The sequence below is a fragment of the Motacilla alba genome, chromosome 2 (assembly GCF_015832195.1).
Source record: "Motacilla alba alba isolate MOTALB_02 chromosome 2, Motacilla_alba_V1.0_pri, whole genome shotgun sequence".
In the NCBI taxonomy this organism is placed as follows: Eukaryota; Metazoa; Chordata; class Aves; order Passeriformes; family Motacillidae; genus Motacilla; species Motacilla alba.
The window spans coordinates 106,817,902-106,962,080 of record NC_052017.1 but is presented as its reverse complement, the minus strand read 5'-3'; the positions used below and the strand labels follow the sequence as shown (position 1 = coordinate 106,962,080).

The 144,179-nt window shown below is 39.6% G+C and overlaps 3 long non-coding RNA genes across 3 annotated transcripts; 2 read left to right on the top strand and 1 right to left on the bottom strand.

The window, feature by feature from the left end:
• Positions 1-43,297: 43,297 nt before the first annotated feature.
• On the bottom strand, positions 43,298-44,901 carry LOC119698237. Its single transcript, XR_005256094.1, has 4 exons — positions 44,785-44,901; positions 44,272-44,409; positions 43,953-44,106; positions 43,298-43,414 (listed from the first exon to the last, which is right to left on the bottom strand). It is a non-coding gene; the product is annotated as an uncharacterized LOC119698237 (long non-coding RNA).
• Positions 43,317-105,516, top strand: LOC119698238. Its single transcript, XR_005256095.1, has 5 exons — positions 43,317-43,424; positions 59,809-60,175; positions 61,895-62,173; positions 100,726-101,006; positions 104,927-105,516. It is a non-coding gene; the product is annotated as an uncharacterized LOC119698238 (long non-coding RNA).
• Positions 105,517-113,934: 8,418 nt separating this feature from the next.
• Positions 113,935-138,299, top strand: LOC119698239. The gene is made up of 3 exons (XR_005256096.1): positions 113,935-114,097; positions 133,222-133,326; positions 137,971-138,299. It is a non-coding gene; the product is annotated as an uncharacterized LOC119698239 (long non-coding RNA).
• The last annotated feature ends 5,880 nt before the right edge of the window (positions 138,300-144,179 follow it).

The following is a 144,179-nucleotide window of genomic DNA, read 5'->3' as shown; positions in this document are numbered from 1 at the left end:
TGGGATGAAGTGCGGGTCTGGCACAACTATTCAATGTGTTAACTGCTTTATTGTTATTATTTTCCATCATTTCTTAGCTAGACATAGGCAGTGTGCTGTAGTGGAAAAAAGATAGTCTGTCCAACAATTAGAAGAAATTTAAAAACTAAAGCTATGGCACAGCTTCTTTTTTTTTTTTTCCCTGCTGCAAGTGCTGAGAGAAAAATGCACTTTGAGGCTAAGCTTTTCAGTGTAGAGAAAGTAAAAAAAAGAAAAGAAAAAAAAAAAAGGCAAAAAAATGAGCAAAAAAAAAAGAGCCAAGAACAATACAGGAACACTTCAGTGTGTGCGATAAGGTTAACCCTGACGGAAAGATATTCACTGCACTGCACAAAACATCTCCTTGCTATCTCGTCTCTATATTTAATCTAAAAACCAGAAAAACTGATGAGGGAGGAACTGGGAGGCAAAAGTGCAGCAGTCAGAAGGACCAAGGGAAAGTAACCCTCAATATGAGAGCAGGAAAGAAACAAAGGAAGAGAGAAGCAGCACCAGGAAAGCTTCTGTTCCTTTATGCAGTCTTTGCAGTCTCCCTTTCTGCCAAGGTCTGAGGCATGCTGAATTCTGGCTGTCAAAGCAGCCCAACAAAAGCCTTTTAGAGACATCAGATGATCTATCCTGCTGGCCATTGGCCTTCAGAGGGATTTTGTGATGCTGTCATTTGAAAGCCACTGACGATGACACGTAATGAGTTAACAAGAGTCATCATTGGTAGCTCCAAGTGGTTTTAACATCCGGTTATGAAGTTTACAAGGGAAAAGCATTAACCATTCAGGCACTGTCACAATGTCTTTCATCCTTCAGCAAAATGCTTAGACTTCTGAGTAAGCTATTAGTGCAGTTCCTAATACAAGTAAAGTTGAATTTCAGACATAAAACATTAGGCAGCTCGCAACCACACTTTGCTAAAAAGTGTTAACCTTGAAAAATAAATCAGTCCTTTGGAGTATTGGGTACTCAAGCACAGAAAATGCTGGGTATCCAAAGAGCTGTCTTGATCCTTGCCATCTAAATTGCAACACTTCTGCCCTCCAAGAGAGGGAGCAGAAACAGTCTCTACCTTTCAGTTAACCAGTCACAAAGCTCAAATGGCCAAGAGCACGTTGCTTAAGAATGGCCCCCATTTTGGGACAGGATGTTTAATGGATATTTATGGACAAATATTGCAAAACAAAACCAGATTGCTAAATTAAAATATATGAAAACATGCAAGAAAATAAACATGTATGATGAAAGAACTTTAAAATGGTTGAGCACCATTGAATTCCAAGTGAATTATTACCACTGAGAATAAACCTAAGAAAATTCAAGGAAGCAAAATATTTTAAAGAGAACACAGATACTTTAAATACACATTTAAGGTCCAGTTGCATCTGACCCCCGGGAGCTTTCCTTCAAGCAAAGTGGGTGCACCAGAGTCAACCAAATAGACATTGAACATTAATAGACATAACATGTTCTTGAGAGACCAAGGATTTGAGAATGGGGAGATGAACAAAATGTACCCAAGTAAATGGATTATACAGTATAGTAGGTGTGCAGCTGAGCTCAGAGGTGTTTGGTTCATGCTTGTTTCAAGCAAGCACTAGAACTATAAGCACTATATTCTGCATCTGGACCAATAACTTTCCTCTCTAAAGGAAAGAATGTGGAAACAAATTCTCTTCAGTCAAGGTCGTAGCTAAGTCCCAGTTGGGATACACTTTAGTCTTCCTTCATTTTTAACCATTTAAATGTGTCTCAAGGTTTTGAGATCAAGAGAGGATAACATTTTTATCTGTATTGGGTTTGAATGACGAGTTGGTGGTGGTGGTGGGAGGTCGACAAGGAGGGCTTCTCTGAGAAGCTGCTGGGAATTTCCCCATGCCCAACAGAGCTGAAGCTGGCTCCAAGATAAACCCACTGCTGGCTGCGGCTGAGCTCATCAGTGACCCTGGTAGTGACTCCTGGCGTTTTAAGATTTGGTTTTACCTCTCGTTATTCTCCCCTGCTTTGAATGGGTCAATTCACTTAATTTCTCCATGTTGAAACTCTCTTACCAGCGGCAGTAATTGGTGAGTGATCTCTCCCTCTCCTTATACTGAGCCATGAGCCTCTCATTATATTTTCTCTTCCTCTCCCAGCTGAGGAGGGGAGTGATAGAGTGGTCTTGCTGGGCTTCTGACATCCAGCCAGGGTCAACCAATCACATTATCTAAAATGAGGTCTTTCACAATTAGATGATTCTACTCCAGTCATTTTATTTCTAAAGACATGAGAATTGACCAGAAAAACAGAAACCTCAATCCAAATTACTCCAAGCACGCTTTATGTTGTAAAGGGGGAAATAATGTTTGAAACCCTAAACTCACAACTGTCCTAGTTTCTAATGAACCAACCAAAAACCTGAGACCTTCCAGATGTTCCAAGAGTCTGGGATTCAGATTCTCATATCAAACCACTTTTAAAAATAAATATGAAACATGGTACAGATTTAGACAATTTAATCCACTGAGTTCCACTCATATCCTGTATAGCCAAGTTGTTTTGTTATTCCCATCAGTGATGACTTTTGTAATTGGATAGGCTGTGAAATTCAGCTCTTCTTCATAGTTCCATCTATTACCAGTTTCTCTGTTCTCTTTTTGATGCCCAAATTATCTCATATTCATCTGGACTTTGTCAATGCAAAGCTGTTGTTATTACTAGCCTTTGTTGTTTCCTGACTTGATTTTGAGTCAAAGTCCTTTCTTGTAAATATGTATCATTAACATACTTGATTAACTTATTAAACATTGCAGCACAAGCTCATTATGTGTTTGTCTGATGTGATTTAACTTTCATTTGGAGTGAGTTCATTGCAACAGAAAGGCTGTATGATGCAGAAGGAATGCAGGGTACTGCATAATGCTCTCTCCCTGTCAAGCAGTGGTTCAAATCCAGTCTCTTCAAAAGCAGCTTTAATTATCACTGTCTAACAGTTTTGATGAAGGATTTTTTGGTTGCTGGCTCTTAAAACTAGTACTTGTTTGTACACAGACTTTGTTGCAAAAAGTGAAGAAATGACAGAAAATATGCTTTCTTCTAATATTGAATAAAGGACTTTATTCTAATTAAGTGTTATTCCCCTTTGCTTCCTTTGTTTCTTCTCTTTTTACTGTGCTATAGTATTTCTGCTGTGAACTTTTTCCCAGCTTCCCTGTGCTGGTATTCTGCCTATTAACTAAAGCAACTGTAAGTCTCTTTATGCTACAGTATGTATGACCCTGGGCAAGTCACTGTGTGAGCATGCATCCTTTTTCCAGCTGCAGCAGCAGTGCCAGCTGCAGAGGTTATCAGCCCAACTCTGCCTCCTAGCTACCCATCCTTGCCAGAGGCAAAACAGCCTGAGCTGCTCTCAGGAAAGTACCTGAATCCAGATGGGGTAGCACAGATTTACTCATCACCCTCTCAAACAGGGCCCACTTGTCTGAGCTGGAATGGAGGAGGAGCTTGAGGAGCTTTTCCATGAGCAGCTGAAGGAGCCTGAAGGAGCAGTAGGTTCTGCTGTGAGAGCAGTGATTTGCAACAGCACTAGGAGAGCTGCGGCAGCTCCTTCTGTCACCTTAGGCGTAGGTAAAAGGTGCCACGTGTCCGCACACTCTTGGTCAGTGTGCTCTGTCTGTGACGTGGGCTTGATGCCATTCTCTGAATTTCATGCAAGGTAGAATTCATCAGCTGTGCCAACCCCTCCAAGAACAAGGACGGAAAGCAAAAAGAAAAGCCAAAGCATGATTAAGAATTGCTATGTCAGATTCTAACAGAGTGATGGCAGGCATAGCTGCTGCATTTTAGCCATGAAACAAAGTAAATGGTTTCCATGCTAACTATTCATGGCAGATAAGAATTCCATCTCCCAGTGTCCCTGAAGGAAAGGCTTCATGTGTCTGTCCAGCTCCGCGTGAAAAGTGCACGCCAGATTATAGGTCACAGCAACCCCCTCCACCCCCAGCCCTAGACTTAGGAGGAGATAGGTCATTTTTGCCTTCTAGGCTCTTCTATTTTCTTGTCCATGCAAGCTCAGTTGAGCTTGCTACTATATCAGGGACAAGAGGAATGCCCCCCCTGTCTGCCTGTTTACTGCACAAGACGTAGATTGCTGGTCTCCTGTAACAAGAAAAATCCCTGAGGGAATAAGAGATTTCTCTACCTCCCTACCATGCTTCTCTATGTGGATGGACAGGCCAGGTCAAAATGTGATTCTTCATGATTACCACATCTTTCTGCTGGTGCCTCATCAGCAGAGAAGCCCCAGGGCTCCTGAATGCACTTGGCCATCATACCGCCCTGCAGACAGGCAGCATCCACACACAATTCTTGGCGCATCACTTGTCTTCTGCCTGCATTTATAAAACAGTTTTGTTGCAACCCAGGGATGCCCTTCCAGCAGAGTAGAGCAAGCCTGTTCTATCAGGTTTCTGATGTGGGAATTTGCAATTAAATCAAAAGTGTAATTTCTCTGCAGTGTGTGTGTACTGAGAAAATCACTAATATTCCTGGGAATAAATCCACTCACTCACTGTGGCATTCTCAGGAAGACAGTAGGAAAGCTATGTCTGTGTTTGGAGGGCAGGGACACACTGTCTATATTAATTAAGAACTGAAATTGATACTCTCCAGTAGACATACCTGTTTCAAGATTTACTCAGCTCTGGTTCACATGATCCATAAAGAATCTAAGAATTACTAAGGAACTATTCAGATATTGTTTTGTCAAAAAATGAGGTGACATGGCGCAAGGTGACACCATCTCTTTGCTGTCTAAGAGAAAAAATAGCTCTTATGCTCCAGGAAGAAAAATTGTCACCTTTGGAAGAAATAGTGAGAGAATGTAGATGGTTTGTATGGTGTGGGAAATCAGTCTTGATGATTACCACTGTCTCTACTGGTTTCAAGCTTGTCAGTCTCTGCAGCTGATAGTCTGGGGTCCTGCACAAGAGCTAAACTAGTCTTTAGGAAGTGTAGAGCCATTATTTATGATATAAACAATAGGACAACCTGGCTGTGTGATGGCAGCTTCTCAATTTGCAATATGTCCTTTATAAAGAATCACACTTCCTTTTAGAACACACAGGGAAAAATATATTCTTGTGTTCGTTGAACTGTTGGAGCTACATGACAACAAGCAAGAAGTCTGGAAACCATAGAAAGGAGGGCATCATAATCCATAACACTGCATAATTAATCATTTTAGCAAAAACACAATCTTAAAAGCCTTGAAGTGTTTATAAGCTTCCAGTGGCCTATTAATAAAACACAGTCAAAATGGAAATTAACTCTTTAAAATATGATGGTGGCTAAAATGAAATTTTCCACAGAATTATATTAGTTAGAGGGCATGCATGTCTTTGTTTCCTGCTGTTTTAAAAAAGGATCACTGAATAAATCTAACTTTTGCTTTAAACTCAAGGTTTTTGCAATAGTGTATGGGATGGTAATTAGTTCAACAGAACAGGAAAAATGTTAGCAGAGGAGCCGTATAATCTAAAAATAAAACGGTTCCAACGGTTCAGCAGAATGACTAAACAACACAGTTTCTGAAGGCAGGAACTATCAAGACATTCAAGCATTTCTCAGTGCTTCATGATGTTTTTCCATAGCCTATCACAGTTTCTTTTTAAAATAAAGCCTAATTGGTTTACAATACACACTCATCATTTCTGTGCCAAAAATACTGTCTATTAGAGGAACATTAAGGTGATAAAATAATCCCAGAGAAACAAGAAAGACTGGTTGCAGATTAGACCTCTATGGTGTAATATAAAGGGCACCACAGGAAGACATTAATGTGGAACCTAATTTTGGATGTGTAATGATAATTATTATTTTCCAACAGGTAATAAGAATAATCAGCATTTATGCTGGTGTCTTGCCTCCTGTATGATCTGGATGTATTCAGAATGGCTGAGGAGGAGGTACCTTTTGGGTAAATGAAGGAAGTGGGAGGGAAGCAGATCTGTGACCTGTGATAGAGTAGGGCTGTTAGGAAGGCCTCACACAGCTGCCCTCCAATTGCCAGGAAAAGGCCAGGGATGTTTATGTGGACAGGTGCTGAACTTGGGGAATTGAGCTAAAACAGTACTGAGAGCCTTAGAGAAGTTCAGGCTAATGTTTACATAAAGTGAGAGGAGCTGGGAGTATGGAGTTTTTATAGTCTTTAAATTCCATTTGTGCTTGGGGAATGTTTTTTCGGTAATTTTCCAGCTTTTATTATGAGTAAGTAAGTACTGAGTAAATACTGAAAAAAAGATTATATTATTGATTTGGTAGTCACATAATAGCAGTAAACCTAATGTAAATTTAGATATAATTTTGTAAAAAGGACACAAAACCTCTTATTAAGCTGCAAAGAAAGAAGCTGAAGTTGAACCAGATCAAAGGTTCATGAAGTCAATCAAATCTTACACTATTATGCATTGGTCATAGCCTGAGTCAAAAATTGAGTTCTCAAACAAACATAGCATTGAGTTCTCAAACAAACATTACAGAGTGATGCTGGTCATCACTACACCATCACGCCTGAATTTTTGTGCCACAGATCCCTGTACTCATTAAGGTGCCTTCAGCCAGCAGTGCTGTTACAGCAGATTACTCTGCACTCTCCTCTGCTTTGCTCTCCCACTGGACTGGCATTAGATCTTGCTGGTGGATGAGGCCATAACTGTTGATGCAGCCAGAATTGAATGAGATTGGGAAACCAAGCAGGTTAAAACTAGCTGGGAGGATTTTTTTTGTCCATTTTTTTCCCCTCACCTCTGGGTTGGTTTTACCAAGGATCCATTCTTCACTGCATACCACTGTGTGTCTCCACTAACACTGATGCTCTCTCCTCAGAGAGGGAAGGGCTGTTAAGCCACCAGCTGACTGAGTCAGGGAAAGAAGTTGTATTTCCTTGGATGGAAGTGTTGGAAGCGTGTCCAACATTGTGTGTGTCACACATGGCATTTGCTCTTCCCTTGGGAGCAAAGCTGACTGCAGGTGGAACGTTCATGGTGGTGACCTAGTTAGCCAGGATCTTGACCTACATACAAGTTCATTTTTCTGTCCCTAGGGTGCCTGGTTTCAACATCAGACAGGTAAAAATGGAAATTGGGTTGCTCATCTCAATGTAACCCTTCCAACAGGTCGTGAGCCACAGTTTGGCCCAGAAATCATTTTCTCCTCAGGTGCTGTCTACACAATAACATATAGATGGCCACAAACTACCTTCTCCTGTGCTCTGCATTAATCAGATGTGAGCCAGAAAATGATGGTTGCATGGTTGTGCTGAATCCAGAGTTATACTGAGGAGAGCTTCACAGTAAGTGCTAACACAGCCAAATGGTGCACACTCCATCACGGGGAGCACAGGCAGAGTTGGGTCATAAAGAATGACATCTGTCTGGCCTGCACATGCTCAGAGGAGTAAGGCAGGTTATGAATCGAGTTTGATAGACACTGGCACCAGCAAACCCCTCCAGTACCTGCTGACTAAATGCTGGGCTCTAAGCTGTCAAATGCCATGGGAATGGGATTGAGTTATTGCATTTGCAAGCATTTATCCTGAGTTCAGATGAGTTGTGCAAGATCATAACTGAGGGCTTGGAAACTTCTAGCTTAGTCTTTGCCTTTCTCAGCTATAAAATGGCTGAACGATTTTTTGGAATTAAAAACAAAACAAACAAAAAGCACTGCTGTGCTAAAATCTGTGTTCCAGATTATAGTACAGAGCATATTTTTATGGCAGAGTTTAAACTAGAAATGTGGGTGGAATCTTAATTAACAGATTGCTATAGGACTCACATTATCAGTTGCCAATAACTATCATACTGTTTACGGTTAAATATCACCTTACAAGCCTGCATTTAGAAATATCCCTGACATTTAATGTTTCTTTTTTTCATAAGTGCAACAAAACCCGTAAACTGCATGGAACCTTATTAACATGTTTACCATTATATTCTGATTCAGTTTCTCTCATTCTTCAATTAAGGTCTGTGGAGAACAAGGAAATGAACCCAGGGTACTTTACGTACACCCATTGCTATAAATAAGGAATCAGAGAGCACACAGTAACCCAAGTTTTTAAAAATATTGTCTGCATGTGAAATGCGAATCATGTATGAGGATATGAAATTACCCAAAGATGGGGTTCTGATATTAAAAAAAAAACATAAAAATGAGGAGAATTCAAAGAATGACCCTGCTGAGTTTTATTCTACTGCATTGCCACATGTTTAAGAGGATGTAGTTGGGTGAACAGATCACAGTCTGTAATGGGAATATATTGGTTAATGAAAGCTCGTAGCACATGGGGCCAGCCTCATCACAGGCCTAATTGGACACAACAGCACCGATCTCAGTGGTGTTGTACCCACATATGCTGGCAGCAAATCTGGCCCCATGCCTGTAAGCAATGAGCAGAAATGTTAGAGCAAATATGAAAAAGAACAACTCCACTAATGATTTTGAACTGAGATCACTGGTGACACAGTTCAATTACAGCATTAGTTCCTGGTGTCAGAGAGGGGTTAAAATGGAATGTAATGACTCTTTAGCAGATAGATTTGGAGCAATTAGAAGTCTGAAAATGTCTCTCTGTGTAACTAAAAATATAATTGCTTTTGAATAGCTAGGCTATAGAATCTTTTTTCTACTTTTTCTTTCTCTTTTTTTTCTGCTCTGAAAACTGTGATTTTTACTCCTATTACTCATCTGCATGGACTTAATTGACTGAGGTTCTAAACCCCAGCTCTCTAGTGAGTACTGATGAGGTTTTAAATTACTCTGAATTGAAGCACTTTAAAATACAGGCAAGGAAGTGTGGTAAGGCAATACAACATATGGAGTGAAATGTGGGTTTAGATTATCTTGGTTTCACATCTCTGCATGGAACTCCACTAAGGCCACCTTGGAAAATGCAGCATTGCCCACTGTTAATCACTGGGTACTGTTCCTGTGCTGCTGTGTGCAGTAGTTTCCAAACAGTCACCAGAAGTGTGCGTTTCTTATCCCTGGTTGCAGTATTATGATGGCTGAGGCCGAAATATTTTCACTGGAGGATGATCCTGCTGTCCCTTCTACATTTTAGCTGAAAACATATAGGTAGGGAAGAAATGAGTGGGAGTGGGACAGGACCAGTTTCATTTCTTACATTGCCCCACCCAGTTTCTTCCCTTTTTCTTCTGCATCAAGGTCCAGACTAACACAGCATACTCCACAGCAACGCTTTGGATAACTTTCTGTTTTCATTACTTTATTTCTGACCTTCTGGGAGCAAGAGTTTCTGGGATCTTTTGATCACAAAAGGTGCAGGTTTTGGTGACCATAGCACCTGCAGCATGAGCTTCTGAATGTTGAATAGAGACATTGCACTATACTGAAACAAACAGGAGTGCTAATAGGATACAAAGCAGTCATACCGTGTGGATGGGCTGCACTGAACATGTATTTCAGGCAGGTTTTCAGCCCAGCACCACTCTTTTTGCAATGCTACCCTGCCTTTAAGGGAGGAAAAGCTCTTCTAAATTCCACACTAAGATACTCTGAGCAGCAGTGTTTCCACATGACAAGGAGTTGTAGAGCCAGATCTTACACTTCCCTCCTTCCACACCTCATATGTGTCAGACTTCAGGAAAAATGCACAGCCAGAGAGAAATGTCTTTCAGCTGTCAGTATGTGATCACAACCTATGGATGCAAAATTGATCCAGAAGTACTCTTATGAGGATGGGAGTCAGGCAAAGAAACAAGGAGCTCTGTAAATGACAGCTGTGCACCTCAAATGAGCTAAGGAGGGTTGCTCCTGCAGGAACTGGTGAGATGCTGCTGCTCTTCCACGCGCTCCAAAGAATCCGAAAGCAAAGCCCCTGGGGAAGAAACTCATTAGAGGGAAGTGAGAGAGGAGCTCAAAAACTCTAGTGCTGCAAAGCCATCCTCTTTTCTTCCAGGTTTGTTACTAATTTTCATTATGGTGAGCAAACCTTGCTGATGGACACAATGACAGAGGATTGCCAATAACTCTCCAATAAAGAGCTACCTTGTAGGTGTGAGACAAAATCCATATCAGATTGGCTGGGCCATCTCTGCCTGAAATCTGATAGTGCTGCCGAGCAGCAAGAGATGATAATTTCAGTATCCCCATGGTTTTGTTTTGGACATAAGGAATTGTAGAGACCAAGAAACCATTTGAGCTTAATCTTAAACACTGATACTAGCAGCTTTTCAGAACATTGACCCAAAATTAAAGCACAGGCTCAATGTCGACATGAAGAGCTAAAGGAAATACGCATACATTTCTGTCTTTATTATGGCACTACCAGATGTTCTGCCTCGTCTTCTACAGTGCTAATGTGGGTAATGAGGCTGCCTGGAAACATCAGATCACTTGACCTTGAGTGGAATTTTCCTCATTCCTTTGAACAGCAAGGTTGCATTTGTTAGCTAAGGAGGCAATGAATGTTTATGCCCAATTTAAGCAATTGCAGACAGCACCTATTATGTTTGGAGTAGTGGTTTTTAACTGCAAATTTGAACTGAAAAAAATAAAGTATAACTGCTGTTTTATTAAGACATAAATCTATGGAGGTTTAATTGGAAGGAGACAGGTAAAGGAGAGCAGTACTCTGCCTTGGTCCAGAATTTCTCCCACATAACACTCCCAGCAGAGCAGTAAGTGCCAACATATTCCACCACGGAAACAAAAGGAAGAAAGTTTTTATTACAAGCACAGTCTTCAGTGGATGTTCAGTGATCTACAAGTAAGATATTATTACAGAAGCTTGCCACTTCTGAGACTTGATTAATTGTTCTGAGGGTGTCAGATATTCTGTCTTATCAGAATCCAGCCTGTTTGTTTAAGAAGTGTTCAGTGTTGGAAGCTTGTTAATGATTCCCAATAACTCAATTTTTTTTCTCCTGACCACATTTTTAATTTCCACCTATGCGACACTTATATCAATTTTTAAGTGATATTATAGCACTTCAGAGTTCCAGGAGACAACACAGTCGATTGCAGAAAAAGTCTAATAACTAGAAGTTCCTGGATTCAAACTGTGATTAGCCATTAACCTATTGTGTGACCTCAGACATGTCCCTTAATTCTCTTTTCCCTCAGCTTAGCTATCTAATATTTTTTCAGAGAATTACAGCACCTTGCCAAAAGATTAAGAGCCTCCTGTGAATCAGCTATCATGAGAAAATAGAATTAGAAAACAAAGACAAAAGGAGCACAAAAGGGAAGCAAAGGAGGTAATGAATGCTAAAATAGTACTGAAAAGGAAGTAAAAAGTTCATCTCCATTTGTGTGAGTGCCTTATACTATAAAAAACTTTTTCTAAGCAATCTCATTGGCATTTGCTTCTGAGGGATTTCTTTTACTTCTTCCAGATTTGTTAACTAATAAATTTGGCATCCAGGCTCCTTTTAGAACTGAAGAAAGCTTGTGACTAGAGGAGATGAGAACAAGTTCCCATATCTGGAAAAATCAGGTAGCTCCCCAACAGCTTCATTAGGAGCTTCAACTGTTCTCATCAGTGATTCCCCTCCTCCATCCCCATGTAAAGATAATGTGCATAGGAATTAAAAGTGTGGGTGACATTGTTTTGCAAATGATGTGAGCTTGGTTCTGAAATCCTTTTACACCATTCCAAAGACAAAAAGAGATTTTTGACACAAGGAATTTCAAACATAACTACATGCAACACCTGTTTGCAACTGATTTAAGTATGGCCTGAGATAAGGTGTTCACAAAATCAGTTGTTCTGCACATTTTGGTAGAGCAGAGAGTGATCTAAGGACATCACAAGTGGCCAGAAAAAAATTAATTTCAAGCATGGATGTGCTCTAATACCACACTACAGAAGAATCCTTGTTGCTTCAGTTTCACCACATCCATAGCTAAACCCATAATCTTGGTAGAGTAGGAATTACACCATATCAACCATAATGCTTGGATCATTATTTCCTTAGACATCTTTCTTGCAGAATCCCTTTTGCATTGTGTGGCCTCAATGCTGTTTGTTTCTACTTCATTCCCTGCACTTTACTGTTGTGGCAGACCAGGAGCCACAGACCTGCCTTTGTACACACTTTAATGCCTGTTGCCAGATACAAACTCACCTCCAGTGGAAAAAGAAACACAAGCTCAGAGTTAAAATATCTGGATTGGTTGCATCTTCTCCCTTTGTTACTACTCTGCTCTCATTTTCTATGGCTGACATCCCTGAAGGGGGGTGGTTGCTGGTCACACACGCATTCCTGTATGCTATAAGCCATATGATGAACTGGTATTTCATCCTTCCACCTTTCCACCTGCTATTCCATGGCTCTGACACTCCTCCACCATCGCCACTTGAGTCTTGCTAGTGCCTTTCAGCACTCCTTGCTGATGTTCTGCTGAATCACTGAGCTACATTTTCTCCTGTTCCTCCTGGCAGAAAGGAATTCTTAAATTTATATTTTTGTTTCCTTAATGTGAATTTTCTTCTCCCAGAACCTGAAGGGAGAGAGCTTGCCTGTGACTGTCTAAGGCCACAGACAGAACAAAATTTGTTGGTGCTGGCATTTAACTACACCATTAGTAAATTGTAACAAACAAGCTCTTGGGCATAGAAGTTCTTTTCCAGGGCATCTCATCTACTATGCTTTTCACTGGCAGGCCTCAAAGATCTTGACAAATGAAAGCATTGTCATTTTTCAGATGGGCAAAAGAGGTGTGGAACAGGATCCTAGCGCAGGAAGGGCACTTTCTCACGGCTTTTAGGAAGCACTGAAATGTAAATAATGAAGAGAAAGGCAAAAGGCTGCATACCTAACCCCTTCACCTCAGCATTATGCACTAGGCTCTCCCCTGCCTGACACTGCCAACACAGCATTATCTTCCATGAACCAGTTGGTAATTCAAGATATAGTGTTTTAATTATTAATAAAAGACGCTTGGAGACATCATGACCTGTTAGAGACACTCTTAGAGTGAAACTCTGCAGATGGAGCAGAATATAGTCTTAAACAGTATGATTAATATTTATGCAGCTTGATAAGCTAGTTTAGATCCTGACCCTCACTGGGTTTCTGTGGAGATGTGTCTCTGCTTGCTTCCCTACCCTCCCTCCTCTTCCTCCTCCTGCCCCCATCCTGGTAATAATTGTGTGGCTGCTGCTATAGCTCACAGACTTCAAGGTCAAGTTATGAAGTTAAAAGGGCCCTGAATACTATTGAGCCTTAAATTGGAGCTCCTGACCACTTCTGCCTCCCCCTTTTCTGCATCTCTTTGCAAGGAAGAAGTGTGGGATCTGCTGGCTTCTATTTAAGTGCAAAACAGGAGGTATGAAAGCACAAATCTCAGGCATTCAATCTTGGATTGGGATGGCAGTTTTAAGTTTTGATAGGGTTTTAGGTGATGCAGAGGGAGAACAATAAGAAACTCAGTGTAGGGAAGCTCCTGAAAAAGATTAAGTGATCCTGTGAAATGGTTCTGCAAGATATAATAGACCATGGAGCACAATTTCTACATGCTCTAAAATTTAAAGATGTAGGAACCTGACATGTCTATCATGATTTTGTAAAAGGATGGTTCCCCTATTTTTTCCAGTTGTGTTGAGTTGCCTTATTTTACCTCTCAGTGACACTGTGAGCCTAGGGCCTATCAATACATCACAGTGGAAAAATTCACTCACAGTACACTCTAAATGAAATATCCACAAATTGGATTACCGCCCCAAAGCACTCCATAACTCATGATTTCACTGCATAATAACAAGTGTGCTTGCACAGGAAAAGTGACACAGAATTTAGCATAAAGCCCCATTTCTCCAATTTTATGTGATGAGACCAGACACAAAACCAGTGGTTTGCTTACTAAGCAACACTAACTTCAAACCTCTCCATCCATGAGTGAATTCAAGGCTGTGAGCATTAGAGGGCAGCACAGTAACACTTTCCTACCTTCCAGGAAAAAGATTTTAGGATGCCATTATTTCCAAGTGGTCCAGTTCAGATAGTTTTGTCAAACCTCTTGGATATTCGTGTATCCCCCATTAAGAGATCTCTTTTCTTAAAGAGCTGCAGAACAGAGGATGTGTCAGTCCAAGGAACAGGTGAAAAAACTGTACTTTTCACGTTTTGGCTGCTGATAAAGCTCCTGACCTTACAATCTCTCTATTGGCAAAGACTTATTTGTCCACTTGTGTCTTGCTTTCTTAGCTCACACTTTATGTAGCTTTTAATGCTGTTTTCTGAGCAAGAGCAGAATCAATGCAGTGCAATGACCAACAGACCAGCTGGGCCTTAAATGAAGCATTTTGTATCTTCCAGACATCGAAGAGAAGTCTGTCTTTGGAAAGGGCAAGTTTAAACATGAAAAGAACTAATGATCTGTAATAATGACAAATCACCCTCTTTGTTATCTAATTTACTAACTCCAGGCATCTTCACAATTTCTATGCTATGAGTAGAAGACTGGATCTTGGTAAATAATCCATAATTACACTAATGTCAAATTAGGATTGATTCAAGAGGGCCATTTTTATCCAACAGGTTGATAGATTTATTCCTTTCCTGCTTTTTTTACATGATTATGTCACTTCAGTTGTGACAAAACAAGTCAGTACAAGACGAGTCCATACAGTATTGGATATAAACACAAATGTTTCAAAACTCCTCCATTGTCCAGACAAGCCAGAAGACTGATCCAATTATAACAGGATGAGACAGCCCCAGCTCTCAACTAGGTGTCATGACAATCCCAGCTGGAGATCTAGACCAACAAGTGACCCCCAGACTGTCATTCTGCAGACCCATGGGCTAGAAACAAGATCAAGGAGGAGCTCGTTGGCTTAATTTCCAAGCAGCCGGAGTTCCCATCCCCACCCCCTGCCCACCCAAACCTCCTCATGGCACAGCAGTTGGCTCACAGAGCACCAGCACTGATCAGAGGAAAATGCTGAGCATCTCACAGCTTGCTGTACTAGGCTGTGAGTGTCCTGAGGTGATATAGCTGGGGGAGGTTTAGGAGACATGAGTGACACAAAAAAAGGCATGCCCAGAACCAAAAGGAGGCAAGAAAATTCTTTCACAACTAATGAGAGTGGTGTGGTGTCCTTACTCCATCTTTCAGACAGGTGAGAAGATTTTTTCACCACAGTAAGAAAAAGAAAGCCTGTGAACAGATGCCTGAGGCCTGCAGTACACATTGAAAAGACAAGGAGGAAAAAAAGAAGTAGAGAAAAAAGTCTTCTTGCATACTTTGAACAAACCAGCTGAGTGAAGGCTTGTATCATTGAATTAGCTTTTAAATCAACCAGACCTTCCATAGTCAAGGCCAATGCTTTCATTCTTGTACTCAGTTTGACATCCTTTACCCACTCATTCAAACACTACCCGCTATCACTGAACTGTGCTGCAGGGTGCTTGACAAAACATTGAAAAAACAAAAACATACATAAATGAAACTTGGCATGGTATGTCTTTCTGCCTATGTAGATCAACAGCTTTGCCTTTATTTTGAATTTCTTCAAAACAACTTTCCTTTTCAGACGAGAGTAGTAATTTAGTATTGTCCAGGGAAAGCTCTCGTATTTCATGCATTTAATTGTACCACAGATGACTGGAATCTTAGTGAGGAAACAGACACTTATGTGAATAAACTGATTATGAACAGTCTTCTAAAACTTGATTTGAAGAAAAAATGATACAATGGCTGATTCTTGATTGCCTCTTGGAGCCAGCTCTGGTTCCTGTTTGCCTCACACGTGACCTAACTGTGTATGTGGAGGCCAGGTTATCTGGAAGGAAAGAGTGTGTCAGGCTGGCTGTCACTTCACATGGACAGGGGATTTAATCAAATACATGTATGGATCATGCATATGTTTGTGTTTATATATATATTATAAACATTACATACTGAGCAACCTGATCTAGTGCAAGGTATTCCTGCCCTTGGCAGGCAAGTTGGATCTACATGATCATTAAGGGCTCTTTCAACCCAAATCACTCTATGATTTATAATGATTATACAAATAGAGCACCATCCACTCTATGGGGCTTTCTCCAACAGAATTTACCCCTTTGTGGTAAAGCCTTTGGAAATGCTAAAAGAAAACTAAATAAAGCCCTAGCATGAATGTCAATTACTGTGAGATAAACAAAAAAGAAATTAAAAAGTGGCAGCTGGGGGAAAAGGAAGAAATTTTTTGTCGTGATAGGCTGTAACAAGTTCCTTCACTCTTGGTCAAAAATGCAGTGAGAATGTATCTTATCTGATATTTTCACTCCACCTTCCCTGTTTCACTCATCTCACAATTTGTAGTTCTTTGTGGAGTCCTTAAGTTTCCTATAAGATTTTCAAGAGCAAGTGATGAAACAGTGTAGGCAATGAAGGAGCTATAGTCCACAAGGGATTTAAATGAAACTACCCTCCACTTTCTACCCTGTGATGAGAGCAATTAACTAGTATGACAACCTAATGTTTGAAGCCATGAAATGTTTTATACCCAGTCTTAGCTGGTAAGGATTATCATCAAAAGCCTTGAAGGTCATCTAAACATTTATTAAGCCCAAAGCATGGCTGTTGGTCGATATTTCTAAGACTGACCTGTGTCACAGGCCACTTTTTTGATAACTTCAGCTCAACCCATTAAGTGTACCAAAATCAAATCAGGAGCCTCAATTATGATCTGGTAGGACTGGGGATCCTCTCCCAGCTTTTCCCCTGGGACTAGTTTGCTAAACATTGTCCATTTCTAGCATGTAGGAGTGGGAATTCCAGCAGTTTCCTTTTCATTTAGGTCCACAAAAAACCCTTAAAAATGCAAAATAGTACAGCAATGCAAAGAAGCAAGCACCAGTAAATGGGCTGTCAGCTATAAAGAGTCTACTGCTTCTTTTTGGAAGGTGAAGACCCAGCTGCCTGTACCACTCAACCAAGTGGGTTTGGCTGACCATATGCAAGGTAATCATTCATGTGGATCCTTTCTAAGGCACTTAAAGAGGTAAAGGAATCGTTTATACAGGACCAAAAAACTAAATGACAGCAATCCAAGCCCACAAAAGGATTTCTTTTCGTAAGACTAGAAAAAAAATCATGCCTAAAGCCTGTCTTATTCTGCATCTGAAAAACTGTCATCAATTTTATTTTCTTGTGCAAAATTCTCCACTGCTGCATCCAAATTTAACATCATAGCCTTAGGAGACAGTTCTCTGATTGTCCAGACAAATAATTTTTATTGCAGCTGTTTGCTGGTGTGTTTCTGTGGTTGGAAGGCACTCTGGGCTTGTGGTTGGAAGGCTCGCTGACCTGGAATTTGAGAATTCAAGTGCATCTTCAGTGATGAAACTCCCAGACCTTCTGCTGTACTAACCACTCCACTTTAGCAGCTGCCTCCTACCTAAACCTCATCACAAGCCAAAAATGTGGAAGTTTTGTGGCCAGCTTCCCTGATATGCCTGCTTTTCATGTTTATCAGAAGCATTGTGTTATGTGTAAAACACAAGGACTCTGGACAACCCTTCTAAAAAGCATTGAAGATTTGAACCCTGCCTCCATTTAACAGAGGAGGCATATCTGTGATAGCATTCACCCGGGAGATCAGATGCCTGGGAGAAGTACATTTTTGAAGAGTTAACAATTTTGAATGCTTGCCTGCTACAAGACTACCTCAATAAACACTGCTTTGGGGGTAGTATTCTGCCTCTCTTGATGAAGAATAAAAGAAGATTTATTGGAAAATGTGGCTCTTTACACAGAGAACAAGGCACAAGATTGGGAAAGGATCTTGCTGCATCCTGATTATAAGAATACAGTAGATATGCTTCAGGCAATGATTTAATAATACAGATAGTACTGACACTGCTTTTCTTCTCAGCATGGACGTAAATAATTGTAACACTGTCACTTTCTTGGTAATTCCTTAATTTCTAAGTTCAACCTGACTTGAAGAGTGTTCACTCTATTGGAAGAGACAGCAGAAGACATACTTTTGGTGTCTCATTGTGGTCTACATGACTTGCCTGATGATGAGTTTGTACAGAAGTACTCAGGCTTTTCCTTTGGAATTGCTTGGAAGAATGTATGGATGCATGAGCTGATGTGGTCTTTTTCTCTGTAGACCTCAATAGCTTTGTAGATTAATTTTGCTTGTCTAAGACATGTAGGCTGTGTATTTTGGTGATGAGAGATTCCTGTATACTGAAGACCCACAAACCTTTTCTGCTCCACTGAAAGTACATGTTCCACATAAAGCATTTATGTACTACAGACTGAGGGAAAGGCCTGACACTTTTTCTTCTCTTAAGCTGAACACACATATGTCATTCATAATTATGGAAGCAGAAAACAGCTGGTAAAGACATACCACAATGAACTCTGCTGCAAAACCACAATATATGGTTTTGGGGAAAATATATGCAGCATTTATGCTGCTTCACTTTTAAGGTGAACCTTCCCTCTGGAGTATTGGATTTATTTTTTCCTCGAGAACATGTCTGAAAATATCTCCAGCATAGTATAATCTATCTCGTTAGGAAGGCAAAGAGAGCTCATCGGAAGCATATTTTATGATCTCCAAGTATAAAAGCTCCCTCAGATAGGGACAATATGACAGCTGGCAGACAAGCAGCAGACTCTGTCAGAGATGAAGAAAGCTACTCAACTTTCTTTAAATTGAGTAGTAGGACTTTTAACAAGCATGGCCTGCAATCCCTGTGACAATACGTTTAGTGCACATAGCTCTGCCATCACCTTTGTTTGAATGTTACACTGCTTCGATCAGTCCTGCTTTGGATGAGCACGCAGTCCTCTTCTAATCACTCACTTGCAGAATACCATGTGTAATTCCTGGATTTCACGGTTCCACATGATCCAGTTGGGTGTCGCTCTGTAGGAAGGCGACCGCTGTGCGTGTGAAGTGTTTGAGTGATTGGGGTGGCAGGGCATAGCTGTGCTGGCTGCAGGAGATGGGGAAAGGTGTGAATGCGGCATCAGCTCAGGGACCCACTGCTCAGGAAGAGTGAAACCAATCAGTTGGAGCGATATTTAAGGGATAGAGAGAAAAGGCTTAAAGTGACTGAGGAGAAAAAACCACATTTGGACAGAAAGTGAGTCCCTGTGGGAAAAAAAAAAAACCTCTTAGAAACATGTCCTCTCATGGCAGAACTACAGTGACATTAGACATAATGGAATGAAGCAACAATGAAGGAATTTCTTTTAATGAATCTTAATTCATAAATATACTTAAATATTTCTGTTCTGATCTGCTCTCCACTAATTACTTTTACAGCAAATTCCTGACCTTTTAACTACTCAGTCAAGACCTGAATACAATTATGATGAAATTCTCTTATTCCCTGGACAATTGTAAAAAAGGGGGGAAAAAGGAGGTAAAAAAGAAAAGCATGTGCTTTTTGCAGTACAACAAATCAGTCTTACAGTTGTTTAACGTCTGTCTCTATTTTCTATACTCTCTAGGAGTATAGAAAGGACTCTCTATCAGTCCTTTTTGCCACTCCTTTACTTACTGTAAGGAAGATGGCCAGCTGCCTAATTAGGGCACAGCAGCTTGAAATGCAGTTGCTTTGTGGCAGGGATCTACCTGAAGTCCCAGCCCCTGCAGAGCATTCAAAAAGAAGTTGTTCCCTTGGAAGCTGCTAGCCTTCTCCCTACAGGTTTCTCTCAAGGAGGTGAGGATGCTCCAGACTCCTCTGCTTTGTCTTGCTTCACTGTTTCTATTAGTGTTATGATCCTTACACTCTCCTTATCCATTTTTTTCCTCCCTTGTGGCTGTTTGTTTTCTAGGCCTGTGGAGTTTCTCAGTGAGGAGACGGGCAGTTTATTTCACATGGACCATCTCTAGCATATGAATCTGGCCTGGAGAGTTTTGATACTGGCTAGAAATAAACCAGCATGGGAATCTTGATTGCACAAGGCCAGGCTGTGCTTTATCTTACTTTTCAGGTTTCTGGTCTCTTTTTCTTTGCTAGTTCTCAGCTAAGTTTTTCTCCTTTGTCTTTGTCTTTGTCTTTGTCTTTGTCTTTGTCTTTGTCTTTGTCTTTCTCTTTCTCTTTCTCTTTCTCTTTCTCTTTCTCTTTCCTCTTTGTAAAGGGAGACCTTACCTAGGAATCCCACTAGGAAGATGGGGAGGGAGAACAACAGCATGAAAGAATCAAGTGTTTCATCAAACAGATCTCTTGCAGGGAACATTGCATATAAAACCTGCAGGAATACTGCTTAGGAGCCTCTTGGCCAGTGAGGTCAAGCTGCAGGAAGGCAGAGCAGATTAGGTCAGAGGTTCTTACTGCATTCCTTGTGTCAAGGACCATGGCATCTGCATTCATCTGTCTCAACATTTCAGTGAAAACCATCTCTATTTTCTCAAGAAGCTAAATTGCATTTGCTGTGCTGCAAGCAAGGTGGCAGTTTTGAGGAAAGATTGCTATCATCTTTTACATGGAGACTCATTAATTTCTGTGATGTGCTAAATCTGCTCACTTGCTTGATGGTTAGTGCAAGCATTTTCTAATTGCTACCCATAATGCACTTCTAACCCCAGAGATGTTAATTTAGCAGCCTTTATTTTATCCCCTTCCATTTTTTAAAGTGGTATTATGTTGATATCATGTAAATTTATAAAAGAAAATTATTTCTGCTCTATAAGGGTACTTTCTGAACATCCACAGCAGAGGCAAAGGCTTCAAATGCTTATGAATGGCAGTAAAGTCAATATTACAAATTTAGTACAAAGTATTCTTCCTCTTCGATATTGAAAATATATTGGCTTCTTTAACATGCTATTCTTTCTTTGTGCTGTCCAACAAAGATACAGGTCTAGGCTAAATATATATCTCAGGACTTTTCAAAAGTGACTGTTTTTTTCCCTTTACAGTGTTTTAATTGTTGAGGTAAACTTCCAGAGATATCTGGTGGAACCAATTTTTTTAGAGAGATAGATCATTTTCCCTTGCTGATGAAAAAGCAAAAATAAGATAGGAAACAATGTCCACATCTGGGACAGTTGGCCTTGTACATGGCTGTTAGCATGGGTGCAAGAAGCCTGAGTCTTCCAGATTGCATTTACTTTGAAGAGTCAAATCTCTGATTTGAGTCAAAAATGAATGGAGCCTCCAGCCTAAACTAAGCTTGCATTAGTGAGCTGCTGTCTATACTGATGAAGAGCTTCCTGCTATATTTTCCCTTCTTGCAACATTCTGCCGTGGGGTTGGATGAACAGCCAGAGCTGATGTAAGGGAAGAGTTTGTAAAAAGGCTGAGAAAACCAGGGATTGAATTTTCAGTATCTGTTTGATCAATTTATGGTAACATAAAGCTTCATTTTATACCCATCTCACTGAGCCGCTGGACTTCAGCCAGACAACTCCAATGGCACGTTAAGTTCAAGATCTGAAGGGCCTCCCATTTTCATGTGTCCTGTTACACACAAGTGCATTGCTGTTAGCCTTGTGAGGAGAAAGTTACTCTTCCAAAAAGTGCAGTGTATTACCTCAGTTATGGTCCAAAAAAAGGAACAATGAACCAGAACTCAGAAAAAAATTCAAGCACCAGGTATAAGAAAATAGTAAAGTTTGAAAATGGACTACCAAAGGTACTGGCCTGCACTGCAGTCTTTGGTGAAGGCTTGGTCAGGAAACACTGGACATGAGTTTACGGTATCATTTGGGTACAAAAGAACAATTAGCTTTGGAAGAGAAAAAATAACAGAGATGCTGGGTCTCCTCACCTGGTTTTTAGGGCTGCAGGCAATTGTCTGCACCTCTGGCTGCATCCTGCCCTGCCATTAATCCACATACGTGGGATGTTCAGCGGAAAAGAACGGGAGCTGACATGGGAAATTGCTAGACGTAACAGATAACCATGTGAGGAGCTGGCAGAAGGTAAAGGTAGCACCAAGAGGGATGGATGAATGAATGGATGGATGGATGGATGGATGGATGGATAGATGGCTTTTGCAGATGGCTGAGGAGGATATACAGGAGGAACGGTCAGCTTTCACAGATAACCGAGCTGAGGAGTGCTGGGACCTTCCTGCCCATAGTCCTTCAAGGTCACCAGTGCCCAGGTAATTGCATCAGTACTACTTTATTTGGGTGTAGATGCAACAAAACTGGCAGCCATGGGAAAATAAAAAGGCTGCTGTTTATTTGGGAAGAGGCTTCAGTAGGCAAGGGGAGTTGTGAGCATGGCAGAAAGGAGAGAAAGGGGATAACAAGGTGCACAGACACTGTGAGCTGTCTGGGGGACACTTGATGGCCAGCCCTGCTCCAGTAAGATAAACCTGTCCTTCTGACTGTATCACAGGGGCCAAAGCTGTGGCTGTGAGTTCCAGGCTGGGGGATGGTGTGCTCTTCTGATCCCACAAGGGGATGTCTGGGTGATCCAGAGTGGCATCCCACTGTCCCTGTGCCCATGCCCATTCCAGTCTCAAGGGCACTGGCAGCTGTCACTTCAGACAGCGAACACTGTCAGGGACAGTCCCTGGGGACCTTACCTGGGACAGTAACAGATGAACCTGCTGGCCCCAAATTGAAAACTGACATTTTGTCCCAAGAATACCTATGAATAAAAAGATAGTAATCTTTCAAGCAAAAACATTGAGATTGTTTTATAAAACTAACAACAGTATATCAGAAAAGAAAAAATAACCCATAAAAAGTTTGTTGGGAAAAGAGCATTTATTATTTTAGTGGGGTGCAGGGGGTTACTCAGGGACAGGAGTGCAGCGAGTTAATTTCTCAGTCTTCTTACACTGATCAAGAGGGAATGCTTGGAGGACTAATCATAAATAATCATAATCATATCCTGCCTAGATGGATATGGATTTAAACATAGATGCGGTTGCTTGAAAATTATTCTATAAAGATACTGAAGGCAAAGAGGGGATATGTGAAATTAACAGCAGAATGGGCTAATTAAGATCTTCAGATAGGTGCTTGAAACTGGGTTATTATGTAGAATGTTGCTTACATGAATGTGCCTTTTAAAAATACTATTTTCTTGAGTATTTTTGTTGTTGTTTTCTTTAACTTAATGGCCCTCCCAGCCCTTCTGTTTTGACCTCTCAGGGACACAGAGATGTTTGGGGCAGTTCTGAGTTTGTGAACTGTGGCTGGAGAACGCTCAGCCCACATTGCAGTTTCTGGGTCCTGCTGCCTCTGTCGTATTTTACTGAGGAAGCCTCTGGGAACACATTGGCACTGAATAACTTTGAGAAGAAAAAAATACTTTGAAAGCTGCTTGTTGTTGTCTTAAGGGTCACTGGGCGAGTCTCAGTCCATGCATTCTGAACATTGCCTCCTGAGTGAGCCTGAGTTAAAAGCTTGATTGGTTAAACACTCCTTACAATTTTTCTTGAAAATATGCTGTCTCTCTTGCAGCTTCCCATTTCACCCAAGGGTCTCTTGGTTAGCTCATGAATTTTTTTAATAGAAGCCACAGGAAAGCTGGAAGAAAGTGGACAAGGAAGAGCTGCAAAAAAAAGCATTGGATATGGCAAAGGAAAGGAAATGCTGTGTCTCCACATCAGCATGGAAGGATAAAAGTTACAGAGCAAATCAGAATTCATCAGCGACCCCTTTTCCATAAATAATTTAAATTTTTCTATTTTTTTTTCAGAAAAGAGCAATTTTCTTAAGATGTAAAAGGGTTCTGCACTCATGCCAAAATTGTTGAATCTTCCCAGATTTTCCAGGAGATCAGCAGCAGTTTCATTTCCTAGGTAATTGCAGGTACCATGTTGGCACAATTATTTCAAAACTACTTGTCTGGGACAATACTCTGGAAAGCAAATGTTCACATCTTTCCATATGTGAGGATTCAAGTCTGAGCTCCAAAGGGCAGCCAGCAGCATTAGAGAGACTGTATCTCCCAGCTGCTTTACTACCACTGCTTTTAACATGGAAACATTTTGCAATGCTCCCAAAACACAAATTAAACACGAGCACATAAATTCACATGCTGCTTTCAGAGCAGATGCTTTTTTTCTTTTCTTTTCTGTCAGCTGTGCCCCTCACAAGAAGTGATGGTTCAGGTTGAATGCATGTTGTTATGCTATTTTTATGTGTGGTTATTGGGATTGCTTCTTGTTTGCGTGTCAGTAGCTGCCTGCCAGCTGGTGGCTACATTCTGCTGGACAATTAGCAATTTTCCCCATCTGGTGAATAGATTTACTCCACGTGCACCTTGCATGTGATAACATCTGAGGTTCAGAGATGTTTTGATGAGAGTCTGCTCTTCCTTATCTACAGTAGGGCTTTCTGCTCTATGCTGCTCATGTTTTCAGAGAACTATGGCTTTTAAGAGTAATGGAAGTGTGGTTTAAGTGGTTTGTGTGCTCCAGCTAGACCCTGGTGTTTTCAATTCTCCTAGAAATAAAGCAGAACTACAGAAATTATGTTCCTAATTTGATGAATAATAAATATGAAGGATTTTTCCTTTCCACACAAACTTTCCTCATAATGGGCTTTATTTTTGGTGATCTGCTTTGTTTCCACCTCCTTCACAGCTCCAAATTAACAGACAATGTGTAAAACCTACCACTGCAGGATTGAATTGTTTCAGAGTCCACTTCACTACACCTCATCCTACAAGATTCTAACTGATCATAGGAGTCATGCTGTGCACCCATTTAAATTGAAAAGCTTACAGGGTTGGTTGGGCCATTTCAAAGTTTGCAGAGATTTAGCTTTAATCCTCTTAAAATATTAGGCCACGTGACCTTGCATACCATATTGTCAGTGGGATAAAGATCCCTTTGATTTTTATTTACACTTCTTCACATGGGAGGAGGCAGGTTAATTCATTTCATCTCAGTGCCACCTTTGGTTCCCTCCCTAGGTCACTCATGTGGATGCAGGAATGCTTTGGCAAGTAGAGTTTGCATTTTTCTGCAGCTCAGTGCTCCACTTTGTTCTTCAGAGGCACGCTTACAAGATGTCAGCTTTGCAGGCAGATAAATTGTTTTATTTCTGCATAAAAGATGTCCTTCCATCTATCTTTACGAAATGGAGTTTTTCACAATAAATGTTTCATGCAGACAATTTCTACAATTCATGTACTTGCTTTTACTTTATAACTTTTCAATTAAACAATGGTTTCTGAAAGCTGGCAGTTGTTCCAACCTGCTGTTGTTATAAATTTTTCCTTCAAGTTTTGGGATGTTTACTGTATAGCAAGAAGGCATAAGGCCTAAAGAGAAAAAAACCTCGCTGTAACCATGGACAATAATGGATTTGAAAAAAACTCTGAGTACAAATTCTACAGCCCCCTTCTTCATCACTTTGCATAGCTATTTGCACACATGCAAAAGCAGTAAAAAATATTGATTTACTAGTGCCCTTGGCTAGAAAACTAGGTTCCGTGGAAGGAAAAGTATAGGTCTTTCTGTCTAGAAGAGGGAAGGGCAAGGAAGAGTTTTCAGAGATAAATTGAGAGAGCTCTGGTGCTATCCAAGCATTTGGTTGTTTTGACAATGACAGAAAAATTGCAAGAGGAGGAGTACTTTCTATGAAAACATCTCTTCAGCCTAAAGCTCATTTTTTCCATCTAGTACTGCACTTAAAATTGGGCTAAGATTGTTTCCCTGTGGTCTTCCAAAGTCCAGGGACGGGTGGTAAAGCAGTGATGATTTCAGGACTAGTGCTAAAATTATACAGTTTGTTCATAAGGTTAATAAGTTCAAATTCAAAATATTAACCTGTCTTGCCATCTGCTAGTAGTCAAGCTATTCTAACACCATAACAATATTACAGAATTTGTACATTTTCTCTTCCTACATATCCCTCCTTATGGAAGAAGTAACTCCTGTTGCTTCAGTGACTCAGCACTTGCCAATGCTTCATGAAGCAACAGCACAGTTTGTAAATTATTCAAGCACATACAAGTCCATTAAACAAAGAAAATTTACCAGGTGATCTAATTTACCAGACAACACTGGTCCAAAGTTTTTCTCTCTAGCTACATTTCCAAATGACAATGACCATTTCAACCAAAAGCTGTACATTCACAGCCTTTCCCAGAGGTGACAATGCATCAGGATTTCTGTGGGATTTAACACTCTGTCAAATGTGCAATAATCTATTCTAAAGAAGGACATCTTCCAATTTAAATATCACCTTAATCTAAAAAATTTCCAGCTTTCATTACTGCAAGTAGTATGTACATGCTCAGACCAGCAAAGGTAAAATAACCTTGTTTTTTAATTCTGTTGTTTATTTTACACATTCAAACACTTCTTCTTTTTTCAGGTGAGTTTACCATACATAAATCTTTAGAAGAAATAGTTTCATTTTTGGGGTCAGGGGCAGGAGAATGACGCTAGGCAGATAGTTACAGCAATTTGGAGCCTCAGCTCAATTTCTGACTGAAAAGAAGGAGGTCACATTTAAACTACTGGGAAAAGTCTAAAGGCTTTGGTTCACTTTTCCTTTCATATAGCTGCAGCTAAACTGATTACCTTCTCCCACCACATCCACCCCCAAAAGCAGGAGTGAGGGTTGTAACAAGGGCAGCTAAATCCAAGATGGATGATGAGTCAGAGGCTTCAGCTGTGATTTGTGCAGCCTGGCATATTAATGTAAACTGATAGCAGCTTATAATGAGCATCTGCTATTGCCTCCTGTTAAAGATGAGGTATTGGACTTGCTGGACCTTTGATGTGACCCAAGTACAGCTGCTCTGGTGTCTGTAAGGGCTCAAACCATTAGTGCAGCCACTCAGGAGAAGAAAAAAACCGAAAAAACGCAAGGGGTGACTGTCGCAAGTTCCTCAGACATCTCTGTAAATTAACAGAGTTTGGGAGTCCAGTTCCAGAAAAGTTAGAATTAGGGATTAGTTTCTGGGGGAGGAGGGGAGGGCATATTCATAGAAAGACATGAAGCTACAGATGAACTGCAGCCCTGGAATGTGGGTACATTTTTTATCCTAAATTGAGGTTTGGTTTCTATTTAGACTCTGAAGGCATAAAAAGTACCAGATGCAGAGAGATGAGCTCCAAACAATATTGTGAGAATGAGTCAAAAGGAAGGCCAGCCTGCCCTAGGTATATGTGAGAATGACCACTCACACAGCTCTTTCCCACATAATCAGTTTTAATTTGTTATCTTGCATGTCTTATAGTCCAAGAAAGGTGATATCTGTGAGAAAGGGGGGGAAAAGTGTCTAAAGAAAGCAGAGGTTGAAAATTTGCAAAGAGATTTGGGATTGGATGTGAAAATTGAGTCTCCTTTTTAATTAATTTAAAATAGCTGAATGGTGAGGCAATGATATTTCTCTAAATGTGTAGTTATAAGCTGAAAAGATACAGAGCACACATCAGGGCATTAGATCTGTAGATCACTACTCTGGAATGGTATGAAACTTGAGCTGAAAATTAAATGTCATCCCATGTTTAGTATTTGATACAGTGAAATATGGCTTTTGAGACCTGGGTAGAGAACTGAGGACTAAGTGAATACTTTGAGATCCTTCTGCTGCCATGTGAATGAGGAAGGCAAAAGAAAGGCTCATGCTGGAGTGGGTGGGGGTGCCAGAGCCTGTTTCTTGCGATGAATTGACTGGATTAGACAGTTTCCACATAAACAGATGTGGGGAAGGTTATTACTCTCTGAAAGCACTAGTGTCAGGAAGCAGCAATGTGAAAGAACTGCCAGGTTATAGGCAGAAAATTTTCTCAGGATTCAAGATATTTCTTTCCTAGTTTTCTATCCTTTCCCCCTTCTGAGAGATATAATGAAATTATTAGTTGCTGTGATAGGTGATAAGTGGAGAGAGATGGAAATGACACCGTCTAGAAATTCAGAATGGGCTTTATTTTTTCCTTCCAAAACAGCTTCTTGCTCTTCAACCCTTCCTCCCTTTTCCCCTCTACAGAGGTTGCTTTCTCTCCCCCTTCTCCTCTCCTCTTGTGCCTTTATCAGCAACACTTAGTCCTCAGTTCTCCCTTTGCCTGCAGGCAAGCAGGGCTCTGGTATCCCACCTGCACTGAGCTGCATTCCCAGCTGCCGGCTGCATGGCAAACCACATGCTCAGAAATGCACCACAGGTCCTGCCATGCGCTGCTGCAGCTGTCCTGGGAGCAGCTGGGCACTGGAGGGAACAGTCTTATGGGGTGACAAAAGGACTGTGAGCAAAAGGGAAGGTAATTTCCTCACTGTGGAGTCTGCCTTATTTTGGGAAGCCCAATAGCTGCGTGTTTTGTTATTTTGTGATTTATTGTGTGATGTGATGCAGAGGGGAGTCTCACTTAAGCAGTACATGAAGTGGGGTTTTTTTCATATGGAAAAGAAAACAAATTCAGAATTGACAAATTAAAAAATATGCCCCAATATTTGTGCTAGAAATACAGAAGTTAAAAGGAAAAACAACACAAAATGACAAATTCATCAGGTCCTGGACAAAATGACCTGTGGAGCACCACTTCCATGGAGATGGAGTTGGCAGATGCCTCTTTACCCCTTTGATGTTTACTACCAAGCAGAGACCTGGGAACAAGGAAGTGGAAATGAGTGGAAATCTTGAGATTAGATTGCAAGGACTGAGAGAACAAAGCTCATTAGAGATGGGGTAGAAACAGTAGAAAGGAAAGAGCCGTCAGATCACACACATTGTTGGGGTAGAAACCTGTCAAGTTGTGTGGTAAGTGCAGCCAAAGAAAGATTATTAGCGAATCCTTGCTCTAGCTTAACCACCCAACAAGCTCTCAGGAAAAGGAGCAGATCTTAGAAAAGTACTTTTTGCCTTTTGATTGAGAGTGGAAAGGGCTATGGGTATAAGAAGCACAAGCTGTTTTAATCCAGTGCTGCTTAAGCGGTGATTGCTTTAAGTATAGCAATGCCTCCTGGCTGTACAGGAGTCCCTGAAATCTCTTGAATTGGCTTGAAAATGAAAGGTGACTGTTGTTCAGTGCAAGGCATTCTCCCTAAAGTCTCTCTCTGACTGTTGTAAGGAAGCTATGTGATGGCTGAAGCAAAATGTTCCAATAAACTCAGCTACCCCGGGAGTGAATCCCTGTGGCCAGCACAAACAGCACCCAGACTGCTGTGTCGGAAGGTGAAAGCAGGTTAGATTATAAATGCAGCAATAATTACAGTGTTGTTGAAAACGATTTCACTGAACATGAAAAATTCAGAGGATACAAAGCAGTCAGTGAGGCTGTGAGAGACTGCTCTGAGATGTGAGAGTGAAACAAAAAAGACTGTCGCCGGAAGAATACTGGGTCTAGAAGAACTAATGCGACAAAGCAGCCGGTCAGCAGTTTCAGGGAGAAGATACAGGCAGACAAAACAAAAAAAAGAATAGAAGATAATCAAAGATATGAAAGGGAAGAAGGGTCTTCCATGTCCTTGGAGTGAATGAAGTAATCATTGTGAAACAGGCATACTAATGAAAGGCCAGGGAAATGTGTGAAAAAAGTTCCACTACAAGTAGCTAAACAGATGCTTTTTATTTATGGTCTGCTAGAAAAAACAGACAGCATGGAGAGGACTCAGGCTCAAGCTTGGTTGGACAGGATAGCATTAAAAGGGTGAGCCCTGGAGGGCAAAGAAGGAGTGTGCATGGCTGTCAGGACACAGGGGAAGGGCATCCTTGCCTGGGAGGGCATCCACAGTTCTGTGTCTCAGAGGCAAGGAAACATCTATGACTCCTCCTCCAGAGGAAGTGTGTGGTTTTTGCTGCTGATTTAGTTACCAAATGGACAAGTCATTACTGAGACCTGTTTGCTGTGAGCTAAGGTGCTGGTGATAGTGGTTCTGGCTCCAGGCCACCAATAACCTGTGCTGCTGAGGCTGGGGAGCTTTGAGGGGATTTATGTCTTGCTGTGACATGACTGCATGGCTCTTTTGCACAAGCTCCTTCTCCATTGTAAGAATAATGGACCTATTGTTCTTAATGGCTGTGTTGTAGGCTTCAAGTCACTGAGAAGTGTCTGATCCACTCTAAAGATCCTGTATTTTGTATGCAGACACTCCTCCGTTTGGAAAAAATGCAGACTAAATATAGCAGCAGACAGGCTTGGACTGTGCTCCTTAATTCCCTGACTGGAGATCTTGGAAATTTTACAACCCCACACCAAAATGCTGAGCTATGGTTTTACATAAGATTAAGAGTGGTTGAATTTGACAGCGCTGAAATAAAAATCTGAAAATCTGGAGCCTGTTTGCATGATTCCTGAGAAACAGCTGATGGCTTTTCTAATTCACCTCACTGGCTAATGTATAAGCCAGGGGTGCACGGCAGTGGTGGCTGCATGTGCTGTGTGGCAGCCCCACATCACAGGGGTGAAGTGGAGGTGTCTGACTCTCTTCTCACACCCTCCTTTCTGGGGGCAGACACCCACACCTGCCTGCACACCCCGAGAGAGATGCATGCACAAGCTGGGGGTCATGAATGGATGAGTGGAGGAAATGGGGTACAAGGGTATATTTTGGTGGGTTGCTGTGCTTTGTAAGTGCAGCCTCACTTCATCAGCTTCCCATCTTTAAAATGGAGGTAATATAAACTCCTCTCTAATTCAAAGATAAATTAACTTTTGCTTCTGAAGCATTCAAGTGTCATATTGAGAAGCACCACAGAAGAGTCCATGAAGAGATAAATTATTTTATGCAGAGGGAAGGGATTTGGTTACTGTACATTTAAGCAGAGGCTGGAACTGGATGGTAGGTGAAGGAATGAAACAATACACTGCACAGCTGTGCATTGGCACCATCTATTGCACTGAGTGAGGCACAGGGTTTCATCAGAAAAAATAGTATGTGGCCTTATAATGAAAGACTTTGTTGTAAGTGGAAGGGGACTAGAAAATCTTAAACCTGCCATTTCCTAACCTTTAAACAGTTGACTTTGCACCCACAATGTTCTTTCACTGTTGTTGGTTTTGCATGTAGCACAATACAAAGCAGAAAGAGCTTTCATTATTAAACAGAAGTGACAACAGGATCTGTGGCACCGAGCTGCACAGGAATGTAGTAGAGTCAGCAGTTCAGTGCATGATTGTTGAACCCAGGATTTGGGCAGTCTGCAGGCAGTAGTCCAGCACTGCACAATCTATGTTCATCAGCTTGCAGATTAGACAGGAGTAGTTCAGGACTGCATCCCTATATTTCCCCTCCTCTCCCAAATAATTGTTTTTCTCTCACTGCACCAGTTGTACCACTGCAATCAGGTTAATACATGAAGATGAAACATTTTGCTTTTACCTCAACCCAGTGTTCAAGAGGCAAGCAGAGTATACACTGACTTCAGCTTCCACCATGTGCTTTGTGCTCTCTTGCAGCACTTTTTTTGTGTTAGACAAGGGTGAAATGTTAACATGAGGATAGCAAAGAAACAAGTTGACTTTTGGTGTTTAGAAGCAATAATAGATGCTTGCCTCACTATGAACTTTGTGTAACTCAAGTTTAACCTTTACATGCTTGTGTAGAATAAGAGATAGATTAGGTTTGCAGGAGAACTAAAGGTAAAAAAAAAGGAAAGACTTTAAATCCCAAAGGCATGGAGAAGAAGCCAGAGGTCTGATTGCATTGTGTCAGATGGCAGTTGTTCTCCTCTTTGAAACAGCCCTGATACACACAGGATATTGTAATGCCGTGTGTTACAACCTCTTCTATTCTGTGAACCCACAGAAAATGCTTTAGAGGAGCAGGAGATCCTTGGCAAATTTTAGCCTACAGCAATATCCCCAGTTTCTCAGTCTATTATTTTATGTTTTCTTTCAGGCAGTGTAAGACTAGTGCCACAGCCAGATGAAGCTGTGCCATGCTCAGCCTTTTGGTCCTGCCTCTGAATTACCTTCTTGATGCATCAATTACATGGAGGTTGAAATGAAAAGCCCAAGTGGGAAGACAGATCTGCTGCCCTAGTAATTGCCTGGTGGCATGACAAGTTTATGATGACTTAAGCCCTAGAGCCACATTTGCTTTGTGGACTGTCATTAAGTGATATAAACCACCAGATCTCTATAGATTATGGGATGAAAATTGCTCCAGCAGATGGGTCAGAAACAGTAATGAAGAGAATTTATAAATAAATTTATACATTAATGAAGTATCCCCAGGATGATAGGTAAATGCCAGTAAGGGGAACTGCAGGATTAGGGGTGCACAGGCAAAACCAGTGCAGTTGCCCTTCTGCATCTCCCAGCACATCTCTCCTCCAGGACTAGGGGCAAAAACCAGCACAAAACCCTACAGTCTTCTCAATGTTATCAGAAGCCTGGTTTTAGAGTCCGAGCCAGACCCTTCCTTCAAGGCACACATTTGTTTGTATTTGGAGACATGAGGAGACTCATATGTTGAGGTGTGAGGACTCTGATGTATGTTGAAGTCTCTCTGCCCCCCAAAAGCAGTGTAAGAGTAGGCCCTGAAAAGAGCAAGAATGGAATTTCATGCAGCATAAAACAGTCCAAAACACAGCTGCTCTGATTCTGCCATCTCTTGTGACCCCAGTTTGTGTTCCCTCTCTTCCTTTTTGCTGATGTTTGTAAAGTCATGGAATGAGATCTGAACTAACTGAATACTTTTGAAGCTTTTTTCTTTAGTTTTATGCAGTTAGTTTCATGTCCCCAAACAAGCTCTTCATGCAGCACAAGCTCTTCATGCATCAGTGTGGGTATCAATCCTGGTGCAAGGGAGTGGGCAAGATCACTGTTGGGGGCAGAGCTGCTGGATGGGATGCTGGGCTGGGGCACAGCTGACTTGGATCGATCTCATTTACTAAGGAATCACATATTTGGTAAATTTTCTGAGTGTTTAATGTTGTTTCAGGCCTGGCAGAAGTGAGCTATATATAGCCCTTGATTACAGACTATGCCTAAATAATTGTCTAGTCCAATGACATGCCTAGAAAACTCTATCACTCCCATGGATCCAGAATGAAAAACCCCTTAGATCTTGCCTCCAATTTCCAAAGTAGTCCTTGCAGTGATTGTTGTTGCTTGCAAGTGTTAATGCTTATAAAAAGAATTGAGCCTTTTCTACTCCTCATGTGGGGTCCTAAGAGGCTGCAGTATAAGTGTATGGTGTTCTTGTACTACAGGGATTGTGCAAATTAAAACTAATTCCAGGGGGTTGGGAGAGTACAAGAAAAAAGAAGAACTAGTTGAGGAAAGAACACAAAAAATTAATCCAAGCCATCTTTATAGATCAACCAGTATATTTACAGCTACTGTTGAGAGATGAGTTATTGAATGATACCTGTTTTCACCCTGGCCATAGATTTCAAAAATGCATGCAAGTACAATTATCTTCACCCAAGCGGTAAACATTTGGACAGTTTTCAAATCTAAACGTTGTTTATGAATTGATTTTTGCTTCCTTAAGTTCAGCTCAGCTATCCTTGCAGCATACCAAGTGCTGTAACCAGCCTGATGGATCACACTGGGGTTATGTTTTACATCTGGAATCCTGCAGCACTCATCCTGGAGAGATGCTTTCAGACATCAGCACTTGGAGTGGGAAGAAAAAAAGCAGTCATAGGAACATGTACCCATCTTTCCTGTAACTATAAACTAAAGGCTGTGTCCTTTAAGGGCAGGGCTTTGTTACTGTGCAGATAACTCTAGGACTGCTTCTGTGTTTTCACTGTTTGTTAGTTTCATAAACGTTGAGGGTAACAGGGACTCGACATTTTCTTCTAGGCCAAATCCGATGGTCAACTCTCAGTTTTAACTTGTGCAAACTGAATGTGAAAACTGCAGGGATTTGTCTGCATACAGGTTTTCACAATTCTGTTGTCTGCAAATTGTTTATTATAAGGACTTTAGTCTCTGAAGAACCTGGGCTGGCTGCTGTCAGGAACAGAACATGCATTAGATTGGTGGAGTAATCTGATAATGCAAATCCTTCATATTTCATCAAGGGAGCATTTACTCTGCAGTCCCAAATGCTTCTTGGCAAAACAGACTGGCAGCACTGATCTCTGGCAAGATGGCAATGCTCTTATTTCTTCCAGAAGGCAAGAACTAAACTACCTCCCCTCCCCTCTGGGAAAGACTATAAATAGAGGTCTGCTGGGATCCCGATCTCACATTCACAGAGGCAGCTGCCATCTGGGATTGCAGTTGACCCCCTGTCCCTTCTTCATCTTCTCTCTTTCTTCTTTGATGGTATTTGTGTGATTTTGAGGTGAGCTGGTCCAGGAAATTAAATCAACTGAAAAGCAGTGGTAGAAAAAGAAGAGACTGGTGCTTGCACATATTGCATATTGCTTCCTCCACATTTCTGGCTACCCCCAGAGAAGGTGACTACCTTCCACAAGACTTTCTGAAGTGCTGGGCAACAAAATAAACAGCATGTGAGCTGACCTAGGGATTTAAGCTTAATCCATGTCTGTGGAGTAAACTGCCAAAGAAAGGCACATATTCAAACTGGAAAACATCAATAATATACTATTTACTAACTGCAGTCACAGTTACTATTTCTGTACCGGCACACCACAAAGAGGATGAAACCTTGTAAGTTAAATTAATGGAAACCAAGACAGACAGCAAAACAACTAGCTCAGACAAACCAAGCTGTGCTTAACTCAAGAGTCACCCTGAACTCATAAGCCTTTGCCATATTCCTGCTCTCCTGAGAAAGTGCTGTGTTTCTGTGCAGGAGGGAGTGGGTCCTCAGGGAGGGACACAACCTAAATGAGAGCAGGAGCGCCAGTTTGGGAAATAAGCAGTGCAACAGATGTTGCCAGCTATGAAGATTTATCTGTTGCATAATTTTTCCCCTAAATGTTTAACCTGTTAAGAACTAGTGCCTAATAAAACTGCAGGAGGATATTTTTTAACTGACAGCTACTGCATATGTTGGAAGAAACCTTTACTAAAGATGGCCCCCGTGCCATGTATTTTGCTGGAGGGACCAAGTGACATCTGCTTTATCAAGATGCAGGAAATGCCATTTCCTGTCTAGTCAGGGGCATCAAGCCAAATACTGGTCTCAGTTGTCAGCCAGTCAATTATTTGATTGTGGATGTACAGCCAGCTTGTGTTTGTAGATCATCTTCCAGCTAGACTGCAAAGATTACATATATAGACATTTGACAGCCAATGTGGTCTTATTTTCAGCTTAAAACCATTACTTATTAACACAGAAGGCTGGCCTCATGAAAGTGAATTGTTCTTAACTTCCCTGCTGTTAAAAAAATTTGATGTGCACTGATGAGTTTGCTCAGATCCTTATTCTGTGGTTTTTGCAGAGACAAGAATCAGTTTCTTCTCATTAAGATGAAAGGAGTAATATTTTTCCCCCTATATCCCCAAATAAATTAAGGTTTTCTGGCAGTGGCGCTCATTTCACCCCTTGGTTTTGAGAAACACTATTCATTCTGAGAAAACAACTCTCTGTCTGTTGGCTTGATGATCCAGCTGCTTGTCATGTTAAACCATGTGGAGGCTGCATCTGAGTCCATCTGTATTGCCAGGATCAGTGCCCCAGGGACACAGCACAAAAACACTTTGATCCCTCCCAGTGACAGGGTTTTTGCTAACAAGCCTCCAGACATTTCAGTTGGTATGTCATCACCCTTGCTAAACTAGAACAGAAGGATGAAACAAAAGTATCTCCAAAGACCTTTAATAACAATCAGTGAAGGGGAATGAGTAAAACATCCCAGGTGAGGCACTTCTGTAAAAAGCATTAGCATTGGCCGTATGATTGTAACGAGGATGGAGAGGCTTTTTTCCCCCACCTTTTTCCTTTTTTCTTGTCCTTTTCTTCAGAGATGAAAGAGAGGATGGGAGCTATGGACTGCGAATTGCAGGGAACAAAGCGCTTAACATCCTTTAAATAGCTTGATAGGGTCAAAGTAAGGCAAAAAGTCTAAAACTCGTAGAAGAGTTGAAGAATGAACCTGAAAAGTCCTAATATGTTTTATACTGAGTGGCCCCCCTGCAAATTGTACCTCTTGGCGATGGCCTGATTAGTCCAAATTTTTCACACACTTAACAGCAACTAGGGTACAAACCTCCTGTACACCCTGAGAGGATTTATGCTTTTAATTCCCACCATTATAGAGCTGCAAATATACCCCATTGCTTTTACCTTTTAAAATCCAGACTGCATGTGCAGTGGGCATGTGATTTGTGCAGCCAGAGTTTTCAATGAGTGCTTCAAAATAGCAATCACCTGATGCCTCTGCACTGGGGCAGTAAGTAAGAAGTTACCTAATGCCTTGTGTTGATGAAGCACTCTGGTCAGTGGATAACTTGCAGGTAGAGTTGAATTTTTTGCTAGACAAATGAGACCTAGAGTTTTTACAATTTAAGTGCATTACTTGAGCAGAAATCAGATTGTCAACAAGGCAGTATGTGATTAGTGTCAGCAGGGCAACATTCAATAGATCATGTAAATGAAGCAAGGAGGGCAGCAAGGCCAAAATCCTTGTCTTAATTAACAGAAAGCATACTTTGTAGATGATTTTGTTGCTTAAAGAAAAAGAACTGTAAAGGAGAGAGAGCATGAAAATGCAAGGTTTTATCAAACATGCCCAGGCTCGTTCTTCCCCCTTCTGCAAAATAATTTTGCAGAAAACAGGCAATTTGAACTGAAAACCCAACTGCATCCAAAGGCATGGGAAGTTTTGCCAGTTGGAGAATAGAACTTTGTGCAGACAAGTAATAATCCAGCATGGCTTAGTGGAGCAGAAACATTTAAGTAGCTCATCAGCGAGGCTATGATTCTTTAAACATATGGTATTAGAAGCATCCATTTCTGAAAAAAAGATCTACCTAGAAGTATAGAAAATCAAGGCACAGGTATCTTTTCAACAGTTTGATAGGGTTGATCAGTTCGTCTTGTCAAGCACCATTCAATAGTTACCTTGACTACTTATTATTAATAATATCGTTCTACTTTGTGAGAATTAAAATATATGTAAATCAAGCTTTAGATAATTTTTCTCTAAAAAGCTGATGTTTCTGGAAATGTACCTTTCATCTTGTTTCCAAGATTTTTATTTGAAAAGTTATTTTGTTGTTTTTAAACAGCAAACAAGAAACCAACACACCTACCCCTTTCTTCCTCATCCTCACTAAAATATTTTTTCCTCCTTAACAGCACCAAAATATTTCTATCTCCCTTTTTGTTACTGCAGAAGAGAGAAAACTTCTTGAAGCACTTACTCATCCTTGCCATGCAGGGCAAAAGGAGTCCATATTTCTCCTGACACTCACTGGTTTTGGCTCCTCTGTGGTCTCATTAACATTCCTTTTTTCATCCAGAGCATCTCTGTGTTTTCAAGTTGAGTAATGTTTGCATTACAGTTAAAACAACCCAGAAAAGTTGGATTGCTTGTATCATGTATTTCTTAGTGAATGGCACCCTAAGAAACATTTTCCTGCCAGAGCTCCCAGCTGTCCTCTTGACAGAAACTCTTGTGGCAATGAGTGCAAATAGCTCAGTAAGTGGTTCTAGGGTAAACGTGAAAACTCTCCCCCATGCCAAAGGGAGATTTCTCAGGAGCATTTCACAATGTCACTCTCCACAAACATCAAGCCATGCCTGATGGCAACCAGGCTGACATTGCCTCAGTATTTCTCTCCTCTTGAGAGTACTTTGACAGACTGTTTAGTTGTGTTTTTTTTTTTTTTTTTCTTTTATTTAATGACAGCTTTGCAGGGTTCATTTATGTTAGCTAAGTAGCAATGTGCCCACTAGTGTGTTAGCCAGTCTTTCCTGCATTGGCAAAGCAGGGATGCAACTGGCTCTACTACTGTGCTTATGGTACACCCTGATCACAGTTTGCTTCCTTGTGGTTTTATTTTGTACTATTACTCGGGAATATGGGTAGGTATCAATCATGTCAAGATTCCTGAAGACATTGTATCATCTTTGCCTGTCTTTTTGAGCTGTAAAGCAAAACATTACCATTATATACTGCCCTCCTACATAAGTCAGGTGATTCAACTTCAGGAAACATCTGAAATATATGGATCACATTGCTGAGCTGTCCAATATTGTTTTACAACTAAAGAAGAAAAAAATTGTACCTGAGCAGCCAGATTCATGTCTCAAATGACCTTCAAAAGGATCCTGATGACATGCAGTCATAGAGAAGAGAGGGATAGTTAATTTTTCCTTGCAGGTGCACCTCTTCCTTTGGCGTGAGTTGAACGATACCCACTCACTCAAAGCCTCCTGAGCTCATTTTCAAAGGTTATGGATGGATTTTTAGTTCCCTCCTGCTTGTTCTATCCTAGTGTCACAACCATCAAACAGCTCTGGCACAAGTAGAAAGCAAAAGCCAAGGGGATTCTTCTCCCCTGTGTCTCTAATTCATGTAGATTAATGGATGCCCTTTACCTTTTGATTTGTACCCTGAAGAGACACCTTGGAGTTTGCTCAGTATTAGCTGAGGAACACCTGCCTATTGTCCTGTTCTTCAAGTTGTATGATATGCATTAGGTTTCCTTCTTTCAGTGAATGAAGCAGAACTTGCTAGCTTACTGCCTCTCTGTGAAGTCTTTCGGCAGTAAGTCACTGCTTCCTTCCTTAGATTCTGATAAGTGCTGTTTCTGATCATGGTTTTGCAGGAATCAAACTTTTTTTTTTTAATTGACTATTCTAGAGAGTGAGCATCCTTTGGTAACAGTTGTGTTCATAGACAGTAGCTGAGTCAGCTGAAATACCAGACAATAATAACTGCAGAGAATTTGTATTTAACTAAGAAGCCTGATTTTATGTGAGCCAGAAAAGATGTTTTCTTCTTTCCCCTGAAGTACTTTCTAAGTCTGTCCCTGAGAGAATCTAAATTTACTCTTTCCTGGCTTTTGAGAAATACACAGCAAGACATCAACTATTGGTGGGTAGGAAAGCTCTGAAATGAGGGAAGAGACAGAAGCTTACAAAAGAAGTTCCGTGTCTGTATTTACTTGTTTGCAATAGCAGTCTGCAGTGTCCTGGGGGTGCACTGGAAGAGCTGAGCACAGGAAGGGCACTCTGCTGGGGGTAGGCTGACTGCTGTCAGCTGTCATGTGAGAGCCACAATTCATCACACATTTGTTTCTCTGACTGTGCCATCATCACACAACCAGCACTGCTGTGTGCCTTCCCAATGGGAATGTGGTCACGGCTCCCGGGGCAAAGCTCAGCACCCCGTTGTTGTGTTGCACTAAATAGTTATTTAGTTGTTGTTTTGCACTGGGTGATTGGAAATTTGCACAGAGTAGTCTTTACATTGCACTGAATAGCTTATGTTATATCATGTGGTTTGCTATCCCTTTCTCCCACCACATGGTCTGTCCCTCACCCACCCCTCTGCCCAGTACCCCCTGGTGAACTATTTGCTGGTCAGTCCCTCCCCTCGCCCCTCCTCACTGATATCCCATGGGCTGTGGGCTGTGGGCCTTTTCCTCTGCCCCCATTCCCCAGGCTATAAACGTCCCCTACCACCAGGCATTGTCCTTTTTTCCATGCGGGTTTTCCATGTGGTGGTTCTTAAATCTATAAACAGAGGACATTCGTTCCCACATGGAGAGGAGTGTTTCTCCTCTTTTACTTTTGTCCATGTAAGACTGTGTGGGCTAGGGTCCACAGCTAGCTGGAGTGGATCCTCAACAGCCCTAGAGACATGGATTTACACCCCGTGTGCGTGGGGGGGGACTGCATGGGAGGAACCAGGGCCTGCACATGTCTTTTGCTTCCAAAGCCTTTGTGAGGAGCTGTAACACTGGCGTGTGCCAGCTTCTGCTTTGAGACTCCTTTCTTCTGCCACAGTGGTGCGAGGGCAGACCTTCATTTACACAGAAACCTCTGTGAGCAGCAGGCCCTAGCTTTTATAATGGAAGTGCCTGCAGACAAGAAAAAAGGAGTTCTGCTTTTATGCTGTTGTGTAACCTAGGCTTTACTCCTCAAAGGCCTTCTCCTGCCGATAAGAACAAAACCCTACATGCAAATGGCTATTTCTACCACCATCCCCAGAGGTGACATCTCCTCTCTCTGCTCCTGGCTCGGGATGCATGGACTACTGTGAGCATGTCATCATCATGGGAAGTGCAAGAGCTTCCTCAACCTGGCAAGCTGGTTACCTGCTTGAGAGGACATGGTGATGGGGAAGCTCTTCAGAAGAGAGATTCTGAATGTCGAAGTGTTTCTTCTTTTTTGGTAATGGCTCAATCTAACTGAAGAACTGTATTTATTACAGATTTTGCAAACATCACTAAATTTTTCTGAACTTATGGCAAGCTGCACTTTTTTTCTTTTACATTTTTTTCTTTTTTCATTTTGATTTTTCCCCTTTATTTCCTTTTCCTTCTTCTTTCTTTTTGTTTTTCTTTATCCTTTTGGCCTTTTTTTCTTTCCTTTTTTTCTTTTATCCTTTTTATTTTTTTTCTTCCTTTTTTTTCTTTTCTTCAAGGGAAAGCTGGTTGTGTTCTTCTTACTCTCAAGTTGCATTAGAATAGTGCCACAAAATTCAACACTCTTTCTTTCTTTCTCTTTCTTTCTTTCTTTCTTTCTTTCTTTCTTTCTTTCTTTCTTTCTTTCTTTCTTTCTTTCTCTCTCTCTCTCTTTCTCTCTTTCTTTCTTTCTGGCAGTTGGCTCCAAATATTTTGTTTTACAGATTCTAGAGCCTTATTTGTTTATTCTGCTTTAACTCTGCTGGTATAAGATCTCCCTTTCCCAAGAATGTGGACATGGATATATGAGATAAAGGTCCTACACATGTTTTGAATGTATCTCTAGTGGCATATCTTACTACGGGTGAATCCTGTATTAAGTAGTTTGTGGTGGTAGCAGCAGAAAGGCCTAAGGGATAGAGCAAGGATATCAAGGATGTAACTGTCCTGTTGGGATTTTACTAACAGAACCACCTCAAGTACAGGATATGAAAGTTATGGTGATACAGAGTGCTTCACCTCAAGCAATTCCAGCAAAATACAGAACTCAAGGCTGTTGCAGCTCCAAGTATTGTATAGGGACAGGTTTGATGTGCTGCAGCGATTCCACCTTCCATGAGGACACCGTTGGTTGTTCCCAAGAGCACAGCAATGCTTTCCTGAAATATCAGTGATGATAACCTCAGCCACAGCATGAAGTTAATGAGAACATGTGGAGTCGGAGACGGAGAAATACTGATGTCAATTTATAACTGAAGTTGGATCCAAATACAGAAGTTATTCCTATATGCTGGAAATACCAATCACATTACAATTATAAATAAATTAAATATAAATAAATTAAAGAGGTCTCTGTTGTCAATGGCACAGGTGCAGACAGGGAAAGATTTATAACTGATTTATTTTCTTGTCCATGAGAGAACTGCTCTATTGGTATGACAGATTTAAATGCATTCAAATTGGAGAAACTGTGCTGGTTTTAGTCCATTATAACTAAAAAGCCTGTTATACTAATGTAGATGAAGACTTGAGGTTAAGACGTGCTGAGGGACAGAACACCACTTGTATTCTCTCTGTAGATAGCAGAAAACATACACAGAAATTAAATCCTCTGCATTAACAATTTCCACTAATTTACTATGTCAATTGCAGAATAGAAAGTCATTATATTTCCACTGTACATCACTCTAGTGTAAAAAGTTCATAAACCATTAGGATAATGATTTCTACCATTACTTGTCAGTAATGTGTGAAAAGATTTTGTTATCATCCATTTACATTAATTTCCACATGCATGCATTTCCTCAGGAATGCAGACTTTCTGAAGTGATTGCTTCCCATTGATTAATGTAGCCAGAAGTTTCCTGATTTGCCAAATGTCATGGAACACTTTATTAATGGTGCCTGTTATGTGTATAAAGCTTTGCATCAGGAGAGGTTTCACCTATAAATTAGTAAATCTTAGAAATATTCAGTTAAACAAGAAAATATTTCTAGTGTGGTTGCTGTGTTGGGGACTCACTCCTAATGCATACTAGTGATCCTTTGCCTTGGGATGAGTGAAAAATTAGAGGCTAATTTTAAGTAGTCTCTAAGGTAAAGAACCATTTGGATAAAAGTGAGCCATCTGTATGCAATACAATTTTGAAATGCTGTTCATCTTCTTCTCAGAAGGAACAAGCCCTGCCATGATTACATCCATTTAGGACTGGATGTCAAAATCCACAGGTAAACTTCAGTCTGGGTGTAAGGAGATGATGTTCACATAGCTCACCATCTTCTCCCTTTAAAATAGCACCTCTCTGACAAAACTGGTTTTTGATGGGAATTTTTGATTCTTCAGCAATAAATTTTTTCAAGGGACCAAGTAGTTTCCAGAAAGAACAAGGCATATATCCTTAGATAAGAAATAACCCTACACTAGAACAAGGACCAGGGATTTAAATTTTCAGGGTTTGACTTATCAATTCAAATTAGTAACACAAACCTCTGCCACCAGCTGTGTTGTGACAGTGTCAACTTAGGTCTTCCTGCAGTAGTTCTGTTTTGTAGAGTTAGAATGGTGACTGAGACTCAACCTGATCCCTCATAAGTGGAGATCCTCATTCCCAGTTATCCAGGCCTCTTTTTCATCCTAGTTTGAAATGTTTTCTTTCTCCCCTAACTGAGAAAGGGGCATATTTGAAACCTTTAATTGGAGGCAGTAAAAACATTTTCTGTTTACTCAATAGAGTGATTTGAAAGCAGCAATATGTGCCTCTACTCCTTTTGTTTTCTCTTTCTATGAACATTCAAGTGAAAAGGATTTTGTCCTCCATGTTTGTAGAAAAACAATTTTAGCAATTTATTTTAAAGTACCCTTGGAAACCAAATACTATATTTTGCCAAGGTAAGCACTGTTGCTCAAGGAGCTTGAATATGCACTCATCTGGGTAATAGGAACAACACTATGTGACTAATAAAATCAATGTCTGCTAAGTAATGTGGTTCAAACTGGAAATGTTTTCGATCACTCCAGGGGCATGTTTTTCTCCTGACTGAAGAATAAAATAGAACTAGTCTAACAGCAGACATTTTGCAATGGAAAAAGTTAATTTATATAAAGCAGGATATTAATAGGTCTGAGTAGCTCACCATGAAGACAGCATCTCTGATTTGATGCTATCTTAACTTTGTCAAAGTAACATTAGCCCTTGCCTTCATATAAAGTGTTCAATTAAGCCAATTTCTGCCCTTAGTCCTGACACAGCTTGTTGTTAAAATGCACTTTGAGTATTGAAAGGCAGACTAACCTGTCATTAGACATAGCTGAGAAGAGATCTGGCATAATTATATACTTTCTTATTGCTGAAGTGATTGCTCAATATTAGACCTGCAAATTGCTGGCAACCATGAGGCACTGGGGCACTGCAAATGTGGAAAGGCAGCCTGAAGGAGTAACACCGATAGAGTGAAAGAGTTCAAAAGCTTCTTCAAAGTCAGGTGAGGGTATTTCATACCCAGGCTCAGATGACACCGTGTGCAATGTGGCTGAAGAAGAGGCATTCCTGACCTGTACCAAGGTAAGAAAAACAAGTTAACAGCTTTGATTCACTGAGAATCATCTGGAAATATTTTTTCTTAAGAATATGTTTGGTTTTTTTTTCATTTCTACTCATTCTTCCTGCTAGTAAAATACAGTAATTTCAGTCCAGTTCCTCAATTTAAGGACTGTAGTTTTTATTCCTATGAAAGCAGATGCAGGGAAAATCTTTAGTGTGTAGAAAATAAAGCAAGCTGTCCAATTAAACCACACTGATTCCTAATTCCACTGTGGTCTGTCTGAGAAGGCCATTAGGAACAAAAAACATCTCTGAGGAACATTTTTCTGGCACTTCACACTCATGAGGAAGGTATCTGCAGGCAGCCAGACATGCAGAGTGCCTGGAAAGGGGGGAGACACTTAGGAAACTGAAGTTCTGCAGCACTCTGCAGCATTTCCTTGCAATGGTAAGGAAGAATAGAAATGATTAAATAGAGCGAGCAATCCCAAGCAGGAACTGCTGTGATTAGGGTGAGACCTGAGAAGACACTCAGCATCAGACCCTCACCTCTTTCATGCCTATCCCTTCCACAGGGCTGTGGGGTGCCCAGCAGGCAGGCAGGCAGCTGTGGGGCACAGGCAGGCAACTGAGGGGCACAGGCAAAGAGCCATGGCATGTAGGCAGGCTCTCCATAGTATGCCAGTGAAACAGTCCTTTGTAACTGCATTGAAGAGGGCAAAATAGTATTTTCTTACTTTACCATGAGGCTGCAGTAAATGTCTTCAATACATAATATTATACAGGCAATTAATAGACAAACATTTCTGTATCTAGAAATGTGGTGGAATTCAAGTTAATCCCACTGGTACAGAGCAATAACACTAACCTTATTAAACATCATACCCAAAGGCAGTAGGTTTACTGCAGAGCTTTCATATCTAGCAGTGAAATTCCAGGCAGTTATAGCTTTTAATTTTAAGGTAAACACTGATAGATCCATCATTTGGAAATAGCCAGCTGCAAACTGAAAATAGAGAAACAAAATACTGTGGATGAAATGTGGTGCTTATGTGCTGCCTTCTATCACCATATAGCAGGACACTGTTTCAGAATCTATGAGATTTGGCAACAAAAAGGAAGATTATGGAAGAACGCATTTGTTTTACGGGGAAATGCACTCCAGAGCTGTGTACAGAGTAGGAAGCCAAGCCAGTGAATGTCTGCACCAAAGTCAACAAATAAGCTGATTGACAGTGTTTGTTGATAACAACCACAGTCTTTCTGTTACACCCAGCCAAAGCAATCAAAACTCAGTAACCATGAAGGGACAGTATGAGTAAGATCTACAGTTAATGGATGAACAACAGCAGCCATTCAAGCTTAAAGAGAGCTTGCTCACCAGAATTTGAATGTTCTTTCTGCTCCTGGTAGCAATAGAAGTGGTTTCTTCCTGCAGCATATAAGACAACCCTCAGGATACCTGGTAGAGAGTGAATGTTATTCCTAGGGCTGTTTTACTGTGTTTCAGCTTGTTTTCTTGGCAGCATTACAGGGTGTAATTCTGTGAATCATGAATACGATTCATACGAGCCAAACTGACCTTTGAAATTGGGAGTAGGCAAATACATCAGAAGAAATTCAAGCTCTAACAAATAAGCTGATAAAATGAATGAATTATATTTATAGAGCCTGCCAGTCTATTAAGAGGTCACTTTGACAGCCCTGGAGGTCCAAATGTGAGAGTTTCCATTCTCTCCTGCATACCTGAGCAGCCATTCATACATATTTAGTAACCAGGTGCATTATCACTATTTTGGCTCTTCATGCAAATAGCTCTCGGATAAATCTCTCTGTAGAATGCATTGTGTGGTATAGAAAACTATGTTTTTGTGGGTCTGAGTGTTCATGAAGTTCCTGAAAACCTTAACAAGACTAGCCAAGACAAAGAGGGGGAGAGATGAAGAAGACTATGGCATATGTCTAAAACACCTAGAACTGACCTTGACAAAGGGCTGGACAAGGACCTGTTTTGAGCAGGCAGCAACACCCTTTTCAGCAGCTCCTGCCAACCCACATGTCCCTGGGTCTGTGCAAGCACATGAGAGGAACCCAACTGAGCAGATGTGGCAGTGAGTGAGATAGGTGCAGGACATGACTGCCAGCATAGAGTGAAGTAAACTTCCACCAAAAGAGCACTAGAGTGTCACCATTTTAAAAGTTTTCATCATTTAGTGACTGTAGGCAGTTTGAAAGACCTACACCCTAGCTCAGGTTTGTTTTGTGTGAAATTGTAGACTCCAGAAGTGCTGGAGGAAATTTAAGTCATCTCTTAGCTGGACTATTTTTCTAATCAAGGGATCCTTGACAGTTGAGAACCTGACCTGCCATGATCCTGGAGCCCATAGCTCCACGTACAGTAACAAACTGTTCTTCCAAGCACCCCAGGGATAATCTGTGCCATTAGCAGGTTTGCAACCTCAATTTTCAGTTAGGCATTTAGAAAAATTGGCACATGCAGTTTGTATGCTTCTAAAACTGTGGCTTCACTCCATAGCTGTATTTGATTTCTGTATATGAGCCCTTAAAGCATTTTGGAATCTCTCTCTGGAAGAGAAAAGCAGTTTAATATAAAAATCTGTTTGCTTTTTTTTATTCCTAACAGCAAGGTAAATAAGAAGTGCTGAGAATTGCATGTGACTGGAAGATTTGAGGTTTGCTTAGAGCAATTTCAGTGGTTATTTTGAACCTTCATAGCAAAACAATATCATTTCCTTTCTTCACATTCATAACTTACCAACATGTTTACATTTTCAGCTGAACATTTCCATTCTTGGCTGTGCTAAAAGGTGATACTCTGTTTACTGGATATAACACTGAGCAAAATCCCTTCAACCTTTTGAATTACCTCAGGCTGAAAAGTATAATCCATTATCTAAATATTCTCCCAGTGTTTTTCTAGTAGAATAATATAGCACGACTAGTTGAAGATAAAAGCTTGGCCTGTATATAGCAATTGGTAAGGATTTCTTTGGCTGGAGATGAAGGAAGAAGGTTTAAAATAAGACCACCTCTGTGTGTGCTCAATGAGTGTTTTGCTTAGATTGCAACACTCTGCAAAGCACAATTTGCAGGCCTCTCTATAAAAATTTCCTCTGCCTGTGTGAATAAGAGGCTGGTGCTGAGGCCACCATGCTCAAATTGCCATGAATAAACACTATGAAAATGTAAAACCAGAGTCCTTTAATATAATTTAAAGGAAAAAGAAACAAACAACCCCCCCAGCAAAAAAAAAAAAAAAAAAACCAAAAAAAAAAAAAAAAAAACAACAAAACCAAACAAAAAAAACACCCCCCAAAAAAACCCTCCAAAACCAAAAAACAACAAACCAACAAAATAAAACATTGCTTTGATACAATGTGAATTTAGACATTGTGTGTATATTCACAGAAACACAGCATGTGTGCACATGTCCACACACCCACACATGCACAAGCACACCCTTCCTTTATTTAAAAAAAAGTAATAATTTAAACTCCTTCAGCACTCTGATCTCCATTATTTTTCATATTAAATTGACTGTCTTTGATTGTGAGGCTACAGCCATGTGCACAGATAATTAGTCTCCATGCAAATATTGGTTAGTCAAAGAGGGGACATTGCTTATTTCCTGGAAGATATGAGCTTTAGCGCACTATTGGAGTCATTTAAATGGTATCTTCTTATTACGAAGAACTTGTGTATAACTCATTATTCATTTTTTCTTTTCAATAAAAATAATAAAACATAATCTCCTTCATGTCTTTTTAGGTGCATTTTAAGCTGTGCAGTGTAACACGATCATTTGAACTCAGTAACATTTTTTGCTTTTGCCTAAACATTTTGTCGAAAATTAGAGAATCAAGAGATCATCCCATCTATCCTTTTACCCACAGCAGTCAACTGTACATTAGCTGACAGATGCCAATCTATTTTGGGAGGCTTCCCAGGAAATCTATGCCTGTGCCCTGCTAAATTTACCACTAGAAAGTTTTTCCCTGACATCTATGCCTAATCCCTTGTGTTGCAAGCTGGGTCTATTAATAAACACTTGCACTCTTTTTTCTACCCTGCACCCTTTTTGTTACACACTACCTAAAAATGTAAAGAGTGTTTCATCAGAACCTTTACAATTGAAATAAAAGAAAATTGCCATTTTCTTGCAGATTTTGCTCCTGTTCCTACAGTGCAATAAGCTTTATTTTTATTTGCTTTTTTTTTGGACAGCAGATATTATATTATTCACTCAAACAAAAAATATATGCCCAGGTTCTTTTCTGCAAAACTCCTGTCTTTCCAGAAGTTTACCAGGTGTATTTACACAAGTCAGTGCTTCTGCATGTCCCTAAAACCATGGACTCATTTTGTCTGTCTGTGTTTCCAATTTGTCAGAATTTTTGTTCTTTCTTACCTTTCTCTCTTTCCATGTTGGTGTACCCTTTAGATTTAGTAATCATTCTCCTTTCCACCATCCAGCTCATTAACAACCACATGGAAAGCTAGTAAGGACCCAAGACAGATCCTTACAGAATGCCCTATTGGTGCCATTAGTAACTGCCTTGCATATAGTTCAGCCAGTTTTGTGTTCACAGTCTTATTTGCAACTTTATCTGCTCCTAATGGTTTTGAACCTATGTCTCAACTTGCTGGCTATCTTCTGTGGGTGTACAACACGGACCCCAGTCTGAAGCTGGGATTGGAATCTCCGCTAACAGACCGCCAGTACTGAGGCTGTATGAATTAGTCAGGGAGTCATTAAGGTTGGAAAGGCCCCTAAAAGGGTCAAGTCCACTTTTTGATGCCTACCATCGGGTCTGCAGTCCAGTTGATGCAGATAGTGCAGATAGTGGGGGAATCAGGTAAATGTCACCAGCTACCCCTTCTGAATTAACACTTACAGATCCATCACAAAAGGAGATGAAGTGCTGGTAGTTTTCATGGAAGTCTGAGGTTTAATTGAGGAGTTTAAATCCAGCTTTTGTCGGTACCCAAGGTCCTGCAGTTACAATTTTCCCTGTGTGTATCTACATCTCTGAATGAAGGATGTGAAACCTGCCTCCTCTGCCTAGGGTGGTTTGTTTCCACTTCTGGGAAGAAGGGCACAGCTAGATAAGGGCTTCATCTACCATAAAAGCCTGTGGTCTGTGAGGGGAGAGACACGACTGGGATTTCTGCCTGCTCACAGGTGAAGAACATAATCTCAACCTGCCACATACACAAAACCACTTCACAGATGTGAAGGACACAGAGGTTTGTGTGCCCCCTTGCTTGTTAAAAAAAGAGACAGTAGAGTGGTTCTGTTTATTTTTTCATGGCAGAGCTGAATTAAAGTTCATGTACTCCCTGAAGGTTAGAAAGTCTTGCTTGAGTCCAGAGCGCTCTGGGTCTTCTCCTGCGTGCACATGACACGTGATCAGGCTTAACACAACACGAAGGGTCATGGACTGAGCAAAGGCTGCAAGTCTGTTGGTCTGTTAGTCTCTAGTGATGGCCACCTGTGAGACTGACCTGTCCGAAACTCACTCCTCCCTGTGCTCACAGGGAGCTTACACAGCTTTCTTCACTCCTCACTACCTCAAAGTCTTACAACATGCTTGTGGAGGATTGGGATACAGACCCTCTCCTAAGCAGTTTTCCAGCTTAGAAACACCTCGTTTGCATTCTGTGGTAGGGGTAGGGCTGCTTGCAGCTTGGGGAATGCTTGAGGGAGACTGATGTGTGCTTGCCCTGTATGTGTCACTGTTTAGCCTCCAGTTGGGCAGACAGATACATAGGATTGATTCAGGGTAATCTTAGTATAGTCTAATGCCACCGTTAGGTTTTTTACAAAGGCAGCCTGATTATGAGATTATCTAGAGCCTGGATAGCTGGATGTTATTCTTCCTGTCTTTCTTCTTGTAATTCCCAGTGGTAATCTCTTATCTAAATATTATACAATGAAAAAACAGGAGGTTGGCAATGGTAAAATGAATAACGAGTTATTGACAGTAATTATTCTGCAATTTATCTGTAGTCCACAGCCTTGCTTCATCTGATGTTTATTTTTTCTGATCCAACCTTTTACTCATTTGTTTTCTTACTTGAGTAAAAACATCCTTAATGACTTTTTCTTGTCCAGAAAAAGAAAGTTCTTTAGCAGAAAAAGAAAGGCTGACCAGAGAACAGCTTTCACTGACATATTTGTTGTGAGTGCTTCATACTTTGTAACATATGTGGGAATAATATGTAAAGCAATACCACTAATGATAGGATCTCCTACAACAGCAAGGTAGGCAAATTCTATGGTACATAGGAAAAATAAATAGACAATGCATTGCAAAATAACAATTTGCCACAATGTGTCAGGGTGAGCTCCATAAAACAGCTGGGACAAATTTAGCAGCTGTTAATGGGTACTGATGATACACCAGGACATGAAGCTCAATAGGAAAAGAGCTGTGGAGTGAAACAGCTGAAATTCCTAATGTAGACACCATGACCAAAGAGATGAAGCAAAAAATGAGGAAAGATATTAAATCTAAAAAAAAGAATAGCTGAGCTTAAATTGTTGCAGCATGCAGCAAGGCTTTTGCTGCTCTGGATGACAGAATGTCTTGTTGCAGTGACTTCATTAAAGTGGCAAATACACAGCAGCCCAGTGCTACTTAAGGACATGTTCAAATCATCTCAGGCTATTTAGTTTAGATTTCAAGCACCTGTCCTGAAATCAGGAAATCCAAAATAATGCCACCACAACAGAGCTTCAGGTATGTAGTCAAGAAAACTAAAGGGGAAATGAAGACACACAATACATTCAGTACTGGGAACATGAAACCAATTTCTTGAAAAATGAAAACACACAAAAACAAGCACCCCATATAAATCTTCTACCTCTATTTCTATTTTCTGTTCCACAGAGTCTTATATTTCATTCACAAGCATAACCTCTGAGCATTTCTCCATATTGCCTAAGCAACATGTCTACCATCTTTCATCTAATTCTTTTGTTCTGTGGAGAAGCATGGACAGTGGTGTCTCTCTTTATGTTTGGTTTCAAAAGGATTTTTGATTCATTTTTTACATGCAAGCTACTATAAAATTCCTAGGGGAGAATGAAAGTGCTAGAATTCATGACTGTCTGTAGTTCATTGGAAAACCTATTTATATAAGCTTCTGAAAAAATTCTGTTCATTGAGGAACACACACACACACACACACACACACTCTCCCCCAAAACCACTAAAAATTGCTGTTGGAGATTTTATCAAGCTGCATTATTAAAAGCCTTATACTTTTGGGGGCAGGTGGGTATCTCCTACACCCATTCCCTGGGAATGAAGGGAAAGAATTGCAGAGTTTTGTGAAGACTAGAATGTGAAGGGAGTTTGTAATGCAGCAGTGGCCACTTTCTCCATTATGCCTAATATTCCTTGTGCTTTTCTTCTCAGGTTGCTGCTACCTCAGGTTGCTGCTACCTAAAGACAGAGATGATGACACTGCAGTAAAGAGCTAAAATTTTCCTTAAAGTAGACTTGTTTAGCTAGTCTCTATTTGCTAATCTTCTTCTGCAGCCTTACTAGGCAATCAGAGGAGTAGTGAGAAGAGTGGGGAAGGTGCAAATGGGAAATGAGAATAACCAAGTGCTTAAAGCACTCTCTGACCAGCTGTACAAAACCAGCATTTCCAGCCCAAGAATCAAGGAGAGAGAGGGCCTGGGATATGTTTGGAATCTGGAATGAGAAGTAGCTGCTGTGGCCAAGTTTTTAGATGGAGAAGGGCGTGTTCTGGGGAGTCTGTGTGCTGAAATCACTCAAGCTCCCCAGCTCACAGATGCTAAAACAAGAACTCCCCCAGCTGTTCAATCCAGCTGCCTTGGAGAGCTGGATAGCTACAAACCTCATGAGCTTCTCCATCCTGCAGCATTCCATGAAGTTGAACGGGCTTGCTAATCTTTACCTCACCATTTACATTGCACGTACCCTGCTTCTCCCAGCCACATTGCTTTGTTTTAGTGAGTTGGCAGGAAATGGAAAATCTGTGTCGGATTCTTATATGTTTTCACAGCTGCCTAGTCACAAATATGACAAAGTGTAATAAAGTTCTCATAAGGAGTAATCCTTGCTGTGACAATATGCAGTAGCCAACTTGTGTTTTTCTGCAGTTGCCACTGCTGTCATTTATTTCTCCATGAAAGGTGGGTCTTCTGAGGGTACTATAGGAGCACCTGCTTCATCAGGGCTGTGGGATGCACTCAAACACCTATCAAACACACATAAGGGAAGGCTGATATAGAAAGTTATGCATGCTCCAAAGGGAAGAGTCTAAACTCAATGTTAAACAGTGCTGAGCAAGGCCTGTTCCAATCTCATTTTCATATTTACACTTAGTATTTAGCCATAAAATACTGCAGCTTACAATTGGTTGTGTTGGCACCATTTTGGAGTCCTGGCATTAATAGTTTATGCAACAGGCATTAAAGTTAACCATGGAAGTATTTTTAAAGATGCAAGCATTCATGTGCTATAAAGCACATGATGGAGAACCTAATCAGCTGGAATGTGTTTTGCTTATGATGTGCAAGTCTAACCTAGCATTGCAAGTTTGAAAGCCTAGAATTCTTCCATCAGAAAGTTTACTGTGGGCCCACAATGCCTTACTGCATTTTCATTCCTAGCTAAAGGGTGTAATTATTCCTTGGTAACTTTCAAAACTAAAAATGAACATTTCTGTGAGCTCATACAGACAGAAAAGCTCTTTAAAACCCTTGCCTCAGCCATGCAGACTGCTCCTGTTGTTATCACTAAGTTTCACACAGCTTTTGTCATCACACTTTTCTGTCTGTCATCAAAGAAAGTGTAAGTTTTGGTTCTTTTATTCAGCAACTGTAGGTGCTAGATCTTAGCTGTGATTTAGAAAACACTCTGTTCTTCTTTTTGTGAGTGAAAATTCCTGCCAACATGAAAGTAAATGTATAGAATTAGAGGAAATATTTAATATCGGAAGGTAATAAAAAAGGAGAAAGAAGCTAGGAATTTTAAAGGTCTAGTAGGAACTTAATTTTTCATGTGATACTTAATATAATCCCACTTTTCAGTCCTTTGTCTTCCCTACAGGCTTTACTTACTTGATCTGAAGAGAATCAATAAACAAAATTGTCCTTGTGTCATGAACTGTTATTGGCCTTCCCTGTTGCATTTCTACCTCTGTCCAAATACCTCTCCTGGTTATGCTGCTTTGTCAGGAATGGTCTAATAAGTGATAGCCAAGACTCAGGTGTGAAGGAAAAACAATATCAGGAAAAAAGCAGACAGGCCCAGTGCAATGGTTTCCCCTGATAGCTTGTTTCATATATTTTCCTCTGCAACACCTTCAGTGGAAGAAAGCTTCACAACAGTGTGACTTAGCAGCTCCTCTTCATGTTTTGTGGTTTTTCCCTTCTCATCTTTTCATACACACACTATTATTTTCTCCTAGGAATCATGTCTGTTGATAAAGGCAGCTAAACAAAAATCTGGAAAATTATCTTTCCTCTTTTTAAAAGCAACACCCAGCTCATATGGAGGTGTAAATATAAAGGAGCTCTTGGGCTCTGTACATATACAGGGGCTCACCAGTCATTCTGGTATGATTCATCCACTAAAGGGCTACAATTTCAAGTTAGTTGGGCCAGTTAGTTGAATAATTTGAAGGAGCAAGTAGATCTTTGCACCTAAATTCCTTGAATTTGCATTTTGAAATTGGTAAGTAGTCCTGCAAAGGAAACATCTTCTTATTCTCCTTTCCTTTTGTTTTGACAGATTGGATGTGTTTGCTTTTTCCCTAACTGATTACTCTTTGAAATACAATATGTTGTTATCATCAGTGTGAGATACTGTGAACAGATCTGAAAATCACTACTAGCTTGAGAAAGGAGTCAAATTGTGTATCTGCATTTCTGTAAATCCAAATTTCTATGTCCTCATCACCTGCACTGACACCCAAAGGGATACCTTTACCAGTATTGATTAGGTCACTGTCAATCAAAGTCAAGCCCACCTGGAATGGGAACAGGGTTTAATGTCAATACCTGCAGAGCAGTGTGTGGATGTGAAGGGTCTGCAACACTTTTGATTATAAGAAAAGCAAGAGAGATGCACCCTGCCTTCAGACTTGTGAGGGCACTGATCCTTACTCTGCAGTGTGGGGATCTTTGTGTCTTAGAAGCCTTTGAGAAAACAAAATGCCAGAAAGCTTCTTTTGCACATTTAATCCAGTCCTGTTAACTAGGAATTCTGCTTTGAAAATGTAGGCCAGGTCTTAGAAATGTAGATCATAGGTCTTCTGCATTTTAAATAATTAATTTTCTATCTGTTTACTTTCTACAGTCATACTTTCTACAGTGGTCTCTATGAAGCATCAGGGAAAGAACCTTGCAATTGGCCAGAATAAAGGTGATTTACATGCAAGTATAGAGAGTGAGGAGGGATGAAGAAGGCAAAATGAGTCTTTGACACCTAAGAAGTGATGGCAGGTATGTGATGAGTGGCACATCACATAATAAATCCTAAGGAACACCTGTTAGCATCGTAAATTGAGTGGAAGAGCTACGTGTTGGGCTGAGCCGGTGCATAATTGGAACCCTGGAATGTATTTGTGCAGCTTGCAGCAGGAGTCCAGAAATATGTGGACTTGGCAAAAGCCATCAGTTGCATCAAATAATTATGAAATACTTGAAAGCCCCAGGTAAATAACCTCTTCAGAATTGGCAGGCATCAATGGGTCATTCTGTTCTTTCCTTCTTTATATGGTGAGCTGTTGTAAATCCCCAGTGAAAAATCCAGTGAGGCAGACAGGGGAGAATGCAATCAGCAATCCAAGCAATGGGAACAAAAAGAAGAATGGCACTTACAAATTTTCCTACCAACGCCACAGTCCTTTCCAATTCCAGTCTGATAGAAAGGATTTAGCTGAGTAGCTTGGCTGGGTGAAGTGGAGTTTTTACAAGTCTAACACAAAGGACCAATACATTTGATTTGGTGGACGTGTAAGCTCTAACAATAATATTCAGCAAATTCAATTCCTTAATCATTGTGACCATAAGAACCAAGTGTTTGTAATGTTCTCAGTGCATGCAGAGAGTAATTACATTGGATTTTAATAAGACTTGCTGTGAATTGTTGACCAATGATTCACTATGGGGGAAAAATTAATTAAATTTTAATGTGAAAAGTTATTGTTAATTAAAAGTTGTATGAAAAATAGCCATAAAAAGTAGTTAAGGTGTGCAGATTTGAAATTACTAAAAGGGCATATAAAGAAAAGGAATAAGATGTTTTTGAACTGGATTGTATGCCTACAGGTTAAATGCCTAAAAACACCAATCCACATGCAAATTTGCTTCTCCAGCCATGAAAAATCTGCCTCAGGAAGATGAGCACCCTGTGACAGATGATAGCTTGCACCTATGGCTGTAGAAATAGGAGTTGGCTGTGGGATCAGTGGGTGGGTTGGACTCAGGAGAGACATTTACTATCACACCCTCTACATATTGGCCTCTGCAGAGCTGACAACGAAAAAGACTGTGACAGCTAAGCAACCAGTGCTGGAACACCGACAACTGGAAACAGTGACATTGCAGCCTTGGGGGGCATTCCACTCTATGTCCCCACCAGATATGTCACTGACTTCATCCATGTTTCCATCCCCTATCAGACTTCGCTTTCCAGCCCCTACAATTTTTAGAGGGCCCTTAAAAAACACTCCAGTTATGCAGAAGCTGGAGAGAAAATGTCAGAAAGAAACTTGGTCCCAAGTGGTCCCAAAAGTGACTTAAGTATATTTTATGGTTCTCAATGAAAAATTTTGATCATCAGGATTGCAGCTGTGCTGCTGCCCAGCTCCACTGTACTTGGGCTACTGCAGGTTCCCCCCAAATCAGGACCTGCTTTTGAGCATGACCAGAATACAAAGAAGATGTGGTTAAGACGTGGTAAGTCCAGACACCAGTTCATGAATAAATCTGATTAGGATCAATATTTACTTCATTTTCTGAGACGTTTGGACAGAGCCTGGTACACTTTTATAACAGCTACTTCACCAAAATTAATGAAATGAAATAACATAGCTTTTCTCCTGGGTTATTTTTTGGGGAGGGGATTTTGTACAGGACGTTTAAGCTGATTGGGAGGCTTTTTGTTTTCCTACATGTTGTGTTGTCACTCTAGGCAGTGTTATGGGCCATGCTTGGAGGGCCAAGCACCAAAGTTAAATAATGTAACACCAGCACTGTGGAAATGAAGTCCTCTTATAACTCCAGACCTTTGTGTTTTCCTCCACAACAAGCCTATGAAGGATCAGCAGGGTCTGAAATAGTTTGTGTGGGTTGCATATTGTGCTCCTTTTACAGATTTCTTTTTCCTTTTACAGTCGAGAAATTCATGTATTTTAAGTTACTTCATCATACATGTCTCATTCAGATCATTATAATGAAATCAGCAAGGTTAAATCACACATTACAAAGTGCTTTTCCTTAATCATCAGTTTATCCAAAGGACTGACAACTGAGCTATTGCACTGGGTAATCCAATGCCCATTTTCCCCTCAAGGATTAGGATTTATTTACTCACGAATGACAAACATCTACCGTCTCATTTTGATGGTATTTGTGCAAATGAAAATTTAAAGTCTTCCCCATTATATGGTAAATTCCTACAAAAACAGCTTCTTAAATTCTCAAATATATGCATCTGTATAGTCAGCTTTAAAAAAACTCAGTTCGGTGGTCTGAAAGATATTGGAATATAACACATTACAGGTGGTGCAAATACTTTACAGTAAAATATTATTCACTTAACTCTATCAGGGGGTCAGTGACCAAAAGAGGAAATATAACTGCAGTCTAACTACTGAGATTCAGTTTTCCAAACAAAAATGAGCTTGAATTTCTTCCCAATGCTTAATATTTCTTAAAGGGCTTGAATTTCTTCCCAATGTTTAATATTTCTTAAAGGGCAAATAAATAATTAGAATTAAATCTCAGTTTTAATTTAGCTTTGTGAATACTCTAATTGCAGTCCTAAAAGAAACCCATGTGGAGCTTTTAACAGATGTTTGCAGAAACCTGTACCTCTTGATTGCTGAAAGCATCTCTAAATATTAAATCAATAGACATATATGTATGACCTTTCAAAGAGCAGTTTGTATGTCATTCTCAGTAGCTCCATGAAAACGTTCCAGTTAAAATGTCAACAGTGGGATCGCTTTTAGCATCAAAGGTTATTCTTGCTACACAGTTCTATAAGGATGGTGACCCTAGCCACACATGCATAGCTGCACCAACGAATTATAACATTAACCAAATGTAACAATTTATTTTATCATTATGGTGTTGCCTAAATCACATCCTTGTGTGACTATTAATAAGCACAGCTAAAAAATAGAATTAGTGGAGAGGTTATCTCAGAAAGAAAGATCATGACTGCTTTCATGCAGCTCAAAATGCAGAGCATGACCTTTGAGAGCAAGGAAACAGTTGAAGGCAAATTATTTCTAATACTATAATTCCTTCAAATATAATAAAAAATCCAGGAAAGGCATTTGCACAAAAATTAATGGTTGATCCCTGATCAGTGTACACTGGCCTACAGCTATGCAATTGCACCTGACCTACTCAGGGGAGCAATGGCAGTGCCAAAAGTTTTGGAGCAGGTGACCACCCAAGTTCTTCTCCCATCCCTTGCAGGCTTACTGTGGGAACACAAGAACCTCTGTGCTGGCACAGAGCTGCCACTTTGGGGACTAGTTGTGAATGGGGCCTTCCCGGAAGATAGAGGAGGGGCTTTTTTTTTTTTTTTTTTTTTTTTTTTTTTTGTGTTGCTTTGACATTAGTGCTTTGTTCCTGAGTTGTGCATTACCCGGAACCAAATTCTTTCTTATTTTGCCTGATTCTATACAATTAATTCAAGCCATGTGTAGCTGTTCTCCATTGGCAATGGACTGTCAGCCACTGCATCCATTTTGTCACAATTCTGCATTTGAATGCAATCATACTTCTTAGTCTGACAAGTACCTAAATATCTAGAGTCTACTCACTTGTCCTGTGCCTATAATCAATAATTCATTCTCTGAATAACTCCATAAAAATGGCAAGGATGATGAATATTTTTTTCTCTCTCGGTTTAAAATAAAATCCATATTAGTTTCATCAACTGGCAATTATTAATGTACCTTACTTCACCAAGAATTGATTTGATTCTGACAAGTTCTTAATGTCTTTAAATTAAGGTAAATAATTGCTATCCATATTCAGCAGTTTAGTGCACCGACATAAGATGATCCTGCTCTAATGGGAGACATATCTGTGAAACCTTGAAGAATATTGGGTAAAAGCCTTCAGCTGTCCCTTTTGTTTGAAAGCTTGTGCTGGACAGGCTGTAGGGGTAGCAACAGCAATAAACGGAGGCTAAACAAAGCTTGGGGCTCAAAACTCAGAAGCAAAATCAAGCTGAAGATTTTTAGGTTGAGACACAATATATATGAAATATCTCATCTCTATTTCTAGGTTTATTTCCTAATAACCTGGAAATTGTTGTATAAATGCCTACCTTTTAGAATGCCTCACAGGTTTGACATAACTATTAATAATTCAGGAGTTTGGAAGGATGGTCTGTCTGTGACATTAGCTTGTCATAAAATTGCTACATTTGATCCTATGAATATGGCTATATTACATATACCTCGTATGCACAATTTGACTTCTGTGGCAGATATTTAGCTCAGCTATTTAAACTTCTTTGCTTAGTGCCTTGCCTCTGTAAAAACCTGTGAAGCAAAGTGGAAAGTACTGATAATAAGAACAGACTGAGGGACTGTGGATAGGATAGGTCTTATCTGAATTATAAATCGACTGTGTAATAATTAAGTAATATGGTTGAATTGGAAGTGTCATCAGTATAAAGATCTCATGGCTCTTAGTTTCACTACTGTCTTCCATTTTTGGCTGATGTACAGGTGTGTTTGGCTGTCCAGTGATCCACTTCTGAGCAAAGGATATTGAACCTAAATGTTTGAGGTTAAGTGCAAACTTTACTTTACAGTAGTTGACGGAGGGCTCCTAAATCAAATGAAGATTCCTATATCCAACGTAACCTTGCATATAAATCTGTCCCAGGTCTTTTTCAAAGTCGCTTGTCCCTACCTGTTAGAAGAAAAGTGTTTTTCATTTCTCAATATCCCAGCAATGAGATTCATTGGGAAGAGCTGAGCTCATTGATATAAGGTGAAAATCCTCAGAATGAGGAAACTATGACTTTTTAATGGTTTTTCTTTGTATGGATGGCATTGACGTGCCCAGACCTCAGGAAAGTAACAATGATTAAAAAATAAAAATAAAAATCCTGTTTCAAATTCACAGTATGCAGGTAGAGAAGTGCTGCATGGATTTAGTAATTTGTTTATTTAAAATGGCACTGCAGGCAAGAATTTCAGCCATCCCACCAGAGTAAATTGTACTAAAGTGGGCTACAAGTGTTGTTAAGGCCCCAGACATAAGCCTCTTCCCAGCAGGATAGCTCACACAAGCTTTCTGGAAAAATGCCTGTATTCAACAACAAATATAAATTCACATTGAGTAGTAAACTTTGGTGTAGTCTGAAAAGAAGAACAAACAAAGCACACACTGTAAATATACCCCATAAAGACACAGGAGCTCACATTAATCATGTAAGCTAGGACAATAAGTGACCTTTTCTAATAAGAAATGAGGCAACTAAAGCAGCCATTAAATTTCGCAGCGGCCCTATTTAATGTCTGTGACATTCATCATCACACGATGTAAACGTCCTCAGCCTCTCGACATTTGCCAATCATCCTTCACTAAGAGGGAAATTGGTCTCAAGCTTTTAGAGCGCCACTTCCCAAATTCTGGCAATGCCAAGGCCATTCTAACTCCTTTTCAACCCTAAAATGACAGAGAGCAGCTGTTAAGCCAGCAAGGTTAACAAACCTTGGAAAAGCATTAGTGCCACTATGTTTTTAGCACTTTTCAAAACACAAAAGTTGGAAATGACTGACACAGGCCTGCTACTTTTGCAGGAGTCAAATGTACAAAATCACTGTTAAGATATCCAGGCTTTGTCTTTCAATAAAAATGTTTATGCTTGCAATTCTAAAGCATGGAGAGTTTTCAAGAAATAAAGGCTGGTATATACTGAGATGTAGCCACTGCTTTAAGCTTCGTGGTTTAGTTTCAAACTCTGAACAGAGATGGCAATTAGAAATTCTAGAAATAAAGATACCATAATTCAGTGTCCAGGGAATACATTCTCTTATTGAGCTCATGAACTCTCACTGTGACTTTGAAAACTTGGACATCTACTACTCTGACAAGACTGTGTTCCACTGTCACTTTTTTTTTTTTCTACCCTTTTAGGATTTTCAGGGTTTGACTTTAGCCTCAGACCTTCTCAGCTTCACAGAAAAATGATGTTGAAACAGCAGTTCGGATCCTGCAGATCAGGCAGGAGCCTTGAAACCATCCATGGGCTTTCTTGTTTTCTTTTTTGCCTCGTTGATTTGCCCAGTTCCTAAATGACATCCCCTTCTTCTGGCTAAGAAGTCATCATTGACATCAGTGCCCTCCACAGCCCCAGCCACATCTCATTTCACATCAGCACTGAGCAGCTGGTGTCAGGCCAAGTTTTGCTTCACTGACTGCCAGGGAAGTTTCCTGCTGGTCTGTGTGTAGAGAGAGAGAGTCCTTTGCCACTGATAGATGATCTGCTTAAGGCTACCAGCAGGTAAGCCCTTGTTGTTCTATCAAGTTCTAGTCCTGTTTTAGCTTACTTGACGTTTGATGCAACTGACTTGCCTGAGAAATTTGGGAGTGGGAAGATCTGATCCCTTTCAAAATAATACCTTTTTTCTATTCGTCTCTGAAAAGTCTGAGACTGTTTGTTAGAGACCTCCTCTACCTCCTTCTCCAACAGCTCTCGCCTGGAAAACATCTCTTGAATGCCACTTTTCCTAGTTTTGGTGAGCTTACATGTAATACTGTGTCACAGAAGATAACGTCCATTTATAGTGTCTTGAATGTCAAACATGAATGATATCCTAATTCACTGAAAAATGGGATTTAAGATGAAAAGGACCTGGCTCAAGGCAAAGAAATGAGAGTTGTAACTTCTTAAAAAGGGGACATCACTTTGATGAGAGGAAAAAGCTACATGAAAAGCCTCACAGGTGGACTGCTGCCATCACTTGTTTAGGTTATAGCACTGGATTCAGCTACTCAGGCTTTCCTCCACTCTTGAGTGCTTATGACCAACACTGAAAGGAATGCCTGTGGATGGCAAGGAAATCCCACTTTGGAGGGGAACCAAGTCTCTGTAATTCAGGTTTTGGGTTTTTATGATATGGATGATTGCAATCCTTTCTCCTTGGATGTACCAAAACAATCTCTGTGAAAGCTTAGCTGGTCTATGATGCAGCTGCACCTCTTCTAAACCAGACTGCTAAGACAGCTATCAGCCCAGTTGCCCCTTGCTTTTCTTGGAACTATATGCAGTTTTGCTTGTACTGAAAGTGTTTTGCTTCAGTTTTAAATCCTTGAAGAGAAAGGTCCTGGTTATGTCGGTGTCCACCTGTTTGCCTGTGGATTGTGGTGGCAGTGACCAGCTACCAGACTGGATTCACTGGTTTTAAGTGTCTGTGGGCAAAACTGAGTTTGTCTTTAAAGGCTGAAGTTCACCCTGGGAATGCTACAGGCAAGATGTAGCATCCTTCTCTTTATGGCAGTTTCTTTAACAGATTGACATCATGTAAGCCAATGGTTATAAATCAGAATTTCCACTTATTTCATATCATGTAAAGGCAGAAGGAAATAACAAGAAGGAATCAATGAGCTTCTAAATTTAGGGCAAGAGTAGGCAGTTTGTGTGTTATGCTTGAGCAGCTCAAATGCAGCCTGTTTGCCTTGTCCTGTGCCAAGCAACATGCTGGTTTTGTCCAGGAGCTGCTGGAAAATTCAGACTTCCAGTTATGAAGGAGGCAAATCACTAGTGATCACCAGGTCACCTGCATCTTCCCAGCCCTTCCCACCCTGGGGAGATATGAAATGGATCCTGGGAAGCCTGCACTGCAGGACTTCAGGGAGACAGCGTGGTTTTCTTACCCAGGAACCACTGATGGCTGTTCCCTACCCTGCTGCTTCTCAGTGCCTTAAGAAAGACTGCAGGGAGATGGCAAGAACCTGTCAACTCAGAGTATGTTTGTAGAACCAGGATCCCCTGTCAAATGGAGAGATTACCAGAGGCTTTGTATCAGCTCTACGTAATGTTTAATAACATTTCCAATAGTGGTAATCACAATTAATTGAAATGAATGTGTGCAAATACTGACTACAGCCTGAAAAATTGGTAATTAACTGGCTGAAATGTTTGCTTTTTTTTTTTTTGTAAATCCAAAGAATTAGATTCAGATAACTTTTTTTTTCTTTTATATTTTTTTCCCTATTACAGCGTGCTTGCATTTTCCTCTATGGTTCGGAAATCCCAGCTGTACATCCTCTCTTCCTACTCCCATGGGCAGGGATTTCACTGAGGAAAACATGACATATGATCATCTCTGTAGTTCCAATAAGAAGTTGGTTGTGTAAAGGAAAGCTGCTGCCTGGCTCTAGCTATGAAGCTTCAGTGCAAGACTTCTGAATAAAAGTATCTGAGTTCTGTATGACCTTTTTTATACCAGAATCCCACTGGCTGGCAGAACATGCATCATAAGGACTTTTTTGTTAAAAGGTAGGAAAACATTTTCCAGACAGTTAACATTTTCCAGACCTCTGCTGTTTTGGGTGAAGAGTGACAAATAGCACTACACATCAAAAGACTATTTTCATTTCAGTTTCCATTCTTTCTGGCTTTTTTTTTTTTTTCCCTCTCTTTCTCTCTGTTCAAAATAGAGAAGAAAAAAAAAAAAAAGCATCTCTAGCCAAAACATGGGACAACAGAGAAAGAAAAAATATCAAACAAAGCCTTTATAAGGAGAGAGTTGCAGAGACTGGCTATAACTGTGGTAGAGAAAATACCATTCCTTATGAAAGATTCAGTCACTGCATCCATGCATTCCTCATTATATCAGCCACAATCCCTGCCTGTCCTCGAGCACTGAGTGATGTAAAGTTGTCAAAAGCTCAGACCTTGAACTTCACCCAGAAAGCATGTCCTATGTCCACATGCAGGGTCTGTCAGTGTTGTTTTTCACTATGAACATTGTTTTCAGCTTCTACCTAATTAGTCCATAGAGGGATACTATTTCTATGCACAGAATTTTCTTATTTTGTAAAAAAATAGTGAGAATTCCCTGCATGTGAGTAATGGTAAATTTTTTCTTCTAGTACACCCCAAAGGCACCTTTCTTTTAAATAATAATCTGCAGTGGTGTTGCTTTTCAGATATTTATGCGAGGGATTGCTAAATTTGAAATCAAGTTATTTAATATAAGATTGGATAGCAGAAAACTTCTTTGATTTGCTCCTTTTGTTTTCTTTTATTTTCAAAACATATTTTAAACATGTTAATTTAGCACAATTTCTTCTTAGCCCTTGGAGAAGCTCAGCTTAGCCATCAGTTTTGTTGTAGAGAGACCGTTTTTCTTCTGACAAGCTTGTGAGCATCCTAACCTATAATTCACCCAAATTTGTGAGACATTAATTCTCTCTGGCAGCTCAATCCATTAAAGACAGTAAAGAATTTGAACCAATTAATACATTCTTTTGACAGACGCAGTAATGAAATTGCTACTTCCATTCTATTTGCCCTTTGACGTACGAGCCCAGATCAATCCCAAGAAGTTATGAGGTACCATTTTTATGTCTGGTCTCCAACAGTGATATTCTCTGTGAATTCTTGAATTATGTCTCTGGGGTTATTTACATAATAATGTATATCACACTAGCATATTAAAGCTTCCAGAATTGTTCCCAATTTCTAGATGTAAAAATTTGCCATTTCACTCTTCTTGCACATGGAAATAGTACTAGCCTCAAGGCAGGGAGAGGTGCAAAGCTCTCCTGCTCTTGCTGGCAATCAGAGTGTAGTTCTGTGTAGTTCCTGGGGTGCAACACTGTTACAGGGACAGCCTACTTGTGTCTGAGTAACGCAGGAATTCCCCTCATACCCAGGGGCCCATCATCTGAATTTCTCAGAATGGAGAAATAGAGGACTCCAGCAGGCAGGACATAAACTGATTTGGCGCTGTGGCTGGCTGCTGGACCTCCCCAGCCTCCTTCTCTGCTCCTCTGATTGCACAGACATCATTCATAGATCCAACAGCAGGAGAGACCAGATGAAGTGCTCACAGTAGATGTATTCTTTATAGTCAGGCAACACATAAGAATGTTTTTAGTACTGTATTTTTGCCTCTTCCATGATCTCTTATTTCCCTAGGTTTTTTTGGGACTGAAGTAAAATGGCCTTTAAACTCAAATCATAGCGGACCAGGGGTGTTGCAGAACTTGCTAATGATTTATAAACACAAACAGTTGGCTTTGCTGAGATTCGCAGACTGTTTATTTGTGTTCATCTCCTTCCCAAATCCCTGAACTTCTGTACCTTAATGCTAGAATTTGATTTCAGAAAAATTCAATTTTTTTCCATTTTCTTGTTTTAATGAAGACAGAAAGTATCATATATCTTTTTCTTTTTTATTTTTTGCGTGATTTTTGTGAAGCCCACTGAATGTTTAAGGCTTAACAGAGTGCTGGGAGAAGGGGTTCAAGTGAATAAATATTCTTTCCAACTGATTGCCATTGCCAGAAATGTAGAAGTCCCTTCCTTAATTTTTCTTTAAATTTAAGTAGATTAGTTTATCCTGATACTGATGTGGTGACACTCTTTTCTGTATAGGAGCAGCCATCAGGAAAACTGGATGTGTGACAGCTTTTTAACTTGTACAGTTACACTGGTAGACACTCTGAAAGGGAAGTTGTCACAAAGAAGTTGTTTGTGGTCTACCTCAAAGCTAGGTTTTAGAAGCTCAAAGCAGGAAGAGGTAAATGCATTGCATTTCATTGCAGTGAGTACACTTGTGGATGACACAATGCAGGGAGGTACACGCATAAGCAGCACTGGGTAATGGAACCAGAATCACATGCACAAAAGCCAAAAACCCTTGAGAATTAACTAAGAAGAATGAGATCATAGATAACAGTTAGGAATGCATCAATTAATTGTTGCAGCAACATCTAAGCTCAAAGTCTTATCAATTAGAGATAAGCAATCAGGATCTGCTATAAGGAGTGAAGCAAATATTTTGACACATTATTTCTGGCAGAGATAATAAAAACCATAATGTTGTTCTGCAAGACACTGGCACAGTTCATCAGAAAGGCTGTACACAGTAGTGGTTTCCTGCATGAAGTGTGAGAAGGGACACGTTCAGAAAAGAGCTATGAGCATGACCTAACATCTAGATCATATTTCACAAGATCCTGTTTTGCTAGAGGACCACGTCAGATATAGACAAGCTGAGAAGGGAGGTCACTGTTCATGCACCACAGAAGTAAACTCTAAGAAAAGTTATTTAAGGTAGCAGAGAACTTTGGCACAGTTTCCAGAGAAATAATTCAGAATAGAAATTAGAATTAACTGACTTCTGGTAAGAGAAATGAGGTCTGGTATGATCTTCTGTTAAGAATAGGGACTAGGGGAGGGGAAAAAAAAAAGCAAGCAGAACTGTTCTGAAAATAGTTTTCACTAGTTTTAAGAAAAATATATGATCATATTTTCTAGGACAGCAGAGTATTAGACTTAACAAACTACATCTGTTCAAACCCATTTTCTGTACCCACAGAAGTTCCTTACACTTATACAAGTTATTTTGGTTCTTGACTACAATCAGCGGACTCATTTACATCTGCACTCATACTAAGTGCAAAGTGTAATTGTACTTGAAATTAAGATACAGATGTTTTACACACAGTAATCAGTATTTTGCAGAGTTAACCCTCAGGAATTGTTACAGATGGTTTAAAGATTTGTTTTCAGGAGCGGAAGGTTCCTAGTTCTTTCCCTTTTTTGAGAGCAGACAATATTTACCGAACAGAACAAGTGAAAAAAATCCCATATCCATGGGTACACACACTCTGTATTTGCTTTTAGATTTCAGACTCATTCAGAATTTTATTCTAGATTTGTGGGATTCATTCTACATGGAAACCAAGCTAGTTTTAAATGTTAAAGGAATCTTTTAAAATTCTAATTTATTCTTCCTGTTTTGTATTTTTCTCAAAGCATAACTGAAATGGCATTCTGAACAAGACTCTATAATGCTGCTCTTTGCCTATTGAAAAGAAAAGACATTCCTCATGTTTGGTGCATTGGCTCAGAAAGCCTAATACTAAATGCATTTTTCTCATTTCACTGTGGGGATGTACATTATAAAATGGTCTTAGCTTCATCTTCTGAATAATTCTGCTCAGAAACAGCATTAATGAACTGTCTGCCATCTTTATCACTCATTGTTAATCTGTCTCCCACTCAGTTCTCTACCTGTCTGGCATTTCATTTCCACAGACATATTTTGCTCTTTGCTTGCACAACTTTATATGTGTTGTGTACTTCAGATAACAAGACACTTACACTTTCCTCTTGAAAGAGCATTTTAATAGATTACAGAAAATCTTTTGAAGTTACTGGGCCCTGACAGCATCTTTTAATGAATCAAGGGCCACGTTTCACTGTCTACTGGACTTTTCGACACATCTGGATTTTTACATTTCACATTCAGCACAAACATCTTGAGTGTGTTAGCAGTACAATATTCATCAGTAAAAAATCCCAAATATGTCCTGGATTTAGACAATGGCCCAGGAGGGATGGACCTTAGAGACAGCAGACAAAATCCTTCCTCTTTGTCTGTTTATTAAGTGGCTGCTTTATTGCAGTTCAATGAACGAATTTCAAAAGGGAGTGAAAATTTAAAATACTTTGGTCATATTCATCCTGAAAATGCCATTTCCTTTCCTTTAGTGTGTCTTTATTTAGTACCAATATAAACCTTGAAAAGAGAGTCTTTCTACAATTGCAAATTATCTCTGTAATGTAAATAACAGTGAAAATAATCCTTGGTATGTATTGATGAGCAGATTGCAAATATGACTTCTAGCCCGTGTGTATATTTGGAAAACTTGAGTATCAAGAAACACTGTTAATATCTTTTAGGAGGTTGTGTGATGAGCATAAATAGAAAACAGAGTTTTCTATCACCGAACCTTAAAAACTTCAGCTAGTGTCTAAAGGGTGAGTGAGGCAGTAGATTAACCATGTTTTTTGTTGTCTGAAGAGAGGGCATTGCCATCCTTCTCACTGAACACTGGTATTCCATACAGATAAGCCTTGCCACATTGCACCCACAGTGGGTTTGTAAGCTGAGGGAAATGCTTCAGTGAATTTCACAGAACCAGAGAATATTCAAAGTTGGTAGGAACTCACAAGGATCATTGAGTCCAGCTCTTAAGTAAATGGCCCATAAGTGCCTCAAACCCATAACCCTGGCATTATCAGCACCATCCTCTAACCAACTGAACTAATCTCAGTGGCATATTTGGAACAGAACATATTGCAAAGATGGGATCTTGAGAATGAATTTGAACTGGCATGGGATTGAATTCTGGGTTGTACAAGAAAGGAGATAAACTAAGGGGAAAGTACTTGAGACTAAATTGGCCTCTGAAGAAGCAGACACTTCCTGGGAATATGTGAGCAGCAGCCTGGCCCTGGTGGGATCCAGCCCAGAGCTCTCACCCTACTTGGAAATGAGTGAACTGATTGACCAAGCAGTCTGCTGGTTTTGTGAAGTGTGTGGTGGCCTCTACTGGTATATTGAAATGTTACATGGATATTTGTGCTGTCTCAGAATTCTGAAGAACTCTGGATAAACACAAGAGATGTTTAATATTCACCAACCACCCAGTTTGGTATCCTGTCCTGGTTGTTATTTCTGCTGTAATGTAAATGAAGTCATCTATTAGATTACATCTTTTAGTCCAAGGGGTTTCCTCTCCTCAGCTTGATATGGAGCTTGCTACATGGATACATTCTCTCTTGTTGGTCAGAAAGGCAGTAGTCTCCTTCAATTATTCTTGATCACGTCTGACATGGCCATGCTTAGCAGAGGATGCCATAATTTTTCCTGTTGTGTTTTTATGTCTTTTGATGGATCATGAAGATAATGCAATGAAAAATTATTTCAGACTGTTCTATGAATCATTCTTTCATTGCAAAGACTTTGAGTCCAGTTAGTATGAATTAATTTTGTACCTCTTACCCGTGCACCCCTTGTAAGTTTATTTAATATTCAGGTAGTTCTTACATGGTCTATCACAATTTATTGTCAATGAAACAATAGTTAATGGGCAGTTAAGAGGAGGTTACTGCTTGTGCTCAAACTCTGCTATCATTATTTGCTCCTTCATTGTTAATCAATTTGCTACATCTTCACAGAGATACCACTGTAATGCAATAGAAGTTCAGTCATAACTGTAATTAAATAGCCACATTTAATTTCAATTAAATAATGAAAGCTTAAATAAGCTGTTGATTTTTTTCTTCTCTGATAGAACTAACTTGCCATGAAGAAGCAGCCTTTCATTTTCTTTCAGAAGAGCCAAAGCTTCTATAGAAATAGTATTACCAAAGGGCTTGCAAAATGAATGAAGGCTGGGACATGAGACAGGGAAACAGAACTGGAGCTTGTTAACTCCAGTATGTACTCTTGCAGAACTGGTTGAAATAAGGGAGTTTTCTAAGACGTTTCCTTCAGTCTTTCAGAAGTGCTCAGATTTCAGAATTCACACTCTGTTAGCCCTAATCACTGGGGCACCAGGAAAGATACAGAGATCTAGGTTCCAGTTTTCTCTTCTGTAAAATAAAAGAAGGAACTGATAATAAACAATTCTTTGTAAAACATTTTGATATTTATGAATAGCATTCCAACATAATTCCAATAATTTTACATGAAAATTGACCCATATTTAACCATCTACGTTTGGACTTAAAACTGTCTCTTCTTATTGCTCTTCTGCTGTCTGTGTGTTGTCAGTGCTTTCACTTTCTATAACACGTGTTTATTGACTTGCCTGCATGCCATATTCATGCTGCTTTGAAGCTCCCTTCTCTAAAGAAATACTGGAGCCTCAATTCCAACATTAACTTTCCAGAGTTTTGAGAGGAAAGGAGAAGCACAAAGGAACACTTCACTTGTTTGTCACGGAAAGCTTAACAGGAACATTGACCCTCAGCCATTTCTTCATAGGAACTGCCTGGATTAATGGGATCTCTGATTTAACTTCTACAGGCCATTGTTTGAATTCCATTAATGGATTTGATCATAGAAGCATTAAGTTTGGAAAGACCTTCAAGATTGTGTCCAACCTTTGAACAAGCACCATCATGTCAACTAACCCATAGCACCAAGTGTCACATCCAGCTGTTTCTTGAACACCTCCTGGTTTGGTGATTCCACCACCTCCCTGTTTCCAAAGTTGCACAATGCTTTCCAGCATGAAATTCCTCCTAATGTCTAATCCAAAACTCCCCAGTGCAGCTTGAGACTATGTCCTATCACTTGTTGCCTTGGAGAAAAGGCTGACCTTCACCTGGCTACATCCTTCTTCCAGGCAGCTGTAGAGAGCAATAAGATCTCCCCTGAGCCTCTTTTTCTCCAGGCTAAACAACCATAGCTCCCTCAGGCACTCCCCATAGGACTTGTGCTCCAGACCCTTCCCCAGCACCGCTGTCCTTCTCTGGACACACTCCAGCACCTCAATGTCTTTCTTGAAGTGACATGCCCAGAACTGGACACAGGACTCATTGTCCGGGTTGGCTACAGTAGGAGATGAAGAAGAAGAAAGGACACCCTCCTTCTCAATCACTGTTGGAACTCTCCCCTCTGATAGGCTAGTACGACGCCTAGGTGAGTTTTTGAATAACCTGGGGTCCTCTTTGGCATCCATGTCTAGTTGTTGCTTAGATAGCACTCTGGTGACTTGAATGCTGGCTTTACAAACTATTGGATCTCTCTGTGTCAATATCTCTTTTCCTAGGGCCTATTCCTTGTTTTGCTCCATCACACCTAATACTATCCTAGGAAATCAGGATTCATATTAGCTTTGCTGAGAGAAGAAGGAAGAAGAAAATTAGTCCAGGTGTCTTTTAAGTAGGAGACATTCTGTGATTCTGTGTCTCAAGATGATGATTTGAATTCACTAGTCAATAGCTTAAAAAATATAAAATCAGTGTTCACTAAGGGCTGGTTATCCGTTCCTTCCTGTCAAGACAGGAGAAGGATGTGCAGGTGGAAATGCCTTGTTACCATACAGGAGCTGGAAGAGTGGATATGCTTATGTAAGCTTTCATAAGCAGATATGTTCCTTAATTTATTTCTTAACTAGCAAGGTCAAAATGCCTCCTGAAAAATTAAACACACTCCCTGCTCTGCGAGCTGATAATCACCTCCAATCGCACCAACATTAGTGAATATGTCCATATGTCCCCATTTCTTTGGTGTGGCTGTCAATCTCTGCTCAGATTCCAGAGCCAAGTGCAAGTTTGTGTTGACAGCCTACTCTTCTGTAGACTTTCTCCCCAGAATATAGGTCTTGTTACCATTTAATGAAGACATCTTTAATAAAGATGCAGCCTCAAAGATTCTACCTAACAATTAATAAGGCTGTTTGTAAGCAAAGTACTGATAGTGACGAGTTGCATGACTGGAGTTCTGTAGCAGGGGTACTTGATCCTTGCCTCCAATCTTCCTACTCTCCTTGTTTTCTTTCTGCCATCTGCAAGGCTTATCTAGCCCTGCTGTGAGCCAGTGAATCTAGCTAAAGACAACATGATAGAGCAGTGAGTGGATTTTTGCCATTCTAGTGGGCTGAATTGACTCCGCAGAGGATGGACCAGTCACTGGGGTCAGTGCAAGGGAAGCAGACTCACCAACTCTGATGGAAGAGCTTGAAGGCAATAGTTTAGTTTAGCTAGCTGGAGGAATTTCACCCAAGCAGTTTCTAATTTTTTTGGCTGGGGTTTTGGCAAATTTCATGACAGGCTTGGGAAAGTCCAGGGATCGGACGTATCTTATATAGTATAAGTTATATAGTATAAATTATTTTACTATTTGTTTGTTTGGGTTTTGAGGTTTTTTTTCCCAATCTACATACTGTGTCATTCCTAAGGATGATGGAGGTTTCTGCTGGAACCTGCCTTATGTTCTAGCAATCAAACAGCTCTATTATTTCATGCAAGAAAAGCCCAGTAACCCTATAGAGCTAAATTTCTCCTCCCTATTTTTGCATTCCTACATTGCTCCTTCTCAAGAGGATGTGATACAAAACAATGTTTAGCTCGATTTCCTCTGAACGAAATGAAACCCTACCTGTCACAGAAGAATAACTCAGTGCAAAACTGAATATAATGAGTATGGTCTGATGAGCAGAAGTCTCTCAATCACAACATGCTCCCCACAGGACAGCATATTAACAATACTGCATTGTGAACTGTCTTGAGAAAAGGCTTCTGGCCAAAACATTGACATTCACAAGCAGCTGCTGCACTCAGAGAATGTAGGTTTTAATTATCTTGGGTAAAACAATCAATTTGGAGTGCAAGGCAAGTTAGACTCCTGAATATTACTGATCACCTGGAAAATCACAATAAATGTATGCTTTTCTTCTCAATCTACCTTTCAACCTGCAGCTGGGCTGTAACAAATGCATTAGGTTTTGCTTAGCAAAGCAGCACCACTGAAGAAAATTCATGAAATGAAACTTGAAAGAAAGTGGATTATTTAAATGAAAAGAGGTATGATATTGCTATTCACCTGCTCCTCACTTATTTCCTGGGGATTTAATATGCTTGCATGTGATTCCAAATCAAATAAAACAGTCTATCTACTGATTGCTTCATACAGACTATAACTGAACAACCAGAGTTATTTCTTCTAGTTTCCCACAATTTTTTATTTTTCTTAAGGTCATGCCAACACGATGCCTTAGATAGCTGGGATTAATATGTGTACGCACAAATATGTACATACATTGCCATTTCCTCTATTCTCTTCTGCCAGAAGCCATGAACACCTGTCTTGGGACTCCTAGTATTGCAAGCCAGGTCCACTCCTTGATCCCAGTAAATGCAGGCCGATGCTGGCAGAGTAACACCGGGTGGCAGCAGCGGGTTTTCAGCCAGTGAGTTGAGCTGTAGCGAGGCTGTTGTCACAAGTAATGAAGACATAGAAATTAATTTTGTTTTGATTTCCGAACTGAGTGCTTGGCATGTTATCCAACTCCAGATTTCTTCAGTTTGTCATTTGTTCATGCCTCACAGTCCTAGATCCCTTTCTTTTGCTTAACCTAACATTGTAATTGCTGCATGAATGACAGACTCATTGGGGTTTGTGATACTGGAGGATGTGTGGTGCATGTGTCATCTGCTGAGAATTTGGGATTGTAGCCAGCTGGAGGAAAATCAGACAGCTATTTGTCTTTAGGGTATACATCATGTTTGTCCTGGTCTTTGTCCTACTTAACATCTCAAGAGTTGTGACAAGCACAATAGAAGAAAACCTTTCAGAAACATATTTTGCAATTACTGCAAACTTTGCTGGGCAGATGACAGACCTGGGGAGCAATCTGCCTGCTAACCATTATTTTCTCCCAAGGGATTTTCATCACTTGGCAAGTCCCCTCTGAGTGGGCATCACCTGGAACTTGGGAGCAGAGCCCTGGGCAAAAGACAATTTGTTGGACTGTTTTCCTCTTTCTAGGGAAGTTTAAGATGAGGTCAGTCTTCAAAGCCAGCAGCCTATTGCTTTGTCTGACCTATATGTTGCCTGTGATACTGATGGTTCCCAGGTGGATTTGCTTTTTAGCAATTTAGACACTAAAATATACTTTTTGCAGGTAGACAAGGAGAGTTTTGAAAGCCCACACCTCAGAATGCATCTTGACAGCCACCTTAGCCATTAATGAGGCACTTTCACTGCAAACTTGAGGCACGAACAGGATCAACTTTGTTTCTTAATATCAGTGGTACAGTAGCATGACTCAAGATACTATTTTGGTAGGGGTTTTTTCTCCCCAAGAGTAGGCAAAGATTTTCCAAGTGTCTCATGCTCAGATTTCTCTATTTGATTTAGCTAAAGAAGCTCAAAGAAGTAGCATGTTATGTCTTGCTTGCTTTCACTGCTGATTAATGCCCAAAAACCAAGAGTCGCAGCTGAAAGCAGTTACAACAATGACCTCTGCAAAACCCAAATGTTTTCATTTTAGCAGAGTCCTGTTCATGCTGTAAATTCCTCTTTAAAATACAGGGCTTTTCATGCGGTCATACCATAGTCCAAAAGCCAATTAAGCTTTTTTTTAAAGACTGGTAATGTGTCTTTCTGCAGTGAAAATCTATGCGTTCAACAGCTAATGCCTTGAAAGTAATCCACTGCCTTCCAAAAATTCTTTACTCTTTTCTCTCAAGAGTCATCGGAACATAATCTGGGGCAGCTCAGTTCATGGCAGTATTGATAATCCTGCACCTTAAATGTCTTGATGGTACACACAATTAGGTGCAATATACATAAGCACAACATTGGCAAACACATTGATACAGTGCCAGTGGTCAGAAGTATGAACAACTAATTTCCTGCAATGGCTGTTGAGACTTGATCATTTAATATGAAGATGAACTCCACTGTTTGGTTTTTCGAATACTGAGAAGCAAGCATGTTTAGAAGACCAAACTAGACATGAAAAAATTGAATTTAGTTATTTTTTACCAGCAGTAACATCAAAAGTACACGCACTGTGAAAGTTGGATGCAGCCTTGTATGGGAAAACTGTTCCTGTATATCATGCCAAAGTAAAATCTGAGGATGGACTTCCATTCCTAAAAGAATAGAAATATATACAGTGTAAAATATAATAGCATACATGGCATATAGGTCAGTTACATGACCAACTAGAAATGAGAGACAAGATTTGAAAAAAATGCAAACATTGCAAAATATACATTGGACTGTGATAAAGCAGGGCCAAAGAAGATCAGAAATATCTTCTCTCTTCCATGTTGCGTTCTGCCCCCTATTTGCCACCTTCAGTAGCAGGTACCCACTGTTCCTCTGTGCCACCTTCCTGCCACACCCTGACACCTGCTTCAGGTACCACACAAATCCTCCCACCTGAGTACCCCGGGAGGTTCACAGAAACATCCTCCAGTGCTCTAGACTGGTACCTGAGACATTTTGCTGGCAGTACAACCAGCCTCATCCATCTCTCCTAGAATCGTCTTTCTTACTGTTTCTCTGTATTCCTTTACCTGGGTTTTGCCTATTCTACATTGTCCCTACTGTGCTTCCCTGACCATCCCTACACATGGTGATGTCTCCTCTGTGGTGTGAGTTACTCAGAAGCTGCAGATCCCTGAACCACTGGTGCCAGGAAAAATGTTGTCATGAGAGGTGGAAGAGGGATCCAAGCCTCACTGGTGACTGAAGAGAGAAGGAGATACGAAAGGACATATTGAAGGATAGGGGGAGAAGGTCTGTAGCAAGCCAAGCTTTAATCAATAGCAACTGCTGCATAATCTGCTCTAAATCTCCATCTTCCCACAACACCCTGAAGCACTTCACGCAGTCATAACTGCTGACTGTTCTCAGCACTGGGGAAGCCACATTGATCATCCGTAATGCATGTTTACATGAAAGTTATTTACACAAATGCAGAATGCAGCAGCTCATTAAATAATTTTTCATGACATGTCACTTACAGAGCAAAAGTAAATTTGGCTGCTATATAGCAGTTTCTACTGAAGTGCTGAAGTGGCTAGGACATAATGCATTGACATTAAGCAGAAGCAATCAGCTTGAGAAATTTTGTATTGAATGCATTTTGAAGCGTAATTAAGCTTCCTAGAGTAAGCAATGCTTGTTAAACTGTGTGTTAGTACTCGTTACTTAAAGTAGATAACACTACATTGTTTTAAACAGCCTGTCTTATCTTCCCTAAAGAATAAGATTATCTCCTCTGTCTTGTTCTTCTTGGTCTCTCGTGAAATACACTCTGCGTGTGTGTCCCTCAATCTGTTTTTCATGTGGCCTCCCATAGTAATGCTCTGCTGTCAGAGCAGCAGCAGGCCAGAGAGAGATAATGATATTTTTCCCTTTCTCAGGGCCTGTTCTGCCACTCTTGCTCACACATATTAGTTTCTCTTATTATTGGGAATTATGGGACTGCTCACCTGGCAGGGACTGCTCGAGGAGTAGGAGCAGTGGAGGCACTGAGACATGGGTAGGATGCTGCCCTAAAAGTGAGAGGGCAAAGACCTTGTGGTTTGACATTGGCCCAACACCAGGCACCCATGAGAGTTGTTTGCTCACCCTTTCCTGCCACAGCTGGGTAGAGGAGAGAAAAAATTAAAGAAGGCTTCATGAGTGGGATAAGGACTGGGAGAAAACACTTCAAGGGCAAAACATGCTCAACAGAAAGTTGTAAAGTGAGTTTATTACTTACAGAATTAGAGGACGATAATGAGAAGTAAAATAAGCCCTTAAAACACCTTATTTCCTCCCAGCCTCTCCCTCCTTCCCACCAACAGAGCAGGGAGACAGGGCAGGGGGGTTTTGGTCAGTGCATCACTGGGATTTTCTTCCACTGCTCTGGGAGAGGAGTCCTTCCCCTGTGAGGCCGTGGGGTCCCTCACATGGCAGACAGTTCTCCGTGAACCTCTAGAGTGTGGGTCCACTCTCACGAGCAGCAGCCATACTGCACCTGCTGCAATGTGAAGTTCCCCCAAGGGCAGACAGTCCTCCCAAAACTGCCATGACGTGGCTCTCTTCCCACAGAGTGCAGTCCTCCAAGGACAGGCTGTTCCAGCCTGGAAGCAGGGTGTCTTCTCTCTCCACTGGGTCTCCCACTGGATCACAGCCTCCTCCAGGCATCACCTGCTCCAGCCTGGGCACCTCCCCCACGGGCTGTGGGTGGATCTCTGCATCCCCTGTGAATCCCCACGGGCTGTGAGCGGATCATTGCTCCCCTGTGTATCCCCAAGGCTGCAGGGCCACAGCTGCTTCACCATGGTCTCACCACGGCCTGCAGAGGAATCTCAGCTCCGGTGCCTGGAGCACCTCCTCCTCCTCCTCCTTCTCCACTGACCTTGGTGTCTCCAAGTTGTTTGCCTCACGTGTTCTCACCTCCTCTTCTCTGACTAGAAGAAAAATCCTGTGACTTTTTTTTTATTTTCTTCTTAAATGTGTCATCACAGAGGTGTTACCACCACCTCTGATTGGCCCAGCTTTGGCCAGCAGCATGTCCATCTTCAGTGCCTTTAGGGGCTGGCTCTGCTGGACATGGTGGAAGCTTCTCACAGGACCCATCTTTGGTGGCCACCCCTGCTAACAAAACCAGGCCATGCAAAACCAATACAGGCCTACATAATTAACATGAATTACCAGGTTAGTCAGGGCAAAGAGAACAAAGCCAAAGCACCTTGATGAACAGGGATTTGTTGTAGCCTCTGCATCTCATGACTTGTTTATCTAACTTCAATGCACATATTTGTTCTTATGGTCCAGGACCAGAAAGTGTATAAGCACTAAAAAAAAGAAGTTTACTGCTTCTCCTGTAAAATATTTACTGCTTTATTGTAAGCCTCTGGTAATGTGATTAGAATTTTCTCCATAACTAGAGTCTACATTATGGGACACCTTAAAGCATAAATGACACTGTTCTTGATACCATGCAAATATGTATTACTTGAATGTGCATTATTTGTAAGCCCCAAAGGAGCAATTGAGCCAAGTGAGCTAATTCTTCTGAGCAGGATTAGTATATCCCATGAGAAGCCACATCACATTACAACTGATCTCTTACTTTTTTTTTTTTTATAAAAACGCAGTCGCTGTGGTTTCTAGGTACCATATATGATCCATTTTCTTACATTTCAGCTCTGGATGGCAGTCACTAGGGAGAATTTTTAATCTCATGACTTTTATTGAAACACAAGAGCAGAAGCATAAACCGCATTATTGCTGAAGGAAGTTGGTCTGAGAAGCTGTATTCCCACATGCATATGAGTAAGTGAATTACAAGTTAATCCACGTGCAAAAGAGTTTTAGTGATCTCAGTCTGCCTTCTGCAATTTCAGCTCTCTTTGGAAAAATGAACCAAGCATCACTAAAAACACACATTTTTCCCCTGTCAAATATTTCTACTGTCCCTTGGCACCTCAGTAACTTTGTCATTCTTTGAGTGGATTACTCGTCACTTAGGAAACTGACACAAATTCCAGTGTCTGACCAGATTTGCCCTGAAAACCTGCCAGCTAGTCAGTGAACAAGTGACTTCTTCATGACTGGTAGAAGAATGTCACATGATCTCCTTTATTTACATATTGACAGAAGCTGCTAAAGCAGGGAAGATCTGAAAAGTAATCCAAGATTATCAACAGTTTAAGGCAGACACTGTGTGCAGCAGTTCTCAATTTGAGTGTCTATCATCAAGCTAAGCTTTTCTGAAGTGTGAGAGTGACTAGGGGTCAAACTGACATTATTTTTTGGAAATTTTCATACTTTCCCTACAAATCGTGTGTAATGTTTGATTGTTCTAGAAATTGCATCATATCCCATCTTTTTGCACTCTTGTAAAGTCACTGATATTTTGGTCCTGTTGGCATTTTCACATATGACATGGAGATTTCTCTGCAGGATCCCCAGTTTCAAAAGAAAAGCTAAATTCTTCAAGACAGCATGTGGGCAAGTTCTTTGAGGAGAAAAGGTGTTAAATTCTCCCTGTTTTAGGTTTTCAGCAGGATTTCCTCTTTGGTGATATAATCTGTCCACTGATTTTCCTCTGCATGGCCTCAAAGGTCAGATATTAAAGTCAGAGCTACTACACCATAAATTGTTTCTGATCAGAAATGTCTTACATTTCTGATGAGAAATGATGCTGAGAAACTGATGCTCATTGACCTCATTTTGCTAATGGGGTATTCTGGACTCCCATGAAATAACTTTGGTAAATGCATTGGGAGTAATTCCCAGTGCACTCTTGCATCTTCCCATGTGTTTACTAGCAGATATTAATTTAATGAAATTTAGAATATAATTCAAACTGTGATAGCCAAGATATTCTGTCAAAATTCACACTTCCAGAAATCTAAAATGCAGCTATGGTCTATGCAAAACTGAGTCTTGTTAGCTTTTTCACAGTTGCCTCTTACATACCTCTACCTGTCGCTGCTGCTTTTAGGAGGAAGCATTTGAGTTTGCAAGGAGCACAATATTGCTTGCACTTGTCTTTCATTCTATGACGGCAAGGTTAATAACATGAGGGACTTTTCAGGATTATCTGTAGCCGGGCCTCTTCTTTTTCTATGGCTTTTAAAGGTCCTTTGGACAGGGTGTCAACATTTACTGCAAATGTCCTCAGCTTAAAAGCCAAGAATAAAGAATGCATAGCCACTGGAGGTGTTTTCTTCAAAAAAGTACACCTGTGGCAAAAATTTCACTTTGTTTGTTTTTCTTCCAGTACCTTACTGTGAAGGCAGGGAATGAGATTTTCCTTTCTTTTTAGCATCAATGTGATTTGCAGCCAGTTGGTTTCCAGCTTTTGCAAGGCTCACACTTGAGATGATGAAATGTGTGGATATGTAGGTGAAACTTGAGTCAAATATTCAGAGAGTTGATGGTCTCCAGCCATTTCCACAGAGACACTGGATGAAATCTAGTGCAAAGATTACAGTCTTGACTATCTGCACTGCTTATTAAGTAAATTGCTTCTTTCCAATCTAATATCTATGGTGAGACATTTTTTTCGGTATACTGAAATGTGTAACTGAATATATGGATTTCTGTCACCCAGTTGGAGCTCTAAGTGCAAAGAGAAGATTACATTAAATGAGAAGTGATCAAGACAGAGACATCTGCTGAAGCTCAAGAGCATCTCAATTCAGGAGGTTCTGCAGCTATGAATGTAGAGAGTTATACACAAAGAAAAATCTTGCAGTCTACACTTCTTGGGAATTTCCTGAGCTGTGTTTTGTCTTTGAGAACTTCCCTCATACTGAAATGAGGCATCTTCTCAGCTTTTACTCGAAGTCAGCATTGAAAAGACCTTGGAAAAGCAAAGTGAATTGGGCCAAGATTCTGAAAATAGCTAAATGCCTAACTTGTCTGTAATTCTTTGGGAGATAGATTCCCAAATACTTAGTCCTTACACAGTCACATTTTTGAGAAGGACAGAGAAGACCTCTAGAGCACTAATCCATACAAATGAAAACTTTTCATATTTTTGTAGGAGTCAGGAAAAAACATACAGGGGATCCTCAAGACATGTTGAGTAAGAGTTCAGAAGATGTGAAGAGCAGTAAGGAAATTCCAAGAAATATTATTTTATGAGCAGAGGCCAGAGATATTTGTGCCATAAGTTCTGTAGATGAAAGAAAAACCTTGTTTAGCATTTTCTATACATGTATTTCAGTAGCTTTGCATCAAAACCTCCCCAAATATTTAAAAACTTGAATTGCTCCTGGGCTCCCTCACAGTACCTGACAGCAATCTTTCCAAAAGTGTGATTCAATAAGAAATACAAGAAACAAACCCACAGAAAATGTGATGTGAAAGTTTTACATTAAGAAGATAATAATTATGTTGAGTAATATCCACTGTCTGTGAGATGCTTCAGTAGATACTTCATAAGGAGGAAAGCCTTAGCTGCAAGAAGCTCACAATCTCATGACTGCATATTCAACCTTAATGTTTTATTTATTTTCTTTGTTTTGAGTCTTACCGTGAGTTTGAACATTTTCTCATCATAGTTGGAGTTTGGGGTTTGAAATACATAAATATGCATTTGAACTACAATAGTCCTTTTAGTCTAAATGCTTTTATCTCAGAAATTCAATAATAATTACTCTATAAATAAATATCACAGTGCTAGATGTATACAAGGAATTTAATCTGAACAGTTAATTTGTGGTCTTAGCTAATTAAACTTCCCTGGCCAAACTATGCCTTGAGCATATTCAAATCTGAAAAAAAAAAGGAATAAAAAGACAGAATATCAATAATTTTGGGACATGTTTTTTCAAGGTGCTGACTCTGAGCAGCTGACCACACTGGAAATTTGGGAAGCAGAGCAGACTTTGAAGGAATTCTGTAATGCTAAAAGGGAAAAGCATTGGTTATGCTGATAATTCATAGTGTTGAATACAAAACTGTCCTCTGGGGTATTGTTAAGTTGAAGACAAACACATCCACATCTCTGCTGCAGCTCTAATACAGCAGGGAACATACGTTTTGGTTCAGGACTGTCTGCCTTTTTGTCTTTGCTGCTTAGACTAGGCATGACAGCATGTGTTAAAGTATTACAATCATTTGGATCACGCTGCCTCCTTCTGCTAATATGAGTCTTAGATCTTGTTTTACCAGCTTTCAAGTCTCCGTGTGAGAGTCGGGTCAGTGCACAGAGCCCATGCTGAGAGCAGTGTGCTGCCACAATGAGGGAGGAGAACCACAGTGCTCAGCGTAGTTGGCCGGTGGTGGCTACAGGTGACGCAGAGGCCTGCAGAGTTCAAAGTGATGTCCTGGGAATGACAGCCCAGTAGCCATTTGTGACACTCCCCACAAAAGGTGGTCCCTAGCTCTAATCGTCCTTCTAGTCCCCTAACAAGATCTTTGCAATAGATTGAGGCAGTTCTGTTACTGATTCTGAACATGTTCCCCAGTGGGGAGTTTTCTTCTCCACTGTGTGTTTTGGTCAAATTGACAGACTTTAAAGTTGTGCAGAACTTTAAAGTTGTCCAGAGATCTGGCAGTCCAGGCCGGTGCTGTTTCACCATCCATTTTACCTCGTGTTGGTGCAGGTTCCTCCTTTACCAGCCTCAGTGACACATCTTGAACTCTCAAGTTCATCAGAAAATCCCTTACTTATACTTGATAGTGAGGGACAAAATCATAGAATCATAAGATCACCTAAAAAAGTCCTTTAAAGATCATCTAGTTCAACTCCCCTTCAATAATCAGGGATGTCTTAAACTAAATCAGGTTACTCAGAGGCCTATCCAACCTGATTCTGAAGGTTTTCAGGGTGGTGGCATCTATCACCTCTCTGGGCCTCTTGTTCCAGAATTTGATGATCCTCATAATGAAGAATTTCTTCCTAATGTCTAATCTAAACCTACCCAGATTAAAGCCAGCCTGTCTTGTCCTGTCACTACATGCCATTGCAAAAAGTCCCTCTACTGGAAGGATGCTCTAAGATCTCATTGGAGCCTTCTCCAGGCTGAACAGCCTCAGCTCAGACTGTCTTTATAGGATAGGTCCTCCAGCTCTGTGATAATCTCGATGGCCTCCTCTGGACTCACTCCAGCAGGTCCATGATCTCGAGCTGGAGGTCCCAGAGCTGGATGCAACACTCCAGTTAAGGGCTTTAAGAGATGAATAAAGGAGAGGAATCACCTCCCTCACCCTGCTGGCCATGCTCCTCTTGGTGTAGCCCAGGACACAGTTGTCTTTCAGAGCCACAAACACACATGGCAGGTTTATGGGCTTCTTGTCAACCAACACCCCAAATCTTCAGGGCTGGTCTCTCTCCATTCACTGCCCAGACTGCATTTGTTCTTGGGATGAGCTCATCTCTTAGCTTAATTTGCTTTAGTGCACCTGGTGTATCCACAGTTTTGTCTGTGTATACAGACACAACAGGTGATTTGGAAGTGGATTGCCTTAATTTTTATGGAGAGCTTAAATAAAGCAGTTTATCCTGCTGAAAAATAAGGATAAACATTATTTTCTGTATTGACAGGTAACATACCTTGAACAAGATGGAGGAAAAAAATTCATATCTTTCACTCCTCCATGGAGGGAAAAGTTAATGCTTTTCAGAAATTGTGAATCAGAGTTTCTAAAATGGTTGCAATGTTGAATTTATGGATGTATGACAACTGCTTTTTCCTTTTTATTCCCTGTGCAGTGTATTTCCAAATAAACAGTCCTTGATTTTAGCTTCACTATATTCCATCAAAAATTTACAATTAAAAGGATAAAAAAGCCCCAAAATGCTAAAATACTAAACTGTGAGATGAAAAAAAAAAAAAAAAAAAACAACAAAAAAAACCCCCTAAGAACTGATGTGACTTATCTGACACATTTTTAATAAGACAATCACAAGAACAAAATTGTGGAACTGAAAAGTTCAGGATAGTGTAAATTATACCTGTTTACACAACAAACAGTGCTCTCTAATACTATATATCTTTGTCAGAACAGGGCCCCACTAATTTGATGCAGAACACAATCTCAGAACATAAATATCCGGTATATAGAGGAATGGCCATGCTTATCTGGCTTGCATAAAAATCTATGTAGAATCTAAATTTATAGCAAAGTAATGCAGCACACCTCCTTAGCAAGATGTTTAAAGCACTATTGGCATATGTTTTTATATGATTTGTACTGACAGTTGAAGATTCCCAGTTACTGGATATTCCCCAATTCAAAGTGTTGTAAGGGAGTATTATTTGTGTCCTATTCTGAAGGAAATGTCACAGTATTTCTGAAAATTGTTTTTAAGAATCATATCTATGTTGTACATGCATCAAACAATTCAATAGAAATATAGAACTTTTAACAATAATAATTTGGTTAATTGTTAATTTAATTTCTTTCAACTTCTTAGGTGTTGTGTATTTTGTCAGGCAACATCTCAAGACCAAGTTCAGTAACTGTAGCTTTTTGAAAGATTACAATGCACTCTCATGTTAATTCCATTTCATGAAGATAGAGTGACTGCACTGGAAGCAAGGCTTGTGTTTTATCATAAGGGGAAGCAATATTTAAATTACTTCATAAGCTCAGCATCAAAGAAAAAAATGTTCCTTTTTACGATTTGCATTTTACGCTGTGTATTCATGATAGCAACTAGAAGAAACAGTTCAAACCAAGTAACTGCAAGCTATAGGGATATAGGGTATAATCCCTTGGTACAAGTGCCTAAAAGAAATAGAGTGCTGTCAAGACCTACCACTAATTTATAAAATCACACAGAATGTGTGTGGGTGAACAAACATTAGAGAATGAGAAATGCAAAGCTGCTTTAAGAAGAAAATGATACTTGTGGGGAGGCCATTATCCAAAGAGAATCCCACAGTTTTGTTAAATTCCTTTCTTTATTTGTAGATTCCCCAGTGCTGCGTGTTTTGTAATTTAGCAACTAGTGAAGAAAGTGCACATCACCAAATGAGAAAAATCTGCCAAGAAATTGAGTGTGCATGCTGATTTAGACAGAAGTTGTAAATTGGTATTTTCTGTTTGATTTTGTTAATATTATTTTGATAATTTGATAAAATTATTTTGATAACATGTATTAAAAATCAGACACATTACTAGAGATATTGTGAATGCTAAAATTAAATATATTACAGCATATTGCCTAGAGAGTTGCCTAGGAGGAATTAATTAATTATTGGTATTGAAATTAAGGAAGAATTAAGTAAAAATTTGGTTCCCAATTTTGTTTCATGAGAATTTAGAAAATGTTCAGAATATGTTTCATTTTTATGATTCTAGAATACCTCATCAGTGAATTCACATTTCTCCAGCTGTGGTACTATTATTATCTGCAGGTTTAGTCTGAGCGCTGATAATCCAGCTGAAGGAAATGACTTCACTGAAAGGAACTTGCTTATTGTACTGTGTGGTGCCTTAAGGATTTCTTGTCTGGTTTACTAAGGGAAGAAAGACTCTGGTCTTGATTTCCCTCTATATCTCTCCTCAAGTGGCAGTTGAGCACCCAGAATAATTTCAAAGGACAAGGGCACAGACCCAAGTGAGGGTCATGGAGCAGGCTCAGCTCTCCCTGGGGAGCTGCCTCTCCCAACTGCTGCACATGTACTCACAGCCTGCCCCTACAGGGGCTTTCCTTTGCCCAGCAGACAAAGGAAGAAGTAGGGCATCACCTCAGAAGAGTTTGTATGAGAAGTATTTACAATAAATACAGTATAACTGTATTTACAGTTCAGGGCTTGGCTGCACATATTTTTGCATGTGTGTGTCCTTCTCATGGGCTGCAGATGGTTACACATTGAACCATGAAACCTCCTCCTTTTCTCATCCCATGAACAAATATTCATGATGAATGGAGATGAGGATGTAAAAGGAAAACCTGGAAGCAGAGAATTAAATCTGCTTTCTTCTTCACAGTGACTGCCACTGCAATCGTTTAATAGTCTCAAGATCCAGCTGTACCAAATTCCCTTCCGTATTTCATGTAACTCAGCTGGATCGTGTAGGCCCCTCCACTGAATACACTGAGACTTTGCTGGTGCTCTTGGCATGGTAGGCTACAGACGGTCAGAAATCCCTTTTGCATTTTTTGTGTTTGTTTCTGATAAGATAACTAGACCAAATAAGTGAATTAATTTTGAGGGATTCATTGAGCTAGCAAAGCCAAGTGGAAATCTGATTCTTTAGTCTTGTAATGTGAGTCCCAGCATGGGGTGATTTGGACTCTAACCCAGCTCCTGATGGCAATTCTGGTGGAGGAAACACAAAGGCAATATGAAAAATGCATCGGCTTCTTGCATGAAGGCAAATAATGTTCATCTGAGCCTTTTTCTGGGTGTATATCCTTTCATAGGGGAGATCCCTCGGACTAAGTCTTGTCCTAGTTGATACAAGGATTTAGTATTACTGCATAAAAAATACAGCAGCTCACACTTGGACGTCTGGTAATCATAGGTTTGTGTAGCAAGAAACACTGTTATTTGACCTGTTTCCTTTAGGTCTACAGGCTGCTGGAGATGTTGATTTGTGTGTCCAGGCAACGTGACAGTTTTGGTAATTTTGAGGAGCATTGAAAAGTGGAAGGAAATTGGCAATTGGATGATGCTTCTTTATACTGAAGGAAATTCCTGTAATGTTTCTAATATTGTTTCTCTCCTAGGTTTTCGCTTAGAGATATGAAAAACAATGTTCTGGAAAAATAGTGGGCTCTTGTTTGCCCTGTTTTTGTCAGTCAAATATGTACAGAACTGAGTACAAACTACCAAATATTTAATAGTTCAACTTTCTTAAAGGGGATCATGAGGATTGTTTTAATCAATGTTAGGGGAAAAAATAAACTTTCTTTGTCATATATTTCAGATTGAATATAATATTTTATATTTCTTATTTAATGTGATACAAACTTTAATATTAGCTGTAATATGTGAAAACATATTTCCATTGGTCTGAAAATTATGACTACTCTCTAAGTCATCCTTGTCCTAGTACACATGTGCACAATTCTGAAATTAATGTCAGCACATCTCCAGTGTCATCACAGGAAATATGAAAGCACCGTCTCTACAGAGACATTTATTTTCTTACTTTTTGCTGGCAATGAGTCTGTGCAGTCTAACTTATTGAAACCTAGAAGAGCAGAAAGGTATTTCAAATCCCAGGCACTCAATGAATGAGATGTGAAATGAATTTCATGTGGATCAGCCCCCAGAGGCTTGTCACAATAGATAAGGCAAAGTGGATAGATGCTGCATTAGTTCATGTATGCTTCTGAGTAGCAGAGCTAATAACTGAATCATAATTTCACTTCAGGACACAAGGCTACCATATACTGTCCTCCTTTGATCTCTTCACCCATTACAGCAAGCTAGGAAAATACCATAATAAAACTTCCTAAATACATGCAAAGAGAAAGCTGGTAAAACCTTATGAAATAGCCAAACCATTCCACAAGCAGCACTTGTTATTAACGTCTTTAAACAGAAAAGTGGCAGACATAGTTTTATTTCTAGTCCTCAAGAAATGTAAGCCTATTTTCAATTATTTTTATGTGGGATAGCAGCAAAACTTCGTATATGACAGACCAGGTTTCTGTTTGATAAATCCTCCCATTTAACTCTTGTTGAGAAGCTGATGTGGAGACACCTGAGCTGATACTTCAGGAAAAGAGCATATTTAGCTCAGACCAAAGCAGCTCATTTATTTTTGCTCTTCATGAAAGATTAAATATGTAATGACTGGAGTAGTGCTGAGGTGTTGCTTTTCACCATCTCTCAGTAGCTGAATACAACAGAGGTTGTGTGGGAACAAGATTTGGTTTTGGCTCCTGTTAGCAGTTGTGCCAATGTCAGCACTTCCAAAGACTTGCCTCCTGCTCAAATCTCTAGGTTGGAAACACCACTACTGACAGCAAACACCAGCTTTGCAGCTGACCAAACCCAAAGATTTAATATGAGAAAATGCCAGGGAATATCAGCTGGTCTGGTTGCTCTTCCTCCCTCTACTCCAGAAGTTGTCTTCAAAACATATTTTACTGTAATCCCAGGAAACATCAATGAGCATTTCTACTTGAGATATTCTGTTCCTCCAAATTCATTTGGTTATTGGGCATTCAGCTGCCCTGAGGTTTCCTTTACCTTTTTGAGGAAAAAAAGGTAACACACAACTGGTTACTCCTGTAAATATGGATTTTAAAAATTCCCAAAAACTTGCAAGTCTATTTTGTGAGTTACGTGCAAGAACTTATCACATTATTAATTTTCTACAAATTATAGTTAAATTATGGACTGAACATTTTAATGGTATGACTGTGATTTTGTGTGTGTGTGTGTTAATTCCATCTCTTTTGATTCACTTCTGCACCACACAGAAAATCCCAGTGCAGAATGCATTGGCAGTGATTTTAGATTTTAGGCCATTTTATAGCTCAACATTTCGGCTGAACAAATGAAGGAGGAATAGAACATATGTTATTATTGTCTCTAATCTAAACACCCAAGAAAGTGACTCCTGAGGAAATCACTGCCATTGCAGTCAGAGGTAAAATTACAAACCATCACCAGTTCTAACTGGCTTCTTGCTGTGGTAAAGTAAGAGAGGAAAAACAAAATATCATTTCAATGTGTTCTTTTATTTATTATAAATTCTCCAGCAGGTAGGTTCTGGAATAATCACAATCTGTGAATCATGATGCAGATACAAATAAAATTACTTTCCAAACCATCTGCATGCATACAAGTTAATAGAGTTCTAGTTGAGTCTTTTTTGGTGAATGCTCTGTGAATGCTCAGTGAAAGAGGTAAAGTGTGTTCCTTGACTCTGAATAAAAGCACAATGAAAGCTGATTAAACAGTGATTTTTAAGTGAAAGAGAAGAATATATAAATGAAAATCCCTCTTGCTCTTAAGAAAAATGAGGTCTGAAATGCTTTTGAAATCAAGTTCTGAAATCAGAATGCTCCGATAAGTCATAATTTGAAAGATGAGCAAATTGTTCCATATCACCAGCCTATTTATTGCTAATGAGATGATTGACCTTATGGTACCTATTGTCCACAATTTTGCTTTGGTATTACAGTCATCCTGTCACTACAAGCTGAAAATTCCCATTTCAGAAGAAATCCTTAAATCTATGTTAATTCTTATTCTGTTAATCATTATTTGTTTTCTGGTTTGTGTTAAAGGACAGATTTTCACTTCTATTAACTACATTTTCTTGAGGGTTTAGATGACGTCTTTTCACTGAGTCAGGGAACAGGTAGATTTCTGCATGCCATGTTCTCAGGTCTCTTTTCCCAAGTCATAGTTGTTTGTTCTACAACAAAAAACCCCTGGGTTTTTGCACCTATTCCCAATATAAGAGGGAACTTTAGGGGTCTAATTGTCTGGGCAATTAATTGCTGTGTGGAGAATTTGCACACATCTCTGTTGATAAACACCACTCCATTTTACCAGTGAATTAAAAAGAACCCCTGAGACCTTAGAAGTTACAACTCATAAGGAGAGACCCTTATATGTGGTTATACAATGAGGACTTTAATGTGTATGAAATTTTCTGTAATGCTGCTAGTTTTCATTTCTTTAATGATTACTTAGGGTCAGCAAAATGGACATACTTTCCTGCTTATATAGTGGTATGGCCGGTACTTTTTCGGTACCCCAGCATAGATGTTCATTACACACAGAGCCCCAGGATTTGGTCCTTTATTTCTAAAAGGTAACCTTTTTCCCTATTATCAATGGCCCTTGCTTCATAGGCCACTGCTATACAAGCTTATTCATTTTTCACTGATCTAGATGTTGCATTGAAATTAGATCACCAATAAATGTCTTTCACCTCTCTGGGAGGCACTCTGTAAACAGCCACTAACTAAAATGCACACAAGCAGGTAGGCATGTAAATACATAAACAAAGACCCTTTGAAAAACAAAGTGATTCTTTTCTCCAAGAGAATTTTCTTCTGCTTCTCTACTTGAAAGTTAGGAGATACAAATATAATTAAGTTATGAATGAAGCGAACAGAATGAGTAATTAAGATCATTTATTGTCCTGAGGCTGAGCTCTCCTGATGACCTGGGTGACCTGGTTATGAAGTTCCATATTTTTCAAAGTCCACATGGTTTTGTGCTCACAGTGCTAAGGACAGGATTCTTATGATTCATTGACTACTGTCACTGTGCATGCCTGCTAATGGAAAACATATAGGATACAAGGAAATGTGCAGTAACTTGGGTGCCTAACAGCTTGGAAAACAGCCATTCACTTGTCAAGTTCTTCGTGGAGAGTAGCTGGAAGCCTTGTCAGCCACACTTTGTTCTCTAATGTACCTAAGCTTGTTTTATTGCTGCTTTCTCAGATAGACAGGTACAGCTCAACTTGAATCATGGTTTGATTTTTTTGTTGTTGTTATTGTTGCTTCAGATTGGAGGGGTTTTTCTTTTAGTGCAAACAAGCACGTCACGCTGTCCTTTTTCCATCTCTAGTGCACAGTCTAAGATTACTGGAATAGCATGTGTGGCAACAGAATGATCTTAAATAGCGTTAGTGATACAAACCATTTTAACTTGCCAGCAATGAGTTAGAAATGTCTGGACTTTAAATCAGGCATGTGGCAGTAGTATAGAGCATGCATGCTGTTCAGGATGTCCTGAGGGCTGTGAGATCAATTCAGCTTTGCTCAGCCGTGTCAACAGCGACTATCTAAAGATGCTGACATGGCTCAGCTTGATGGGTTGAAGAAATTTAACTGCTTTGATAAGGTTAAAGGGGGAATCCAGGCAAGAATAGAAAACAAAACAAAACACTGCTTAGAAGCTTGACTACACACTGCAGCAACTCACTGATGACTGACAATACAAGCAGTGTAAATTACCTTTCCTCCAGAAAAAAAATAATTAACAAACTGTGTATGGAAAAGGAATCAGCTGGTGTCTACAATCCTTTCTACTCTATCTGGTGTCAGGAAATGACACCAACAAAACAAATTACATTGCTGCTCCTCCCTGTATCATAAGGCCTGTCAGTGTTATAGGGCTGAGAGCTTCAGAAGAGGCTGCCTCCAAAATGCAAAATTTTATTCTGAGTTTAAACTTTTCTACTGGAGAAGAACCAGCAAATAGGTTTAGGGATTTAAAAACTTTTTTTTTTTTTTTTGCCTGTGGAAGAATTAAAGCAGTGGCTTATCACAAAAAAAAAGATGATAGAGCTGCAGGGTAAAATTGGAAGCCCACCTAATCAGTGCAAGGGTCTTCACAGCAGGACCTTTGATAAATTGGTTTCAAATGCCTTTTTGCATGCACAGTTCAAGTATGTTCTTGAACAATTTAAAGACTGTATCAGTTTGTCAGTCTACTGGTTTGTATTCTAAATGAAAGTTAGATTTTGCTGAAGAACTTACTAATACAGTGTTACTCTTGAAATTACTTTTGTCTGCATTCCTACCTCAAAAATAAAAGAAAAAATACATTCTAAAGTTTGTCCTTTTTAGCCATCCACCACACAATGCAACATTTACATAGGCATATTAGACATCTGCTATTACCAATTACAGGAATTAAACCTGTCCAGAATGTTTCATCTCTTTTCGTTTTCACCAAAGCTTGTGTCCTTTGGACCATTTCTATGTTTTGTAGACTGCAAAGAATAGCAAGCAGAGAAACCACAAAGCATTTGGTGCTTGTCACAAACCAGGCTGGCCTTTGTGAGTCTTGACACTCTTTCCTAGTCTGATAAAATATGGTACATGGAGAAATACAAACCAATAGCATCCTGGTGAGATTTACAAAATTCCCAATTAAGTGGGAAACAAAATTACAGATCAAACCAGTTGCTAAATTCAAGAAGAATTCAGTGTTTAGAGGGATTGAATGAAGAAAAATGTATGAAGAAGTTCTAGGAGACCTCAAGATAGGCAGAAAATAATTTTTAGGCAGTTACAGGAAAGGTCAAGTAGCTGTAACACAACTTGGAATAACTAGAGAAGAACTGTAGGCAATGCAATACCTCCTGGAGACCAAAGTGATAAAAACCTGTGCTTTTGAGACTGGACTGGACTGGACAAAATTATGTGGAAAAAAAATATGGTATTGTCAGAGATTCTGGGATCCATTTATCTCTTTTAAATAGGTCTAATAGGTCTAAAAATCCTTGTGCATCTAACAACCTCAAGTATTGAAAATGTAGATTAATAAATCCTATAAAAATATCAGAGTTGTTAGGCAAAAATATGTATTGGATCTAAAATGCATAGGATCACACAGTGCATATTTTGTTCAATATTATGTTGAAGAAGCTAAATCGCAGACATTTCAGAGTTATGATAAAATTTCTTTAGTCATGCTGGTTATAATTTGGTAGAGTGGTTCTTTTACTGATATAAGAGGTGGATGTAGTGCTTTTATACTGAACTATCAGCTTAAATTCACATGGTGCACACCACCAGCCTATTCAGACTAACTTTGATAGAAAGGTTTAGGAGCTTATTTGGTTCATTTTTTACTTAGAGACTATTTTTTATTGCTTCTTTCAATGAACATTGTGGCATAGGATGGATTACTTTAATTTAATAAATTTTAATTTTGGCTGATTTTTTTTTCTTCTGGAAACTCTGAAGCAAAGCAGGTGGCATTATTCCCTGGAGATCTAAGAGAACCAGAAACTGAAGCTAAACATGAATTAGATTAGTTAGAATAAATTTGAGGAACTATAGCTCAGAAGGAAATTATTCTTGTTTTGTTGTCTTCAGAATAAAAGTTACAATGGTTCATATATTGCACAAAATGAGTGTATATCTCAAATGCAATCACTTAAAAAGATTATTTTATTTTATGATAGTCAGAGTGTGATGCTGACCTTCAAAAAGCAGGCTGGATATCCAGAAAGAGGTGCCCTTGTAATATGAATGGCAACCTTGCCACTACTTTAAAAAAGCAAGAGATGTTTACAGCCACTTCAGGGAATGCATCTTATAGGAAAGCTTGACCCTGATGTCACATCTCTTTTTGCTGGGTAACCTTTCAGGCAGCAGAGGTTACAAAACAGAACAGAATATGCTGTGACCTAGTTCACTGAGGTTCTTGAGCTAGTTTTCTCTCGTTTCCTACATTGCAATGACTCTTCTGATATTACACTTAAATGCCCTGAAGATCAGTCAGTCTTCTCACCCAAGAAAATACTGATGGGGTCAATATCATGTTTATCGAAATGTTTATTTTTCATTTGGTCTCAATTACTCGCTACAAAGAAAGAAAAATTATGAGGAAATTGTCATTAGTCCAAGATTCATTTTTTTCTTTTTTTTTTCTGTTTGATTTAAATTCTTATCATTCCCATGTCAAAAGACTACATTTGTATATTAGTGTCATGTTGTTTTTTTTTCTTTGTGTGTAGCATATATTCTCATGACTTCCCATAATGTTAACTACTAAAATAATGATGCAATTATGGCTTAGTGTTGACTCTTCAAAAATGTTTCAATACTCCCAATTCCATCCTGAGCTGCCACTGGTTTTGTGAATATACTTGGTTAAACAGCATCATTGCTTTGCATGTGATATTCCTCTTGCAAAATGCAGGTAATGATGTCTGCCTCTTTTGCTGATGCTATATTGGAGCAAGATAATGTACATACATACTTTAAAAATAGCAAAGGCTTGGCATTCTCACAGCTGAGAATTTGAGGTGCAACTAAAATTTAAAATAAAAAAATCAGTGAGGAAATATGGCTGTAAACATATTTAAACACACTTACCTAAAATATAACATGCAAAAATCACAGAAATCACTGCTGTCTGGGTTTTATTATCTGGGATTTTTTTTATCTGACACCCTGGAGATGTGCTGCAGGAATTCCTGCTTCTGAGAAAAAAATTCATTCTATATTTAATCCAAATCTCTTTATCTTGATATGTGTGATTCTATAGGGACACAAATGCATGTACAGCTATCAAAATTTATAAAAGTAACTGTCAGGAGCAGGGGGTGCCAGACGCATCAACACACATTTTTGTTTTGTTTCTATAATCCTTAAGACAATCTTTGTTTATTTGTCCAATCCTGTGCATTTTTAGGGCTCATATACCACTTCTCACTACAGCAGAACTGTGGCATCCCAGCACTGACAATTCCCATTAAATTTAAAGGAGCAACTGAATTAACATTTTTAAAACTTTGTCCACTTTTTGAGAACCTATCTTAGCTTTCTTTTCACTTTCATTTGTTTAGCCCAGATGAAGAGGTTTCTGTAACTCTTGTTTTTTTAAATCTACCAACTTCTTTTGTCTAACTCAAAAGTTCTTAATTTCTTTTTTTTTCTATTTTCTATGCTCCTGTTGATTTGGTGTAAAATAAGATAAATTGTGCATTTTTGGAAGTCCAAGATATTTAATTTAACATTGTGCTTTGCCTGGATTCCACCTGTCCTCCCACATTATGTCATTGTTTTCAGTAGATGATTTTAAGAGTATCTTGAGCTTCCTAATGCCACAATTGTTCTTTTGGATGATGCAGCACAAGTCTGAAAGTTGTGAAACTGCCATTTAAACAGGCATCAGCTACGTGTGTACCCATGGGCACCAAAGAGCTTTATGAAAGCTCTGGCTGTTGAGTGTCAGATAATAAATCCAGGAGGAAAACAATGTGAAAAATTGCTTAAATGATCAAAACAGAAAAGATGAATAATGACACAACACTGAGAATTTCTGATTATTGAACCAGTAACAAAGCACACTTCTCAGTTCTCCTCAAACAGACCCTGTCAGGAAAACAAAGCAAGTCAAAACCAAGCAGCACAGAAAGGTCTTCGTTCTCCCCATTTTTGATCCTTTGCCTGCTACTTTGAAGAGTGAGTTGCATAATAGCTTGAACGAACTGTTAGCATTTTAATTATTTAAAAGGTCATCAGTGCGTGGGAGAGCTACGCTGAAAGCTAGAAAAGGTTTTTCAAATCAAACAGAAAAGGAAGGAATAAACTACAGGCAAACCCATAAAGGAAAAGCTGAAGAGGAGGAACAAACCTTATGGAAAAGTCTGCAAGAGACCGCTGCCCTTGCCTTATTCACTTGTCAACGGCATTGAAGAACTACTCTGGATCTAACCATGTTTACAGTATCAGCACTCATATTTCCTTATTTAATAGAATATAACTTGTTTAAATTTTGTCTATCCATCTGCTGAGCCACTGATTTAATATCCAGTTACCTTTGCTAATTTTAGAAGCCGTATGGTAAAGTGTTTTTTTCTAAAGAGGAAGGACGACCTATAATTTTGACTTGTGTCAGAGCATGTGCCAGTTTTAATTAGAAAGCTGGAGTTAGTTCAGAGACCAAAGTATTCTACACATGTAAGAAATGTAAAGTTAATTAAAAAAAAAAAAGATAACTAAATGGGTAGTAACTGCTACTGACAGAAGAATGTTCAATTGCTGTAGAACTGAATTTCCATATTGACATCAAGTAGATGTCAGTCCTCCTCTTAACTAGGCTGTCTGCAAGAATAAGATCATGTGTTATGATAAAAGTAGTGCAGCCTGATACTCTGAAATACCTCAAAACCATAGAGGCAGAAGTTTACATTGTGCTTAAAAGGACTTGCTAAAGAGAGTGCAAACAAAGAAGTCTTAGAAACTCAAAGTATCAAACAGAAGTATGGTATTAGAAACACTGTTACATAACAATGGCAGTTGAGTCTGCAAGTGTGTGAGATTCCAGTATTTTCCTTTCTCAATAATCCCTGCAAAATAAGTTTGAACCATTATTTGGTTTCCCCTTAAGACTCAAACACCATTTTACTGGAAGAGAGGCACAAAACTTATCTATGTTTTCCTTAAGCTTTGATGTATTTCAGGTAGTTCCAATAGAAAGATTTAAGTAGTCAGCTCAAGCTAAACTCATGCCTCGAACTCCTCCACAGACATGGATGGTCAGCATCATTGCTTCAGGTCTGGCCCATCTAGCTGTCACAGATGCTATTGTCTTCCTGAATTTGTTCCTGAAAAAGGCAATGGCTAGGGGAGAGATATTTCCCATAAGAATTAATATAGTTGCAGGAGGTGAGGGTGGGATGCACAGAAGGTGCAGACAATTTAAGAGAAGGATGAGGACGATGGGGAAAGCAGGAGCAGGGCCATCTGCTGTATTCTGAGCTACAGGGTTTTCTGGCAGATCACAGAGCTCAACTATCTCAGATGCTTCAGCTCTGCGACTGAACACACAGTTGTGTGAATCTTTCAGAACAAGCACTTTTGGTGTCTCTAAATGCACTATGGCATTTCCATAGTTGCTATCATCTTCATCAGATGAACCATGAGTAATTAAGGGAGAAGCACAGAAAAAAAAAAGGGTGATGATGATAATAACAAAAAGATGCCAATGATGTTGGGGTGCTGGTGCAATGCAATTGCTTGTCTGTGCTCCTCTCTCCAAATATAAGCCCATTTAAAGTTCTATTTTGCTCTTGTATCTGCATTGCAGAAATATAACAATATTTTTCGAGGGAAGGAAAACAGTTCTCCATCCTTTTCAATTCAGAGAACTAAACATAACTAACTTTTGTGGTCTTCCCATTTTGGAGGACTACCTGGGTCCTCTCTTTGCAGATGGGGGAGTCAGTGGAGGAGGACTTTTGCAATGGGTCTGGGCACACAGATCCCACCAAACCTTTTTGGGAGTGACTTGACTTCTCCAGGTGTTAGGTCCAAGAGAACATCTCATGTTGAGTTTTCCTGTGGGGTGACCACAACAGTTTCATAAGCATTTTTGTTCATGAGTTTGAAGAGCAGGTTGGTGTGAGTATTGCAGAGAAACAAAGTGCTGTACTGCAGGGAAACAAAGTGCTGTGTGGGAAGTGGAGAGTGAGGAAAGGCTGCAAATTTCACCAGAATGAAAGCATGATGGGTGAGGCATGGGAATTTGGTGGAGAATTTAGAGAGACATAAAGGAAAATAAAATATTTTGTTACATACATCTGGGTTTATATTTTGGTGAGCATCCACATCTAATACTAAAAAAAAAGTGTCCTGCATTTAAATTAAAAACGGCACACAAGGTCAGAGAGGTGTTGCTCTTTGCCTCTCACTGTTTCTTGATGAATGACCTATTGGCGGATACAAGAAGAGTACAGAGATATTTATCTCCTTACAGCCCATGTATGTCTTAATCCTTCTATCATAGACTATTGTGCCTAGGGTCTTATAAATTTCTTTTTCAAGGTGAAGCTGCCTTTCTTACAATGAAATTTAAAAATAGTCATGAACTACTTACATTTCCTCTCTGCTAAGCAATCTTACACAGCTCAATGGGGTCAGTGGGGTCATATTTTCCAGGTTCTAAGAAGAAGCTTGATGTGCACAGATTTTCTGCTGTTAAAAGTGAAAACCTTGCACCTACATCTGGATTGCAAAGCAGGTGTTTTATTCAGTTCATCCCATACACCCCAGCCTTCCAGCAGTGCATGAGAGGGGAGTACAACGCAGGTCCCTCCCAGCTGCTATGTTCTTCCCCAGGGATATCAGGACAAGGAAAACAAGGAGCACCTGGGATTCTTCCTGGCACAGTGACGGCATGTGGCCAGCAGATATGACATGTCTCATGGGACAGATGTGACAGGGAGTGAATGAACCCTGCACTGTAGTTGTGCACCTGTGACTTTGTATGATTTAGGGCTTCTGCTGATGCAGCTTTGTGATTTAAAGATGAATATGCTCCTAGTGCCTGCCTGCCTTGCCTTCCTTCCAGCTCAATTCAGAGATGTATTGCAGGAACTTGATTTTGTTCAGCTGAAGCAGCTGTTCTAACAGTTAAATCAGAAATCTCCTCTTGTAAGGCATGATCCTTGCCTTGTGTCTGCACAGAGGTGTGCATACACACCCCTGGAAGCCTGCACTGTCAGGCACACAGACACTCTGTCCCTCTGTCCCATTACACTCCAGCCTAAACTTGCCTAGAGACTTGGACAAATCTCCTGCAGCTGACAGCCTCCAGAAAGACACAAGGGGTATGACACAAGGGATACATGGCAGAAATATGCAATGGCGTGAGAAGACTGGCCCATTTACAAAGTATCAGAACAGAATGATACCTGGATGGGCCATGTGACTCCTGCTGCCACTGCACAGTTTTGCAATAAACGTTTGTGCCTGAAAAAATATTCTCTCTACTAGCTTTTGTTTCAGATTTAATAAAGGAACAGGAGAATTTGGGTTGCTCCTGGTTGTCTCCACAAGACCATAACTGAATTTTAAGAGGAAAAGCTGTCAAATCTGGTGAAAGGTATTTGTTTCCTGACATTTCTATCAACACCTGAATTCCTACTGCAGCATATATGCCCAGCATTTTCCATGGAAAGAGAGGTTAACTATGGTCCAGAGGAGTTCAGGAATGGAGTATGCCGTGCCAAGAGGGATGCTGAGAGATGAAATGGCATTGAATAATTACACATATGTTGTACTTTTACACAAAGCAATAAAAAGTAGGCATGCTCACCAAGGAACATGCCTTGAGGACCTTCTGTGTAATGGAGATAATTAGGAAAAACTGCCAAGCAAGAAAATTAATGACTGATCAATTAACCTCCCCATTGTTATCAAAATGAATTACTTAAACCAAAGTTCCACTCAGTGCAGCAGCTGCAGGTAACAACTATTTCATATTCAGCTTGCCAAAGACCTGGGAGAGCTAGAGGGTTCAGAGGCACCTCTGGAGCTCTGAGCACCTTGAAGGCCAGGAGCAGAGGAATGTTGTGGGGAGGTGGCAGAGCTGATGGCAGCCAGCACCTTAGGACATTATCCTCGCTGCTGAGTCATCTGGCTTCTAGAACACAGCACCATTTTCTGCCTCTAAGCTGATTTCCTTTGTGCAATTCAGGAGAAACATGGTCTCAAAAACTTATTTTGGTTTTTAAGTCCCTTTGAGAGGCAAAATTAGAGACCCCTGTTTTTGGTTTTTTTTTTGTTTCTAAGCAACACTTTTGTCTGCAAATCATCTCAGTACTTCACAGGCTGTGAAGGTCTGAGAGCTAAAGAATATTTATAGCCCCATTATACATAAACTAAAAATCCACAGAGGTTTCTGTAAGCATCACACAGATTATTTAGGGGAGAAATACAAATTTCAGGATTGCAAGACAGCTGGCCTTGCAGCGAGCATTTTATTTTCTGTAAGAGTCATATCTGACTGCACATTTTAATAATTCACATTTTGATGCAATAAGAGCAAAATCATTGAGTAAAAATGGAGATGCTGTATGTTTTAGGACAATTTCAGGTCTCTGCTCTCTGATTAGCTATGTACCGGCTTTGAACACGACCAGGAGAAAATTGGGATTTCCGTGGCATTTTTCTGGCTAATAATGCTTTGAGTCCTATTGATGAAATGTTATAAAGGAATGGTGAATTCACTCAAAACTAGTCCTAGTTTTTATTGGTTTTAGTAGTACAACACATTTAGGAAGGCAAACTTTTGCATTGTACTTAGAAGCTTTTGATGTATTGGGCTTAGCGCTCTGGAGAGAAGAAATTAAGACCCCAAGTATGTAGGCAACTGAGGACAAAAACCACCATCTCTAGCTTTATGCTGTCCTAGGGGTCAGCTCCTTGTTTGTCCTGGCACAAGGCTGCTTGTAAGTTTGTTAACATAACATGGTACAGAGACACCTATAATTCTGGTTTGGACTATTTTTCACCTTTGCCCTTACTCACAGTAATTTTCTTTGACTAAGAGAGCAGACAATGACTCATAGAGTGCAAATGAATAATACACGGTGCTGTCAGGCTTTTGGCATGTTCACCAAAATAAAGCTACAAAAAATGCACAAGCACACACATACAGCCCCCATCTCCAGAGTAAAAAAGAAAGAAATACGAAGAAGTTTTCTGCTTTCCTGCATAGTTTAATTTTTCTTGTTTTTCAGCTTCTCCAGGAGAATTTTCTCACTCTTCATATTCATAGGACTCCGGGGTGCTCTCACATATACCTTGTGAATGATTCAGGCCAGAAAGAGAGGTTAAATTTAGACACAGTAAACTTCTGGTGATACCAACCAAATGTGGTAGTGACTCTGTTTAGCTGATACCTCCTGCATAGTATAGTGAAAGGGTGAGGAAATACTCTTCCTCTACAGAGACTGTAACCAGTCACAATGGGAGCCAAAGTGCTCTTTCATATTTGGAATTTCATGTAATAACCAAGAATTTATGAAACCTCTTTATTTCAAACCCCCAGTTTAAATCATACTTTCACAATCACTTAGCCTCACAACCATAGTCAAAATTGAACCATTTCCACCAAGCACTTTTCTTTTGCCAAAATTGCAAGGATAGAAATGTGCCATCAGAGTTTTCACAGCCATTCCTATTCCCTGGTGGTGAGTTTCTGCTGTTTCAAAGGCAATGCGACAGGAGTCCTGAAAGCTACTGCTTAGGATGGAACAATTGATAAATATGGTAATTTGTGTGGAAGAGGTGATCTGAGGATACTGTAAGCCTGAAAACCCAAACCACTCGAGTCTTTGTAGTACTGCAGTCAGAGCACAGAACTAAATTATGAGTGCACACTTCGTCTTTTCTAAATACAGTATTGTTAGCGGGTTGATGCTGCTGACGTTTCTGTCTGTTCGCACTGCTGACATGGCCAGTCTGCAACAATCTGTAACAACAGAGAATTCTTGGCCTCTCTTCAGTTCGTAAACCATTTTTTTATATGCCACTTGTCACTAGAGTTCAATTAATTTAGTCTGCTGTTAGTAATGTGTGATTTGTTTTTCCTCCTATTTCACTGGTAGCTGGAGTGCTTAGTAGAGATAGGTTGCTTTCAGCTCTGTTCTGTAACTTAACAACTGCTCATTTTAGAAAGGAGTGGGGGATATGTTAAGCTAACCATGGTTCCAGCCTTTAGAGAGTTGTAGATTGGCTCAAAATTATTTTTTTTCAAGCCAAGATCTATCATGAGCCACTCTTAAAAGAAATCTATAAGCATGAAAATTTTCTGCAATGTTCTTTAGCCTGTAGTCAGAAGAAGCTTACACTTTCACAGTCCTAATTTAATTCTGCCCTTACATGCTTATCCTTGTCTGGCTTTCTCAATAAACTCCTATCTGCTTTAGTTATGTAAATTTTTCTTCAGTGATGAACACAGGCTAGCCAGGCCAATGAAAATATTTCTAAATAAAACTACACAACAGCAACTGTTATTACGATGGATATTTGTTATTGGTGAAATTCAGGAATTCTGCCTGAATTCTCACTCAGATTTTTTTCATTGCAAGTACTTAATTCTGAACCTACTACCTTCAGGTGTATAGAATGTCATCCTGGAATCTGGCTCATTTGAGACTCATGTTCCTAGTCAATCTTGAAGCATATAATTAAATCTAGTTATGCTGCTTTTTCATTTCCCCTTTATCTGAAAACTCTGAATCAATTTATATTTCCTTATTTCTCTCTATCCCACCCATAACTCCTTCCTTTAGCTTTCTGTATAATTGGTACCCTTTGTGTTGAACTCAGATCTGTGCCTTCTTTTGTTGTATAATTTAGGCTTTGAGAAAGATCTGAGTCTTCTGTCATCTAGTTGCCTCACATCAGATGAACTATTATGCTGAAAGCCATCTTGAAGTGGTGTTATTTGACTTTAAGTTCAGCTTGTAGAGGAGCCTAAACTGTGTTACATCTGCACACACACACACACACACACACACACACACACACACAGAGTCTATCTCCAGAGTAAGAGAAAAAGTGTAGAGCAATTTAACTCTTGGTGTTTCTTACATAGTTATCTTAGAAAACAAAAAAAGTGTTTGAGTTTATTGACAGGATTTTTACTGAGGTTTCTGAAGTCAAATTCTTTGAGGAAACATCAGATTTGATGAAAAGTCAAAAAGTCTCTGAATACATGAATGTCTTCAACTGCCTGATGATATGTGTAATCAATAAACTTTATAATCTGAGGTCTCTGCTCTGGTCAATGAATGGGTGAATTATGTTCAAGGAATTAGGCAGGAACACTTCTGAAGACAACTGTTACCTGTAAGATGCCTGCTGATGTATGCCAGAAAGAAGGTGGCCTCTCTTGAGGGAAGATGGGGCTGCAGTTACACAGCTGTGTAGCTTTCGATGCTCCCTTGGAGAGCTAGAGTCTACCAGGGGCTCTGAAGCCAAAATTCCAAAAACTGTCTGAAATTCAGAGCCCAAATTCTCTGTGCATTCAGTAGAGAGAGGTGGTGGTTGACAGACAGTTCCAAAGACAGATGTCTGCATGTTTGAATAATTCTCAGTACGTGTTTCTCACTTCCTGGGTGCACAAATTTAGCCTCTAAGGCTATTCCTGGGCCCTGCTAAAAACTTCTGATAGTTGCTGTCTGAATGTAAAATGTGCTACGGAAAGCTAAATCCTGTGAATAACCAGACTTACACATTTTAAATATAACTCGAAATCAGCAGAGACAATTCCACATCCACCGCCTTACCTCTCCCAGGGGCTACAGAGATTAAAGAATTGCTGCTTGCATGTGACAGAAGTAAGCTCCACAGAAAAGCCTGTGCAGAAATACACACATCTCTAATCAGAAGAACTGAAGAGCATGCAGTACATGAGTCACAGGACCACACACTGCACAATTAAAAAAATAAAAAGGAATATTGCTATGAGAGAGGCCCTGGGGCAGGAGTGTACAGCGGCACCAGTGTTCATGAGACAAGCGAGCCACAGGCAGGAGGCATTCTGATAGGCTTGTAGTCTTGTAAGAAGGGACGCAGAACAGAGGGACCCTCTTCTAGCAGTGGCAAATGCCTCCACCCAGAATCCATTTGCTTTGAAGGTGGGGATCACAGGACATTATGGTCTGGCTGGGTTCACAACGAGATGAATTAAAAAATGGTTGGATGATGAGTCACATGAGGCAGGCTCTAACAGATTCACTCTACTGGTGTACCTGTAACTACCTTCTAGAGTAAGGATTTATCCTGGGGACCATCCTCTTATCTTTATTGATGTTTTAGATTAGATGATGGCGTGTACTCTTATCGCATTTGCAGGTCACAGAAGATTGGAAAGGGCTGCTTGATACACTTGAGGGCAGAATTACCATCCACAGGGACCTCAAGAAACTGACAGGAATCTTATGATGCACAGCTCTGCACCTGTGAAGAAAAACCTGCCATAAATCATAGTCTGGGGACTGACTGCCTGGGGAGCATCTCTGCACGAAAGGACCTGGGGATCTTGCAGAACATCAGGCTGAGGATGAGCCAGCAGTGTGCGCTGCCTGCAGAGAAGGCCCAAAATACCTTGGGTTGTATTAACAAGAGCACAAGCAGTAGGTTCAGGAAAATGATTATGCATTTCTACTCAACACTCATTGAAGTAGGTTCAAGAAAGTGATTACGCATTTCTACTCAACACTCCTTGCATTACATTTAGAGTACTGTGACCTTCCCTGTCCTGCTCTGCCCAGTGAAGAAAAGGTATTGATAAAGTGGAGGGAGTTCAGCAGAGGTCACCAACTGGGACTTCGGGACTCGCCCTGTAAGGAGGAGCTGAGGGAGCAGGACTGGCTCAGACTGTAGAAGAGGCAACTTTGGGAGCACCTAACAGAATTCCCCCTAGCCAGGCACCTATGGGGAGGTTGCAAAAGGCAGCGGGGAGAAGGGAGAGTGCTAGAGTCTGAAGTGGCATTGAATAGCATAGGTATGTGAGTACATGGTACATAGGTATGTGAGTAAATAAATAAAAATACTCTGAATAATGAGGCTAAATCCAAATACTGAATAGTGTCTAACTCACAGAGCACTAGTGATGCTCTGCTTTGAGAAAGGCCTGGGTCCAATGCAAAGATACAACATGCAGTACCTAATTACTGGGTAATAATGAATATTACCAAAAGCATAAAATATTAGTTTCACAGGCAAACTGAATTCCCTTATTTCCTGACTTTGAGAAACTTGACTTTTCAGCCTTAATGTCCTTTTAACACAGTTTTCATGTAATACTCTATAAACAACAGAAGAGGTTTTACACTGAAAATCTGTTTAGATGTTTGCTTTATCATTGTGCAAGAGGTTCCTCTCCTTGACAGATTGTCGTACCGATATGGCTTGCTTTCTTTGCACTTAATCATGCATGAAGAATAAACAGGGTGAAGGGTGTTTCATTTCAAAATCTATGAAGGGTAATCTTGCTGGCTGCTGTGCTGGCCAAGTGCATTAGGATGTTATGCAGTTTGTTGGTTCAAGTGGCAAGCTTGTAAGTCCCGGGAGATAAATGCCCATATTTTTTCCTCATGTTGGTCTCTGTGAACTGGACCTGTGTCAGACTGTTTTTGGACAGATGAACCGATCAATGCTTCTCTATTCTTACTTACATCAATCATATTTTCTGTTATGAGCCATGTCCCAAAATCCCTATCTACAGAAAACTCTCATTGACATCATCAGGAGCCATCAGGGCAGCAGGATTTGATAAAACAGTGACTGTTAAAAACATGGAAAATTGCAATAAAACATAAAATACAGCTCCATATTTAAACAGTAGGACTCTTGATACACGAGTAAGGAATTTACCTGGCCTAAACACTTCTGTCCTTCTGCAGAGCCTCTGCTCACCTTGGCCCAGTGGATGCATGGAGCTGGTGTAGCCCATTGCTCTGGCTAAGGAGGTGGATACACCGCATGGCTATGAATGCTACATTTCATACAACTGTTTATTCATACAGTAAAAAAGGGTTACTTTGTGTGTGTGTGTGTATGTGTGTGCATCTAGGTGTGGCTGCATATGTGTGTTATATGCTCCCATCCTGCAAGATAAGTACACATTTGCTAAACTGAAAGTGCTGTTTCTTCACTGTTTCTTCATCTGCTAACAGAGCAACAGCAATGACATGAGCAAGGTTTGCAGAGATGATTACTATAAATTATCTTCCTCTTAGGTGGCAGAGTGTCTCATGTACAAAAAAAATATGTACACCGGAAAATATTATTTCTATCATGTCCATTCGTCTCTCCTCTTATTTCACCATAGCAGAAAGATTCAGTTATCACAATAAAATATTTTTGTTTTTTCAAAGAAGACTTTTAATAATGAAAACATTAGATTTTTGTCAGATTCTGCTGCCACTGGTTTTGAACAGGTTGTCAGGGAATGAACCTGTACTTGGGGGACTTAAAGCAGCAGAATATGTCTCATGAGATTGGTATCAGATGCCACAGAATCATTGTCCCTAAAATTGCTGATTTTCTGTTGAAAATGGCACCTAAAAATAATGTAAAGAAGTCTTTCTCTATTTGCTTGCCTGTTTTCAATTGCTAAGATTTTCAAAATCTTTGTATCACAACAATTACACCAGGCCCTTCTTACCCAGTACCTGTCTTCTGAGCAGACCAGAAGAAGGAAGAAAGGTGGACTTTAAAAAATGATTCTAATTTTTTCTGCATTTTTCTAATCTAATTGATGGTGGCAGCAGGTTTACCCCATCAGTAGAGAAGTATGACGCAGAAGTTGTTCAGCAGCATTGATAGCCATCCCCGCTCATGTTACATTTTAAAATATGACATGTACTTTTGACATCTGGGACCAGTAGTTGAGGAGGTGTAAGTGTTGCAGTGATGTGACCATGCACTTACTGGTTTAAGACATATGCATGAATAGGAACAGCCATCTTAACTGCTGGGATGAAATGAACCAGCCATTTCCAGCCCTAAAAATATGATTCTCTGTAGCTTGAACAGAAGGACTGCATTTAGGAGCTGGAGAATGTAAAAGCCATATAATTTAAGGATCAAGAAAAGAACAGGAATTAAAAATCCAGTATGACAGGTGACATATGGACACTTTAGTAGTCATAGTTAGAACATAGGAATTAAATTATGATTTAGTAATGCTATTTTTGAGACATATGCAATTTAGTATAAAAATATTGTAGCTGAATACCAAATTATATCTCTGGAATTAAACATTTTCCTGACTTCTTCTTCTTGAGCACAAGACACATTATTTATTAGTTTTTCTCAGAAGTATAGACATTTAACTGCTCATCCCTATTGAATAGCATGTTTCATTTAGTACTTAAAGACCCTACGTGCATGCAAAATTGATGACTATAACTGGGTTCACAAGCTGCTCAGAATGCAAAGATGCCCATTTTTCATGTTCAAATGCCAAGTGGAACCCAAAAAGATGTATTTTATGTATGACAGGTGCACACAATCAGATTCTACAGACGTGCCTAAGATCTCATGCTTTCCATAATTTGGCATCTCTTCTACAGTAAATACTAAACAGATCAAAGGATCAAAGATATCAAATATTGTGGGGCACTGAAATATCATCATGTAGTTTCCAGTGCTGTAAATACTCTCTTGAGGTCCACGTATATCCTGTAAAATAAGTTGTCTCAACATGAGTCCAGTTGACACAGCCACTTTACTTGAAAGGTAAATATAAACCTATTTTGTCTGATAATCCTTTTAATGATTTTTAAAAGTCCTGGTACAGTTGGATATTCTAGAGAGCTATAATACACATAATATAATCTTCTGTAATGAGCGAGAAAGTACATTTTTCAGTATTAGACCTAAAAGCCCCTTCAGAGCGTCAGTGTAGGATTTTTCATTCTATTGTTAAGAGTTTCTGGCTGTTTGTTAGAACACCATTGGGGATACATGTCAAAGGGATAAAGGAAAAACACTTCTGACTACAGGTGGTCTTTTTGGTTTTCTTCAGCAATGGGAAATCTTAGACAAACCCCAGGTGGTGCAGAGCCCTCAGCACCACCCTGGAGTTCCTTAGGGTAGGACAGGTTGCAGCAGAGTTAGATAGTCCCCTCCTGCCAGGTTCAGTCACTCCAAACTTTAATATTTCATGGAGAAATAAGATCATTTCTGAGCTGAGCAGATGGGTGAAGGAGCTGTGAATAATATTTCTTTGGTTAATTTTGCTTCATAAAGCTTCACATTTCCTCAGTTTAAAAAAAAAAATCCAGATGTGAACGAAAGCAAGGCAGACATACCTTGACACAAAATATCTCTGGGTCCTCTTCCTACCTTGAATGGCAAGGGTAGGGACAGAATTGGAAGGCTCAATCTAAATAAAGGAGAAAAAAGTCACATAACTTAACAGAACTGTATGCAAGACATTTTATTCCTTAGAGCTATTGCTTCATGTTCTCTGTGCATTCAGGTGAGTGCCAGTGTTACAGTGCGTTAGTCACATTTTCTAATTCTCCTTTGTTCTCTTTTCTAGCACAAACGTGGATTGTTGGATCAATCTAGATCACTCCAGAGCCTTAGTGTGGATGTTACATTCTGCATGCCTCATCTGGCACTTCTCATACACTCTGCCCAAGAATAAATGAGTCTTAAATGTGTCACTGTTTCTTTACTCCAGTGCTGATGGAAAGTGAAAGCATTCCTCTGACTGACAGAATAAAGGTCAGAAGCTGTGTGAAAATATGGCAGACCCTAAATGTGGGACTCAGATAAAACTGTGCCAGAAGTACTAAATGCACTCTGTTCACATCTATTTTACAGCATGAGTTGAACTTGCAGATTGCAGTTCCCTCATTACTTCAGGACTTTTTTTAAAGGTCTTTAAAAAACAGAGTAAAAAAGCTAGGGGTGTTATTGGAGAATTTGCTGTGCAAAACCCTCTGTTGTATGAGAGGTCAAGCCAAATGAAAGCAAAGGTTCTTCTTGGATCCAAAAATCAATAACTCTTTGGAATTACTGCAAAGACTTGGTGTACTACTGCCAACCCTTCAAAAGAAAAAAATCTATTTTCTGTGCCCTTATACTCACCCTGTCCACTTTGAAATTATACTGCTCATTGACAGAATTAATACAAGTGCAGTTTCCAATTTAATTGATGCAGCATTTTTTCAGTGGAGAAAATACAATTCTTTGTAGTAACTGATTTGTTACAAGTAAATAAAGGGTAATTATGTAGCCTGCTGTTCACATTAGACAATCCATTTCAGCTCCTGCTCTACAGATGTTTAAGTCTACACAGATGCTTGGCAGCAGACTGAGGGCATATTTACTGCCTATCTGCAGTGAGCAGGGACTAAAGTCACTAAATCTGCAAAATGTGGTAAGAGATCAAACTGATTTTCTAACAGCCATCCAGCATTACATAGATACTTTATCATGGAACTGTACACAAGTTACTTAGTCCTGCCGATGAAGGCATTAATTAAATGAGAAAAAGCAGCCGTACAGATGCAACCAGTCTTGCTTTCAGATGCAAACTGTGTGCCTGCAGCTTTTTTTGTGCACATCAGCTTTACGGTCCCCTCAGTTCCAACTTGGATGCTGGTTTTTTGTTTAGCAAGTGTCAACAGTTTGAAGGGCAGCTTTGGAAGAGAAGCAACGTAAAATAAAATTCATATTTTTGAAGGTTTAGCTTTGCCTGTGTTAAAAGGAAGGCTATGTACAATGAACTGTGAAAACATGGCAAGAAATGACAGTGTCTCAGCTGATAATATCTACAGGAAATAAAACCCTGCAGAAATCTCAACTTGCTGTCAAAAACAGCCCAAACATTATACACATGGCTTGTACAGTTAAGAACCTGGAACCAGAGTGTGCTGAAGTGCTAAACTGGCTTTTGACAGCACTAGCATCTTGCAGGACAGAGGATGATTTTTTTTCATTTCACTGCATTCTCTTAGTTCCATTCAGTGACTATTTAATTCAAACCTGAGAAACCAGCTGGGAGTTGAAAAAGCAGAGAGGCTGATATTCCTCTCAGAGCTTTCAAAAAATATGGGAGGGGAGGAGGAGGAGATCTACCACCACTTCTGAAAGCTTAGTGAGATCGTGACCAGAAAGAACCACTGCTGTTCAATTCACTAGTAGATATTGTTCCCTTCTTTAAAAAGTTGGCTGGTTTTAATGTAAGGCTCTTTTCCCCCATTTGAAAAAATGTTCTCAGCACATTTTAGGTAGTTTTTTCTTTCTTTATGTGAAAGCTAAATGTCCACTTGATATCCATATGCAGCTTGGTCCAAATCGTAAGAAAGTATCTAGCACTTGGTAATTAGGCAGTGAGATGTGGGCTATACGATATATATACGATAGATATAATGGGGGCAGACAGTGAGAATAAACACTATTTATTGTTTCATTGGTTAAGTCAGGAGGGTTTAAGCTGTGATCCACAGGTTTTGTGCAGCCTGCCAGTCAGCTCCACTGGCTAATAGCTCTTTCCTCTTTGCCCTGTTTCCTACTGATTTCTCAGGAACAACATGGAAGGCAGGTGAAACACTCTGCGGGCAGTGACCTTGTCCAAGAACCTTGCTTTCCTAGGGATGCTGCCACCAGGTGGGTGCACAAAATAGGGAGTGAAGGAACTCACAGAGATTCTCCACTGCCCATGCATCACAAGTGTGGTCACATATGGTATTCACATATTCTTTGAACAGAGAGGGACATCATTCTCTCTCCCAGGATTTTTCCTAGGGAAGGCAGTGAGAAAGCTCAGAGAGAAAAGAGAAAACAATTCTTAGCTCTACTTGCTGCTCCTGTGGTTTGGCACATGTGGAACGTGTTATGGAGATTGTTTACCAAAAGGAATTTGTTAATTGACTCCGCTGATGGTTGTTTGGACTGATTGACCAATTAGGTCAAAGCTGTGTCATGACTGTCTGGTAAGGGTCACGGGTTTTTTTAGAGTAAGATAGTTATAGTATAGTGTAGTGTAGTATGTAATGTAATACAGTATAGCTTAATAAAGCAATTGTTCAGCCTTCTGAATCATGGAGTCAGGGCACGTTATTCTCTGACTGGTAGCTGTCCTCCATTGATAGTCACTTATTAATTGTCTGGTCTTCCTCTGACTCTAGAAGAAGGTCTGAGGCCTGCTTTGTATCATTTGCTTAAACAAAATGTGAGTAGGTTACAATGTATGGTAGCAAAAGGAATCAGCTTTTTTTTTTTTTTTTGCAAAAAAGGTGTATGCAAAACAAGATAAAAATCAGCTATTTAAACTATGGGTTTCAGCTTGCTGATTTAAAATGATGATATTTAAATCTGTCTGCTTTAACCAATGCACAACCAAGTAACTGCATCAGTAGTCAGAAATTATCTGTACCTTCATGTTTAGGTCAGCAAACCAGTCCATTCCCAAGCAGAGAACAAATTAATTTGAGATTGTTGATTCCAGAGAAGTGTGTGTGTGTGTGTGTGTGTGTGTGTGTGTGTGTGTGTGCAGAGGTTCATTAGGAGGTCATGTTACTTTTAGCACATTTGAATGAAAATTCTTGCAGAAGTGCCAGCCATGAAGGGAAATGAGACATGCTGATTGAAAGGAATAAAAAAAAAGGAAAAAAAAAAAGAAAAAAAAGAATATTGCTTTTTGAGAAGTGCAAATTGCAAACCAGGCCATGGTGAAAATCTCCTTGTCTGCACTGTTGATTTCATAACCTTCAGCTATCAAACCTCTTAGAGAAAAACTGGCAGATTACTAGAGCTCTGCAAATACTTTGGACTTCTCAGCTTTAATTCATTTCAAGATGCCTCTTCTCCCTAATAAAAGGTTTTCTATATTTCAAGAACCTAGCAATAATACAACTGTATTGACACATCTTATTTAAAAGCATACAATGTTTCCATGGGAAAAGACAATCTTCTGTATAAAGCTAATAAAAAAATTTGCAAAACCTTTTTTTCTGGGGAAGAAATTTTCAAAAAACAGACACAGATATATAAGAACAAAAATATAATATGCATTGCATATAGTTTCTCACTATGATTGCATAAAAGCTCCTGTTACTATATATGAAGGAAGCCATATTTGTAAGATAAGGATATAAATTAGATAGGCTGTCTTGAGAATCATAGGTTTATATCCTCATATTTCTTAAGGCGTGCAAAAATAGTCTTTCATGCTGAGGGAAGTGGAAGTCTCACTGTCAGTTTGGTAGAAGGTACAGGCAGTTGCTGGTGATGTGGAACACTAACCTGCAACTGCAGAAATATTTCTCCTCCCCAGTATCAAACCAGTGCCAAGTGAGAGAAATTGCTAGAATTAAGCATTCACAAAATGTTCATGAGTTGGGGCTGGCTTTTACTAAACTCTTGATTGTCTTCAGCAAACTGTATAGATTTTCATCACACTGTGGAAAAGGTTGCTTAGATGTTTGTTGGCCCTGTTGTTGAAATAATCTTCATGTTATATACAAGACAAAACACTCACACTAACTTTGATTTCTGGAAGTTCAAGAGCTTCTTTTCCTCTTTCAAAAGAGGTGCTAATGCTTTCTTTTTACATTCCTCCAATGTTGCGAGAGGATTACAAAGGGAGATTTCAGACCACTGGCTTCCTAGAATTTTTAAGCCTGCAGAACTCATTTTTCTGATCCAGACCTTCCATGCTGGAGACAGAGAGCACAATCAGCCCTCTTTTGATTAGGAAACTTATCTTGTCCTGGGGTTGTCTGAAGCCATGTGTCTTCTAGTCCTTTCATGTTCACCCTATCTCACCAGCATTCTCTTAATTTTGCTGAAATATGGCTGTCACAATTTTTTTTCTTGCCCCAGAGTATTCTTTCTGTGTCAGAAATTTCTTTTGGGATTCTTCTGGGCATGTACTAAATTTCACAACTTAACATTTGGAATGGGTTCTGAACCACAACCAGGAGGAAGACAGGAACGCCCATAGCTACAGCAGTGCCTGATGCAGGTTAACAGGAAATGTGCTGAGTTCTCCTGCAACTGTTGGATAGCTTCTTCTATTATAACCTTATAGGTGGCCCACCAAAAGGCTGTATATACTGCCTAAATGCCTAATTACATTGCTCCATTTCCTCTTTCCAAAATATTTGGCAAATTTTGCTGGCATAGCCGAGATTTTGCATTCCAGTGAAAAAAGATGTTGGTCACCCCCCTCTCCATTGAAAAGAGCCACAGTTTCCCTTGGTGAGGCAGGTCTAAGAAGGTTGAAAAGACACAAATAATTGTCAAGAAATGATAAGGACATGATTAAAAGTTTCAGCTTATGGTATAGGAAGATATGACTCTCAGAAGTGATGTGACAGAAACGGTGCTGCTGTGAACAAATCCACAAGCATAAGACATATGAGAAAAAGGCTTAAGATCATGGATAATGTCAACATATAGGCAGAAGAAAAGTTAAAAGAGACTTATATAATATTTTATATGTATTTAGGCACAGACTTTCCAGTTATGTTTTCAGATGGATGTGAATGTTGATAGTTCCTGGCTCATGCTTTTGCTCTGACATTTTTTTTGCTGTTTCTACTAATCATCAGTCACTAATATTACAAGAAAGCTACCATTTAGGTCTCATCACTCTGACTTCATATTATCTGTGTCATCCAGCACCAGGACTGCCCATGGATCCTACATGGTCCATCCGTGTAGCAGCTGGAGTTAAAACAGAAGCAAACCCCTCTCATGCCTTGTGTGGGCATGGTCTGTCTTCTCCTCATATTTGTAGAGAAAGGAAGAGAGGGAGGATTTAGGAGAGCACCATCATCAATCTCATCATCCATCTGTGTTTGCTGGGTTTTTTTATTAGAGGGTGAAGTTTATGATGGCTATAAAACTTCACCCAGAGCTAAAAGGCAGAGCACTTATGGAAGGCTGGAAGCTGTTCATGGAACCATGCACCACACATACAAATAGTTGCTCAAAATTGAAATTTTCTTTCCAGCTGCATCTGCTTTTTGTGGCAAGAATATGCAGTTTTTATAGATGACTATGCTATGATCTTGTTAGAAAAGGGGGCATTTTGTAAGTAGGATGTGTCATAAACAGTCATTACTTCCAGCACTCACTACAAAAATGCCAATATTGACAAGTATGTGAACAACTTCAAAAATTAAAGTTAGATGATGAAGGTCTTAGAAGGCAATAACTAACAGCTCTTCCAAAAGCTGTATGATGGAATAATTCTCTCAAATGTGTTACCCAGTCATCTGGACATGCTGCAAAGTATGAAATACAGCACAATTACTGATCTTTAGCTCTCAAATCAAGATAATTCCCTTTATGATTTCCCCCCAGCTATACAGCAATGCAATTATTTTGCTATATTAACATTTCTTGCTGAATATTGCATTCTCACACTGAAACTATTTAAAGTAAAATGCTGAGATTTAATCTTTTCTTTAAAATAATTCAGGAGCTAAAAAAATTACTTTTAAATAAGTTTGTACATTTGTAAGATTGTTTGTTTGTTTTCCTTTGCTTCTGAGGTGTAAACAAAAATATTTTTTATCAAAAAACATGGGCTGAAAGTTGAATTTATCTGGGAGAAGATGATACTTTAAATGAAAGAGGGAATATCATTCTGAATCCAGTACACTCGAAAACTCAAAGTGACAAAACACATTCCCTGAATCTCCTTCAATTTATTTTATGCCTTTTATTCAGAAACATGGTTTCTTTTTAAAAATGTGAAGGAAAAAGTTATAGTGAGGAAGACAACACTCAAAGAAGAAGGGGAAAAATTTCACAAATAGTTGGCTCTGCAGGTTTTGTGATCAATTTTCACATTTCCAGAATATTTGCAGATAGGAATCTGCAATAGCTTCTCTGGATATTTTATTTTCCATAGGTTTTTGGTTTTGTTTTTGTTTGTTTTTGTTTTTTGTCTTTTGTGAGCAAGTGACCATTCCTATTTATCATGAAAGTCTTAAAATGAATCATCCTAAGATTCAAGGGATGGTATCTGCCTCACTGCAAAGCAGAGCTCCAGTACCCCATAGCAGCTCTTTGTCCTGTATAATTACAGGACAGAGTTAATGAAAATGGGTTTGACACTATGATCTGTGCTAAAGCTGCATCCACAGTGGTGCACTAAATATGACAAGGATGTAACTGCAAGCCCTGGCCCATGATGCACTTGACTTATTTGTGTACTTCTCCTGTATATTTTTGACCAATGATAACGAGCACTTTTTTAGTCAGTGCCAGTCTAGGGTGAGAGAACAGCATAGGCCAGGGACCATTCTCTTGGATGTCAATGAGGTCCAAGCAGTGTCCTGGAAGAGAATTTAGCTACTGAGAGACACAGCCTGCAAGGCTGGGGAACAGGCCTCAGACAATTTCCTTTACTAGCACTCCTTACAGACTTACCTTGACTTACCATACTAACCAGTTTGTGCTGGGATCCTTCTGTCACAAAAAGCTATGGAGGCCAGCAGGTTTTGATGAGTATGTTTCAACTTAAGTTGCTGAGAAAGTTGCACCTTGAAATGGCTTGGCTAGCTGAGTTGCTCAAGGCCAAAGTACAGCTACTAGGGTTTGACAGCACAATGACTTGTTAAAATATAATTACTGTTTGGGGATGTAGCTGACAAGTCACTGATGCTTAATAAAGGAAATTACATTTTTTTCCAAATTCTTTCACTTAATTTTCCTGACCTGCTCTAACAAGAAGTCTGGATCAGAAAGCGGTGCTCAGGGTTGATAACACAAAAGAGGAACAGGATGAAACTTACTCCAAGGCATCATTGCAACTCAGCTCTCTCTTTCAGGCCTCTGTGTACCCTCCATTCAAGAACTTTCGTTCAGTATTTCTAAACCCTAACACAGCTGTTTTACTCTCCCTGTGTTAAATGCTCTTCTTTCAGTGTGCCTACTGTATGATGTGGCCCAGATCAGCTGCTAGCAGGGCATCCCTGTCCTATAGTGATGTTTCTCTCTTTCCCCATGGGAAATCCTTCAATGTTTTAAACCCACGTATACAACTGAGAGGAATGCAGCTTCCTCTGAAGAACCCCCCTTGAGAAGGTGAGGAGAAGGAGCCCACCAGCCCCTTCCTCAGCACAGCAGTGATTGGCAGGGATAAATCTTCCGGCAGCCGCCCATCCTCCCTTTCCCACTGCCGCTACAGCAGCTCCGTGCCAAACGCCCGCGCATTGAAAAACATTTGTTTTGCGCCATAAAACCCAGTGGCTAACAGCTGCACATGTTGTCTCCAGTGTCATAAACCTGTCATCAGCCTGGTATTGTTTACATATGGCTACAAGGCCCTCGTAACTGAGCGTCCCTGCGCGGTGCAGCGACAGCCAACGCTTTCCTGACAGCTGTGTCAACTGGAGGCAGCACAGCCAACTTATTTGCTTCAGCAAAAGCCTCAGTAGCCCCCACCCTAAAGACACAAATCAGATTCTTTCATTTTTTTAATGAGCTTAGTGTTAATAATAGATCAACTGCAGTGCAGATGCTGGAGTGGAAATAGCTCGCATTTCACTAACAAGGCACATAATTCTCCCAGAAATAATGGATTTCAACTGAAATAGTTGCAGCAAGCCAGGCAGCACTTATAATGCATGACCAAGTGTCCAAAATGAAATCAAAATCTGGGAAACATGCAAAGGTGCTAATTTTCTACATCAGTGGGATTTATCAAGACCCTACTGATTAATATGAAAAGTTGTTTTGCTGTTCAACTGATAGAGCTTTGTTTTACATGCACAGACTTGAAAGAAATTGATTTCAATATTACAGGAACTTCTCGATTGGCAGAATGCTTTTAAATCAGTAAATCAATTCTCTCTGAATTATAAATGGTAGTTATTAAATAGGGAATTTTTTTTATCTCCATCTTAGTGATGAGATTCCTATATATTGAGAGAACAGCTACAATATTTTTCTTTATATACACATACCAAGACATTTTTGGAAAGATCTGTGTTTAATTCACCGGTTCTTTTCACCATCTTTCATTACTTAAAAAATATTTATTAACCTTCCCTGTCAAAAAGGATCATTTACCTAGGATTCTTTCTATAATATGATTTGAAATTGCTTGGCAAGAGAGAGAGATAAAAGAGAAATACATAAATCAGTATTTGCTTTAGAGCACATGCCTTCCCAGATAACTCTGTCCCTGGATCATTAAAACTGAGGTTAACTTGCTTACCTTCACAGTGGGTGTTATTCCCTACTTATTCCTTAACTGTGAAAATTATTCCATAGTTGTAAAGTGAAGGCACACATTCTAAAACTCAGCCAGTGTAAATAGGTCTAAATGTAGATTTTAAAAGGGTCTCCAGTTCTCCCATGATGGAGAAGATGGAGCTCTCTCACAGAGCAGAACAATATCAGACTGAGAGTAACTATTCTTACAAGTTTCGGGACCATGTTATTTTCTCTTTACTTTCCACAGGATTTTAGTTTGCACAATTTCAGGACCTGCAGGCTTGTTGACAACCTCTGATGAAATGCTGCAGCACTCTCAAGTCACTGTCAACAAGAACTGATCCCAGCACCCAACACAAGCAGAACAGTACTGTGGATGCTCACCTGGGCTTTGAAGTGACTTTACTCTACTAATGCTTTGTTGACATTATTATTTTGGATTGGCTTCTGGAACAGATCTGGCCAGCAGGCGCAGGTTCACTACAGTGCATAATGTGGATTTTTCCTGAGGTCTGTGGAACAGGTAAGGCCTGAACCTGCAGCATCCTAAGCAAGGGAAATGCAAACTATTCCACACTTCCAATGTTTACAGCACCTTACAGGGTTGGTCCCTTATATTTCAACTCCCTGAGCACTATTAATGTTACCTTTAAGCATCACTAATGCTACAATATTTGGGGATACTTAACCGTGATCATAAATAGTCCTGGTTTTCTGGTCTCTGCCGATTTGGGCTGTGTAAGCCATGAATATTCATAGTCCTTAGAATCTCATCAGAAAAATGCAGGGTGAAATCCCGTAAGCATTCTAGAGAACTTCACTGTCAGAAGTGACTGGGGCTGTGGTCTGCACCTGGAGTCTCTACATGACATTACCCTTTTCAGGAAGGGTGAGCAGTTGCCCTGCTCCCTGAACACACCTTGGGAAAGGTCAAATACCTGCTGAGCCACCTCTGTGCTCAAATGGACACTCCACCAGTGAACATCTACACATGGTGGCTGGGGTTTGTTCTCCTGGTGGCCATGGCTCCTGAGAGCTCACTCCTCATTTCCAGCAACAGGTGCTTTTGGCTCTGCTGTCCCTGGGTCGATGGGTGGTCACCCAGCTGCTAACTACTCATCAGTCTTTGTTCTACCCAAAAGGCATAGATCCTAGTTTATCTAAAATATTTTCTCTAAAAGTTTCATCTTTGATTGAAAGCACCAGCCTGCACTAGCTCTAAATCTTATGTATTATAGATTATGCTAAATTAGATAGAATTTGAAAAATTACTTCTAAATGTCTCATAGTTATTTATCATCATCCAGGGTCTGTCAGCCCCCACAGGATGATCAAAGAACCTTTTTTTTTTTGCCTTGGTTTTGCTACATACTGGTAAAGGTTATGACATTCTCATTCAATACTTCTTACTTCCTTAACATTAATGACCAAAATGGGCAGCAAAAATGTAACACTTCTAGAATAGATTAATTTCAACCCCCTATTTGTATTCATTGGTTTTATTATCAACATCACACATTATCTGTTATAGTCTGGCATTTTAAAAGGGAGGATGACTTTATGCAGTAAGGGCAATAACTAATAAAATAGTAAAATAGCATTATGTTCCAGCAGATAAATATGTATTAGAGTTTCATAGAAGTAGACTGCCTGACCAGCCAATGAAAAGGGAATTAATCTAATTTATTGTTATATCATTTTTATCTAGGAATGTGTACATTAGTCTTTATGTGATTAATATACCTTGGTGCTAGAGCACCCTTTTCTTGCCCTTAGTAATTAGCTGTTGCTTGATGTGAGGCCATAACACTGTCTGCTTAAAAGCAATTATAATCTATCATGTATTGGCCAGTTCAGACTTTTAAGTTTGGAGGTCTTTCTTAAGAAGGCTTCAGATTTTTTTATTTGCTCATGTCACTGCTGTTCTACATAGGGAGCCTAAAAATCGTCATGTACGCCTTCAGTTGAAAGAAGAACATGAAAGCTGCAGTAACTACAACAATAGCTCAGAAAATAATTTCATTTGATTGAAGTTTGATTGAAGCTTTGGGTACCCTCTAAATAAAACCAATATTTCTTCTCTGGAAAGAACACATAGATTGCAATATCTTTCACCTGTTTCAGATGTTAAGTTTAACAAGTAGGGAACTGTGTTTTAGGATGCCTTGTAAACTTGATTTTTTTATTGGTTATCTTTTTCCTCTATTTCCCCTGTCCTTCAATTTTTTTCCTTCGGAATCTGAGATTCTCAGATTGTTCTCAGATCTGTTCCCAGATCTTCTAAACATGCATGATACATTGCATGTTCAGAAGTTAATCATATATAGCTTCAGACTCCCAAAATACAAACTAGTGCTCCAAATTTTGAAAAGTTATTAAATTATTAAGAGTTAGATAAGAAGAAATTAATCCATTTTTGCAAATATTATTACATACATTTTCCAGGTGTCTGTGTCTGAAGCATAAGTATACATGAAACTAATTACGTGAATTGCCCTGAGTTCAGTCTTCATGGACCTTGTAAAGGGAAGTTGGGCAATGGAAAAAGGAAGATAAAACCAAATTTGTCTTAATATGGATGTGAATAAACATAAAGCCAGAGTAGCTGAGGCTTATTTCTGATCAGTAGATATTTTCATTTTTCTATTTATGTAGATGCAGCCTTGTGTCTGACATGTGCATCTTCTATGGTCTCTGTTTTTGTTTGATCTTTAGGTATGAATTGCACTGTGGATTTTGTTTAACTGACTTAAGGATCTGTTTTCATGGACACCACCACACTGACTGAAAGCTTCAGTTCCTAGGGAATGCAACTGGGCCATACAAAGATGCTATGTCTATATTGGTTACTTTAATAACAGAATATTTCCCCAAACAAATGGTGTTGATGACGAAAAAAATTAGAGATAGTCAAATCCATGACAAGTACAATCTAGTGGATCCTGTCAATATGAGGATTTCTTGTTTGCTGAAATATGCCACAAATATTAGTGTAACTGACTGAATAATTTATGGGAACGGGGATGACATTTAGGAAAATCAAAAGATTTATGTGCATGATACCTCTATTTGCCTTCCCAGCAGAACATACCTGCTAAAATCATGGCACAGTAGTGTAAGAAGTCTTTAAATGGCTCTCCATCTTAAAAGTTTGTTGCAGGAGCTGTGTATTGCCTATAATACCAATAGATGTGTGGAATTGTGTTATGCTTGGCTATGGTTGCAAGCTGTGTGTTGTTTTTCTTGGCATGCTGAAAATCTGCCCTCTGGAATGTCATTGCTTGCCTGCACACCATTCTCTGCTAAGATCTTGTGGCTCCCCTGGTGACCTGCTGGTTTAAAACACAGCAGTGGAAACATGGAGAAAGCGCAGAAATTTGGATAAAATAAAATTCAAACCTTAGGACACTGAAATCACACAACCCTTTGCAAGAGTCCAGAATTGCCTGGACTGGTATCTGAAACTTGCTCTCATGGAGATGGGTCTCTCACAAAGCTGAGAACCGAAAATTCACAGATGCCTTGGTATAAAACAAAATTCTGGCTTTGACAGTAGGGGAACATTTAGTCTCCCTTAAAATTCTATATAAGTACAGCTTTCATGGGAATGTTTACAGTAAACCTCAGTTCAAGTTTCTCACTCAGTCTTTCAGTTCATCATATACAAATACTCATATGGAAAGCTCTTTAAAATCAAAATGAAAAAGAATCTGCTTAACATAATACATTGTCACAAGTACAAATAAACTGACAAGGAATGTATTCAGACTGGATACGGTTTGTGTAGAGCAGAGCACTGAAATTCAGACAGCTTTCAGGAGGGGCAGTGCAGATCAAAAACTTGAACAAGTTTTATGATGAGTCTCGTAAGATGTGTTTAAGGCAAATGCTGTCCATGTTAACAAGAACATCCTTAAAGTTTTCAAACTACATTTTTAGTATGTACTCCCACCTTGAAGTAGTTCTGGAGAAGAGACTAGATTAATTTCTGCAGCTTGGTGGGCTTTCTCATTTAATACTGGCCAGAGGCATAGATAAAAAGAATCAGTATTCTCAGAAGACTAGGTAAGAAGAGTGACAGCTAAAAAGAACATGTTGTAGTCCTTTCCTCCTTGTGTAAGGCTAAGCAACACAGCTTGTGATCATTTATTTAGGTTGTGTCATTATGGGATCCAAGTTAAATGCTGAACTTTTGACGAAGTTGAGTGGCTCATGTGCTTCCCAGGATTCTGGTCTTTCTAATCTTGCTGTTACCATCTGGGCACTATGAATAAACAAATGCACAAGCTAAGTCAGGTGGGTCTCATACCCCTTCTAGCAACTAAACACCTCTGAGGTATAGCACAGTGAAGTATACAATTTCTTTTTCATTCAGTTTGAGTGCATGGGCCATACTCTGAATTCTTATAATAACAAAATCCTCTTTGAAGTTGATCAGTTCTCCAGCAATTTCCATTGTCAGCAGTTTTCTTGGATTTCAAGTCATCCTTTCCTTGGGCTTTGGGTTGAATGAGAGCTTCCCTGAGGAAAAAAAAAATCTGAATATGGTCTTTGTGGATTGAATGAGAGGTCAGTATTGCTGCGAGTCATGAAGTGGCTAGTTCTCACTGGGCTGGCTTCTTTAAAACCTACACAGCAGTTGCCTCACAAGATAGTTATATACATACATATATATATATATATATATATATATATATATATAAGCACTTGTCACACTCTTGCCCTACAACAAGAAGTAGATACAAAGCGAAGCTTTATGATGCTTAGGATACTGCTGATTTTCACATCAGGATCTCCCTGGGCCCTAAGAAAAGCTTTTATGAAACTTGTTCTTCTCCCTCTTGAAAACAGCACCTTATATTATAGTAAAGATCAGAGACATGGTATGGAAGGGGGACCAGGTTGTACAAATTTTGGTATGATACAACCATTCTGCTTTTACTTAAACTCATCACTACCTTAGATGTCTTTTTGTCCTGCTTTTCTTTCAATTTAGTTATTGGCATAGAAGATTTACTCAAGACTATGTTTTGATATCATTCCTGTGAGTAAATTACAGTAAAGATATTACATGGGGTTTATGTATATTGTTGAAAAACAAAACAAAACAAAACAAAAAAAAAGGTTTCCAGTGTATCATTAATTCAGTTTATTATGACCAAAAAATGTATTGATTAGGGGTAATATTAGGTCTGTATTTTTCAACCCATTTTTTTGATACTGCAATAACGCTTCAGCAAAACTATTTTGTTCTCCTTCATGTTGCATACTTCTTGCGCACTCATTCTTCTGCAAATAAAAGGAGGGAAGTTATGATGCTGAAAGCACAATTTTCACTTTCTGGTCTTTCATACTGAAAAGGCTGTATGATTTAGTTGCTGTTGTCATTAATGTCCCTGAAAAAGGGTTCAAAATGTGCAAGTTTCCAGCAAAGGGCAAAAGAAGAACTATCTATAAATCATTAAAGGCTTGAGGACCTTTAAATTATTTATTTTTAATTATTATAGTTAATAATATTTTAATGTATCCTAGAGTGAGTGAATTGATTATTATTGATTTTTGTGATGACTTCAGAACAGAGAACTCTCACCCCGGCTTAATAAATTGACTGATAAACTGACTACATTGTTCAACATTAGCCTGGAAGTAAAAGATAAGAAAACACATGCTTTGTACTTGATCAACCAAGTTGTCAGTCAAAGCTGCAGAAATAAAGCTAAGGAGTTTAAGAACTGAAGGAGCATAAGTTCGAGGCCCAGGAGGGGAAACTAAGACCAGACAATATGCCAATTAATGGAATTAAAGCAAAAAGATTTAAAAGGGGTTTCCCTCAGGAGACAACATGAAAGAAAAGACAACAGTTGATTCAATGAGGACAAAAGCACAAATGAGCTGGCTATGAATAGGATCAGAATATTTACAGATGATAGTGTCTGAAGAATTAAGGAACACTAGCTTGCAATTACTGTGAATTTATTACGCCCCAGTAGCATGTTCTAATTTGGTCTCGTCTAGCCTCTGAACAAATATGTTCATCCTTAAATTCCAGAGCAAAAGAAATAATCCCTTCTGGTTTCAGTCAGACTATGAAACTGATTAAGATCAGCAAAAATTCAAATGCTATAACAAACAAAGGAAATTTCACTGAAGTTTCCTGTCCATCATCTGTATCAGCATTTGCAGGCTTCACAGTAATTTAAAGTTTATTTTAGCAATGATGTGTTCATGAGGTCCAACAGCAATACAGGTCCTCATGCTCACCTTCCCAAACAATGTAAAGTAGAGAAGGATAAGACGAAGAGAAGGACACAGAAAGTTGCCTTTCTCATATGAAGGTGTACATGCAGATAGGAGCTGTTCCTTGTGCTGGGTTTATTTGCAGGTCCTCTCTCAGGAATGACGTCTCACCACCCAAGAGATGCCTTTCAGAGTTTCACAAACTGTCCAAGGGGCATCCTTGGTTTTAATACATGTATAAGGCTCACAAATTATATTTTCCCTAACACATTTTGAAGGTATTTCAAACTAGAAAATGAAAGAGAATAAAAGTAAATGAGAGAATGTTTTAGTGTCTCTGTGATTCAGATTCAAAGAGTTTCAAATTATCAACTTTACAGAGCTGTATGTTCAGAAATCTGCATGAACCACCATTCTTCCTGAGGTGAAAACTATTGCTGAAGTATTCTGAATATCCCACAAATACAATGACCCAGAGAACAGCCACATTCCTCAATGAATCACAGAGCTCTGGGCTGAAAAGGAAACAGCCCTCAGTGGCCCCCTCTAAGGATACAGGACCATAGTGTCAGTGAGTCTTGCTCCCCTCTCTCCTATTGAAGAAGGAAAATTTCATCCTTTTTTTCATCTGACTTCCCACCCTATGCCATGTCAGTCTGGTTCAAATCAAATCAGAAGTGTCAATTACTCATCAGCACCCTGCTAATTGCTCATCTACTTGTCCTTACCACTGTTGCTCACCTCACACAGGAGGCAAAACAATACTGATCTGGATTGCCAGCTCCAGTGGAGCCTCAGCATCCCATTTTGGGAGTCAGGACTGGGGAGTTCTGTAGGACAGAACCTTTTGCTTTCTACAGCCTCACCTCTGCTACCCACAAGGACCAGGGGACCAGCATCAGGGGGTTCCCAGGCCTGTATTTTCTATATTTAGTTTTCTGTGTTTAGTGAGCTTCTGCCATTATTCTCTTTCCAGGTTTGCAATACAGAGCTTCCCCCTTTTCTTGCTGGGATGCAGTTTGTTTTGCATCAAATATTTGAAGAAAAAGCAATAAAAAGTAAGCTTCCTGAGGTAATTCTGCTCCTCTGGAGTTAGCAAATCCAAATATGCTGGCATAGCAAATCCAGAAAAGTTTGTAATGTTAAGAGATGAAAGTGAAATGTTGTTGGGGTCAATTTGCTAACATGAAATTTCCAGGACCAGGGGAGAATTTCTACAGCAGTAATTAAGCTGTGCCTATCAGTACAGGGACAAGCAAAGAGATCACACATGTCTTATGAAACTCTGCCCAGTCACAGGCAGGTACCCTGACCTCACACTGTATTTCTCTGTTCTAACTAAACTTCCACAAAAAAAAAGAATTGCAAAGACATTACTCTGTTTTATGAACTAATAATTAGGCAAATTGATTCCAATAAATCAAATCCCTACTAAATGACATGCAGAATGATGTGCTTGTATGGTAGAAGAGGGGAACAGGAAATATTGGCTCTCATGAAGCTAAAAAGAGCAAGCTGATATTTTTTAATTTGTTTAAACAAAAATTGCTCCCTAGATGGCACACTGTGTTTTGCCTGGAGCAAATGTTTATGGCTGAGTTATAAAATAGAAGTTTGTGGCATCTCATAGTGCTGCACATGCACACACAGACACACAGATACAAGTCAGTTCCTGTCCAATTGCTTTACATCACGTTAAATCTCTGCTGTCTCAGCTCCTAATGGGTATCTTGGGAAGCATCAGGTTTGAAAAGGTCCTTCATCTAACACTTGTCTATCTTTTGTCAGCTTGTTAGGATGATGTGTGGTATGCTTTTTTATGCTTTCTGTGGCACCCATCAGCACTTCAGGTAACGGCACAGGGAACCGAAACTAGAGTAGTCATGTCCAGAGGAAATATTTTGATGGCAACTCTAAAAGCAGAGATGGGGCTTTTTTTTCATCAGAAGATTCAAACAAATGCTGTGCCTTATCTTAGCTGTGTGTTTTCACAGACAATGCTAACAACTCATATTTCACCAATGTCATTCTAAACAAACATGAACATAAGGACCATCAAAAATTCACCTGATTTTGTTTTTCCATCTTTCATCATCTATGGAGAAAGGGAAGACTTAGTGCTTCTGCAACTTTTTGCCTAATGTGTACTGTGTAGCAAATAATCATTACATGGAACAGTGCTAGTTTGTGATTCTGCAAATTGCAAATGTTGCAGAAGAGTTGTTCATTAATTGCCTTGGTCAGTGTTGCAAAAATAACTTTCTTTTTATATTGAGGGAAGTGCTCACTGCTTTGACACAGCACAAGCTGTTTTGCCTGCAGTGTATAATAATGAGTTTAGTCACTAAGGTATAATCTTAATAAGCAGAACAAAGAGAATAATAATTCAGAGTTTGCACTGACTGTGGTCTCCACACAGATTTTGAACAGCCTCTGGGGCTGTTATTTACCCAAAAATCTGTATTGTAAAGGTATCTTATGTGGAGATCAAGTCTTGCTTTAAAACGGTCTCCTGAAAGGTGTGAAGTTCAGGTTCTGCTAAGGGCTGCCCCCTTCCCATAAGTCTGCTTCCATCCTGTCCAGAATCACTCATGGCAACTCTATGCCATAAAATGAGTGAGAGACTTGCTGTGGGGAAAAGCTTCTCAAAGACTTCTGAGGTTGTGATGTAGGCTGAATTTTAAGTGTCTCTGTCTGACAGATCCATTACCACTGAGTACTCTGGAGGCCAACCAAAATTCTCAAGTTGGAGCAGTAAAAGGTATTTATTTCCCTACAGCCTTCTCTTTGGCTCATGCATACACTTTCTGTTAATAAGAACAATCAGGAAGACACACCCATATCTTTGGGAGCTGGGATCTCACTGTCCTTCCGAAACATTTTGTCTCTTCCTGTGAAGCCTTTTCTATTTTTTCCTCTTTCCTTTTAACCTAATGGTAACATTAATTACTGTTGATAGGAAGGGTAATGCATGCAGCACCAGACAAGACAACCTAGGAAAATCCCTAGTGAAAATGAATGTGGTCAGAGAGAGATGAGAAAGCATGGAAGTACATATCCTTCATTCCATATTCATTTTGCCAATGTCTAGGACATAAGTTTCATTCCACAAAAATTTTGCAAATCTGATTTACTTTTTTTTTTCTGAACACAGGAGATTTCAAAGTACTTTACAAAGTAAAGGATCTTTTTTGAGGTGATTGAGTTGAGATTTTGTTTGAGGTGAGATTTAAAATAAAAATTTCTCCTGTCTGCTTCTTTGGGGGCTCTCATGAAACCACCCACCTCCTTGAAAAGGCTAAGTAGCTTTGGGTTCCCTGTCCCTGGAAGTGTTCAAGGATGGGTTGGAGGAGGCTTTAAGCAACCTGGAGTAGTAGAGGTTGTCCCTGTCCATGGCTGGCAATTGGAACTGGATGGTTTTTAGGATTCCTACCAAATAAAGTGATTCTATGATTCTATGAAATTGTCTCACTACTACTTTATAGAACTCTCCTTGGCTCAGGTAGCTGTGCTCTTCCTCCTCTTCAACAAAGGCAGTGATCAATGTTCTCCAAAAAGCAATGGCTGCAGCCAGAGAAACCTAGCAAATGGGTTCTAGCATGAGTGGTGGCCAGGAAAACATCTCCTGGCAGTATTTCTCTTCAATAACAACAAGAAACCTGAGGTAATTCTTTTCCCCATTCTCAACAGACATCAGTCAAATGGCTCACTCTTTTTGCTGAGGTCATGAAGGGGTGGTCTTTTCATACTAGACTATATTTTTTTTTTGTTTTTCTAGGTCACTGAATTGAGTGGAAGATTCAAGCCTTTAGATCAGTACCTGTTAACAAACCTGATCCTCAATTACTTTTTGATTTATGTTAGAATACATTTTGATTTATGTTAGAACAAATCAAAGTGAAGGCTAAAACCCTCAATATGGTAAAAAGCAAACCAAGTCCAATATATGAAGCATTCTGCAAGCATTGTCCCAACTGCAAATTAGTTCTGGTTCATAAAGGGCTCTCTGGAATAACAGCTGAATTACAAATCTTTGTCAGTAGGATAGTGATCAGCACCTGCTCGTAGTCAGTAGCAGTTGCCAGTGGAGGCTTTCTGTTCTACAAATAATAATGCATAGTCATAAATGCACATTCTCCTCTCCCTGTTGTGAAAGGCAGTGAGAAATAGCAAAGCAGTGAATTTTCATCAGTCAGTTTCTCTTTGATGTCTGTTGCCAAATGCCTGCCAATCAGTTCTGGGGCAAGGGCAAGAAAGGAAAACCATCCGACAGATGGGGGAGCAGATGGGGGAAGAGTGGGAGAAGAGCCACCCACCCCATCAAGCTACAGGCAGTAGCCACAGCCACAGCAGGATTACTGCTTTCTGCAGTCAGGGTGTTTTGTTGTTCTTTTTAGGTTTGGTTTTTTAACAATGGGGCCCATCACCTCCACCACAGTATTACCCACATTTTTTCAAGCTGGGTTTCCCGGGGTGTCCTTCAGCGCAAGATAAACAAAGTCATTGCTTTCACTTTTTTACAGGTAACCAGAAAGAAAGAGGGTTTTATTTGATTCAGAACTTTGAGAAAGAATTCTTTGCCCTCCTTCCCATAGACTCACTTACCTAGCCACAATAAAACTCTCTCTCCTCTGTCAGATTTATCCTCTCAAAAACCTTTCTCTAATTAGGAGTTTCTTAAAGTGGACACTAACAGCGAGGGATAGCTGAGAAACCAAAAGACAAAATAGTGGACAAATTTAACTCATTAAACCCTTAAAAATCTATCTAAGTTTGGGTTTTGTGTGCAAACAGCCCATGAGAAACTGTAACTTCCTTCCCTGCTTTCTTCCCAGACTCTGTTCATGAAGCTTGTTTATGCCTTGAGATCAGAAGCAGCAGCCTCACCCTGTAGGTTTTTTTTTTCTTCTTTGAATAGCTGAGCTATATAATTCATATGTCACAATAATATATGTCATATAATTCAGTCTTCTAGTGCAAATAGCATTTCTTGTGATTTTTTTCTATTCACTTTCAAGGTGTATTTCTTAAAGCTGTAAACAGCTTTAAAGTGTTTTCTCAGCACTGGTGCTTAATAGAATTTGTTCACAGCAATCTGTCAAAATCAAATCAAACACGGAAAAGAGTGTCAACACAGCAATGTTTTGTAAATGTACATCTATACACAGCAAGGTTTAGGGAGGGAATTACTTCGCGGATGACTGGAGGTGTGGAGTGAGAATTGTCCATCTGCATTTCCAATGTCTCTTCAGCTCTAGCATATTTTGTAGACAGACTTATAAAACATAGAAGAAATTCCAGAAGGAACCTCAGAAGCTCTTCATTCTCCAGCATTTCATTTCAAAGACAAAATTGCTGCAGACTTGTTCATCTGTCCTGTTCTTCAGATAGTACTAGAGATTCTGCAACCAACAATCTATTTCAATCTTCATATTCCTTTAGACCTTTACTTCCCTAATTAAAATTTATTTCCTAATGTCTAAATTAAGTCTCCTCAATTAAATTACTGCAATTAAATTGCTGCAAATTAAACTTATTACCTCTCATCCAACCTGCAGTGGACTCAGATGACGGTAATTACCATTCTCTTTGGTTACACATCCTTCTTTTTCTCTTCTGTAGATTAACCAAATCCAAATCTTTTAAAAATACATAATGTTTGTAAGTCTTCTGTTTTCTTATCAAGCATCTTTACTATCTTTCGTAATTGTGGCATTCAGATTGAATATATCATTCTAGTTGAATCCAAAAACCTGCTATAATTTCTTTAGAAGAAATCACATCTCAAATCTTAACTATTCTTATCTAATGCGATTTATTTCCATAATTAGTAGAGAGTTGTTGAAACATTGTGAAACCACTTGAAACCCTGAAGAAAGCGAATATTCTCAGCAAGTTGAATATATCTTCCATGTGAAGTAGTCATAAAACATTAAGAACAGTCAGGATCCGATACACCATTGTACTTTTATTATTAACACGTGGTGGTTGAGAAAGAGCATTTCACTGCATTTTCTCAAAGAGCTCCTTCAAATTGTTCATCAGGAGAACACAGAATCACAGAATCAATTAAGTTGGAAAAGACATCTGAGATCATAGAGTCCAACCTGACAGTTTTGGTCTGTCAGACATCTTGTATATGTGAATTTAGTTCTAAGTAAAGAAGAGATCCCAAATTACTTCATTCCCTGTCCTGTACTTTAACTCAGTAAATACATATTTGCAAGTTTCTATCTTAGGATTGTGTCTGGCTATATGTCAATGCTACTCCAGAAATAGGTGATTTGAGCAGTTCTTAAGAGGCTGTGCATAAAAGCAAAACATTTCTTAAGTTGGGCCAATTCTAAAAGTAATGTACATAGAAAAAATATCTCCCAAAACTGCAACACAGAACTAAATTGCAGCAAAGGCAAAATATCATATTTTCATGGCTTTCTAATAAAAGATTTCAATATTTTCATTTCAAAACAACTCTTCTGTTACAGAATAATATTAAAACTATATTAATTATTTCACATGCCAAAATAAAATTCTGTAACATCTCTTTAATGGTGAAGTGACATTATTTTTCTTCAGTGCAGCTGCAAAACAAGGCTTATTTCTGAGATCCTTAATGGCATGAGAAAGTCCTCCCTGCAGCTGAACTAAACTCTTATGAAAAGAATACAGCTCAAAACAGACTACATGCACAATGAAATTTCTTGCCAGTAATGTAATGTAGTATTTTTTCTGTGTATCAGCTGCATCCTTACAAAGGTGATGTATGTATATAGTGATGGCAAGAGTAAATACAATTTTCTGGTACGTGTCCATTACTTCTATTCATCGTGTATAGAATTAGAACTACTAGAGAGGTGGCTTATGGTTTGAAGCATCTATATATTGCAAGGACCATTTTAGAGCACCACTTGCAGAAGCACAGACAGAAATAACTCATTAGGCCAAAGCAAACAGGGGGAACCATCTTAATCTGATGGCCAAAGACATCAAAGCAAACACCTTCTTGAGCTCCACTGTTCACCGCTCCAGTTTGCAATCTGTCATTTCAGTTTATATTTAAGCCTATCTATGTAACTGTTTATTTTGGCTAAGATGTAGTTTTAGGAGCAACTGAGAGGTTGGCAGCATTTCTTTTCTTCCAGGCTCTGCCCTCCAGTGGTATCCTTCATCAGAAAGGTGACACAGACAACCAGAGAGGTACACAGTGCAGCAAAATTTGTCAAGGGTTATCTGTCAGAGCCCATTAGAAACATGCTTTAATACCTCACCAAGCAACACTTAAAATCCTCACTGAGCATGAATTTCTATAACATCTCTCCCTCTGTAGATTTCTGTAGATTTCTGTTGTTTCTTACTTTTGCTTGTCATAAAAAGAGCTCATGAACAACCCAAGCTTTCATACAGTATTTATATTTTTTCTGCCCTCACCCCAAGGCTGGAACATAAGATGAAAGACCAACAGCAAAAAACAGCTGTTCTTGAATGTCTGAAGATTCAAGTTGATCATACAACTTTCAGTTTGTTTTCTTTTCCAGATTGGCTCATCTCTGTCTCGTTATACTGTATAAAAAATAAAAACCCTAACCCAAAAAGTTGAGTGTATGCACATTTATAAGTAATTTTATAAAACTTTACATAATTGCAATGCTAATGTTTCCTGAAAATCAGCAGCCTGAAATAGCCATCTTCTTTCCCCCTCTCTGTTTTTCCTTTCCAACTGTTAAATGTTTTTGAAATAACAATAACTTGATTTTCTGTATTATTGCTGCTTCATTAATACTGATGTCAATGCCATTCTACATTTATCACCTTCTTATCACATTTCTCATCTAATAGTTCACATCATAAGACTTCATACAAAGTCACAAAGACAAATAACTATTGCTAATTTAGTGCTCTCCTGAGTAAGCTTTATGATGGCATTTTTGAATGACCTTTACTGTTAAACAAAACTTAGTGTAGGATGCATCTGATTTACAACAACCATAAATTCAGATACAAAAAATATTAAATGTTTTGTATAAATACTGACATAATCGCAAATAAATCTATTTGGAGATTAAAAAAAAAAAAAAACAAAAACAAAAACCTCTTTTTTTTTTACAGCAGAGTATTATACCAGCATACACAGTATTAGAGTACACAGTGCTACATGGTTGGAGCCGTAGCTCCAGGCTGGTTTTGAGTACCTTGGGGGTCTTGAGGTTCTGTGCTAGAACTTCTCCTGATCAATAGCTCTATCAATGACCTGGAGGAGGAGACCAAGTGTAAGTTTGCAGATGACACCAAACTGGGGCAGGGAGCAGTCAAGGGGCAGAGTTGCCTTTGAGAGAGACCTCCAGGAAGGAGGAAGGGACCAACAGGGATCTCAGGAAACTCAACAAGGGCAAATGCAAGGTCCTGCACCTTGGACAGACTAATCCCCTGCAACAGCAGGGACTGGGGACCAGACAGCTGGGGAGCAGGTCCGATGGACAGGGTGTGGGGGTGTTGGCAGATACCAACCAGGGCTAAACAGGAGGTTTAAGGTAGGACAGGTTTAAGGTACTAACACAATTTGCCCTTGGTTATGTGGATTTGACGTGCTGTGAGAGAACTAAAAGACCAGCCCAAGAGAGTTAATGTAAAGTTGCCAGACTAACAGCTGAAACTGTCACTTTCAAACATGACTCATGGCCCAACATTTTTAATTCCAAGATGATTAGGAGATAAAGCTGACTCATCCATCAAAAGGGTGGCTTTTGAGAAGGAGCTATGTGTTATCTTGACATGAATTTGAGAGTGCATTTTCAAATTCAATGTATTTATGAATAATATGGAAAATACAGGGAGCAGTAAAGTATAAAATTTGCTGATTCTAAGAGGTTGATAAGTGTAATAGAGAGACAAGTTATTGGGGGAGTGTCCACATTAGCATTTTAGGTTTTATTTGGAATGTGCTTTCAAAGCAAGTGTTTTGATTCTCAATGACTGCACTTTATTTCCCATTGTCAAAAAGTCTTAGAGTGCACAACCTGCATTGCAGTCTAAGGGAAACTAAGCTGGATGATATACTCTGAATACAAAATACTTTTCAATCCATGAGCTCAGGTTAGTCCCAAGTAACCTCCCCCAACAATAACATAGAATGTATATACTGTGAATATTGGATTCCCAGCATCAAGGGGTTCACTCTAAAATTGGGTCACTTTAAAATCTTGTTTTACTGAGCTGTATCACTTGCTAATGTACACGACAACAAATGAAGCTGAAATTTAGTTTATGTAACCATATAACAATGCACTGGGAGAAGAAGGAGACGCTCCAGTAGTATGTGTAAAGCAAGATTTTGGGAACAGGTTAGATCCATGAAAAAAGAACTAAATGGTTCTTGTACCTAAAAATGGGTAATCAACAGCAAAGAATGACTGAGCAGCCTAGGGAAACAGATAAAATATACATACAACATCCTGAAACCGACGATGTTGACTCTTCACTGACTTTCCTGTGTTCTTGTACTGTCAGCCAACGAGTGGCACTTGTCAGAGTCAGGTTTGAAACAAAAGTGGTTCTTTACCCATCCACAGTGCACTGGTGGATGTCACGTGGGTGCAAATTATTCTTTTCTTCTCTTACTGTCGGCTTGTGCTCAATGCTAGTACCAGACTGGTTCGACCTACAAGCTAAAACAGACAAGGTAAGAAAGACAAGTGAATCCAGAGAGAAGCATGGACCCCAGAAAGTTGTGTTTAACCACCAACTGCAAATCTTTTTTTTTTTTCTTTTCCAAAATCCAAACCTCTTCCTGTCATCGTAGAAAGGTCAATAACAAAGTAAAACTGCAGAAACAACTTCAATGACATATTCTATTCTTGTGATCTTGAATATCATGTGTTATTTAATGCTTTTGTAACTGTGTATTCTTGGCTGATTGCTTTGAGTCGCAAAAGGAAAAGGTAAATTTAAGGCAATGAACCATCTAGAGCATTGTTTCCAACCTGTATTCTAAGCCCAGGAAAGCCTACTGTTAGTAGAGACTTAAATCACTTTACAGGAATGTCCTCACCTTCACTGGAATGCTTTAGGGTACCTTGGTTTGAGAGTTACTCGCTCCAAGGTTGAAAGGGAGACATGTTTCTTTCCATTTCAAGTCCTTGAGTGCAACTGTTGAGTAATAACCAACTTCATGAATAGCTGTCAGTCCATCAGACTGAGCATAGAGCTGGAGGTGATCAGAAAACAAGAGAAATTTGTGCAACTTAAAGAGAGACAGAATAATGTTTAAAGACACTTGCCCCTAAGCAAAGCAGAGTCCCTTCCTGAGCACTGTTCCAGATACGCTGGCAGGATTTGACTGGGAGCTGGGAGTGTCAGACAAGCAAAGCAAAGATAAAAGAATTAGTATAATTGGAAGATTCCTTTTGCAGCAAGACAAGATTTGAGCTCTTTAGTCACCATTCAGTTTGTGCTGGCTGAGAGCACTCATTCTCCACTTGTTTCTGTACTGTGTTGTTCTTTCTACTCCTTTCTTTAATTTTGAATATATGCTTCCTGGTCTTGGAAGTAATATACCATTTGGGGTATGGCAGCTCTTAATAGCAAAATACCTTGAACTGGCGCTGTAGCATACATTAATCTCTTGGTTCAAGCCATTCTGATGGAAGGCAATCAAACTTAACTGTTAACCCAGGGAGGAATTTGGCCCATTTAGTCTAGCAAGTCCTTATGGTCTATCAGACATATATGTCTATCAAAAAGCCTTGTAAACCCAAAAGATAAAAATCCACCTATATTTTGTCTTCCCTTTTCAAGTCTCATAATATCGGTAGCTGTCATTTTCCAGCTGCCTATTCAGATGATTTATACTACTTGTATTGATGACTTAAGCACTGTGTTCCTTTTGTGTGAGGATTTCACCTGAAATGCTTCTTGTCTACTCACTGTTTTAAGAACTTCAGTGCCATAGATTAAGTACTTGCAAGGGAGCACAGAGAGTCTGGCATTTAATTTTCTCTTAGCTGAATGCCATGACTTAGGTTGCATTTTCTCAGCAGCTTGAGCAGCTCTGGTACCTCTGACACAGTCACTGTCAGAGGGGTTCAAAAGGGTTGTGAGTGGAGAAGGTAGGACTCGGATAGCTTCTAAACCAGAGCCATGGCAGAGTGAACTTCACTGCAGTGGCCACTAATGTATGGACAACGTGAAGGATGTGATTCTAGACAGACAAGTTTATAACTGGAAACAGATGCTTATATGTACCTGTTGAAATGGAAGGTAAAATCAACAGTCTGAGACTGTTCTCAGTCCTTATCAGGTTCCAAGCAATACTTTTTAAAACCCACTACTGCCTTTTTTTCTGAAGTGATTATGAATACTGAGTTCATATTGTTGGTTACATAAATAGTTTTTTATTAATATTTTTCACAAATGTTTGTGACATACAAAATCCAGAAAAAAATTTGTCATGCTATAAAATGCAGGACTGTTTGCAGACATCAACATGTAAATTTAGAAGCCCACGTGTAAGTCACTTGCAGGGAAGTGTGTGATGTTCAGAGAAGTATTGAGATGGCAGCTGCTTAATACTGACTTATTTCAACGGACAGTGACTATCCAACCACCACTGCGGAGAATTCTCTGAAGTTTTTTTTGCTCAGTCATGCAATGATAAATTTCAGGGATATCTTGCACTAGTGTGAAAGCTAAAGGCTGAACTATATGAAAGTAATTCGTAATAGGAGGTGACCTGGGGTCTGGCTGATGGGTCTCCTTTCCTCCTCACATCTGCTTTGTAAATCCTAATGGTTAATGAATCATTAACTGCTAGATATGACTTGAAACTATACCATGTCCCCACACTGAGGACATTGGAGTCACCTGCTTTGTTATTGCTCAGAGAAATCTGCAGAGAAATGGGTACAAAACTGAAGTAGCAAAGGGGGCTGTGCTCACTGTCACAGCAGAGCAAGCACCTGTGGGTCCTGTGAGATGAGTCAGCCATAGCCAGAGTCTGCCTGTAGACATCTGGGGATGCCCCCCACTGCCTTGCACAGGCTGACAGCTGGAACCAACCACCTGGGATGCTCTAAGGGCCTTGATAATAGTAGTGTTCTCATAATAGTATAGATTGTTTGGGGAGCTATTTTGTTCCTAATGACCCAAACTTGGATATTGCAGTAGCACAAAGGGATCGGCCACACAAAAACTCTCTCTGTGCAGTGGTGCATAAAAACACAAAGATTGTCTGAGCTAATGGCCTAACAATAAAGCTCACATTGCTCAGTTTTCTGCTGGAAGCTGGTGCAGAAGAAAAACATCTTGCTGTGTAAAAACAGTCTTTTTGTTAAAGTCAGTAATGACTCCAAACTGGTATCTGCTATGTAGTTTTACAAATTTATGGCAAGAATGTGTGGTTCCATTATGAGAAATGAATATTGATGTCTGTAGTATATAGAGACAAATTGAGCTCTAATGATTTCCTAATAAAGTAATTTGTTCATAGATCACAAGGGGATACGAGCAAGAAATTTTTAATGGTAAGGCCAAAGTAATTATTTTTCAGCATCTAATTACACCTATACAACTGATCTGGGCTACATTTGCTGAACTAAATGATGATACAGAATGTCCCATTGAGGTTCATATTCATCATTAAAAGCCAGTTCCTGGCCTTTGACAAGAGGGCAGAGCAGCTCCTGAGAGGTAATTTAATATAATTAGGAGGATATTATGTTTACTATTTGCACACTGTGCTTGCTTTAGATTAGACCTGACAACTGGAGAAGTAGAAGGACATTTTTTTTCCCAAGATTAGCCTTGTCATCTCAGATCAAACTTTGTACTTTTTCTTCTTTTCCCATCTCTAAATTGTAGCTAATGAGAAGGAAGAAGCTTGTCACAGGAGTCACAATAACAGTATATGCTTGATGGTGCTGGAGATACAGAAAGACTTGTGCAGGATTTATAGAGACATGCAGGGAAGGGCCAGCCCTTCTTTGCTGGATGCTGCATACTGGTTATTGTCAGATGTAAACAAGTGCATTGGTACTTTTGCACTAAAAGTAATATAATGCATGTTTCACTGGAAACTTAGAGAGTTTAAATTTTTTTGCAGTGTTTTCAGTGAACAGCACATTGACCAAAATTCTTTTTTTCTGTAAGTTTTTTTATACAAACAAATCCAACCTCTGCTTCATGTTATCAGCAGCTTTTTAAGACTTTTTTTGATTGCTGTCAGCATGCTCCCACTGAGCTCTTTTGGTTTTGTTTGTTTTTTTGGGGTTTTTTTTGCCATGAAGCAGTTCCTACACCTTCCAAAGAGATGCATAAGTTATGTATATGAGAGAGTAAGTGCAGTTTGAACAATACTGAGTTTTTCCATTTTTTTCTCTCTGTGACACCAGACTGACAAATTCACACTATTTTTTTCAGCAATGCCTTGAGAGTTAGGGCAGTGAAGAAGCCAGAAGATCTGAAGAGTTGGACAGAACAGAACTTTGGAGTGGAACTTTTGAAGGCAATATCATCAAGAAGAAGGTAAATTCAGGATAGTTTAATGACATCTAGGAAAGAGGTTTTCAATAAAAAATTATGTAGTTTCTCACAACATCTTGAACACAGGAATGTTTCTGAAAGCCAAGGCATCAAGCATCCCACAAGTAAGAACACTAAGAGAGAGATTAAAAAGGATGAGATTCGGTGGAAATTCATTTAAATGAAAGGACTTCTTATTTCAGCAAACCATTCACTTGTTGTATTTCTTCCCTCCACTCTTTAGGGAAGTATTTCCCACAAGGTTCCCTGGTCCTTTTCTCTAAGCCAACCTCCTCTGCACAGGAAATAGACCTGGACTCCTGCCATGAAAGGGAGTACACAAGCTGGTACTTTAGAGATGAGGTCCTGATGGTGAAGGACTTCAATTCTTCCCTCCACCGCTTCTCTTCCTCTGCTGAACCCCATTGCACTTGCTGGCCAGGAGAAGGAAGGGGTTTTTTTCTTTCAACCAGGTCCTTCAGTGAGCAGATTGTCCACCTGTGACTTTTTCCTTCCACAGAGTTTGCTGGAAGTTGATCCCCCATCACACCTGGATGCAGGCACAGAGCAAATCCTCCTAGCACCTTGCACAAACAGTGCTCCCTCCCAGTGCCTCACATCCATCTCTGTGTCTTCTCTTCTCACACCCACCAATTAATCCCTTCATTCCATATGGCACAATATATTCCCAGGTATCTCCCCAGATAGCTCCTGTGCTGCTGGTTCTGCATGATGTAATTCAGCTCCAGCCTCAAGTCAGCCTTGTTTTCTGCAATAAAGGTGGGTTCAGCACCCATTAGAAATTTAATTTATAATTTACCTAGATTTTTAAACCACTTCTTTCTGTTACTCAGTTCAGCAAAATAACTGTGCTTTATCTACAGCAAAGTACAACATGAGCTAGATATTAAAGGGAAAGGGTTTTTTTACTCTCTGTATATCTGGTGCTGCAGTGCTGTGTAGGGCAATGTCACTCTGTGACACATTTTATCCCTATAATGCTATTAAGAACAGTATCAAAACACCTTATTTGCTTTGCCAGTAGCAGTCACATAAATTAAAGATGCCCAGAAGCAGCTTACATTATTTCTAGCAGCTTTGAAAAATGATCTAATTTTGATTGCAAGTAGTGTAACAGCCTCCTCTGTGATATAACTCTTTCTTTGCTTTTTTCCCCTCATTCTGCAGTCTCAAATTTTGCAAACTACAAAAACTAACAACTGGTTTCTACTACCACTAGATTCTCTCCAGAAAGTCAGAGCATGGAAAACTAAAGGAATTTCTGCTTTTTTTCTCTGTATTTTCAATGAAATTCTGCATCTGTTAATTTAAAGGGGATCATGGAATTGACTTCCCCGAATCTTAATTTCTCTCTATTTACGGGAACCTTGATCTGTTTTCAATTACAAAAATTCCACTTCATGTTTGAAAACTGTTACTAGGTGTATTTTTTAGTAATGCAATGAGTTTGCTGTTTTTAAGCAAGGTGACCACTTTAGCAAGTGAGTTAAATGAATGAAGTATTGTTGCCCTCATGTTAAACTGTGTGGTCAGGTCTTCTTTTTAGTTATTCTTCCATGAGTATCAGGAAGAAACTTGCCTGTATCTCCAAATCCTGTGGTTTACTAGGTGTAAATCTATGACATCTCACTGATATGAAATTTGTATAAATATATGAGGCAGCTCAAAATTAAAATAAACAAACAAACCAAGAATCTACAAAGAGTAATATATTTCAGCCTTCATTGAAATGTGTCAGAGCCTGAAATACATCTCTTTGTGGGAAGATTTGCATGATTTAGTGGTACATCTGTTATCAGTTGTCTCAAAATTCTGATTTATTTGCTACATAAATTAAGAATTTCCTATTTTAAATTTGAAAATGCTTTCACATCCTATTTTTTTATCTCAGTACACCATAAACTCCCAATGCAAATTTTGTTCAGTCTTTCATCCAGGACACATCTAACCAATTGCTGCTGCCTTGCCCTGCTCTCAGAACTGATGGTATTCGGGATGGCTTTTTTCCTTCATCAGATGGATTTAGTACTAGACTGGAAGATGACTGTTCTATGTGATGGCAACTTGCAAAGGGTTGAAATTAGTCTGTATTTCATGCCAGTCATTAGAACTGGGTAGTCTGTGCTGTGGGTAACATAAATTCAAGGCTGCCATCAAAACATGAGCCTGTAGCCAGTAAATTAGTTCAATAGACAAAAGCCCTGGGCCAAATCTCCTTTTACTCCCCATCTTTTCACAACCTCATTCTTCCCCTCATTGCACAGGGGCAGTGCTGGGCCAGTGACCGCTGCTTTCTCACCACAGCTGCACACTAGCAGGGCTGACACTCATCATGTGCAAAAATCCACTGTTCTCTTTCTCGTGAGCCCTTTTCCCTGGCACTGGCACACCTTCCTCGGGAGGAAGCACACAATGGTGGCTCCCACATGTATCTTTAAAGCACACAAGCCAAAGGCTCAGGCACAGTGCTCAGAGAACAAACAATGTAAATCGATATGTCATGATTTATAGCAGCTAGGGAATTTGGCTCAGGAAGGCAAGCAGTCTGATGGCATTGTAGAGGTGAAAATGCAGACAGTGAAGCCCACCATGTTTATTATGTACAATTCTGGGATGCAAGCACTGTTCTCCTCAGAGGGAAGCGTCCTGCACAGGCAGGTCCAAGTGTTGTCTGGAATTCATCAGTATCTCAGTGCTCACAGCCCCCTGCTATGGTGCTGTAAATCAAAGGGATGCACACTAATGCAGAAGAACATCGCATGCGTCAATTCATTAGTCAATGGAGTGGGAAAGATTGGCGTATCAGTCATGAAGATATATGAAGTCTGCCTCTTAATGATGTTAGCTCGTAGGCAGTTTGTGATGGAACCTTTGTGGCCTGATGACTGTGTTTAATATGTGCAATCCATACCCCAATAAATCTGTGGCTGGCAAGAGAGCACAGACACTTTGTTAGGTTTATGGAACAAAACACACCAAGTATTGTGGGCAGCATTAACATTTAACAGTGTTAAGCCAGCATATAGAGAAGCTCATAATTGGATCCAGATTAAAAAATAATAATTACATCATGAAAGCAGTTGGTATGGGCTGTAATACTTGTCAGGGCAAGATAGAGACCCATCAGATCCTGTTGCTGTTGCAGTCATGCCGGTGTCCACAGGAACTGGATGTTCTGTGGAGTGTGTGCAGCATTAATCAGTCTAGAATTTGTCACTGCTCAAGGTGCAGCAGCTCCAAGTACAGGTAGGAACTGACTTGCATCAAAAACGTCATCCTGACACATTGCTGAACAGAAGAAGAAACCAACAAGCAAACAAAGAAAGTACTACAAAATATGGATTTAAAAAGCTGCTCCTTCTTGATATCTATACTAGTAAAATCCTCCTCCAAAGGAAAAGATCTCACAGAAAATCTACTTATTTACAAGCAATTATTTTTCAAATCTTTAAAGACCCAGAGCCTCAGTTGAAGTGAATGGACTCTTCCAAAGTAAATTAAGCAGAATAAATGTATACGAACCAAAGAACTGGCCCTACTTAGTGCTCTAATTTATTTCTGCTATGATTTGCCATTGTAATAATATGTGAAGTTGTCATCTACCTCTGCTTTTTTCTGCTCCCACATGAAAATGGGGAGTTTCTCCCAGTTCTTAGAAGGCATTAGTCTTCAGGCATGGCTTTCTGATAAAGCAGCAGGAGCAGGTAGCAGCAGTGCTCCGATCCACACAAGCTCCCTTCAGTGACTGGAGAGCAAAAGTAATTGCACCACAGCTAGGACAGGAGTATTACAGGAGTAAGGCTGGATGCAGAGGTGAATTGCAAGTGTTCCTTTAGTCACTGTATCATAAATGGTGAACCCTGGTTATGCTTTGCAAACAAACAGCAGCAAGGTAACCAGAATAGCTGTGCCTCAGAATGAATGGTTTACTGAGATCAATAGATGAGACCATGCACTTTAGAGAAGAGGTTGTAAATTGCTTGAAGTCCTGGCATTAGGTTCATATTTAGAAAAAAAAAAATCACTCCTAATAAATGTGAGCTTTTTTTTTAATAGAGCTTAAAGTAATCAGGCCAACAGAAAGACTAATTCAGTGCACTACCAAGCACTGGCTTAATCCTGCCCTGGCACACACGTTGATCCTCAAAGATTTTTCTGATTGAACTGCAGAAAATGTTGAAATATTTCTGTGAATATGAGGCAAGCAGTCACTGAACTTTGTAACATATGAAAACTCCAGATAAAGGTATGGGGACTTAGCTGACAGCACTGAAACAAGCTTATCTTCTTCTCAGCAGTGATTTTAAATACTGCCATTTGAGTGTCAGGGAACATAGAGCCATATTTTAAAACCTGGATAAAAAATTCAGTAGGCAAACATGCTTGCAGAAGAGGGCTTTTTAAATTTGTCATGTGTCCTGAATGACTTTCAAATATTGTATTTTTTCATATGCATATTTATATATCCATGACAAAGAAAAATGAAACCCAAAATTTCTCAAGTATTTAAAAGTATGTATGAAAATATAAAGCCCATCTGGAAATAACATATGGTATTTATCAATATTTTGCCTGCTAGTTACTTGTTTATAATGTTTGTTTTACATTTCCTTTTCTAAACTGCAGGACAGATGATGTACATCCAGGATTTGGCACATTTCACCTTACAAGTACTACCTTTATTCAGGCGGCATTATTACTTTAAACCACATATGGATCAGGGTGAGGAATTAAACTTGCAGCTTATTTTAAGTCTGCTTCTGCTTCATGTTGATCAGCCAATAAGAGGGAAGTTCTGGTAGAAAAAAGAGTGGCCATGACTGATTTTGTGTGTATCCTTCCGGGGAAGATGGTTAGAAGACAACTGACCACTAGCTGGAGGACTTAATTCAGCTAGTATTGATTTGGAGCTGAAGAGGTAGGTTTTCACCCTGGTAAAGACTGTGGTGTATCATTTTTTAACCACCATTTTGTGAAGGGAGAGGAAGCTTAAACAAAAGAAATCCTTTTTCTTTCTCTGCAACAGAGAACACATTTGGTTTCTGTGAAGAAACAAAGGCACTCGCTTAAATGTATTTATAATTTTCTTGATCTTTTGAAATTTGTTACCAGTATTGTTTGAAGCAGAAAAAATGTTTTAGATAGCTCTCTGCAAAATCCATGCTGGTTTTACAATAAATACACAGGTATTTTGAGTCAGAGTGAAAAATTATCTAGCCCAACATCCTACTTTGACAGACAACAATCTTTGAATACCCAGGAAAAAGTTTTAGAGCACACAGTAACACTTAAATGCCAATATCCAGTGGTCTGCAACTCAGTGATTTCACCTAATGTCTTCTGCTAGTTTTTAACATGTATTGGAGGGACTGGCTATTCTTTGAGGTTTGAGGGGACTTTATTGATAGGCATTGCAGTTCTGTTTGGCATCTAGACCACGCAATGGCAAGAATTTCCACAGTTTAACTCATTTTTTTTTCTTTTGAACCTGATGTGGATTTCTTTCATGTGATGCCTCTGTTATGCTTCCACACTCACCCCTTCCTGGGCATCCCAAAGAGTCATATATTTGGGAGGGATGGTGAATGAGCTCACAGAAAAATGCAGAAGGTTTGAATTCTGAATCAAGGGGTTGTGATAGGGTACGGTATTTCCACAAAATAAGGCTTGAGGCTGAAGGCCAAGTAACCTGTGCACAATAAAGGGCAGCCAAAACACAAATTCGGAGTCTACACCAAACATTTAAATGTAAAGAATACTGGGGAGGGAGGAGTTTGAAAATGGTGACAGCAATTTGGAAGAGAGCCAAAGGAAATCCAAGTTCAGGATTAATATATACTTATATAAGACATACTCCCAGGTCAGGTTTTGGGCAAAACTCTTTTTGCTGCAGGTGCACAGCTAGTGATCAGAAAGTTAATGCTGCAAAGCACCTCTTATTAGTGCAGGCTCTCTTATTCTAACTGGCTGTCATTCAGAGAATAGGAAGCTCAACACTGCGTGGAGAATTGTCCTCTCCACCTGTCAGTGATTAATTTCACACATTCAGCCATCAGGGACTCTGTAGGAGATTCTGACTATATTTCTTTCTTGTCTCAAAGCAGAATTTACTGTCTGTACTTTGTATTCAGTTCTAAATGAATTTTCATAGTTTGGGGAGAAAAAGGTCTCATAATTCTTTTAATTGCCTTGGAATTAAAAATATTTGCATTTGTTGCATTTGAACCAAACTATTTATGGACTTAATTTTTCAAACATGTTATTAAGCATATTAACACAAATAATTGTCAAGCATGGCAAGGAGTTGGGTTTTTTATAAAAAATAACAAATCGATTTTTTTCTCCTCTCTCCTCAGTGCTGCAAATGTGGATTCCTTATTATTTTGACTGGTCAAGCAAACCCAGGCCTAAGGCTGAAATTGATGATATTCCTCTTTTTGCTTACAGTACAAGATGCCCAGCAAAAAATCTCAGATAGGCAAGGCACTGAGGAGAAAACTGCTGACCTTGGTGCAACACCTAACATACACCAGTTCTGAGAAACCATAAGGCCTCCAAACCACTTTGTGTGGCAGGCAGACAAATCTTTCAGCTACTTCAGCCCCTTCAGAGTTGCTGTTGTTGGCCAGAAGCTTTAGCTAAATTCATTTTCTGAGAGATTATGCCTCTATCAGGATTAATAAAAGATTAAGTTGTTGGGGAATAACAGAAAGGGGTAACAAGGCAAAAGTGGCAGATGAAAAAGACAATGTAACTGGTGAGAAAGCAGCTGAAGGGGCAGGGCAGAATATAACTCATGCTAAATGAGAGCTTGAGCTGGAGGAGGGGAGAATAGGAATTTGGATGGGGAAATTGATGAGAAAACTGGCATCTAAACAGTGTCTGTGTCCAGCTTGGGGGATGTCCATATTAAGTTTCATCTTGAAACATAAACAGGAATAGATCGTTGAACCAAGTTCTATGTTAACTTCATAGTAATGTCATCTGTTAACTTGTTAACATTTGTTATGGACAAGCAGAATAAAACTCATGCTGGTAATAAACAAAATCTTTTAATAAAAGATGAAAGTTAAATTGAAACTCACAAAACATTCAGAAAAAACACCCGTGATTATTCCCTGGGAACACTTGAATTCATTCTACCACTTATAGAAAACACATGGACCTGTTAACATGGAAGTCAAATATGATGTTTAAAGGGAAGACAAGAAAGTAAAACAATACAACACTGTTCAATTTCTATTTATGTAGTAATATGGACACATCAGAAAAGGGGTATTAAGGAAAACTTGTAAAGTCCAATGGCAAAGTCGTAGCAATGGAATGAAGAGGAAATTCCTCTATGTCATTCTTCAGAATCTTTGTGACAATGGCATGATTTATTTACTAGAAAAAGTTGGTAAAATTTGAACAGTGTGAAAAAGACTAAAAATAATTACATTTTTCCTCATTTGGGAAACCATTTTAATGAAATGCCCATGCAAGAAACTTGATTTGACCCATGAGACTGGTAAATAAATAATTGTCTGGCTGGAGAGTATTTTTGATTAGCTGATGGTTTGTCAGTGGGGCCTCCACTGGTTCCAATGGTTGCTTCCACTGATCATAGAGTTTGGAATTCCTTATGAACCAGCAAAAAAATCATGCTCATCTCAAAGGAGAGTCTAGATTTGTTACAACATGTTAACCAATGCTTTCAAAACTAGTCGGGTGAAGAGGAAATTAAGTAAGGAAATAATGTCAAGGGCTTTGTGAATTTCTGCAATCCAAGGGAAAAATTATGTGGAAATTTATTAGAAACACCATTCTGAAACATGTTTTTTTGCTTCTGTCCACAGGAACAGGGCTCTTGGAAAGTTTACCTTTCTAATACTGAAAGGTCTTGGGATCCTGGTACTTATACTGAAATACAAGTGATGGGGATAAAGAGAATGTGCAAAGTTTTGTTATTTGACACAGCACAACCTATGGTAGAAAATTGTATCTGTGTCCAATCAATTGTGCTTTCCACTACTAAAGAATGGGAGAAGGCTCTGAGGGCTATTAAAGCCCTCGAAAACATGACTCATAGCTTCGGGTTCTCGGCTGATTTATTCTAAGGAAAGACGAACTCAGGAAGTGTTCCACTTGAAGGACAGAAGGCTCTTTCCTCTCCAGCAAAAAGAAAAGCAAGGTCAAATGGATGAAAGCTGGAAGTAAAACTCTCTCCAGGTTGCAGTGAACCAGTTTACCAGTGTTTGTGGATTCTGCATCAATAGAAAGAATTAAAAAACTAAACTTGGAGCTTTTTCTAAAGGATCTGCTCTGGAATAGAAGCATATTTCATGTTTCTTTGATGTAAGAGAGTTCACCTTAGGTATGTATGGTGGTCCCTTTATTCTTGCAATTGGTGAAAGCAATTTCTCAGTAATGGGTGTGCTGTGACTGAAGAAGCAGAAGAGGGAGACATGACCCCTCATTTTCAGGGAATGAATTTTACTCAGCCAAAAGGATTGGTTGGAAGAATGGAAAAGAGTGGGTTTTGCAGGCTAAGGAAGAAGAAACATGATTTGAAGAAGGCAGACAAGGATAAAGTTCAGGGAGAAGTAACACTAACTTTTGGGCTCATATGTTTGGTACCAGTGTGAAGTGTTTAACTGAACACAGAAAAGGAAATCTTGATAAATCCAGTTCTGGTTATTGAACCCTAAAAACCAGGTAGTAGATGTGACATCCTGACAGCTCAGGACAGGATGCCAAGCAGTGGTCTATGGGCTGAAAGGTAAGAGAAAGGTTTGACAGTTTCCATGTTGGAAGGCCAGGGTAGTATTTAAATGGGTGTGAGTAGAGCTGGCTGACCATCTGAAAGTAACAGGAGAAGAACTCACTGTCCTGTGAGGTCAAGCAGAGCCAGCAAAGCTGACACTTGTGTGGAGCCCTGGGACAACCTCTAGAGCAGGGAAGCCCCAGAGAAGAGGAATTTTGGACACAATGTTACTCTCTCTACAGGAGATTGGACATTCTAAGATGCCAGAGATGAAGGCAAGAGGAAAGATGGATTTATTTACGGCTTGAACAGGTTGTTATTTTTAGAGCAAGTAACACAAGACCTTGTCTGAGGCTGAGTGGAAACTGCTAGATCACAGAGAGGAGTTGAAAACAAGTGAAAGCGAGGAAATATGACAAGAAGCAGAGAATCTCATCTCCCTGAGGGAACATGGGTTGTGGATGTATTTCTCCTAGGTGGAAGTTACTGATGACTTTGGGTTAGAGTTTGAAACTATTACAAGTGACTAAGAAAGAACCAAGTTAAGACTTAGAGAGAAATTTGTGTCTCAGGCAGGCAAGTTGCTAGCACATTTTACAAATGACATCTGCTCTGAGCAGGAATATTCCAGGGAGGGTTACTTTTCAGCTCAATCAATTTTTTAATACATAATTTATTTCTATAAAGGGGACACATTGATCTAATTTAATTAGGCTAATTAGAGGTCTGTGTCAAATACAGGAGAGAAGTATATGGAGGTGGGTAGAAGGCGTAGGAGTGGAATGATAGGGGGAAAAGTCATTGTAGAGAGAATTAGTTTTCACTTAGAAGAAAGTGACAGGAATCCAGGCAGGTTAAAATCTGGAAATCTGGATGCTACAGAAATCCTGCATGGCTGAGTGCAGGAATGGGGTTTTTTTTTTGCTGAGCTTCAATAACTGCAGGTATACATGGGAAAGAATGGATTTTCAGACAGGTGGATTTGGATAAAGAAAATGTAGGAATAAAGACCAAGAGACTGAAAGCCATCTGGAGATGTTAAAGCAGAAATTACTGGTTTATCTGTTGAGTCTAAGAGATCAGACCAGTGCTAAGAACAAGAAGACTGACGGAAGGAGAGCTGTCAGGAAGGCAACAAAGCAGAGTTTCTTATCCTCAGTGGCCCCATGAAGGAACACTGTCCTTGATTTCAGAAGGAGCAGGAGACAGTGGAACAAGCTGAGTGTCTCAAGTACATGACAGAAGTGATTTAAGCCAAGTTTCTACCACGACTGAAAATAACAATTGAACTAAATCCAAGATACTGACCTCTGCAAAGGTATTTACTGCATCCTGATGAAGACTGATAATGTAGCCATAAATATAGCAAGTAGCTGGAAATTCACAGTTGTGAAATACCAAGAGCCCTTGAGGCTTTTTTCCCCTTCACAGCAAGCAATGTATTTCAGTGAAATGTGAGAACAAAAAGATGATATCCCAGAAAGATTTATCTCCTTGCTCTGCATTGCATATTGAGCCTGGATTCACTTCAGCCAACATTTTTGTGATCTAGTGTTGCTTTACCAAGGAGCTTCAAATAGAAAGGAGCTGTTCCAAGGAGACTCAAATAGAAAATTATGCAATCAATATATCTGACTTTAAAAAGCAATAAAATAGTTAACTTGCTTGTAACAAATGTTAATTTGTGGCTGTCCTGGAGCATGAAGGGACAGAAAAATCTTTACCATTTGCATTACATAATTTCCAAACTAAAGCAACGGAGGCTGATAGCCAACATGAGCACTTTACTGTTGGGAGAAAGCAACATTTTGTCACGTTTAATAAATAGGGAAACTCAGTTACCAAGAAGTCCTGAGAGGCACTGAAAATGGAAAGGGGGTTCGAACCACAAGACATTTCATGCAAGAAAAATACTGTTTGTACTGCAGATATTGAAGCTGGGATACAGGATAACTGGGGAAAGGTCTGAGTCCCTGCCTTTTGTTTCTTTGAAGAATAAACAGTTTAAGAAATGTGCCCCAGATTCTATTGCACCAAAACCTCTTTTTCACTTGCTTGTCAAGAGCATTTAAGCACTTGGAATTTCCTT